The 144,179-nt window shown below is 41.4% G+C and overlaps 2 protein-coding genes and 1 long non-coding RNA gene across 7 annotated transcripts; 1 reads left to right on the forward strand and 2 right to left on the reverse strand.

Annotated features, from left to right (window-relative positions):
- Positions 1-7,625: 7,625 nt before the first annotated feature.
- LOC115634919 lies at positions 7,626-68,900 on the reverse strand. Of its 3 annotated transcripts, XR_003996473.1 has the most exons (6): positions 68,742-68,900; positions 58,830-58,974; positions 54,146-54,291; positions 19,815-19,875; positions 9,251-9,434; positions 7,626-8,994 (listed from the first exon to the last, which is right to left on the reverse strand). It is a non-coding gene; the product is annotated as an uncharacterized LOC115634919 (long non-coding RNA). The 3 variants fall into 3 exon arrangements; XR_003996474.1 differs by lacking the exon at positions 58,830-58,974; XR_003996472.1 differs by lacking the exon at positions 68,742-68,900 and having other exon boundaries at positions 58,830-59,188.
- Positions 68,901-72,406: 3,506 nt separating this feature from the next.
- On the reverse strand, positions 72,407-76,563 carry PFDN4 (prefoldin subunit 4). The gene is made up of 4 exons (XM_030532946.1): positions 76,452-76,563; positions 75,216-75,323; positions 74,015-74,158; positions 72,407-73,392 (listed from the first exon to the last, which is right to left on the reverse strand). Exons 1-4 carry the CDS (start codon positions 76,473-76,475, stop codon positions 73,261-73,263), a joined length of 408 nt encoding a protein of 135 aa, XP_030388806.1. The 5' UTR covers positions 76,476-76,563; the 3' UTR covers positions 72,407-73,260.
- An 18,444-nt stretch (positions 76,564-95,007) lies between these two features.
- On the forward strand, positions 95,008-104,368 carry LOC115635035 (1,25-dihydroxyvitamin D(3) 24-hydroxylase, mitochondrial). Of its 3 annotated transcripts, XM_030533234.1 has the most exons (12): positions 95,008-95,319; positions 95,528-95,718; positions 96,419-96,512; positions 96,996-97,092; positions 97,723-97,814; positions 98,601-98,712; positions 100,255-100,400; positions 100,955-101,121; positions 101,329-101,407; positions 102,193-102,387; positions 102,512-102,623; positions 103,584-104,368. In XM_030533234.1, exons 1-11 carry the CDS (start codon positions 95,047-95,049, stop codon positions 102,620-102,622), a joined length of 1,557 nt encoding a protein of 518 aa, XP_030389094.1. In that variant the 5' UTR covers positions 95,008-95,046; the 3' UTR covers position 102,623; positions 103,584-104,368. The 3 variants fall into 3 exon arrangements, with proteins under 3 accessions (XP_030389094.1, XP_030389096.1, XP_030389097.1); XM_030533236.1 differs by lacking the exons at positions 102,512-102,623; positions 103,584-104,368 and having other exon boundaries at positions 102,197-102,266; XM_030533237.1 differs by lacking the exons at positions 95,008-95,319; positions 95,528-95,718 and adding an exon at positions 95,822-95,897 and having other exon boundaries at positions 102,512-104,368.
- The last annotated feature ends 39,811 nt before the right edge of the window (positions 104,369-144,179 follow it).

Genomic DNA, 144,179 nt, shown 5'->3' on the forward strand with positions numbered 1-144,179 from the left:
TGCATTTGTGCCCAGCAAAATGATGTTATAATATTCCTGCTTTCTATTTTGGACTCATACTCTGCACAAGGAGAAGGCCCCTGGAGAGGGAATTGGGGGATGTATTGTTCTCACTAGAACCACTTGTAAAACATAATTTTCTCTGGGCCAAATTAAGCAGCATCTTGCCCACTGCCTTCAATGGGTAAGATGAGAAAAACATCCCAGCAAAGAAGTAACAGGAGATTGTCCATGAAGATAGAGAGTTCTTAGTTGTCTATGATCGCTTGGGGTGCATAGGGTCCTGAAGCCAGGACTAAAATATAGAATCAGGATGCTTCCACCAACCCTTCACACACACAGCATTTAACTTGGCCCACGCTCTATTCTATTTGCCTATGTTCATATACAGATATGAATGACCATAGTCCATAAGGATGTAATGACACATTCCCTGCCCAAGGGGGTCACAGCCTTGAGACTAAATTTTAATAGAATTTGATCAGGCCCTAAATGAGAGGATGCTTTTAGAGTATCTATCCCTTGTCCATTATAAGATCTTAGTAACAAGCATCAGTATAGCTTTATAAAGTATTGACATAATTACAGCAGGAGAATTTTAACTAAATCTACCAGCCAAATGTCTCAAACAGGTAAAGGTCAGTGAAAGATTTTGCTTTTACTACAATGACAGAGGACTTAAAATGTTTTGAACAGTTGCCTTTTCCACAGGAGAACCAGACTGAGAACAAGGTATTTTGGGGGATTCATTTTTTTCCCTACCTGTTACAGGAAATTGTCATCAAGTAAGTACTATCTGCGTGGATGGCAGACATCCAATCTCAAGGAAATCCATGCGTCAATTATCAGAGGGTAGCCGTGTTAGTCTGGATCTGTAAAAGCAGCAAAGAATCCTGTGGCACCTTATAGACTAACAGACGTTTTGGAGCATGCATCTGAGGAAGTGGGTATTCACCCACGAAAGCTCATGCTCCAAAACGTCTGTTAGTCTATAAGGTGCCACAGGATTCTTTGCTGCTTTTACATGCGTCAATGTTACATTTGCCATGTTGCTAATGCCCTTTAACTAGGTAATATTTAAAACAAAGGTCTTTAGCATTTGAGTCTTTATTTTAATGTATATATGGTTGAAATCATGGAGAACTGAAGATTTAGCAGATAATTCTCTAAACATACCATTTAGCACTAAGCAAAGCCATGAGACTATCTTCAGAACACTAAAGATTCTAAGGATGAAAAAAATTCTGCAGCTTGTTTCTTATCCTAACAAATTCCAACTACAGATTATGCTTTCACATTTTTACTGTATAGTGCACTCAGAGTTTATCAACAATATCTACTGCACAGGGAGAAGGATGGTTCAAAGGGCCTGGGAGCTGTGTACAAAGCCTCTCACCTGTCAGTGTCAGTCACCAAAGGTGTCTAAAATGGCATGCCGATGTGTATGTGTATGTGAAGGTATTTATATAGCCCATATTTTCAGTGCATGTATCAGCGCACGTAAAATATCTAGGTTCAGTTAGAAAGTGATATGCTCAACTAATGGCTTTACAGCATTTAAGTTTATAGTCGCAACTGTGCATTGTGCATGGAAGTAGTTGCAAATTAAGCAGATGCATTCATATAGGCCAGCTGAAAATGTTGGCCTTATTAAAGTCTTCCAAATCTATAGCTAATACTCAGATGCTGAGAATTTACGTTTGCTATCTTTTAGAATGAATTTTTTTCCCCTCTGAGCAGCTAAAACTGAAGGAAAGCATGGAAGGAAAATATTAATTTTCCACTGAGGGAAAAGGACAAACAATAGCTGATGACAGATACTGAAAAGCAAATAACTTCTCAGCCTAGGGCATTCATGTCAGATGGCAAGACAGAGACCTTTCAATTAAAAAACTGCGCTTATTGGCTGGCCCATTTTTTCTACAGACATACAGAAAAACGTTACATGGCAATGTCTAAACAGCCCACCTGTGACAGCCATCATTTTTGATCCAGCTGGAAAATAAATGTGAAAAAATTACCTTAAGCAAACACCCAATATAATCAAAGGGAAGATTTACAAATCCTAATTCAAAGGACTTCACCTAATTTGGATTGTGTTACTTCCCCCACCTCACCTCTGAATATTAAATCAGACCGACAGATAGGTCTCCCATCACTGGGATTAAAGATATTCCCGCTAGCTAATGCTTGTGTGTCAGTCTTGTCAGGCTCAGAGATCAAATTAAATAAAAACTGCGATACTATCAATTTCAAACCAAACTTGGTTTCATATTCAATATTCCACAATTATATACAGTTAGTAGAAACTCAGCAAAGAACTTGCCCGGTGGCCGGAATAAGAGCTCAAGCCCTAATGCATTAGTCAGTTATAATTACACGGAGGAGGTTGCAGTTGGTGTGGTAGAGTCAAATGTTTCTAGTCCAGGAAAAGCTACTTTCTCTTATGGACCCAAAATTTTCTCCCCAGTTCTGCTAGGTAGAAGTGAAACTAAAGTGAGGAGGAGTAGAGGCATAGAGCATTATGGCCAGGCAGATGCTTTATCACCCTCTGCGGGTGATTTGGTGTGGCCACCCATTGAGGAGGGTGCAGGAGAGATTCTGCCCCTCTGGTCCTTTCTCTTTGAGAGGAGGTCTGCAGTAGAGCCAGGGAACTGTGATGGGGCTTCCCTTTAAGTAAGTAGTTCCAAACTTCTACCCTGCTGTGTCCTTATAGCAGGATGTGCTCTGTCTAGCTGCCCATAATCAGAGCAAAGCTGGCAGCACAAAAAAGGGGTGGGATTTCCTGCCAGCCCCCTAGCCAACCAGGGCTCTGGAGGGAGAAGGTTGGACCTTTCACATTATTGAAATGTGGAATGGAGGCTACACACAGCCTACTCCAGATGTTAGGCTAGAGTTGTGACTGCAGACACAATCTGCTCCCACTCCTCAGCCCAAGTCAGGGAGAATACCTGCCCAGATGGCTTAGCAGGTTTCGCCAGTGCCCCTCTGGGGTATTCAGGCTGGCTACTTAGAGGGACGATCTGAGACACCACTGGGAATTCAGTTTGCCTTAAGAACAAGAAATGATTCAGGAAAAATCAACATCAGACAATGCATGTGCCTCTAATGACTAATTCAGTAAATCTGGAGAAACCCAAAGCTCATGTGTATTGCACATGTGAAGGCCAGGACAAGAAAAAAAAAAGAAAAAAGTAGGGTGGCCTGCAGTACTGTTTTATCTTGAAATTACTGTACATCAGTTTATAAGCATCTGTTGGCCATGACTCACTTGGTTTGGTGGGGGAAAGGTCATGTGTTCTTCTGCTTGAATAGCACATTCCCTGTCCATGTAGTAATAATAGTTTAATGTTTGCAGAGTGTTTTCAAGAGATAATATGCTACTCTATCTATGCTTATAGGTTATTTTCAGTAGCATCAGTTAAAACCCAGAGATTTCCCAAGCTTAAGATAGAAGAGAAAATTCAGCTCTGTTGTAAATAAGTTCAGTTCTTTCAAGGAAAATGTTGTCCTTACGCTGTTAGAAATGGTTTCTTCCTTTCCACACACCCCCTCAGAAAACTGGCTTTTCAACAAGATGAAAGTTTTCCATTGAAAATACTTCAAAAACAACAATAGTCTTGTCAGACAGCCAAAATATTTTGCTGGAAAACTTTTGTGTTTTGTGGTTTTGGCAGTGTGTAGTCAAAAAGATTTCAGGCCCAGCTGTAGTATAATTGCTTACATCAGAGGGCAACATTTGGTTCAGAGTATATAGCAATTTTGGTCAACATCTATTTGCTCTGTATTACAGGAAAATTAGAGATGGTTTCTACCTGAACTTATTTATTATACAGTGGTCATTATGATGCAATGTGAAGACTAGTCAACAGTAAAGAGATACTATCAAGGAGAATAGGGGACAATTATGGGTCTGTGACCCTCCCCTTCCCCAAGGACAACTCCATTTGGCATTTGAAGTGAGAGGGTGGAGTAACGAATTCTCTTTTTATATGGGTCTGGAGATACCCTCAATCTCTTGGAAAAATACTTGGAAAAGACATGCCATTTAGCTTGAGTCAAAGACAAAAAAATTGCTCATAGATGTAGTATCATAATGGCCAAGGGATAGTTTAACAACATCTGAAGAGGAAACCCAATTCCAGAAGAGGCAGGTGGAGCTTGTACCATTGTTCTCCTTTAGTCTGAATATTGCCTACATGTCTATTGTGTTAGATAACAGGCAAACACCATCCACATCCACACCTACATCTATGCATTTGGTGTTTCTTCCATCTCACCCCCAGAATCGGAGGGCGATTTTCATACAGCCCCATGAAGAGAAGAGAATGGGCTTTTCGAAAGCTCTCCCAGATTATTTGTATTTATATGCAATAAAAGAAATCACACCCATGTTTGTGTTTTTCTTAACCTTTTTAAAAAGCTCATTAGATGGTTTAGGAACTTGGAAATCAGGTCGGAAATGGTGTGATGGGGAAATACAGTAACAGCTGTTAATTTTATGCTAAAAGCTATTTGTTTTGAAATGTTTCAGCTTGGATTTTTTTCTGAAAGCAGACAAGCAGAAGGATACAGCCTCCAAGCATGCTTCTGCCAGCACAGTGCCTGTCTAATGCCTTTGCAGCAGCCAGCATAGAGGAATGAGATCATTTTGAATTGAAGTTAGAAATTTATACTAATAAGATATTTTTTGTTACTGGCTTTTGACCAAATGAGAGTCTTTTCTAACAGTCAAAATATACTGTAGGATTTATTCATTTACAAACAGTTTAAGGGAAATAGTGGGGACAGAGAATTATACTCTGTTTTTCATTAATTCAACCCACTGGCACAAGTTTGCAAATATATCAGGATACTGAAGCCCTTCCTAATAATTTTGTCAGATTATTATATGAGATTTGCATTCATAGTAGTAATTGCAATATTTCAATAGCAGTGCATAATACAGTACTTTATTAACCTGTTTGCTCTGCTTTAGTTAAGCTTAAACTACTATTTTTATCATCTAAACTCCTGGGCATTTATAACAATTTAAGCATAAAAAATGTGTTTTAAACTGCAGTATGGCAGAGACCAGTTCAGGTCTGAAAGAATATCATTTTTACTCTTTGTGAATTTCAGTGATGGACTGGCAGCTGTGGAAACTTCACTACCCGCCGTACTGGCGGGTAGCAATTGATTGCTCGTGGATCGATATATCCCGTCTCATCTAGACGCAATATATCAATCCCCGAACGTGCTTATATGGATTCTGGAACTCCATCAACCCCAATGGAGTTGCGGAGTCGACATGGGGAGCCGCGGACATCGATCCCGCGCCGTGAGGACGGTGAGTAATTCGATCTTAGATACTTCAACTTCAGCTCTGTTATTCACGTAGCTGAAGTTGCGTATCTGAGATTGATTTTCCCCCATAGTGTAGACCAGCCCTGAAACACAACTGCATAAGAGGTACAGTACAGGCAATGGAAATGAAAGCTTCCTGTAGAGCAGTGATTCTCAAAACCACAGCCCAACCAGCACAGCTGCAGCCCATGTGACATCCTCAGGGCCATACAGATAGTAGATATAGATATATAGTGTGTGGATGCAGCCCACATAACACAGAGAGCTGCATATGTGGCCCACAATAGTAAATAGGTTAAGAACCACTGCTGTAGACTATATGAATTGGGTGGTATCCCTTTAAATAGTTTGTGAGCCTTGCAGTCTGTTTTTTTGTGTTCTGTTTTAAACCCCACCCACAGAAGAAACGTATGTACATAAATATATTTAACATGCAAAGCCTAGTTATTAAACATCGTGTCACAGGGTCCACTCACATTGAGCACCTTCTTGTGGTTGCGTCTGGGGATTAACTGCACTCAGGTCTGATTCCCCCTTCTTCATATCACAGCCCTCTCTCTCTCTCTCTCTCTCTCTCTGGGACTCAGGGTACTCCCTTGTCATGACTTAGTTCTCCAGCCAGGTTACTATAATCCTCCTCTTGCAAGGTAGGAAAGTTCCACTGGATCAGCTGTCCTCACGCCACTCCAGTCTTCTAGCTCAGGGCCAGGTCCTGTGCCACTTTCCCAGAAGCTGGTAGGGGAATCTGAGGCACCCACTACTGCAGGTTCCAGCCCAGAGAGCCTATCTCTAGTAACTACAGTCTACTTACTCCTAACCCTGTCATTATTTCCTGGACTTCATCCTACTTCGCTTTTCTATCTTCTGGACTCCCTCTCTGAGTTTACCAGGCCACATTCCCTCCTCCCAAGAAGGGACTGTAAACTACTCCTTTATTTGGACTGCTGCCAAAATTTATTGGCCTAAACACACCTCCCTTCTCCTAAGGAATAAGAATAGACCATTTGCCGCTTTCTGGTCTCAGCTCGCTGGCTTTATACAAGCTCAGCCTGCCCCTGCCCAGCAAGGCTTCATCATCAATTAGCTTTTCAGGGCTCATGGGATAAGAGGGAAGGATCTCTCATGGACTGGTAACTGGTTAAAAAGATAGGAAACAAAGGGTAGGAATAAATGGTCAGATTTCAGAATGGAGAGAGGTAAATAGTGGTGTCCCCAAGTGGTCTATACTGGGACCAGTCCTATTCAATATATTCATAAATGATCTGGAAAAAGGGGTGAACAGTGAGGTGACAAAATTGACAGATGATACAAAATTGCTCAAGATAGTTAAGTCTCAGGCAGACTGCAAAGAAATACCCAGTTTGAGAGATCCTTTTGTAACTGGGCAACAAAATGGCAGAATGTTGATAAATGCAAAGTTATGCACACTGGAAAACATAACCCCAACTATACATATAAAATGATGGGGTCTAAATTAGCTGTTATCATTGAAGAAAGATCTTGGAGTCATTGTGGATAGTTCTTTGAAAACTTCCACTCAGTGTGCAGTGGCAGTCAAAAAAACAAACACGATGTTGAGAATTATTAAGAAAAGGATAGCTAATAAGACAGAAAATATCATATTGCCTCTATATAAATCCATGGTACGCCCATATCTTGAATACTGCATGCAGATGTGGTCGCCCCATCTCAAAAGAGATATATTGGAATTGGGAAAGTTTCAGAAAAGGGCAACAAAAATGATTAAGGGGTATGGAACGGCTCCCATATGAGAAGAGATTAATAAGACTAGGACTTTTCAGCTTGGAAAAGAGATGACTAAGGGGAGGGATATGATAGAGGTCTATAAAATCATAAGTGGTGTGGAGAAACTAAATAAGGAAGTTTTATTTACTCCTTCTCATAACACAAGAACTAGGGGTCACCAAATGAAATTAATAGGCTGCAAGTTTAAAACAAACAGAAAGAAGTATTTTTTCCACACAATTCAGTCAATCTGTGGAACTCCTTGCCAGAGGATGTTGTGAAAGCCAAGACTATAACAGGTTTCAAAAAAGAACTAGATAAGTTCATGGAGGATAGGTCCATCAATGGCTATTAGCCAGGATGGACAGGGGTGGTGTCCCTAGCCTCTGTTTGCCAGAAGCTGGGAATGGGCAAGAGAGGATGGATCACTTGATGATTACCTGTGCTGTTCATTCCCTCTGGAGCACCTGGCATTGGTCACCGTCGGTAGACAGGATACTGAGCTAGATGAACCTTTGGTCTGACCTAGTATGGCCATTCTTATGTTCTATTCTGATATGCTTAGGGTGACCAGATGTTCACTAGTGAAAAACAGGATATCTGGCAGGAGGGTGGGTGCTGCAGAATGTCAGAGTGGTATGCACAGGATTATTCTGGAAGCTGTGGTGAGGTGGGGGACCTACAGAGCGGAAAACAGCAACATGAAAAGCCTGGTTATTAATTAGTTCTTGAGGTAAGCTCAGCCAGCTTGGTCATCAGCTGTGCTAGCTCAGCTTCTCAATGGATCCTTCCAGCAGCTGTCATCTGCTTACTAAAACTGGGGCAAAACATCCAATTGACAGGGACACCAGGAAAGGTCCTGAAAGCAGTTTCCCCCGCCCCCATTCCTTCGCCATAGATATTTCTGCAGAAAGGAGTGATCTGGAACAAAATCTCAAATGAACTGTGGGGAAACCCTCCCCTTCCTAAGGTGTTGTTTGTAGAGTCCCAAAATAATGCAGCAATTTGGCACCAACTGAATGCATGAGAAGGCCAGACTACCTGCTGTTCACAGACTGAACTTCAGTATGAATAGAAAGAAGTCAGCTCCTCTCTAACTTCTATAGTGCTGCTCAGTATAGAGAAGTCCTGCTTTTTAAAGGACTTGTTCTCGCATTCTCTCAGCATAGAGTGCTCTGTATAGAATCCACTCTAGCATGTGGTTTGAAAGTTTTCAGACCTTTTAGACAAATAGGCAAAAATGTTGTTTTTTTTTAATGAAGGAGGATCTAGTACATTTCAGATAATCTTACAAGATGGGACTGACCCAAGACCCGCTGCCTTGGTTGTTGGTAACTCATCGGATAAAATGAACTTTAATTTGATTGCTAAACAGTCGTCCTGCCAAAAGTCGAATAAAGAGAAATGCAAAGACAAGTCATTTTGAAAGAGCTCTTTTGAAAGCTGGCTCACTGCTTGTGGTGGTGTCAATGAAGAGTTAAATCAAACTGCTAAGGCGTTTTGAAATTTCTTCCAAGAAGATACAGGTCCTTATTGATGTATTGACAGCAGTTCCTCAGGATGTTGATGCTTCACTTCACTGGTTTTACAACATTACAGCTTTTCCCTTCCTCAGCTGCATCAGATTCATCCACTCCCTACCCTACTCTCCCCACTTCTGCCCATGTGAGAATCATTGGGCCAAATTCTCAGTTATGTCCCTTTTAGCAGTCTGGCAGTGTAACCAAGGGGCAAAAATGGTTCCCTGAGACTACTCTGGCATAAAGCTTGGGTAGGAGCTCTTCTCTGCTCCTGCTTCCAACCCCTGGTGCGGGGTGGGGGTATGTCAGGACACGGTGGTCCAGGGGTGGCCAGAAAGCCGTGTGCTACATCTGTTTGTTGCTTCCCCATGGGGGTCGGGGGCTAAGGAAACAAAGGTAAAGTTAGAAAGGAAACATTTTCAAACTATAAAAATAACACACTAGGTCAGAGGTAGCCATGATGGAAGTCTCATGGATACTATTGATATGATTCTGTTAAGCATTCAGAGGGATTCTTCGCTCCATTGAAGTCTATGGGAGTTTGCCATTGACTTTAATAGGTCCAGAACAGGGATCAGCAATTTTTGGCATGTGGCCCATCAGGGAAATCTGCTGGCAGGCCGGGACAGTTTGTTTACCTGCAGCATCCGCTGGTTTGGCCAATTGCAGCTCCCACTGGCCGTGGTTCTTCGTTGCAGACCAATGCGGGCTGCGGGAAGTAGCAGCCAGCACATCCCCATCCGTGGTAGAAAACACAAAACACCACATGGATCCATTTGTTCCTGTCAACATCTGTTCTCAGCAACATCTGGTTAGTTTGCTCTGTATATATGGAAAGTAAGTGAGAAAATTTTATAAGTGGAAACTATAAGAAGGAAAATCTGGAATTAAAGAGATGTTAATTATACTATGCCATTGTCAATTAAAATAATCAGAAACATTTATTTAAGAGGCGAGGCTGAGCAATCAGATATGCAAATGGATAACAACACAATGCAATATTTTGAAAGAAAAAGCAAATTGTCTTGGCATCAAACATTTTGCTGCTTTTTCCTCCCTAAAGAAAATGCAGGAAACTCTAAAAACCATTTTTAATCAGAGAAAAATGGACCCACTTCAGCACAGAATATAATTGAAATTTATATTTATATTTTCCCTTATTAGTCTATTTCACAACCTTGCCATTTTTTTTCATCTACTGAAAATTGAGATTGATATAAACCAATGATATTCAAAGCACCTAAAGCTGAGGACCAGCACTCAACCTATGTACCACTTGTGCTGTGATTAAAATAAGGCATGGGACCTTTACAAAGGGGAGAGTTTCATCCCTAAAAGAGTTTGGTTATTAATTATAAACTTTTATAAGTCAATTTATTAAGTTGATAGCCCTTAACATAAGGACTGTTGATGCCATTCCAAAAACCATTTTGTCATCTTTGTCAGCTGGGTGTGGCAGCAGCTTTGACCTATTCTATTGTTTCCCCAATCCAAAAAAGAACCAGGGAGAAGATTCCTGTCTATCTTTAATTGATATCTGCTGACTTTACTGAAAAGACAATTTTTGCTCCTCTTAGTACTTGCAGAGGGAACTTCTGGGCTGTGATTTCTTGAGAACGTTTTGGTCTATAACAGAACCTGCAGTGTGTTAGAAGAGTAAGGCCTGGTCCACACTACGCAGTTAAATCGATTTAAACAGCGTTAAATCGATTTAACGCTGTACCTGTCCACACTACAATGCACTTTAAATCGATTTTAAGGGCTCTTAAAATCGATTTCTGTACTCCTCCCCAACGAGAGGAGTAACGCTAAAATCGATATTACTATATCGATTTAGGGTTAGTGTGGACGCAAATCGACATTATTGGCCTCATTCTTTTACTGTAGCTACCCACAGTGCACCGCTCCAGAAATCGATGCTAGCCTAGGACCATGGACCCACACCGCCAAATTAATGTGCCCTAGTGTGGACGCATAAAATCGACTTTATAATATCGGTATTATAAAACCGGTTTTAGTTAATTCGAAATTATGCTGTAGTGTAGACGTACCCTAAGACACTCTGGGATCTGAAAATTAAGATGTTGTCTCTCTTTCTGGTAATAAAAGATTCTGCAAGCAAAATTTAGTTGACCATGTATGTGCATGAGGCAGAGAACAGGATATCCTTGCTCTTCACAGCTTGACTTTCAGATCTCAGCTGAGTTTATAGCTCTTGCAATAGAAAGAAAACTTCCTGTGACTTGTAAACTGATCAAATTTGACCTAGAAGATATTGAGAGGGAATAAATATGGAACTCAATACAGTCTCTTTTCTAACAATAACCATACTTTATAAACAGCATAAAACGTGTAACATGTGGAAGTAAAAGGCTGGAATAGAGCAATAATAAGCTAAATGCAATCTACATTAATTCTGCTAAAACTAGATTAATGCTATTCAAATAGTTACTCCAAATTAACATTGAGAGCAAAACTTAGCCCATTTATACATCACCAATCAAAAAAAAAATCTCTGTACTTTCCAAACATATTTAAAGTAAAATAGTCAAATAAACAGTGAGTTTTGGTCTCAAAATGTGAATTCTGAATCTATCTCAGAAGGCCCAAGTGCATGGTAGACTTGAAAGCCAAGATTTTCAAAACTAGGTACCGAAAGTTAGTTAGGAACTTAAATAAGTGGCCTGATTTTTAGAAGCACCAGCAGCTCCTGTTGACTTTAATAGGAGCTTGTGAGAGCTTAGCACTTTTAAAAAAAATCAGATATCTTCTCACGGTTAGTTAGGAGTTAGAAGCATAACTTCAGGCATCCAGTTTTGAAAATCTTGGCTAAAATTTTTGGAAAGATCAGAACAGAGAGAAATTGAATCTTGATGGCACAAACAGATAAATCAATGTTCAAATTCTAAAAGAATGGGAAGCAATGAGAAAAGAACCTGGGGAAAGAAGGCCAGCCCCCAATCAGAGTTGACTCCTTTATTCAGCATTCCTGGCTCCACAGACATTTGTCCTTGCTTCTCCCCATCCCTATTCCCCCAAATATTCTTTAGCCTCAGACATTAACCTATGGATGATTGGTTGGATGACAAATGGTGCCTGTGTTAGTTCCCACAGCACCCCCCCACACACACACACACTCTTTCTGCCCTTTGATTGATGATAGACCCAAGGTATATTTTTCTTCAGCTGTCTTGTTTTTAATGGCTGGCAGCATGGGGTCATTCTGAGTGATGGTTTTAAAAATCAGTGGTAATTCTGGAATTGTAAACAATCATCCAGACAAAAGGCTATACCCACCAGCCTGGGTGTTGGATCTTTGCATGGTTGCACACTGCACTGCCTTTAGACTGATTAAATTAGCTCTTGCTTTTTTTAAATCATTGTCCCAGATCTAGATTGTGCAATTTAGCTTGTATTGAGATGGGGACCAGATTGGCACTGACCCAGTGGGAGCACTAAGGAGACATTCTGCACATGGGGCGGGCTTACACCACCCTGTAACTTTAAAGATACAGCGTACTCCCTTCTGTGAAGCCAGCCAGCTGATGACACAGTCAGGGCTCTGAATTCTTTGTCTCCATCTTCCTCAGAATATAATGCCCTTCTAGGGAATAGTTAGGAAACAGTCTGTATTCAGGGGCAGCAGTTTTATCCAGACACAAATAGGAAGGGAGAGTCTGTTTATTCCCCTTACCCCCCACCACCCAATGGCCGATCTTGTCGGGGATAAGCAGACTCTAGCCTATAGGAATTGAGCTATTTATTTACTGATAGGATCAATACATTTTCCTTACTGAGTCTTTGCTTCAGTTTTTCATTGTGGGTGGGTTTTTTTATATTGAGGCGAGTTCTGATTTTTACCAGCACCATTAACATGCACAAAAATTGAACACAAAACTGCTAACCAACGCCAAAGGAGAATGGCTGCAAAAAGAGGCCAAGACACTCCGCAGCGACATTCAGGAGGAAAAAGCTTGTGTTTCATTGGAATAAATAATCAAATGCTTCAGTGGATGCCAAGCAAAAAAAGAAGGCCAACAGCAAATAAACTTTACTACATTAGTCCTTCTGTCAATCCATCTGTCTTCTCCTCCCACTTAGCTTCTCCATCTCACTTTAATATGCTCTGAAAAAAAGAGTGATTTTTTTCACTTGCAAAAAAATTAATGTTTTTCCACTATTTGAGGGTGTGCATTTCCAAGCCTATTTATGTGAGTTTTTAATAGGCACTAAGAGGAGAATATTCATAACACAAGCATTTAGGAAAGAATGTTTATAAATGGAGCTTACAAACCCAAGTTTCCAAACATTGGTGCAATGGCACAAATATATATTACCATCTATAGCATACAAATTCTGGGTTTGTGGCTAACTTGCATTTGCAATCCAAATTGTCTGAAATCACACTTCACTACCTGCTATCTCAGGATGTTTACTGTTTGCTGTTTAATTCCCATAATCCAATTCACTATTATAACTTTTAAATATGAAATTAAGATAGACTAACATATTAATTACTAAGACTAACATATTAATTACTCCAGAGTGTGGTATTTTTCTCTTTGTGTGCTTTATTATGATTTTTTCAGATCATTTTACTATGTAATTAAACTCTAGTTTTTACTTTTGAATACTCCTAATTAGAAACCACTGACAAATATGCTAAAAAATAAAAGTTGGACATGAGTAATATGTGATAAGTCAAAAATGACTGGGGAAAAATGTTCCATTGAAACTTTTCTTTTATTGATGGAAGATTGGTTGTTTTACTGAGAAATTTGCAGAAAGTGACAGCTTTCCTTGAAAAATTTAATAGGAAGAGAAGGTGAGATATTAGATAATGTTTTTAAAGTGCCCAGATTGAAAAAGTAATTAGATGCCTAAAGATGCACATAGGTGCCTAGTGAGATTTTTAAAAGCACCTAAGTGAGTTAGGCACTTAACTCCTATTGAAATCAATGGGAGTTATGTGCTTAAACTGCATAGACACATTTGAAAGTCTCACTACGCATCCAGCTGTATTTTAGGTGTCTAATTATCTATGAAAATATGGACCTAAATGACTTAGAAGTAGAAAGGTGAATTTTTTGGCTGAAAAATACAAATTCAAGTAGCAAATTTGTGTCAACTTGGCAAATTGGTTGGTTCAGAAAAAGAGGTAAAAAATTTAAATGTTGAAAATGCTCATTGAAGTTTTCTAAATGAAACATTTTAATTTAGTTTTGCAAGTGGGCTTACGAGCCAGTCACAAAACCCAAGGATGGTGGTGTCCCCTGAAACTGCATTTTCCAATGAACCAACTACCTGGCCAAAAAATTTCATCCAACTCTAAAGAGTGATATGAACTGGGACACTTGAAATTCTGGAAACGGTACACAGTTTTATGACAGAATATACATTTGCCTGATTTGCTACTACCCTACACCTCCATTCTAGAAATAACAGGTCAGATTTTCAAAGTGTACTTTGGTGTGCACCACTCTGAAAATAGTAGGAAGGGTATTTTATGGCCATATTAATGACAGCAGAAAGAAAGCAAGAAACAGAAAGAGAATGAGAATGAGTGCACCAGAAGCCGTTAATTACATCAATGGGAGACTTTCATCCTAATGAAGTTTCATTGTACAGTTCCACTCAGAAATCTTTCTAGTCTGAAATGCTCATCACTACCAAGTTAATGAAAATTATTGCTTTTTTCCTGTGCCACTGTCTAATTGCCGCTAGGCTCGCCCACTTTCCAGCTTGTAATAGTGAGCAGGAAATATGACGCCAGGGCTGACTCGCTTCAAAACTGCATTTCAGAATAGTGAAGGAGCGGAAGCACCAGTCTTGTCCCTCTGATTTCCTTCTCCCTTTACAACAGACACTGCACTATGAAACATAAGTTGAGAATAATGAATCAGATAACCTTTACTGTGTAATTCAGCTAAAATCCTCTCTCTGCTCCTCATCACATGATTATTATTCAGCACCAGAGAATGTCAATGCTGTATCTCCAGAACTCATAAGCCTTGTCATCCAATGTCAGAACATAGAGGGATGCAACAAATAGATGTTACAGAAGCCACAGCATTATTGATCTTTGCTTTTAATGAGTTTGACTCTGATAGTAGATCTGTTTGACAACTCAATAATCTAGATTTTATGATCTCCTTAAACATCCCTCAGCTATTCGGTTAAGTAATAAAGAACCCAGGGAGCAGTGTAAACTTGCCACATTAGTAAATGGCATTGTAATTAAAACTTAGCTCGGTATTTACGTGTCCTACTTTGGAACTGATTGGCAATCAATGGAGTCTTTATTTTTACTAGGATAGTTTATTATCTAATGACACAGTTATTGACACATGTTAAATAGGGGGGAAAAAGTCTTTTAAAATTAAAAAAAAAAGTACCTTTATTGTAATAACATTCTACCAGCAATCAGAAGCAGTCAAGAAAGGAAATTTAACAGACCTTGTTAATGTTGTGCTCTTATTTATTTGTGCAAAAGGATCTGCAGTGGTTAATAAAACTCCCCCAGTTGCCTGCCTGATCTTCAGCATACAGCTGTGTGAGACAGGTCTGACTATCACTGTAGCTCAATTCCCAATACAGTTTACTGGCAAAGCAGAATAGCAAATGTGTAGCTCAGTCCTTCAGCTGCAGACTCTAGCAAGAGCTGTGTGGTCTCTGGGTTTGCTATTTCCTTTCTGAAAGGGTACTGAAATTTGACAGTGACTCTGACACAGCTCCAAAGAGTATGACACTTGTTAATGTCCTAGCTGTCTCTAAATCTGTCCATTGGATTCAGTTTATGCCTACCCTACAGAGATTATACTGGCACAATCCCATAGTGTAGACACAGCCTACAGCAACAAAAGGGTTTTTTTGGTGGTGTAGGAATACCACCTCCCTGAACAATGGTAGCTACATCCATGGAAGCATTCTTCCAGCCACAGAACTGCATCTACACTGGGGGTTGGACTGGAATAGCTATGTCAGTCAGGGGTATGGGGTTGGTTTGTTTGGGTTTTTCTGCACATCTGACTGTTGTAGCTATGTTGACATAGCTTTTAAGTGTAGACCAAACATTAGATTCAATTTAGGGGCAATGAATGCCCTGGTAGTATCAAAGTAATAATGGAAAACCAGGACCTCTTGTGTGAGATCTGTATCCACTAAGCCATTTTGGTCTGAGTCCAAAACATGTAAGAAAATATCTTATAGGTCTCAGCGCACTAGAAGCAATACATGAATGGCAAATGTTTGGACCTTGATTCAGAAAAGCACAGAAGCATGTTTGTAAATCCCACTGAAGTAATGGTTTAATGGATACAGATCTCTCACTTGAATAATGATGCTTTCCTGAATTAGGGCTGTAATGAAGGAGCTTTCATTCCTTTTAGCTTTTTATCTTGTTTCCTGTATTTTAAACATTTATCTATTTTACCAAAAGGAGCACCATTCTGCCTCCAGAAGGCCATGCTTTAGAAAGAATAAAGATATGAATAACTATGAATGTAACATGGGCCAGACTCACCCCTGCGGCGCCTCCTGCTGGACTCTCAGGGAATTAGCTCACTGCTGCGTCCGGAGCACCCTCTGCAAGCCAGTGATCCACCTTCCGACCCCCGTATCCCTTCCAGGACTCCCACCTGGGAACGCCCACCCCACTATCCCCACTTTGCCTCAGTATTAGCTACTGCCCAGTCTCCATCTAGCCCCCATTCACTGGGGCAGACTGCATTATCAGCCACTCATCATAGGCAAAGGGGTTTGGACATGCTGCCTTTGCCTACCCCTGGGCTGCCCCCTGCAACTCCCAGTACCTCTTAGCCTTCTGCTAGGCTGCAGCCTGGGGCTTTCCAGGCAGGAGCTCCCCAGCTTCTCTGCCTTTCCCCAGCCCTGCTCCACTCTAGGTAACTTGTCTAGCTCCCTACAGGCAGAGGGAGACTGTTTGGGCTTTTGGCTCACAGCCTCTTATAGGGGCCAGCTGGGCCTGATTGGGACCTGGCCACAGCTGAGCCTGCTTTCTCCCAATCAGCCCAGGCTTCTTGCCCCTGGCACAGTCCTCTCTGGAGCTGTTTTAAGCACCGGAGGGCAGGAGCGGGTAACCACCTCGCTACAATGAACTACACCCAGAACCCAATAGCTACAATGAACTACACGCCCAACTGGTGCTTTAACAATATTCAAAAGATGCATGAGTGTGACAACTATTATCAGTCATTATTTGTGTGTCTCATTTGTGAAAAATGCTGAAGAAGCAGGTGCACTGTGTTTACAAAGGCTATTTCTAAAGGCTCCGGTATAGTAACAGTGTTATATTGCACGTTATAATCAACATAGTAACATCGTGAACTCAATTATGCTCACGTATGAGTTGGCCATATGGTGTTTAAGCCAACTCTTCTCCTAACCTCCAAGACACCTTCATAACCACTCTGATGAACCATCCAAGTCCAGAGTGCCATTCATTGCTCTATAGGTGCATCTTTCCCATCACTGCCAAAGCAGTCATTACACATAGGTCTCTTTGTGCCCAGGCCAGAAACTTTAATCACTTCTACTAGGGCCAAACTATTTAACAGAGGCATCTTAGATCATTGTTTGATTAATAATGGGATGAAAGAATGGCACATCTCTCTTATTGGTAAATATGCAACTCAGAGCAAAAAAGAGTCCCTTATGTTGTAGATCTCCACAGAGATTACAAGCAAAGAGCTGAACGCCGTTCCTTCTCGAAAGTTTGATGCCTCCAATGTATCTAGTACAGCAGTGGTTGCTGTTTCTTGTCTAAATAGATAGCCCTATTAAAATATCGTTAGTGCTCCAGAAAAGTTTGCTTTGCAGTTTAAGGCTCTTTTTAGGTACTGAGCGTTTATCAGTTATAATTTTATCTTGACTCTTGCTGACTTATAGATATATGGCAGTTATATTCTGCTCCCCTGGGAAGCACAAAGGGGGAGCCCATGATTGCCCAGTGGCTAGCTGGAAGCATGAAGGCCCAGTCCCTCCTCTATGTAGCAGAAGGAGGACCCTAGCAGACACCACACCCCGGCACTACCCCACTCCTGACATCCATCAAATCCACATGGGGGCAGCATGTCTCCCTCGCAACAGCCCAAGTGAGGTTAGGAATCACTTTTCTGAATTCTTTAGTACAATGAGTGGGAGCTAGTGATGGTGGGAGAAATTTTCCCAGAATCTCATTCGCTGGAATGTGCCATTCTATCTAAATGCTTTGTGAAACTACAGATTTTGCTTAAATTCCATTTTAGAAGAAAACTAGAAAAAAATTCTGATAATGTTAAAATATCCTGCTCTGACATTTTTTGAATGAAACATTTTGATTTTTTTGTTTTGAAATGACGTTTGATTTTGCAAAATATATATATATATATTTTTAAAGGCCTAAATCAAGACAAAACAATTTGATTTTGATGAAAGGAAATGGTTGGATTGACACTCAGAAATTTTTGTTCAGAATTTTCCTTGGTGGAGAATTTTTAAACTTTCCTAATTTTAGAACAAAGCTAAATTATGAAATCTCAAAAATCCTTCAGAAATTGAGCATCCATTCTCTGCATTGCTCTAGTGGGGACATATGTGCAGAGGGAAGAATGATAGTCAGCTGAACGGTGTGGGGAGGACACAGGAAAAGAGGCACTGGGAGAAAACTGAGAAGTTTTGATTGTGTAGGGGGAAATGGCAGAGCGGGCTATGGGCAAGGGAGGTACTTCACTTAGTATTTTAGTGGGTTAAATTCCAATTTACAAAGAAAATAATCATAGATTTGAAGTCAAGGGTTGGCAATAGCCAAAGACTGATGGGATTTTTTGGCTGTAACTGAGAGGGATGTGGTTTTTGTTTTGTTTTAAATGTGTTCATATATTGCTAGACAATTAACCATACGCATAACTAACTGGAGCCTCTGCATGACCATATTGCTATAAACCTTCATCCTACCCTTCCTTCTCTCCCATTGTATCATATAACAATAGGTTGCATTATTTGCAGCATTAAATACTGCTTCTGCTAATGTTGCATGCTTTTTGTAGTCACCCTTCTTTCTGCATGCTTATTTTTGTTCAGGGTTGTGAGCCTTTTATAATCAGAAAGTTTGCCTTCTAGCTAAAGTATTTGTACAGCCCCCATCACCATGGGATCTGAGCACCTCACTATCTTTACTGTGCTTATCCTCATCACATTTGTGTGAGGTAGGGAAGGGTTAATACCCCCATTTTACATATGAAGATCTGAGGCACAAAGAGGCTACATGACTTTCCCAAGGTCACATAAGAAGTTGGTGTCTGATCAGAAAAATGAACCCACTTTCCTATGTCCCAGGCTAATGCTCTCACTGCTGGACCCTGTTTGCCAGCTGACCTCTCCATGAAAATCTCAGCTAACGATAACGTGTTCACAAGGTGAAACAGAAATACAGAAAACTTCGCTGCAGGAGGAGTGTAGGAGAGGAAATCTACTGCTAGAACCAAACACTCCTATCCATCTAAAAACACAGGAAATTTCATTTTCTCAGATAGTAAATTATGTCAACAGGATTGTAAATCGTGGTGCCTGCAGAATTCTTCTTTCCTAGGCCATTTTTTTCTTTATTTGGTTATGAAGTCTGAGGTGACAGCAGTGGTTCTCTGATTTTCCTTGTTATCATCCCTAGCATACACTGAGATTACACCATTATTTTTTTACTGAAGGACACTCTCAAATTGCAGTTTGATACGAGACTACAGACTGCCATTTCTGTCATCTCATCCCCTGGCCAACACCTCCTCACAAGCTGTTTCTTTTGGCCCACAACAGAAAAGACATCAAGTGCCAAATTCATCCCTGGCTTAACTCCACTGGGCCCAACACTGCTACAATAGGAGTCCAAGAATTTACAGTCAGTATTGGACATGTGGCAAACTGGCGCTTTCTGGTTTTCCTTGTTCCAAACAGTCTTTTTCAATTTTCTGCAAAACAGAAGCTTCTTAGACTGACCTACAATAGACAGTTTAATGCAAGCTACAAGCCCGATCTTCAATAGCTCAGTGTTGAAGCATGGCATGTTTGGAAGCCATTCCATGAATCCCATGTAAGGAGATTATGGAGGATTTTTTTCCACATTCTTGCCAGACCAAGGTTAAATGGGAACATGAGATGAGAACTTGCATTTCAAGCTTTGACTGCATTAGAGCAATGCATGACTGCACTTACCTTATTGGGATTTGCGCCATAGTGATGCAACTGCTTCAGCTGTATCACAGACTTCAAAGGTCTGAAAAAAAGAAAACAAGAACCAAGGCACTAGTAATATCACACACAGATACACAAGACAACTCATCTAGCCCACCTGAGTAAATCCCAGATCTCTACTTAATTCCCCATGAACTAATGTTTTCCTCAATTCTCTTCACCAGATGATCTGTAGTGTCTTGGGTCCTTGCATGAAATGGGGAGGAAGTAAGGTGGAACTTTCTCAACAGTCATAAAAACAGTTCCCTGATCCCCAAGCACCACCACCCAAAGATATGGCACTCATCATGTACGTTCCAGGCTGCCAGGGACTCTCTACCATACCACATGTAAGTGTGATGGCTTAGCAGAGTGTCATCCCTAGTCCTTGCAATACATCCACAGACCCTTGTTCGAGACAGGGCCATTCACAGCATCCACTGGAACAATCCAAAACTGTCAGCAGTTGCAAAATACACAATATATGCCGTGTCATAAACATCATGCACCTGTTCCAGGAATGGGCCAGCAAACTCTGCCAGGCAGCATGGGATAGGTGTGACTGTCACACTACTGAGTGTGTACCATAGGTCCCCCTCTGTGCCCAATCTGCAGAGGATCTGAGGCTATTATAGTACCAGCTAGGTGCTGTTCAGAACTGAAGATTAAATTTAATGTTCCAAACAGACCCTTTTCAATTTTCTGCAAGATAAAAGATACTTTTTTAACTCAAGCTGTAGCCTCTCATGCTTTTAGCTCTGGAGGCCCCTGGTTCAATCCATGGTGTGTTTGCCAAGTTGCTATCACATAGAAATCTACAAATCTATTATTAGTAGAAGGGAGCAAGTGTATTAGATGTGGTGCTTACTCTACTTCCAAACATCACGGCCAGTGTGGATGCTGTGTTGCAACCTGAAACACTATGACAAAACCACTGCAAACAGCAATGATGCAATTGTCTACTGTAGATAAAGCTTCAGATGACTCTTGGCTGTTAAAAACTTTACCTTTCTTCTGAAGATACATTTGAGATACAATTCAACTAAGTATTCCACATATACATCTCCCCTTCCCCACTCAAGTACAGAAAAATAAATAGATTAACATCAAGTCTTTGTGCAAATCATATCACTATATTTATGGTAAACTTCTCCAAGATTTTGGGTATCCTGATTTTCTAAATTCATCCACCCAACATTTTCAACACCCAAAGCTTGCTTTTGAAAAGGTAGTTATTTACAATTAACTTCTTTATGTTTTATACACTTTAGGCACTGCATATCTCCCAGTCTCTCTGCTCTAGTCAAAAGATAAAAATCCGCTTGAGAAAGAAATACTGTACATACCTGTCTCAAAACTTTCGTTTTTCAAGAGTGGATAATATTGTTATTTAATTCCCCACCTCTGGTTTTCCAAATGCTATTTATTAGCAGCTGGTTTGGAGAATTAAACCATCAGCTCAAAAAAATGAGTATCATTGAAAATAAATAGTTTAGCTCTGGCGGTAAATTCATCCTGACTGCAACTTGTCTTAGTATTGCTGCTACTATTAATAAGATTACAGCAAGAATATTACATTTGTCAAGAACCATAATAATTGCTTTCAAAAATGAAGTATAGTTCTGATCAAAATGGGTAGTCAGTTTTTGAGCAATTTTTGTGCTCAGGTTCCCACATTTTAAAGGAGAGATTTGATTCTAATGGAACCAATGTGAGCGAAGTGACAGGCATAGATTCTTCATTAGTTTAATTACTGCTATGAGAAGGTAAATACTAAGGGCTTGTCTACATCAGAAAGTTGCAGCGCTGGTGAGGGAGTTACAGCGCTGCAACTTAGGAGGTGTACACATCTGCAGGGCACCACCAGCGCTGCAACTCCGTGTTTGCAGCGCTGGCCGTACTCCCGTTTTGTCTCAGGTGTAGAGGATCCAGCGCTGGTGATCCAGCGCTGGTAATCAAGTATAGACACTTACCAGCGCTTTTCTTGACCTCCGTGGAATAAGCAGGTATCCCAGCATACCTGAGGAAGCCTCTGGTAATCAAGCTGGTCTCCTTCCCCGGCTTGCTCTCGCGTTCCCCGAACCCCGAGCAAGCAGGTCTCCTTCCCTGAGGTTTGCTGGGTGGTTCCGGGAACGCAAGAGCAAACCGCGGCGAAGCTGGTCTCCTTTCCCGGTTTGCTCTCTCGTTCCCCGAACCCCCGAGCAAGCAGGTCTCCTTCCCTGCGGTTTGCAGGGTGGTTCGGGGAACGCAAGAGCAAACCGCGGTGAAGCTGGTCTCCTTTCCCGGTTTGCTCTCTCGTTCCCCGAACCCCCGAGCAGCAGGTCTCCTTCCCTGCGGTTGCAGGGTGGTTCGGGGAACGCGAGAGCAAACCGCGGCGAAGCTGGTCTCCTTTCCCGGTTTGCTCTCGCGTTCCCCGAACCCCCCTTGAAGCCGCCCAACAGCGCTGCAGTGTGGCCACATCTAACACCACTTGCAGTGCTGGTTGCTGTAAGTGTGGCCACTCTGCAGCGCTGGCCCTATACAGCTGTACTAATACAGCTGTAACAACCAGCGCTGCAAAATTTTAGATGTAGACATGGCCTAAGAGACAGATCGCCCAGCATTGGCCTGTGGTTTTCAGCCTGTCATTTGCAACACTAACATTTTTTTGCTGTTCGGGTCATTTAGAAACTAAAGTATCTGATGTTCTCTAAATAATTGTTTAGAGTCCTGCACTTTTGAAATCAGTAGAGACTTTGTCCCTGATGTTACTGGTTACAGGATCAAGTCTTAGACATTTAAATGATAAACATTTGACTGGAAAATAAGGAACATTTTATAATTTTTCATGTACAAATTTTCATCGAAAATTTTCCTTCCAGTTAAATAGAGTGGCAGTATGGTCCAGTGGTAGGCCTCTGATCTGAGTCAGGACATCTGAGTTCTACTCCCAGAGGTGCCATTGGGTAATCGATTAACTTGAACAAGTCATTTCTCTTACTAGCTTCTAGAGCTGAAAAATGGCAGCACTTGTACCTCTGTCCAGGACATTGGACCGGCAGGTGAAAAATGTTACATCACTATTAATTTTATAAATCATCACTGGAAATAATTGTGGGCACACAAATGTACCTGCACTTGTTTGTGCTCACAAAATTGTGAGCACCAGAATGGTCTTATGGCTGGGCTAAAAATCTGGCCCTAAAAATCTGTGTAGTTATAATATTACTGATTATCTAGAATGCTTTTTGATCTGTTTAACAAATATTCCTATATTAGACTCTACATTATTATTGTTTTCACTCTCTCTTTTCACTTAAACAACCTTTCAACCAAGTAACCTAAAGACCTTGGAAACATAGAGTACTCTTCACAATAGCCCTTTGAGGTACCGATTAAGGCCAACATTTTTAAATTTAGGTGCCTAAAATTATCTTCCTAATTACATCATTAGGTGTCTAAAAATTCAGTGGGATTTGCAGGAGCTTAGTGCTTCTGAACACTGTGTCAATTATTTCACTTCCCAATTTCATTGCAGAGCTTTAGGAACCTAAACTTGAAAATGTTGACCGAGTGTTGGTCATGCAACAAGTCAGTAACAAAAGAAGAGTCCTGTTTCCCTGTGTCGTGCTCTAATCCTTGAATGCCTTAACTTTTTGTGATTTTCTCCTTGCATATTCTCACACTACTATGAGTTCTTTTTTTATATTTTTATTTTTAAAGTTGGTGTGAATGTGATATTCCTAAAGATAATGGATAGATACCGCTGTTTGTAAAGCTACGTCTAATGCAGCTACATGGGGCCTGATTCTGATCTCACTTACACCAATTTAAGTAATGAAAAACTCTACTGAAGTCAATAAACTGACACCAGTGTAAAACTAATGAGAGAGCAGAATAAGGCTCATCTACTGTAGCCATACCCTGGTTCTGACAATGTGCCTTAATTCAGGATGCACATCACCACCTGCTATTGCATTCCTCTGCCTCTGTAATGCCCAAGCTGCCAGTGGTACTGGTTTATGGAAGGAGTGTTAGAGAGGAAGAAGAGACTGGAAGTAAGTGCTTCATACACCAATCACCATTTTCGACTAGACAATGAATAAACAAATCACATCTCTTTCAGGCAGCAAACAAAGATGAATTACTTTAAAATAAGGCAAAGTGAAAATCAATCTGCTGAATTAAAAATGTTAATATTTTAATTGACATATTGCATCTCAGCAGGAGTAAACGGGAATAATCTCTCTTTCTGGATGCATGTTTATTTGTATGTTGCCAGAAAACTGTTCCTGTTTTTCTAAAGAGAGGAATGTGTTTCACTTTCCCTCTATCTGGAACATGCCAGTCCCATAATGCTATAACTGTACTGGAGAGAATGGAATTTATATTAATGAGATACAGATGGCTTCACAATCATAAGCGATGTTGACCTGAGTGAGTAATTAGGCCTCCCGTACAGAGCAGACAGCAATCCCAAATCTTCAGTGTAGTTAGTAACTAACTTATATAAGGATATCCATATTCTATTCCTGGATCTGCTGTTGACCTGCTGCGTCACCTTGAGCAAGTCATTTCACTTCTCAGTGCTTCTGTTTCTCCTCCCACCCTTTATTTTGTCTATTTAAACTGCAGATCCTTAGGGGCAAGGACTGGCTTTCACTGTGGGTGAAATCTTGGCCCCACTGAAGTCAATGGCAAAACTCCTATTGATTTCAATAGGACCAGGATTTCATCCTCTGTGTTTGTACGGTATCTGTCACAGTGGGACCTTGATCTCATTCCAGGAGACCCAAAGTTTCAACTGCAATACCAACAACAAACAACAATACAATTTTTCATCTAAAAAAATTGTAAACCAACATGATGATTCTCAGAGTACCCAGGACTGTGTGTCACCTTGTTAATCCTTGTTTCCAGGGTAGTGGTGTTTTCTTGTGCATGACTGGGTGTCAGCTTCCTAACACCCCCAGTCTTCTAGCCAGTCAAGCACTCTCCTCTGGACTATGCCATCTCTTACTTTGTCTTAAAGGTTAACAGTAGGTGCATCCCAGTCTCCAAGTCCCTTTGATGCATTCCCTTTTGATAGCCAGACCCTGTCATTGGCAACTCAGAAAAATACCAGGTCAGCTGCCTGCAGAACAGCTTGCATACACATCAGCTTGCAAAATTCAACTCAGAACTACCATTTTGCTTAACATCATAGCACTTGATACATTTATGGTGAAAAGATTCAAGATTCAGGTGATACTGAGTAAGGATATTGGCAACAAACGGTTACATATAAAATAAAATCATAACGTGCTTTCTAGACACTAAACTTAATTAACAGATTAAAACTTTGTTAGACAGGAGATTATCTTACCCAATGTTTTCTTCAGCATTTTTATCGGATGCTAGCTGAGATCCCATTTTCATGAATGTAATATGCTGTATTTTTACATCCGAGGTGCAGGGGGTGGGGAGGGAAGGGGGGAAAGTCTTCTTTACCTCCTACATATTAACCCTCCCCTCAAGTTAATTGTCTGTATTCAGAGATAGGATAAACACCTGTTGACGTCACATCTCTTCATTAACATCTGACTTTGTATGTAAATTGGCATCCATTGTGTTAACTTACATTTAATTTACATCCCAATAGAGAGATACACATATCTTATCTCCTGTCTGGAAGAAAACCTGTTTTTCACCTCTGTCTTGACAGAGACTTTAAAACATATTTTCTGTATATATAAACATAGCTCTTACATAAAATCTGTACCTACATTTCACAGTGATAACATCGACCAGTGTAACCCCAGTTTTCATTCAAGATCTCACATGACATTCTTTTGTGAACCAGAATGTACATATCAGAATCAGGATATTCCTATAACCCCCTTGCCTGCTGGCATTAAGGGGTTCTTGGGTCACAGCTGATATATTGCAATTTGCATTTCAGACTGCTGGACTTCAGAATGCCAATGTCCTGTATTTTGTCATATTTCACCAAGGGTTCTGCAAAGTGACCTCGAAGTTTAATTAGTTGTTTTTACTTACCAGGATTTAAGCTTACAACGAAAAAAATTAAGGCTCTATGAACAGTAATATTAAATCTGTTGCTTCTAGTTGGTGCCAAACCAAAGATCAGGAGCCAACAGATCATAGGGCCAGACTTAGAGTGAGCAGATAAGGCCCAAACCTAATAGTTGCTGAGCTGGTTGGAAGTTTTCAAGTTTAGAAAAATTAACATTTCAAATTTTTTCAAAATTTGAAAAATAAATGGGAATATTTTTCAACTAGATTTTTAAGAATTTCCCTTCTCTCCATCTTTTGACCAACTCTTGAGTAGACTGAAATTTGGAAAAATTGTGGTGGGGGGGTGGAATCAATTTTTTTAGAGCAAGAGATGAGGTGGGTGAGGGAATCTCTTTTATTAGACCAACTTCTGTTGGTGGAAGGTACACACTTGTGAGCTACCAAAGACTCAAAGAAGACCTGAAGAAGAGCTCTGTGTAGCTTGGAAGCTTATACCTTTCATTAACAGAACTTGGTCCAACGAAAGATATTATCTCACCTACCTTGTCTCTCTCATATCCTGGGACCAACATGGCTATAACAACACTGAAAATTAGTTTGGGGCTTTTTGGTAGGGTGTTTTGGCATTTTCCTGATCCTGTGTGGGCTCAGCAGCTTGGAGGAAGAGCTCAGCATTTTGCAGGATTAGGTTCTTAGCAGCCACAGAGTGATGAAACCTTATGCTCTGTCATGGTATATTTCCCCAATCTGAACCTTAGAGTCCCAAAGATGGGGTACCAGCATGAATTCCCCTAAGCTTAATTATCAGCTTAGATCTGATAGCTGCCACCAATCAGGACTTGGAGTGCCTGATACACTCTGGTCCCCCCCAAACCTTCCCTGGGGACCCCCAAGACCCCCTGGATCTTAACACAAAGAAAGTAAACTCTTTCCCTCACCAGTGCCTCTCCTAGGCTTTCCCTCCCTGGGTTACCCTGGAAGATCACTGTAATTCAAACCCCTTCTCTCTCCTTCTCAGGCTTTCCCTCCCCGGGCTATCCTGGAGAGATAGTCAGATTCAAGCTCTGTGAATCTAAAACAAAGGGATTCCACCCTTCGCTCCTCACTTCTCCTTCCCTGTTAAGTACAGACTCAATTCCCTTGAGACTCAACAAGGGGAAAAAATCAAACAGGTCTTAAAAAGCAAAACTTTTAATAAAAAGAAAGAAAAAAAAAAGTAAAAGTTGTTTCTGTAATTTAGATGGTAAAAGTTACAGGGTCTTTCAGCTTATAGACACTACAGAAAAGCCTCCCCCAGCAGAAATACAATTTAAAATACTTCCAGCCAAATGCATATTAAATTTCTACCAGCCAGATACACATTTGCAAATCAAGAAAAACAATCAAAAAGACTAAACCGCCTTTCTACCTTTGTACTTACTAAATTTGAACAGAAGATTAGGGAGCCTGTAGGTACATGTGGTTACTCTCAGAACCCAGAGAGAACAAAAAAAAAACCCCAAAAAAACAAGCAAAGGCTTCCCTCCACCGAGATTTGAAAGTATCTTGTTTCCTGATTGGTCCTCTGGTCAGGTGTTTTTGGTTCCCTGTTTGTTAACCCTTTACATGTAAAAGAAACATTAACCCTTAACTATCTGTTTATGACATGCTCAGATGCAGAATTACATTTAATGTTTTACACCTCCACATGCTGATGTTTTCAAATATTTTCTGCCAATGAGAATAAAAAAATCAATATTTCTCCTCACTGACAGAAATCAGATAACAGCCAAAAATGTGAAGCAGATTGTACTTCCCTCATTTTTTCAATTTTATGATGTAGCCTCTTCCAACCATTCTCCCTGGACCTTGATGTTGCTGAGACTGAGATGTAGGGAACACCTGTTTTTTCTGCTTATGCCACTCATGGGAAGCAGCAAAGAAAAAGTAGACAGCCATACACTTTAGATTTTTTTGTGGGTATACTGAAGTACAGCAGCATAGAGAAAAGAAATGTGAGGTTTGTACAGTGTACAGAGATCGTCACTGAATGATCAGCCTCCACTGTTGACAGCATATCTCCTCCTGCATTCACCTCTCTTGTACAAAATGTCACAAAGCTATTTTTATCACTGCTTTATTTTGTGATGTATTCTAGGTTGGATACATAGGCCTTCCATTAGGAAGTTAAATGTCTGCCCCTGAAGAGAACTATCTGCCCTTATCACTGGGGTTGTATGGAATACCAGCCATGGGGGAGTGTGTCTGGTCTCACCTGAGACCCTTTACCTTAGGGCCTGATGCAAAGTCAACAGACTTCAGTAGGCTTTGGATCAGGACCTTAATGCTTAAACTGTATAGTCTTTGATTAATTTAGAGTGTAAAATTACACAGGTCACTTATAACAGGTTCTTTACTCAGGCAGATATGTAAATCTATTATAGGAGATGAGATTGGTGAATCACACAGAGACACGAGGACTTTAGTACTTAAATACACACAAGTGTAATAGCAATCATAGAAAAGCAAAGTAAGTATAGCAAAACAATCCCCTGCATTGTGCATACTCGCAATCATACAGAGACCATCAGAAGTATCAGAGAAGAAGATGGAAGGAAAAGTAAGTGGAGACCACCATAAGTGGGTGGTGATAATCCAGGCTTCTACCATACTGTCACCCTGATGAGCCCACCAGTGGCTGGAATATATCTTGATTTATAACTTTTTTCTGTAAATCCACCTATGTCCAGTGACAGTGTTTAAATTGCCCTGTGGTCCCCCGCCATGTGTGGCTTTCCAGGAAACCATCATTGAGGTTCCAGTTACTGACATAAGCTATTTGCATCAATACATTGCCAAGTACTTCCAACACAATAATGTGGTTAATCTCATGGTTACTTGTTTGTCACAAGATACTTATTGCTAAATCTCCTGACCTTGGTCAAGCACTCATGCTAACTGCCTGCGACACTTAAGCTAACAGTAGTTAAACTAACAAGCCTTACTAGGCCTCAATCTACTGCAAAGCCTATCTCAAATACTTATTCATATTTTATATTCCCCTACTTGCATTACACCTCTAATGGCTTCTATTTTTATTATTTAAAACATTTTAATCCTGCATAACAGAATTCCCTAAAATCAGCTCAGGCATGACAAGTCAACAACTGAGAGTATAAAAGGGGTGAAGTTTTGTCCTTTTGTCTCTAGGAGTTTGACCTGACAGACTGGGGTCTCCTGTAGTTGTGGAAAAGATATCCAGATAGAGAGAGAGCAAGCAGGCACGAAAGTCACTGCCATAGCCACTGATGTGTGATTAATTAAATATTAGAACATAAAAGTTGATTCTTGTCCCCAGAGGTGGAAGGTCTGATTGGCAGTGTAACAAGGAGATAAAATTCATAGAGTTAGGAAGCAAGATATGACTCTTCTATTCCTCCATTGCATAAGATGTAGATTTATACTCTTGGGGATCTCCCCAAGAACAGGACCAGTTCACTCAGGATGGGTGCTGGTTCTTTAATAGTTATGTCCCCATTGCTGCATGAGATGGGTAAGCAACATCTTAGCAAATTTTATCCTTGTTTAGACAGCTATGAATTAGTTGCTCGAGATACTATTGACATCTAATATGTATGCTAATTGATGTCAAGCTTTCCATAGCCTTCTGCCTACAGTAGTCAGTGAGTTGTCTAAACAAGCCTTCAGATTAAGGCTTGTCTTGCTATTTTAGGGCTAATAAGGTAGGATTTTCCATTGAAAAATACACTGAAGAAAACAAACTGTTCCACTCTAAATCATTTACAGAAAATACACATCACATCAGCTCCCAGCAATGCACTCCCATCTCTCTAGGTAAAAGTCTAGAAGAACTGAGCATGGCTTTAGGATTTATAGTAATCCAAATATTTTAGAGCTATTTCTAACTTAGAGCAGATGAACATTTACACATGCACACTGTATTGGATTCTTTTAAAAACTTGCATTTCTGATTATATTAAATCAATAAATGAAGCTATGAAAATGAATAATGTACCTTCTGTAAGACAAATTTTAATGAACCAGGTTATCTGTAATGTACAGGAGTCTTTGAGAATCAGACTGCACATAAAAATCATAGTCACTTTAGGCTATCAAATAGCCACATGGAAATCCCCTGAAAGGAGATTCAAGGTGGAAACTTGCCAGTTCATATCCAGATAAGATGTATAATGATCCTTTAATTTCTTTTTTCTCTAAAGGAATCAGCTATTTAATTGAGCTTAGTTAGCACATCAATTATTTAGGTTTTGTGGCTGTTTCTATTAACTTTGTGAACAAGCTTATATACCGTGGGGCCCAAAAGTCAATTAAAATGTTATCTCAGGACAATAAATTGCATAACACACTCCATTGTTCATCAACACCTAAACATCACTGCTTAGTTTATGTTGGCCAATATGTTTTTGCCTGAGAGGTCAAAGTTCCTTTAAGGCCCAATTACCCTCTTAAGGAGTGTAGTTTTTCAAGCCTTACAATCATGTAACTACATGCTCAATTAATTTCTGAAGCTAGGATGCTATACTACAATGGTGGGCAACCTGCGGCCCATCAGAGTAATCTGCTGGCGGAGTGCGAGACAGTTTGTTTACATTGACTGTCTGCAGGAACAGCTGCTTGCAGCTTCCAGTAGCTGCAGTTCGCCATTCCCAGCCAATGGGAGTTGCGGGAAGCAGCACTGGCCGCAGAGATGTGTTGATCATCACTTCCCACAGCTCCCATTGGCTGGGAACAGTGAACTGCGGCCACTGGGAGCTGCAAGCGGCCATGCCTGCAGACAGTCAATGTAAACAAACTGTCTCGCAGTCCGCCAGCAGATTACCCTGTGGGGCCGCAGGTTGCCCACCTCTCCTATACAACTTCCCAAGCAATATATTGGTGTTGAAAAAATAAAGTACTTGATCTGTATGATGGGGTCCACAGCTTCCTGTCATGATTTCAAAAGGTAGATTTGATATTTGACTGGGAGCCACGGCTACACGTTAGGACAAAATCCTGTTCTTTAAATGGACTAAGTCCCCTCATATTCAACTTTACAGAGTGTTAATCTCCAAATCACACAGAGAGATGTATCATTTGTGAGAGTCAGGCACTGAGCAAAGTTTGAGTATATGTGCTGAATACAGTTTGCCCTGGTCTACACTTGCCGTTAAATCATGTTGAGTTACACCCATAGTCAGCAGTTAGTAATTCTCCTAGAGTAGACGAGGCTCAAATGAACTTGTTCATTCACTCCTATATTTAATAGTAGGGTTGGGCTATTAGGAAGTAAGGCTGCTCATGTCCGTGAATGCGTAGATGTGCTCTGAGTGACAGTTGCATAGTGTAAGACAAAGGGCTGCAGACTCAACTGTCCTGCACCCTTTTGAATCTGCTTACCACTAACCTAGAGCAGGTAAGCATGCCACATTGCACTGAAGTAAGTTAGATGGGGGAACCTCATTGACCCTGTTTTTTCCATTTCACATACAGTCATACGGTTGTCAGAATAAATCCATCCATTTTGTTGGAAATTTGGAACCTTGCAAAAGAGGCATCTGGTATTTTGCAGAAATTGAGCAAACACAATTACAGGAGAGGGCAAGACTTTCAGATTTGAAAATCAATATGCTTTTTTGGGGCGGGGGGTCCTCGTAGTGGTACAGAAAGTGAAACCGCAAGAGCCAGCTCCTTTATTACAACTCCTAGCTGAAAAGTGCAATCAGGAGAAAAAAAAAGAAAGAAAAAAGACATCTCTCAGCTAGGGATCTACCTTACCTACAATTTGCTTAGAATCTGACTTCTAGAAATTATACATCTATGGACACAGCTGCAAAATCCTGTTAAAATTCAGCTAGCAAGCAAGCTCTCGCCTTTATAGAAAAAGAAGAGAAGAAAATTCAGGGACTCTAAAGAGAATTTAACTCAAGTTGCTTACCGTTAAACTAGCTTTCTCATTCATTTTATTGCTACAGCCATGTTTTCAGCTAGCAAGTGTGTGTCTGTTTCTTCCTGCTCACCATAAGGTGCAGAAATAAAATACAAAGCCAGGGCTGAAATTTTGTCTCCAGAAATTGACAGAATGCAGCCAAACAAAAGAATGTCATGCTGATTAATACAAATTTAGACTGTACTCTCCTCTTTACTCTGTACAACAGCAATCGTGCTTTCAGTGTTCAGAAAATAATAAATATTAACCCTGATTTATTTGAAATGCAAATCAATCCTCCGACTTCCCAACCTGCACCATTCTCCCTGAAGTCTAATTAACAAATGGACATAATTTAAAGTAATCTTCTCTCCCTGCAAACCACATAATTTCACCTCCTCCTGATTTCTAATGTATATACATTACAGTTTGTTGCTGTGCAGATGAAGAACTGGGGTAGAAACAGAGATGATTTTATAGCTAATGCTGTCTTTTGCCATTCTAGTTCTTCACCTGCACAGCAACAAACTGTAACATTGCAAAATGAGGATACTGACTTTGAAGGGAGGGATGGGGAAAAATAAGCAACAAGAGCAGATAAACTTTCAGAGAAAAAGACCATGTTTTCATATACATGATCTTAATGCTAGATGCTAATAACAGGGGAAGGGCTGTAGTGACAGTCCGTGTTGCATAAGCACCTAAATCTAAACAACTTTCCCTGAAGCATCATTGGCACTTTATTAGTGCTTGTCAAAATGTTTCCATCGCAACTTTTTTGCTGATGAAAAATACCTTTTTAAGAAATTACATTTTTAGTGAAGAATTTTTATTTTGGTTTAAAAACCACCCATTTTTTTGATGAAAATCAATATTCAATCAAAAATCAGTATTTTGTTATTCTGTTTGGTTGGTCATTTTCAATGAACATTTCTGAAATGAAAATTGAAATGAAATTTTGTTGGGGAGGAAAAACACTTTAACTTTTTTCTTGTCCCCACTGTTTTTTGAGAGAGAGAAATGCTTCCCTCAGTGAATGACGCTTATTGAAAAAACAGCACATTCAATGGAAAATTTCATACAGTGGCTGAATAATAGACAACCCAGCACTAGTGCAGAGCCCAACATAAGTACTGAGTAGAGGCAGCTTTCTCCCTAAAGATTCTGGGATGGCTGGGGCTGCTTTGAAACCTGAGGACTTTTGTAATTTCTGCCCAGCTACCCAAGACAGCTGTCCTACCCCTGGGAATAGTTATGGCATAGATTGTCCCAGCCACACTCTTACCTCCCCGGATGCCTGGAACACACCCTGCACTAGCGCTGCACTTAGCTGGGAAGTTCTCTGTCACCAGGGATGTTCTCCAGAGAAACCTTAAAGATTATAATTATGCTTGGATTGTTTTGCTTTAGAAACAAATCTCTAGGGGAATTTAAGTCACATTAGACCTCATTAGTTTTACCTGTTCCCTCAGTTTGTGTTGCACTGAAGACTCCAAATTCCATGAAGTATAACTAAACACCCAAAAGTTCAGATCACATACCCATCTAAACCTAACTGGAACTATCTGGGTCAGTGGTGGGCAACCTGAGGCCCGTCAGGGTAATCAGCTGGCAGGCTGCGAGACAGTCTGTTTACATTGACCGTCCACAGGCACGGCTGCCTGCAGCTCCCAGTGGCCATGGTTTGCCATTCCAGGCCAATGGGAGCTGCAGGAAGCAGTGGCCAGCACGTCCATGAGGCCTGTGCTGCTTTCCACAGCTCCCATTGGCCAGAAACGGCAAACTTCAGCCACTGGGAGCTGCTGGCACCCATGCCTGTGGACAGTCAATGTAAACAAACTGCTTTGTGTCTCGCCAGTGGATCACCCTGATAGGCCACAGGTTGCCCACCGCTGCTCTGGGTGTTGGACCATATCAGGGAATTTCTGTATTAGAACCATAAAGTCTTTGTGTATAAGTAGTATGAGGCCAAGAGAGACAAGGGGTAAGATTGAATTCCCCACAGCTTAAACTCCAAGATATTGGTAACAGAACAGGCCTCTTGATTTTTCATTTTTGTGTCTCTCCCTCTCTGTGAAAAACATGAAAGGCCACACTGCTAAATTGTTCTCAAAATTGAGAAAGTCTGTTCTCAAAGAGTGATAAGGCTTTGCAAAAACAACTCTAATGTTCTTCAGAACAGAACACCCTACCCATTCTTCCTTGCTTTTAACTTGTTTGCACGTATGTTAAAGTTAAAGTAGATTTGCAACATCCTGAGAGTTGTTAGAAGTTAAAAGAGATAGGGAAGTAATAAGTGATAAATGTATGTTAAAATAGAGGATGTATGTGGATGGATGCTTGATTTAGATAAAGGATGAATGGTCATGGGAGTGCCAGCTTAACGATTGGCTGAATGGGTAGCACGGAGATAACCGAATGACCCTGCAGGGCAAGCCAAAATCCACCCAAGTTGCATCCCCCCCCCCCGCCCCGGAGGGCTAAAGACTTGAAGAACAAGATAACACTCAGTCAGAGATGTGCCACTTGCTGATTGATAATCACTTCAAACAAGCATCAGCATGATGAAGCGATTCTCATAGACTTCTATAAGGACAAAATCCTAGAGGAACAGAACCAAAAACTCAGGGACTTTGAGTCTGGTTCTGCAACCACCCTCCAGGAGCATTGGATGCGCATCTGACTAGGACTCAGTTCCCCCCTCATGTGCAGGCTACCTGGCCAGTACTCTGCCACAGCAACCTCTAGGCTAGTAACTATAACAACTCTGCAGAACTTATATGAATGAGTGTCCAATGAATAAGGAATGTTAATGAAATAATATTGAATCGTATATCCTGATTTCTCGCTCTTTTGCTATATTTACAATAAACCTGGCATTTTGTCTTATCCCTCTTATAAGATCCTGTTGGTATTATTTTATTAGTGTAACACGGGTGCATCTTATATCGGCAAAGTTCATCTGGAAATCTCAAAGGAAAAGTTCGCGCATCAGTTTTATACTAATGATGGCTTCCACTCAGGCTTGCCATAACAGGAGGCCAGCCTCTCACCTGGTACTTTGTGTTCATAGCTGGACCTAGATAGAACCCAAAGGCAGAGGCAGGCACAAAAACAAAATATAGACCCTGATCCAAAGCACACTGAAGTAAATAGAAAGATTCCTGTTGGCTTCAGGGAGCTCTGGATCAGAACCAAAATGAGCAGAACATTACTAATAGGCAGACTATTAGTACAGTACCAAAAAAGGTTAAATAAACTAAATCTCAAAATATATTTTGTTCAGATTCATGTAGCGTTATGGTTGAATGGTTAGATACCTGGTTGTTTTAGCTGTAATTGTTCGCCCACATCTACAATTCCTGGCTCCTATAGATCAGACAAATCTAACAAAAAAGGAAAGGACTAAAGCTACCATCTCTCCAGCTCGGTATTAATTTTAATTCATCTTTGGCTTCACAATCACTTAGTTCATTTAAAGTCTAATCCCTGCAATCTGTCAGTAGTTAGCATAGGTATTATAAACAGTGTTACTCTTCCCATTGATGGATGGGGGTGGGAATATCATACAGACACTTTAATCACTTTGCATAGGCTTGCTGTTCTTTCACAGGCTAATGTGATACCTGCTGCTTGCCAATTTTATTGCAATGACTTATTGCTGGGGAATATTACAGTCTGCTACTTTGGGTCCTGTCACATTCATTTCTGCCAGCATCTAGACCTTTGACAAAAAATACATTCTCTTGAAATAATCAGAGGAGTGAGCTGTGTGGGAGGGAGAATTAGTGTTAGGAACTGTGGGTATGGCTACACTTGCACTTCAAAGCACTGCTGCGGCAGCGCTTTGAAGTTTCGAGTGTGGTGGCAGCGCCAGCGCTGGGAGAGAGCTCTCCCAGCACTGCACGTACTCCACATCCTCTACGGGTGTAGCTTGCAGTGCTGGGAGCCACGCTCCCAGCACTGCGGCACTGTTTACACTGAGGCTTTACAGCGCTGTATCTTGCAGCGCTCGGGGGTGTGTTTTTTTCACACCCATAAGCGCGAAAGTTGCAGCGCTGTAAAGCGCCAGTGTAGCCATGGCCTGTGCTTCTTTTCTGTATGTCAGCACAGTCTGTCTATTAGTTAGGTTCTACTGTATGCAATGAGGTTGGATATGTCTGTCTTCATTTACAATCATTATTTTTCTTTGCCAGTGGGGGAAAATTTTAAGACACCCTCCTTAAAATCTTGGTACAGGAAAGTACTTAAGTACATGCTTAATTCTCATTAAAATCAGTAGAATTGAGGCACATGTTCAATTGTTTTCTTCAATAGAGATGCTTTTCTGAATCAATATTTACATTTGCAGCCACATTTCTGTGCACCCAAGCACACAGACCGGCGCTGCAGCCATTAGGGCACAAATAGGATTTGTACATGCAAAGTGGCAATGTATCTGATCTGTGCACTTACAGCACTTAATCAAATGCTGTTTGCTTATACATGCAAATGAATAATAGCACATGCAAAATTTCAGAGATAAATGTACAAGGCAGGTTGTGGTTTCTTCAGAAATCTCAGACTCATAGTCTTTGTAAGAAGGAACCATCATGATCATCTAGTCTGATCTTCTGCACATTGCAGGCCACAGAACCTCACCCATCCACTCCTATAACAGACCCCCTAATCTCTGGCTGAATTACTGAAATCCTCAAATCATGATTTAAAAACTTAAAGATGCAGAGTATCTACCATTTATACTAGTTTATTAAACCTGCAAGTGACTCAGACCTCATGTTGCAGAAGAATGCAAAAAAATACCAGGATCTCTGCCAATCTGACATGGGAAAAAATTCCTTCCTGACCCCAAATATGGCAATCAGTTAGACCCTAAGCATGTGGGCAAGGCCCACCAGCCAGACACCTGGGAAAGAATTTTCTCAGAGCCCTTCCTATCAAGTGTCCCATCACCAGCTATTGGAGAGATTTCCTGCTAGCAGTTGCAGATTTCAAGTCTCATGTTTAATTATTTTTCTTAAATTGAACTCTTCAGAATCTTTAAGCCAATTTCTAACAACATGTAACACTCTTGCCACACATCCTCTCCAAATTATCCCAGGCAGGGAATATGGTCTAATGGTTCACCTATGGTACTGGGAGCCAGAACCCCTGAATTCTGTTCTTGGATCTGCCTCTGACTCCTTGTGTGATTTGGGGAAAGTAACTAAACCTCTTTATTTCTCCTCTATAGAAACGGGTGTAATAAGAGCTGTCCTCACAGGGTGGATGTGAGGCTTAATGTCTGTAAAGTGATTTGGGATCCTCAAGTGAAAGGCACTTCCAAAAAAAAAAAAAAAAAAAAAAAAAAAAAGGACAAAGCTATTAAGAATCTAATTTCAGACAGGCTCCAATAACGTTAGCTGGGTGTGCGGCAAAGGCTGAGTCATGCTCAGCCTTCCATTATTACTCATATTGCATTTTCTCTTAGAAGTAAAAACATTAAGCTAGGAAACAGATCTGCTCCTTAAATCATAAAGCTTTCCCTTTGCATCCTTTTTCCCTGTCCTAAATGGCATCTATAAAACTCCAAGCATGCTGCTTGGAAGCTGATAATATAGTTTACCTCTTTAGGGCTGAATGTAGTACCACACTGAGACGACAAACAGATGTTCTTCCTGTCTCAAGGGTTATTACAGATCTCATAATGATACTTTTTGCAAAAGTCAAGTTTAAGCCTGATGTCCTTGTTGAAATCCCCTCATGCAGTGCATGTTCCTGGTCCTTGTCTGAACTACAAACATAATATTAAACTGAACATATGACATTTAATGTCTTGCCTGAGGCAGCTTATATTTACTATTTGTTCTTTGCTTTCAAGCCATGCTGCCCTATAGTTTCTTTCCAGTCACTGATCTTAGGACTCATGAATGTACATTTTAGGCTTCTTTATTAAAACCAAAGTTGACTTGAAAAGACATATGAGAGATATCAATCATCCTAACAAAAATCCGTATGCTAGAGCATCCATGTCTTCTTATATCCCATATGTCTTAAACATAGGGAATTTATGCAGTAAAAATTATTTAAGCATCCAAATAATCCAGTTTCCTTTTTAATTATTATAAAATGTGTTCAAATCAACATAGGTGTCTCAGTGAAAGGAAACTGTGCAGTGAGGAGATAAACCAAACAAGAAAACTTTCCAGGTCTAGAAAAAGAAGAACCTAGGGAGAGCATTTATAATTGCACAGTGTTGCAAGTGTTTTATGTATTGAGGGACACATGATTCTCTCAGTAAGAAGTGGACTGTGGAAGGAATCTTTTTCCTTCCCAGGATGCGGAGTGTGATAGAGCCACTCGATGACTGCTTCATTGCAGCCCCTGGGAAGAATACCAAGTGAAACTATATAATCCAGTGTTTCTCAAACTGGGGTCACCACTTGCATAGGGAAAGCCCCTGGCAGGCTGGGCCAGTTTGTTTACCTGCCCCGTCCACAGGTCTGGCCAATCACGGCTCCCACTGGTCACGGTTCGCTGCTCCAGGCCAATGGGAGCTGCTGGAAGTGGCGCGGCCGAGGGACTTACTGGCCACCACTGCCAGCAGCTCCCATTGGCCTGCAGCAGCGAACAATAGCCAGTGGGAGCCGCTATCGGCTGGACCTGTGGATGGGGCAGGTAAACAAACCGACCCGACCCACCAGGGGCTTTCCCTACACAAGCGGCGACCCCAGTTTGACACTGATATAATCTATGTGATATGATTTGGTTTCAGTCTGATGGATGTGTGTCCACAGAAGGAAAAAAAACACCACAACCACCACTACTTTTGGCACTGAGGAATTTGAAATGCAAAGGCTCAGATTATTAAACATGTGTGCACTCAGCAATTAGAGCTGGTCAAAACATGGGAAAGTTGGACATTTCAACCAAAAATGTTATCAACGTTCAAAAAATTTGACCAGCCCTGCTAAATAACGTCCAATGCAAGTGCATAAGCAGGGGATTTGCTCACACACAGTCCTTCACATGCACAACCCCAGATGGCACATGCATGTTGGGAGTTTGCCGCATACACTTTTAAGACTTCGTCTAAAAATTATCATTCTGAAATTATGTGAGTAAAGTATGGCCAGGCCTTTGGGTATTTGCCTATACGAGCCCTTTTCTCTACAGTATGTTTTTTCAAACCGATTATTGATCATCAGTATGGAGTTTACTAACATTTGTTTCTTAAAATATATTTACCCCACATCTACTGCAAACCTTCCACACCACATTGGGGAATTATCAGCAACACCCAAATCAGTCTTTAGCTTTTGTCTTTGGGTTCCATGTATTGTCCAAACAACAAATAAACTCACAAAAAGCAAAACAAAACTTCCAGGGGCGGGTTCTATCCAGCCACAGCTCCCAGGACTTCCCACCTAGATTGTCCCTTCTCCAAAGACTACTGAAGAAACCTGCTCCCTTCCTTCAACTTCTCTCTGCAGTTTCCCCCCTTTCCTGCAGCTTGTTATAAGGAACATCTGTCCCTTGGCCGCTTCCAAGTTGTGAACAGGGCTGACCAGCTCCAGGTCTTTGGTTCTTAAAGGGACAGGCCTCCCTGTTACACCCCAGATACATAAATAGTGGGAGGATCATGTGGTTCCATTTAAATTCTGCATCTCTTAGACCAGTTCCTCAGCTGGTTTAAATTGGTGTAGCTGCACTAATTTAAGTGGAATTACACAGCTGAGGATCCCGCTCCACCAGCATTTGTGTGTTAGAGTTTCTTATGCTTCACGTTCTGAATCACTGAACAAAAATCCCCATGATAAATTAGTATTAGTATTCAGAGACTCTTTGAGATCAGTTTTTGTAGGAAAACACTTCTCTGATTTATGTCTAATTAACAACACATTTCACAAGGATAAAACAATGTTAAGAAGCCCAAGCAACTAAAATCTGTTGGGGAACTCTGGCTACTTTATACCCAATGTAATATAAGCAAGAAAAATGGGGCAGGTTGTAATTATGCAAGGAGATGGTGCAAGTTATCACTGTCCTTCACACAGCTGCACTGGAGATGGCCACAGTGCAGCTGGGGAGCCCAGGTCCAGCTCCCTGTTTGTACTTCTGCGAGCACTAGTTGCCAAAGTGGTCTCAGTGTGACGTTGAAGCCATGGTCCTGCCCTCCATACTGATCAGTTCAGCTAGCCAGTGCAGAGTGGAGTGTATACTGTATCCTTGCTCAAGATGGCAGAGCTACTTTTCCACAGAGCACTCTCCCTTGAGAGCCTACATGAATAATACTGTCTGAACCAGAACTTCCAGAAGTCCCCCAATATGTCTAATCACATATCTTTCCTGCTAACTCCTCCCATACTGTACACATTACAGAGCTAGCCCCCTTACCTCCCAGGGGCCTGATTTAAAAATAAATATGTTCATGACAGATTTGCAGATTATGTAATAGCATGCACAATTAATAGGGAATACTTCATGTGCAACTGCTCAATCTGTGTGCATAATTTAGGAAAGAAAATGCATTCGCATTTTTCACACCTAAATTCTAGCCTGCGTGCTACTTAGGAAGCTATATTTTTCACAGACTACCTCCCCTCTTTCACAACGCCTGGGAGACACTCTGTTGCTAATGAAAATAATTTATTTGTGGATATCATTAGTAGAGTGAAATCCCACAAGTAAGTTTCTGGCCTACAGAAATGCATCTGAAAATTGACCTCAGTAGTACTACTTACAATATTTCCCCTATGTCATGTCATATTCATTCTTTCTACAGCTTTTGGACACGGTCGTTAGTATTTTTCAATGTCTAACTAGGTGAAAAAATACTCAGCTAGAAAGGTCTTTCATCCAAAATTAAGTACTTGCGTAAATAGAAATGCAAAAAACAACAACAAAAAACGCTACTAAACTGTATTGAACATGCAGAACAGAAATAGACACAGCACATATTTACATGTATATAACAACAATGGATAAGCCAAAAGAGCAAAACAGCAAACATGGAGAGAAGACTTAGGCAGGAGTTTGTTGTTTATTTCATGTCAACATAGACAATCCTCAGGAAGATAGTGAATTTTGAGCCTACGCGGGGCATTAAGTGTGCAAGAGTTGGCTGGGAACACCACCTGGTCACAGGCGGATATTATTTTGAATAGCTCTAGCGAACAACAGAATAATATTAGATGTATATATTATCCCCTTGATACTGTTATGGTTCCATTAGCTCAAAATAATATTTTACTAGCCATCTAACCATATGTCTTTTCTGAAAATAAAGAAATAATTCGCATGGAGTTTGTTTGTAAGCTTATCATCTCTTCCCTTTTCACCATTTTTTTCTTGCCATATCCTCTCTTACTATCAAATACTCATTGAGACTCAGATCCTCAAAAGTATTGAGGCTCCTTCCATCCATTGAAATCAATGGACGTTAGGAATTTACATACCTTTGAGGATCTGGGCCTGAGTCCCTGTATTTCTGATCATGACTCTTCGGGCATTTTGAATGAATCAACTTGCAATCTTGTCACTTCGACAAAATGAGTTAGAAGTAATACCAGGTATTACACCTACTTTGAGTTCTTTCCCTACCACCGTTTGTGTTTTTACAAAGTCATTTATATCTTTAAATGTTTCTCCTCCTCTTAATGTGGTATAAACCACACAGACGGGGGAAACAGACTAACTGACCTGACCACAGAGCGAAAACAGCTGTTCATCAAGTACAGTGAAATGGATCAATGGAAATAAAAAGAAATATTTATTTCACCAGTCATTTTCTGTTAACATCTAAAATGACTGTATTTGTAATGAGGAAGTAAAAATGTTCAGACAGAAGTAGGATCTTAAAGTTGACAGAGTTTCTACAATTCCACTCAGTTTGTTTCAGGTTTGATATAAATTTCGAACTTGTGCTTCTTAAAACTGACATGTAGCTTCAACAGTTCATTGCATGTGAATTTTCCCAGCAACAGTTTATTCTTCCAGGTACAAACTCAACTAATAATGAAGAAAAACACAGTCAAAGTCAAAGGTAAACATAAAGGCCTGGAATATCATGAGTGCCATAAGGGGCATAACCTCACTCAGGTCTATTTTAATTGATCATAAAGGAAAGTTAAATGATGTGATGGTGCATAGCAGATTTGTTCCCAATTAACACAAGCTGGTCAGAAATCAGACCTCACTCAACTATTAGCTCTTGATAGCCACATAAAATGCTAAACTAGAATTGAGAAAACCGTAAAAGAATAAAAAAAGTGTCATTTAGTCACTGCAGACTTTTTTATTGTTTCATAAAAGAAATAAGAGCATACGGTATCTTGATTGCGAGCATATGGTTTAAATTACAATTTTTTCATGTTATATGCCTTCATTCCTCAAATATGAGATGTTACTATATTCAATTCAGTAACCTAGGAGACAATTGCTGGCTCTTCACTTTATTCTTCAATCTAGTATGTGAATTGCCAAAAAAATTTAAAATGAGGTGAAATTAGATTTGAGAGCTCAAATTAGTAATTTAATGGTAAAAAATCTTTACAAAAACATTGTAAATAGTCAATTTTGTGATAATTGTGGTTCTTATTAATTGAGTCCACTAACCTTAAATCTATGCTAACAGTTTTGTGCTGAAATTTTCCTTATTTTTGAAAAACACATTTTGATTTCTTATTTGCACTTATGTGTCATGATTCATCCATTGTATATAACAGAGATGATTTCTCAAGGTTGTGGAATTTTTATTATGCAGAAATCAAGTGTAAAAAACTGATATATTATCAGCAGAACATATTGAGTGCCACTATAACCTACTTGATGAGTGTAGACCCAACGTGACGGTAACAAGAGAGCTAAATATGAAACTGATAACTATGTGCAGTCCTGGTTTCATGGCACAGGATTAGCTGATATTAGATTGTAAACTCTTTGGGGTGAGACTTGTCTGTTATTCTATCATTACACCTTGTCAGCATAATGGACCCCATTGTTGATTGGCCCTGAGGCACTGCCAAAATGCATATAATAAATAATGAAACCAATTGCTCATGTGTATTCATATTATGATAAGGGGGACTTCTGTATATAATCCTTGCATTACATTATATAAAGTGTGCCTGTGAATGCATATAAGCTTATCGGGGAAGAATGCATGTCTTCACTTGTTTATGAGAAGTGCCCAGGGCGTAATTTGTAATGAAAGAGGTCCAGGAGCTCAAGAAATTAGGTTCCAGGGCTCAAGCAATTTTTTTACTTTCAGAACTGACATCGCAAGCCCAGAGGTGCTATGAACTGTCAATCCTTGAGCTCTGGAACAAATTAAGCAATAGAAATACCTAGAACACTTCTGAATGCTTGAAAATAATAATTGTGCGTACACAAAAAATAAAGACCATAAATGTAAATTGCCTCAAGACACATGGTTGTTTCTTTTTATGAACAATCAAGTGTATGTTGGCTCAAATGTATAAAGCTGTCTATGGAGTTTAGATACCCACATCCTAGAAAAATTAATGGGAAGTCAAAGATCCAATTAGATGGCTTTGCAAATTGAAGCCTTATATATCATGAGAGGAATTACACTCATATGTGTTGACTGAACGCTCTTCCTCCAGTACTCACCTGTTGTCAGTGATTTTATTCATTCATAGAAAGGATGTTAATATTTTTATGCATCCAAACTGAATGATGAAATGATATTAATAGGTAAAGCAAATTCATTAGCATCATGAGAGAGTAATTATCAGTTCATCCACAGGTAGTTATGCAGCTAATGACCTGGAGATAGAAGTATAATTAAAGCCTTCATTCATGGGCTTCACTCCCTTTAATATCCTTCCCTGGCTCTTCATTTATGTTCTATTCATTAAACTGTATGGACCATTAACTCATTAATAACTGCAGAATGCAAATGCACTGAGGTGGAGTGGATTTAATATATTCCCTTGGTTGTGAAATATGTTCCAGAACTGGGATGACAACATGTTTTACAATCAGTACTAGAGTGGTCTTGGCTGTGAAAGTCATTCAACAAAAGCAAAGCAATTCCAAAAATCATCAGAAGGTAGCAGGAATGAATGTCATTTCTTAAAACACTGAAACCCAGCAATAAGAAAAGAAAGAAAGAAAGGACTACAGCACCAAAGGATACATTCCAAATATGCCTTTTTATCATTTGGTTGAGATTAATTTAATAGGTTATTTTCTGAAAGAACCAACCTTATCATTTCCTCTATTGTATTTTCACTAATGTAACATAAAGAAAGCCAATATCTGTGTCTCACTGCTAGCTCTGCTAAGAAAATGGTCAAACAGAATTTTGACAAAAAATAAGAAAATATGTAGTGCAAAAACTTTTGAGAATTGTACTGCATTTTATGATCAACTTCACCATATACAATATGCCAATAGTTGTGCGTGCTGAGTCGGATAGTTCTACATCCACTCAGTGGTCTACTTCTCTTGCTCAGAGATCTGCTTCTTTCACTAGCCAACTAATTTCCTAGGAAAATACATCTCATGATACCTGATTCTGCAAGCCCAACATTGTGCTCCTATTGTGCTTCGTGAAAATTCTGTGAGATCAGGACATATAGAAGATGTCCCCTTATTTCATTTTTTTATTTCAAAGATGCTCGGTTTTGCATCACCTTTTTGTTTTGCTGTTAACCTCACTGAGATATAAATGAGATGCTTTGCAGTATGAGAGGAAGGACGATCTTGCAGTTAAGTTACTAGACTGGATTCAAAAAATTTGGCTTCAGTTCCTGACTTTACTACTCCCTGTGTGACCTTGGACAAGTCACTGAGGGCCAGATTTTCAAAAGTGCTCAGCACCCTGTAATAACCATTATGACACTCCAGGCCAGACTTTCAAGTAAGATCAACTCCCAACATGCTCAGCCCTTTTAAAAATTTGGCCATTTATTCTGATGCCTAAACAGGAACAGAGCTTCTTTGAAAATCTAGCCCTTTACTTTCCAAGCTTTTGTTCCCCCATCTGCAAAATGAAATGATAAGAACTTCCTCTCACACTCTCTCTCATCTGTTAAGATTGAAAACTCTTCAGGGCAGGGACAGTCTCTCACTAGGGGTCTGGACAGTGCCTAATACAACGGGGCTTGCTCATATCTAGAGCTTCTGGGCACTATTGTAACACAAACAATAGATGAAAAAGTTGACAGTGATTATTATAGACAGTTTCTTCCCCACAGAGGTGGAATCAAAAGTAACAGGCAAAGGGTGCATATTTCCTTAATATTGTTATAATGATATTGTAGCTTCAGCACTTGTTTTTATGTGTTATGCCAATTCTGAGGTGAGCTATATGTTGCTGTTATAAGTAATCATTTTCTGGCAGCATTCCTGTCACACCAGTCTTTCTTAGGCAGCCAGACGGCTTTAAAATATGACTGCAGGTTTACAATTATCATGGCAAAAAAGTTAATTAACAGGACACTTAATCACATTTTTGAGCACTAATACATCAAGTTTAGATGTCATCTTCATTAATATGCTCCAATATAAACATTTCTCAAGACGGTAAAAGTGCTGTGAATAGACTTGTGAAGAAGAAATGATTTTTCTCGCTGAACAGCCCGCGTGTGATTAAGTGTTCAGTCTCTGGTAACAAATGAATGCAACAACCTTTAAATCCTTTCCATATAGACAAATTCATGTATTTTTCATAATAATATTGCTAGAACTCTAGACGGGCCAGTGGATCTTAGTGACTTGCTCAGTGTCCATCAGATTTATAATGCTACATTGCACAGGGAGACATGATGACAAGTTGATAAACAAGCTAAAATAATACAATTTACTCCACATCTTTTGTATGATCTCAGCATTCAGATCATTCCAAAAACTCACCTTGGAAAAAACCATGATATGGCTCCTAAGTACTGGTATTGGGTACATCGAGTCCTGGTGCCTCATCATGCTTCATACTCATTAGCAATATGCATGGCAGAATTTCATCATTCTTTACTGAATGATAGAAGTCCTACTTATTCCAGCAGTGCCAACATTTAAATTTGATGTCAGTCGTATAGTCTCATCCTAATTTCAAAATCTCTTGTGCTTATAATATCTGTGCCTTAATTGCACATTTAATCATAAGCATTACAGAATCTCTCTGGCAAATCAGAAAGAAAAATTGCTGTGTATGCAGGTATTGGAAATCAAATAGGAAATACATAGGAAGTCGTCATGATCTATCTTACTGAAAATTCATAAACATGTAAAATTGCAACCAATCCGCAAAATTTAGTGAATCAATTTACCCTAATAGTACTCTTATGTCACTGAATATTTTGGATTTACTTTACTATCCGTAATATCTAAAAGATATAATGTTATGTAGAATCCTAAAGCCACCTTTGCACTAGGGCTTTTCAATGTACCTGCAATTAAATTAAATTCAAATAAAAGCATGTGGCCATTTGGTTCCAAATTTCTCCTCCAAAGAGCAGATATAGCAACATTTTAAAATCAACCCTGAACAAGAGACAGATTTTAACATGATGCTTAAAATCCTCAGATCTTCCAGTCTTCAGAGCCTAACACTCCTAAATCAGCACTGAGCTTACAGTGTGTCTACTGGATTAAATACAGGAATGTTATAGCAACTGTAAGATTAAATTGAAAGTTAAGCAGATCCTAGAAATGCAATGTTAATATTGAAATGTGTTGATTAAATCATTCCCGGGAGGCAAGGCAGCACTTTAAATATTAGTATATGCATCTCATGCATGGCAACAACCTTGTCATGAGACACAAAGCCAAAAGGAGCCAGTGTGGTCTTGGGACCTAGTACAAAGTCCACTGAAGTCAATGGAAGTCTTTCATTTCATAATGAAATAGATGACAGAGTAAAGACTAAGCTTTTGGGGGAATGGATTCTCTTTTTATTAGATGCATGCAAAAGACCTAACACAATGGGGCCCTGTTTGCTAATTATGGCCTCTAAGTGCTACCACTAAAATAATCAATAATCATAATTGAAACTGATCAAAAATAAGTAATATTTTGGATAAAATTTTATCTTTTCTTGAAAATTTGGTTGAAATTTCTAATTTTGATATTTATTTATTTTTTGACAAAGAAGATATAAAATAGTGATTTGGGGGTTGACTAAAGATGGCAGGAAAATGGCTTATGCCCAGGGGTGGCTCTAGGTATTTTGCCGCCCCAAGCATGGCAGGCAGGCTGCCTTTGGTGGCTTTCCTGTGGGAGGTCCCCTGTCCCACGGATTTGGTGGCATGCCTGCGGGAGGTCCAGCGAAGCCACGTGACCAGTGGACCCTCCGCAGGCATGCCGCCAAAGGCAATCTGCCTGCCGCCCTCGTGGCGACTGGCAGAGCGCCCCCCATGGCTTGCTGCCCCAGGCACGTGCTTGGCGTGCTGTTGCCTGGAGCCGTCCCTGCTTACACCATTTTAAATTCTTGACACAGGGCAAAAGATTTGCTTTATATGGCCATTTACAGTTAACCATTATAGCCCAGTATTAGAAAATAAATGGTGATCCAACTTCTTTTAGTTTAACCATCATCACCACCAAACCAGTATACATGTAAAAAAAAATCAGAAAACTAAAATTAGCAGCAGTTCCTCAGTTAATTCCAAACATGGTTTTGACTCAGAAGTATGTAAATTGTCGTTCATGCTTGTGGACGGGCAACAAATGCCATTGATCTTCTGACATTTAGTATTTCAGTAAGATTACCAATATTTCCATCCTAGACTGCTGCGTGACATCACACCAGTGAAAAGCTATCGTGGAGCTAACAGTCCTGAGCAATGCGTTATCACAATGCACTTTCTTTTAAATGAGATACTTTTAATGAGTCTCTGCTTGTTCAGTCTCCAAACATAACAGTCGATTGAAAGAAACCTTTTCTTATTTCGTAAACATTGCATTGTTTCTCTCTTGCTGCAGTGGCCCAATCAACGTGACAAATGTGTTTGTAGGTCTGCTTAGGAGACTCTCCCACAGCAACTAATCTCTGATCATCGTTCTGGTCCCTATTCCTTTTGCCAGACAAATTTCTTTCTTCTTCAGACTCCCACTTGGTTTTCTTGCTTGCCTAAACTACCTCTTAGGCCTGGTCTACACCTAAAAATTAGATTAGGTATATTGTACAGGGCTGTGAAAAAAATTGCACTCTGTGCAATGTACTTAGCTCAACCTAGCCCCCACAGTAGACACAATTGGAAGAATTCTTCTGGTCAACCTAGCTACTACCTCTCAGAAACAGGGCTGGCTCCAGGCACCAGCATCCTAAGCAGGTGCTTGGGGTGGCAATCTGCAAGGGGCGGCAGTTTGTGTGTTTTTGCCCCCAAGCAGCGCAGCAAATTGCGCGTATCTGTGGTGGCTGCAATTTGGCAGGAGCTTCTATGTTCAGCTGTCCGCAGCGGCGCAGCTTCTGTCTTCCGGCTGAAGACAGATGCTGTCGCTGAACTGCCGCCGCCGCAGAAACATGCAAGCCACCCTAACAGCACATGGACTGCTCCTGCCATCCGTGGCGGCAATTAGACGCGCTGATTGGGGCAGCAAAAACAGTAAAGCCGGCCCTGCTCAGAAAGGTGGATTAATTACATCAATGGGAAAAACCCTGCCCTCAATGTAAGGAGCATCTACACTAAAGCTGCAGTGCCATAGCTGTGCTGCTGTAGCATAAATATACCTTTAGTTTTTCCAGGGTCATCTGAACATACAACTCCTCTGCATACCTTGACGGTTTTCAGAGTATCCAGGACTGTGAGTTATCTTGTCACCCCCTGCTTCCAGCATGAGAGAACTTTGGTTGTGGTAAACGTGTGTTGGCTTCCTAACACCATCAGCCTTTCAGATACTCACTCTCCTCTGGGTTATACCAGCCTTGCCTTTGCTTGACAACTTAACAAGAGCTAAGAGTTAACTTCCTTGAAGAGTTCCCCTGTGATATCCAGCTCCTGACACTGGCTACTCACAAAAATCCCAGACCCTTTGCCCCCAAAAGAGCAGTGTACTTCAGTTTAAAATCACTGCGTCAGTATAACACACAGCACTTGTAATGAAACAAAAGAAAAGAAAACAGAGTTTCCATTAGAAACAAGAGTGGTAGAAACAAATGGTTACAATACAAAACAAAATAAAAAATGCAAACTAGGGCCTACACTTATTAATAGTTACCTTTCCTAGCTTATAAAGTAGATTTCCCCCCAATGTTCAGACTGTTGCAGAGCTAGCTGGCTTCACAGGAGACAGGATCCAATATTTCATGAAAAACACCCCTGCCCAACAAGATGTCCCATCAGTGAAAGGATCCAGATCCATTCCGTGTTATACTGAAAAGGGTCATTTGTCTTTATTCAGAGATAGGGCAATTCCCCATCTATGGTAATGTTCTTTTTTTTTAAATCTCCAAGTAGTTTTGATTGTTTGCAGTTGTTTTGGTTGGTTTTTCATGGACTGTTCTGTGATGGGGCAATAGTAGACAACCGAACCTTGCATTACGTCACTGGCTGACCAGGAAGGGGTGGCAATTTCATCCTGCATGAACAGGGCCGGCGCTTCCATTTAGGCGACCGAGGCAGTCGTCTAGGGAGCCAGGATTTGGGAGGGCGGCAGACTGTTCCGGTGGACCTCCCGCAGGCGTTCCTGCGGACAGTCCGCTGGTCCCACGGCTCCGGTGGAGCATCCGCAGGCAGGCCTGCAGCAGGTCCACCGGAGCCACGGGACCAGCGGACCATCCGCAGGAATGCCTGCGGGAGGTCCACCGGAGCCATGGGACCAGCGAGCCGGCCCTGCGCCTAGGGTGCCAAAAACCCTGGCGCCGCTCCTGTGCATGAATAGGCCATCACCGAATAGTATCAGTCCTTGGTGACACCTTTTAACTTTAAGACCATAAGGGCATAAACTTCAATATAGTTGCATTATTCCTTAAATATCACCCACACATTACATCGTGAACAGTAAGTTGAAAGCTTTCAATAGAGCCCTTACATGTGACCCTTTATGGACAAACATTTGATGTACTGAATTCGTGAAGTCTGGGACAAGAGTTGCTTGCAAAGAACAGCGGACCCTGTGCCAAGGGCCTATGTGTTACACATACCAGTACCAGTCAGTTCATTTTTTTTTAATCAGTTTTCTTATTCACATCAGCCAGACAAGCTCTGTTTAAAAGTGAAAGGCATTCACAGTTGCTCAGAGGAGAGACACATGGTGATTTCTTCCTTAAGAATTCCCATTATTGCTGCCAGTGAACTGGGCCAGTTTGTTAGGAAAATATAAATCTGAGACCACACAATGTTATTTTCACAGTGTCACTATCCTGGTTTTGGTTTCTCTTTTACATTGATATCTTCCAGATCATTTTCTCCACACTATTCATTGACATGGTGAATGTGGATGATAGTTTTCATCTTGGCATTTGTCTGATTTAGTGTTGCATAAAGAGGGCTGAATCTAGATACATCCTTTATTTCCACGCTTTATTGATGACCCTTCATAAATCACTCTGGGCCCGGCTTTGCTTTGACAGTCATGAGTTATGAAGTCATCAATAACTTGTGGAAATAAATCAGGTAGCCAGTGTTAGCCCATTGTACATTCACTATTTATGCAACAGTGTTTGGAGCTAAATACCCAGATAAACCATGTCATGTACACAAAGACAACTGAGTCTTGAGATACTGTGCTCTGGATGTGAATATATTTTAGATAATATCTATTTTTTCCCCACAAAAGTGTCTTTAAGGGCAGTGAAGGGGCTGAGTCAATAGAACAATAGATTAATTCAATGTCAGTGGAGCTGTTAGAGCACTAGACATCTGATTTTCAGAGGTGATTAACGCCTGCGGCTCTCATAGACATCAATGGGAGTTGAGGATACTCTACTTCTCTGAAAATCAAGCCCTAAGGCACAGTTTTTTTTCCTCTGTGTTTGTATAGCACCAAGTGCAACAGCATCCTGGGCCATGAGTGGAGCTCCTAGGTACTACCACAATGGTAGGGCAATGGGATGAGAGATCCAGTATTGCTTTCAGGGGACCCTTGCTCAGGCATCCAGTGGAAGCCTGCTGCTTCCTTTTATCTCTTGCTCCCTCCTCACCGCCACCTAAGGCTGGGAGGATCTCCCTCCTGGCTTGACTCTTCAGCCAGTGGAGGGCAGTGTACAGATAACTTCAGGCAAGATTATTAACCTTTTCCTGTCCTAGCCCAGGATAGGCTTTGCCTACCTCATCACAACCAATCAGTAGGTTTTATTTAGACTAGTTTTAATGGTTTGATGCTTGCCTATATTTATTCTTCTCAGGCCTGATCCCCAGAGGTACTCTGCATGCATAACTTGCAAAAGCTCATCACTTCTCACTCTAGAATGAAATGGGTCCCCATTCACTACTGAACTGACTTCAACGTTCTGGTATTCATTTGTAAAGTTCTAAGTAGGATATGACCAGGCTACCTCAGAGACCACCTCTCCTGAAACCCACTACAGCAGCCACACCACAGCAGCTGCAATTGTCCAGCATGCTACATTTTTAAAAGCCTTTATATAGACTTGATATAGACCTCTGTAGACTTTGGTATCCAAAATGATCAAGAATAATTCTATCTTCCTCAATTCAGTTTGCATTCTCTGGCCTGCCTCTTTGCCCCAGCATTCCCCAAAGAACTACGGAAGGAGGAAACCCTATAGAACATTCAAAGATCAAAGCCTCTGATTAAGTCAAGAGAAGGATGGAGAACTGGCTGTCCTTCTGGATACCTCTATTTGTTTGATCTTTGCAGAAATTTCAATGACAGGCCTACTATAAATGCCTAAAGAGATTGAATATTAGTTCTCACCTTGAAAATAAATATGTTTCATTTGAAAAATGTAATATAAGCAAACAGGATTACATCCTTGTTTTCAGTATTAACAGGAGTACGCTCTGAAAAATAGTTGATGCTCTGTACCCATCTCTCAATATATCATGCAATCAAATTTCCCTTTAAATCTCACCAAATGAACTCCCAAAGTCATTGAAGAGATAATAAAATAGGTTACAACACTCATCTGGTATACAGCTAAATGTCTTTCATATATCTTTAAGTGGTTATTAATCTCTGAATTAGTTTAGAATACATTAACCTTCAAGGTAAATTAGATCAATCAAGAAAATGACTCACAAGACTAGGTCTATCTTTTTTTGCTCAGATTCAGAGTATGTGCCAAGAATGTAGCACCGGGGGATAGAGGGAGGGGAGGGCAAAAAACGCTTCAGATGTAGCATGTGTGTGTGTATGTGACATCATTTATCATGGAAAGGCTCTGGACATTCATCTTCTCATTCCTGTTTCTCTGCACATAAAATTGTTCCTCAAGACAGGAAGCATGAATGATTGGATGAAACAAAATGTTTACCATTCTGCTAAAATGGGAATTGTGCTGTGAATGCAGGATGACATGAAGTCTGTGAAAATTAGGTATAATCATATTCTAAGGTCAATTTGTTTTCCACTCTGGGATTATTTTTAGCCTTGTTTATTTTAACTGTGTGGATGGCTGAAAGCCTGTTCTGGTCTATTTTGCAAAAAGCACGTACAATACAGTCATTCCTCCCACGTACTACTGCAACTTCATTTTCATTTTTCTACTTTTTCCTTTCAAAACAATAAAACTAACAGGCTCCTGGAAGAGAAGCATCACTACTGCTTCTGTTCATTGTGCCATGGCCAGTAGCATTCAAAAAATACCCACAGCATTCAAAGCGTTTTGCTACTGATCATTTTCTAAAAACATTCTAAGAAAATTAATGGTGCAATCGCAGGAACAGTATAATTTCCACATAGAGCACCTAGTGAGGTCAAGCGTTCATAATAAGAATGACTATGTGTAAACTCTTTGGCACAGGGGCTTTCTCACTATGTTTGTATAACCCCTACCACAGTGCGGGCCCCGATCTGTGTATACATGTAAACATGCGCCCACACAATTATCTTTAGCCATGCAAGCTGGATATGTTTCAACATACAAATGGAGTTTTATTTGTCTCTGATGAGCATGGCAAAATTGCAGACCCTTTTAACTATAAGCCATTTGACCAGCAAATTTCAGCCATCTTTATGGCTGCCACTTACTAAGCTACAGCTGATGGCTTTCTTCCATACCTAGACAGTATTTACAGGCTTTCTTGCCTTTCCTCAGCGACAAGACTTAACTTGTTCACTGATCAACTAGATGCCAGGTACATACACTCTAAAGCACTCTCCAAGGGCTTGTCTTCATTAGACATTTCTACCTAGAATTAATTATTGCTAATTAAGTGAAGGTATTTAACATATTTTTAAAAGCCAGCATGGATGTTTCCCATATGTTTGATTCTGGCTATTAAGCACAAACATTAAGTCCTTTCCTGGTCATGAACTAAGGGCCTGATTTTGCCATCCTTAGTCTCAAAGAATAGTACCTTGTGCTGCAAGTAGCCTCATCCAACTCAATGCCACTTAAACCCCTCCCGCACATCTTGAAATGTCTACTATACCAGGAGGGCCGGGTGTAGTTGGAGTAGAGCTGATAATGCCAGCCCCAGGTTAGATGAAGACTCCCCTATGCTTGAGGCAGTTTTAAGTCCCTCTTGTGCCACTGAAGCAGCACAAAGGAGAAATCAGAGGAACTGGCCCAAAGCATTGAGAAAGGATAACAGTCACTGTGGACATCATCACCAACCTACCTGTCACTCAGGATTGTAATCGGAGTATCATCTTTGATTTGGACCTCTCTCTAGGTCCTCACATCCAGGATATATCAAAATCTTACCAATTCTTTCTGAATCACATCCCTAAAATGTGGCCGTTGTTATTTATCTGCATAAAGAAAACTCTTCTCCAAGCTCCCATCATCTCATCTCGATTACTGCAATATCCTTCTCTGACCTTGACAAATGCAATCTTGTCCTGCTCACAACCATTCAGAATGCTTCTGCAAAGATCATTTTCTTCCCAAGCCTGTCTCTTTGACGATATTGCCCCTGTCTTTTGCATCCTTCCACTGGATCCACCTTCCCTGTTTCATCAAGTTTAACCTGCTTGTATTCCTTTCAAGGCCCTTCATGGTCAATCCCTATTCTACCTATTATCTCTCATTAGTTATCAAGCTGTCAGTGCTCACCTTCAATCAACCCAGGATATCAACCTCCATTGCCTACTTGTTACATTTTTAAACGGGCATCTTTGTGCTTCCTCCCATGTTGCCCCACATGCTTGGTAGGCACTTCCTGAAATCTCTGCAACCTATTTCCAGCTTCAAATCCCACCTCAAAACTCTCCTTTGCTCTGATGCCTACACACACAAAAAAAAAACTTGATAAGGCTGCTCGTGCGCAGAGAGCACACTTACCATGATGGCCAATATTGTCTCATTGCTTACTTGTACTTCTGCATCTGACTGTATCCATCTGGTGTTTCTTGTCTTATACTTAGAGTAAGCTTCTTGGGGCCTCGATCATCTTTTATTCTGAAATTGTACAGCACCTCGCACAATGGGGTCCTGGTCCAGGCTGGAGGTTCTAGGCACTACAAATAATAATAGTAATAAATTAGTGTTAACATCACCAGATCCCAGTGGTGAGATCAGTGAGGAACTCCACTAACTCATGAGAAGTTTTTGCCATGCAAGAGCGGGATCTGTACATCAGAACTAGTTCTATCTTCTCTTTATCCTGGAACTCCGATACCAAATAGACACTCTGATCATATTCCTACTTTTGTGGCAGGAGACACACTCCATAGCATTTCCATAAAACCCACTCAGCTCCTCCCCTTCGAGCTACACTGCACGTGTTGAGCCAAATAGTCTCATTTACTCCAATTACAGAAAATTACGAGAAAGCTTTACCCTCACTAAAGTGTATGACTAAAAGTAACATTTCAGCAATCTTGTTACAATTAAATAGAACTGCTGTCTGTGCATGCTGCAATTAAAAATAAAATGGCATTTAAAGAAAACAAATCAGCTTGTAATTGGCATTTTAGTTTAAAGTCCATTAAATATAGTGGTAAAATATTATTTGAAAGAATACTAACAATCTTTATATCTACAGGCTCTGTGGAAATATCGACTGATTCATGCTCATAACATCCTGTGATTAAATATATTTAATTTCATGCCTATGACGAAAATGAGTAGAGCTGGGTATAAATTTTGTTGCATTTTTTTTAATGAAAAATATCAGTCTAAATCAACAGTTTGAGAAACAAGTCAGTTTTGACAAAATTTCATCAAAGAAATTAAAAAACTTCATTGTATTTAATGTTGAAACATTCCATTTTGACCTATTTTGGAATGGAACATTTCAATTTTCCATTTAGAAGTGAAGTGAAATTTGTTCATTTTTATGTTAATGAAACAAATCTAAAAAGGTCAAAATAAGAACAAAACATTTCAAATTTAATAGATGGTTTTCAGAATTTCATGTAGTAGGCAACTTAGAACTTTTGGGGGAGGGGTTGTTATATTTTGGAATGGATTTTTTTTCCTTCAGAATTTCCCATGAAAGAGACATCTCCATCTCCATTAGTGGCCAGTCCCAGATACCACAGAAGAAAATGCAAGAAACTCTGTAGTAGACATTAGTGGAATAATCTATCCACAGGGAAAATTTCTTCCTAATCCCATTCCTTCAAGCCATCACCACAGTTGACTTCAATGGGGCCTAAATTTTGCATTCTAAACTTTAGTGGGAGGAGCCTGGTTTTTAATCCTTACTATTGTAATTGTGGATGTTCTCATAAACCACGTAAATGTCTTTGTTCATGTCCCTTTTGAGTTTGCTTTCTGTGAATATTCTAGTGAATAAATTTACTTGTAGAAATATTGATTCTTTTTTAAAATGGCAAATATTGCAGAACATGCATAGAAAGCAAGTTTCAAATTAGAAAGCAGAAGTATTTACACTGGAAACCTAATTCTAATGCTCATCCAAGTCGGGCAGGATAAGTATCATCCAGGTAGGATCGTAACATGGTAGCAAACAAACATCTTGCATTTTAAATATCAAATATTCATAATCAAGTGGATGTGAATGAGCTGGAGACCAAGAATTATTTGGTGAATCGTTCTGAATAATTAATAAATCTTTGAAAATCACAGTCTGTTCCTGGCCAATTTGTGAACAGAATGGGAGCAAAATGTGTTGAATAAACTGTTTATTATGAATTATTTATTCAGCTCTAATAAAACTCTTCGTATGGGGCTGCTTTTCCTCATCTGTGTCAATCGGAAGGAGATACATTATTAAAACAGCACATAATTCCGTAGTTAAGTATCAAGGAGGGAGAGGTTATTTGGGAATAAAGTTTTCATTTTAAACTATGGAAACTTTGATCAAACATACTGAATTACTGCCAGATAGGGTGGGGACACGGGTTGGGGCTACTTTTGAGTACTCCAGCCCCTCATCAAGAGCAAGTAGATAGTCTGGGGCTCCCCACAGCAGCCTGGGCTCTCTGGACAGCTCTTTCCACTGTCCTGCTCTGCCTTCTGCACTTAACAGGGCCTTCTGGGAAAGAGGAGGAGCAGGGGTAGGGCCATGAAGGGGGCGTGGCTCTGGCACATCACATTGTTGCATTTTGAAAAGGTAGTTACTACACTCATGGCGTTTGTACTGTTTCCATTCAGTATATTCATAGCATGACTGCATCTATAACAAATTTTCACCTTCAAAATATAATCAATACTAGGGCTGTCAATCGCAGTAAACTCACATGATTAACTCAAAAAAAAATTAATCACAATTAATCACACTGTTAAACAATAGAAATCCAAAAATATTTAATGGGTTTTAGTTGGTTGTTTCTCTACAGTTTCAAATATATTGATTTCAATTATAACACAGAATACAAAGTGTACAATGCTCACTATATTATTTTTGATTAAATATTTGCACCATAAAATGATAAACAAAAGAAAATTTTTTCCATTCACCCGTTACAAGTACTGTAGTGCAATCTCTATCATGAAAGTGCAACTTACAAATGTAAGTTGTTTTTGCTACATAACTGTAAACAACAAAAACCAATCCACAGTGTCAAACTTTAGAGCCTACAAGTCCACTCAGTTCTACTTCTTGTGCAACCAATTGCTAAGAGAAACAAGTTTGTTTACATTTTCGGGAGAGAATGCTGCCCACTTCTTAATGACAATGTCACCTGAAATTGAGAACAGGTGTTTACATGGCAATGTTATAGCTGGTGTCACAAGATATTTACCTGCCAGATGTGCTAAAGATTCATATGCCTCTTTATGCTTTGTCCACCGTTCCAGAGGACATGCTTCCATGATAACGCTGGTTAAAAAAATGATGTGTTAATTAAACTTCTGACTGAACTCATCGGGGAAGAATTGTATGTCTCCTGCTCTGTTTTACCCATACTCTGCAATATATTTCATGTTATAGCAGTCTCAAATGATGACCCAGCACATGTTGTTTGTTTTAAGAACACTTTCACTGCAAATGTGATAAAATGCAAAGAAAATACCAATGTGAAATTTTTAAAGATAGCTTCTGCACTCCACCCAAGATTTAAGAATCTGCCTTTCAAAGATGCGGAAACTACAAACCCCAACCACCAAAAAAGAAAATCAACCATCTCCTGGTGCCATCTGACTCAGGTGAAGAAAATGAACACATTCTCCACAGCATCAAGGAACATATGAATATTCAGTGCATCTGGCACGTAAATATCTTGCGATGCCAGCTACAGCAATGCAATGCAAACACCTATACTCACTTTCAGGTGACATTGTAAACAAGAAGTGGGCAGCATTATCTTCTGCAAATGTAAACAAATTGGTTTGTCTGAAGGATTGGCTGAACAAGAAGTAGAACTGAGTGGACTTGTAGGCTCTAAAGTTTGACATTGTTTTATTTTTGAATGCAGGTTTTTTTGTACATCTCTACATTTCTAAGTTCAACTTTCATGATAAAGAGATTGCACTACAACACTTGTATTAGCTGAACTGAAAAATATTTCTTTTGGTTTTTTTGTGGTGCAAATATTTGTAATCAAAAATAAAGTGAGCACTCTACACTCTGTATTCTGTGTTGTAATTGAAATTAATATATTTGAAAAAGAAACATCCAAAATGTGTAAACAAATGGTATTCAATTATTATTTAATCACATGATTAATCTTTTGAATTGTGCAATTGTGATTTTTTTTTAAATCTCTTGATAGCCCTAATAGATACCTTAACCCGGGCTAAAGCCCAGCCTTTCTTTTGAAGGCACACATTTTGTCTGCAAGATTGTGAGCTCAAATCCAAGTACCAGTATTGCTGACCATCTCATTATACCGGCACAAGTACTCAGCTTTGCTCCCACAATTCAACTATGCATGTAAATATGCAAGCACAAACAGCCTGGTCATAGCTTGTTCCTGCAACAATGAGGCAGCTCTTCCAAAAATTTACCCCAACACATATAGTGTAAGTTATTCTCCGCTGCCCTTTGTGGTTAACCCCCTCAAAGCATTTTCTAAGGCACTGAGCCATAAAATACAGATAATATGTGTAACTTTAAGCACATGACTAGGCCCATTGAAGTCACTGTAACTATTCACATGCTTAAAGTTATGTGTATGCCTTAGACTTGCTCCAAATATTTTTTTAAGTTAATTGTTGTTAGTTTCATCATATTTTTCAAGTGTTGTCTCAATGGTTCTTTTAATAAATCAGCTGTTTGTGTAGAGTTGCAGAATTTCCACTTTTTTTTACTTTATTTAGCAAGTGAGTGTTTTGCTAAATGTTATTTCTAACCATATTACGGGCACATGGTATAGGTTTATTTTTTTTAATTTGTAGAGAGATTTCTTCAGTGGTGTGATTTTAGTTAAAAATCCCTAAACTACAGATTTAAAAAGTTTGTTTCCAAATAAACTAAATACATAGGATTTCCATTTATTAATCTGCTGTTTGGTTTGTTGCACTATAATTAAGTCACCTAGAGTGGAGGGGGAAGACCACTCCATTGAACTTGATGTCTTTATTAGAGCAAGTAATGAATTTTAAGGTAGTCAAAGGCAGAAATCAGAATTTAAAAAAAACTGCTTACTTCTCACATCCCCATTATCTCAGCTGATGAAGGCAAAGGAGGATAAGTTGAAGGTGTCTGGATATCAGCTTCTCAACTCTTCATTCCAAACTATTATATTCTGAGACAATAGGTATGAACTTACATCACATTCATTTAGCTTCAGCTGTTACAAAAATGGATGAAGACTGTCAGTTGCTCAGTATTCTTAAATGCCTCTTCTTCCCCAGTGGAAATCAGCCTAGTTTGGATTTTCCAGTTCTGTGTTACTAACATTTGGCTCACTACTTGAAGTACACATGCTTTAAAATTTTTGACTATAAGACATGTTCTTGTCACTGTAAACGGCTTCTGAGAGAGACATTTTAGGATTGACAGAACAAGCTGAAAACAAGATAGATTTATGTTAACAGACAATTGTTCTTATACAATGCCCTTTAGGCTCTTATCTGAAGAACAAACACTTTTGGAGCAATCTGCATGTCATTTTTTTTTAAATATCTTGTTAATAGTTGTGTGCCACTATATATAGACAGTGTAAATAGATCAGCTACCTCCTAAGCAGCTCCTCATGATCTGGGTGGCTCTGCAGCCCCCTGCCTCAGCTTTCTCCTTTCAGGTTTTTTTTTCCCCTCTTTTTTTAATATATATAAAAGAAACCCACAGTCTGGTTTGGCTGAGTCAGTGGCTTGGCCATCTACTAAGTCATTTAGTGAAAGCCTACCCCTGCCAGGATATACCAGTCTCAAAAAGAACAAAAACCCACCAAGTCTTTACCTTAGTCTCAAACTGGGATCAGCCCCTCCTCCCTGAGTCTCATGTTCCCACTCGAAAATTCTCTTCAAAGTTCAAACAGGCTCTTCTGCTCACTCTCTAGCTGAGTTCAGTTCCTTCTACTTAAGGAGCTTTGTTCTAAAGTCTTTTCCCCTGCATACATCCCATGAAATGGGCTGTAGCCCATGAAAGCTTCTGCTCAAATACATTTGTTAGTCTCTAAGGTGCCACAAGTACTCCTGTTCTTTTTTCTCCGTAAGAGAAACATCTCATAGGTCCCCAGAGGGCAGAGAAGGTGTTTAGTCATATAAGCTCAGCTGGCCAGTCCATGTCAATCTTACACCTCTCTGAAATGGGAGCAATCAGCAGATAGTCCTCCTTACCGCCTGCTGAATCAGAGCTCTGTCAGAGCCTTCTTATTCCCCCCTAACATCTACAGCTATTTGCCAATGCCTAGCTTCCTTTTTAAGGCCACTTCCTTAACTACCATAGCCCTGATTCAGCCATCTGACCCATCTGTCACATGACAATTTATTACTACTCCCACCTGGGGAGATGAGCTGAATTAGTCACAGGTGGGGCTGAAGCTCAACACCTCTTAACAGGTCCAGCTAACATGCGACAGCCAGTGATAATAAGCTCTCTGGGGCACATTTTTGACAGTTTTTGTGACATTTGTTTGCATAGTGCTTAGTATAGTGGTGCTTTTATCCCTGATTTGGGTCCTTAAGCAGAAGAAGAAATTTTTGAGTATTATCTGAGCATAGATGAAATCTTTTGTCTTTGAATTTCTAGAAAGAGACAATATCATCCTTCAGCTCACACTGAGTGTAGGACAAATTTTACTCTCAGATAAGCATACACAACTTCTATTGACTGAAATAGAATGTTCAGCTAGGTGTCTAAGGGCCATATTTGATCCTTGCAATGGTTGCATGAATTGGTTCAGATAGGTAAGATAGCACCTGAACCTTCACTGAAACGTAAACACATCTTGAAATCAACCTTTCCTGTAGTTAGTGAAAGGCTGCAATTTTTTGTCTCTAATTACTGATGAAAGTCCTGTAAATCTGCTGGGCTCTGGCCAGAAACCAGAAGTACTAGAATGTCATAGGAAAAACATTCCCGGGAGATTTCCAGCTCAGATTTGTAGACTTGACAAGTTCACCTAGACATCTGAAATGTAATCTCTTCTAGTCCAGATGCTCAGCTAGTGTAAACTGCCACAACTCCATTGGCTTGAGCTGGTGTAAACTGGATGTCAATGCAGCTATGCCTATCTATATCAGCTAAGGATCTGGAAAAGCCCTGGACCAAATGTGAACTTACAAACCTTTTGGGCTTCCCTACTCCACCTAGACTCTACTCCACTTTCATATACCATGTACAGCAGTTAGCATTCCTAACCCATAATTCTCCTATATGTAGCGATAGTGGTACCATGGCATCTTCTGACTTTAAATATCGTGGTGACTGCAGGGAGCTGGGGTGAAAGAGTTGAGTTCTTAATGGTGTTCACTATACTTACTGCTTTTGAAAAGCTATGTGAATAGCTGAACAGCTATTTTTTACAAGATAAAATTCAAGTGCAGTAAGAGTGAATAAAAAAATAACCCTACTTTCAAAGAGCTGCTAAAAACTCTTGTTTCACCTCATAAATAATTTGTGGTTTCCTCTGAATCACCTGTGTTCCTCTAACAGGGTTTTATAAGGTCAAATGGCATTTTCATGGCAACCAGATTGGCACAGAATTGTATTTTTAATCCCCTCCAAGATTTTAAGTGCTCTAATAAAGCTCAATATCAATAATTAGGAAAGGAATAGTTGTAGGCTTGACTGTATTTTTCCATCTCATAATGCTTTATAAAGTGGCTATGTCTCTTTTCATTTCACAGCCCATGTACCCAGCCTGATAATTGTATTCCTTTCTAAGCCAAGAGAAAGAAGAAAACATCTGCTCCTTGAGATCTACCATTGGGTAAAATTAAAAAAAAAAAATCATGATTCAAAAAATGAAATTAAATTAAATCCCAGAGAAAACAACTGTGTATGTCAACTATTATTTTTTCAATTTACATCAATTCCTATTTGCCCTTTCCCTTAACTTAATTAATTAAGATCAATTAATGCTTTTTGTTCTAAATCCATATTTCTCACAGAAATAAATGTGGCTTTGGTACTGATTCTGAGAGAATTGCATTAGATGGTCAATAAAAAATTAAGCTGACTACTTAATCCACGGCACATCCAACTTTTGCAAACTGAGTTGAGGATGGCTTCCTTAAAATGAGATTTTTTTAATGTCTTTTGCTTTACTGTTGAGGTTTTCTCTGTTAAAATCTATGGCCTTCAGCACCTCTGTCACAATTTCAGGATGAAATAGCAACATTCCAGTACAACATTGATGGATTTTTACCATACTGGACATATTTGAAGATGGGGAAAAGAGGCATCTTGAGCAGAGTGTTTTGCTCAACTCATGACTCCCTTCCCTTTCAGAATTATCTAAGAAAAATGTTATAAAGAAGCCTCATTGCTCTCTAAAATCTTTGCTAAAGGAACTACAGGTTTGAATTGGCAAAGTGCAGGGCTACAAAACCTGATGACTCTAGTGAGGTTGATGGCGCTTAGACCACATAAGATCAGCTCCTAGAATGTTATTTGTACACTAGAAATTAAAATGATTGTTTCTTATAGTGTCTCAGGTGCTAACGTCATACATTCGGATCTCAGGTAACTCCATGGACTTTAGCAATCTACACCAGCATACATGAGATCAGAAGTAGATGAATGCTTTTCCAAAGCATTATTCCTTCTTCAATTTATGTAAAAAATCTCTAGAAATGGCTAGAATGGCAAACTCACACTGTATGTGTCAATGTTTCTTTTTTCTTCAAAATACAATGTGAAGATTCCAACAAGGCTGAGTTCAACTGGTACTTCATTCTGGAAGTCAATACTTAGGTCTTCCATACTCAGTTGCTCCCAAAAGGAACCACACTAATAGTGAACTAGGAAATCATTCTAGTACATGGAGATTTGCAACATCTCAATAAATGTTTTTTTTGTGTCTTAAATAAAAACATTTTCCCATATAATTATGCAAACTATAATAGCTCATTAATTCAGTTTCATTACACAAGCAAAAGACCAAGATAGTATTTTTATCTTAAACCCTGGAAGTTCTTGAGATAATTCCCATGTTAACTGTTACCATGTGCCATCACAGCAATTGGTATCAACTAAAACTCATGACAGTGACATGGAATAAATCTTCAATTTGATGCAAAGTGAAATCCAATTTTTGTTTGTTGATTAGATGTTTGTCACCTCAAACATAATGGCAATAAAATTACATGTCAGCAAGTTTTAGCCAGTGGTGATGACTAAATGCAAGGCTGATGTGAAATCCTTTCATTGGTGTCAACAATACAAACCAATATTTTAAATATATGACTACTTTGCAGTCTGTTGTCTGAGAAAGAAAATATATGAAGCTCAAAATAGCTGTCAGAATACTAAGTGTGACTCAAGTACCATTTAACAGCACATGATGGACAAGTGATGTATATGGGTGTTAAGCATATACAATATGACAGCTGAGTAAACTCGATGCATCGTTTGAAACGATGGTGGACATCACATTAGCAAGGAGTATGTATATACACTATATACAAACAACAGGCTGTTTTTTTGGACCTTATAGGAAAGACCATCACCCGCTAGGTTCTAGTACTGCAATTACTTGTGTTAAACAAGAAAAACCCCTCTATGTAGTTTTTATCAATGAAATTGTGACTATACTTGTATAATGTGTAACCTCTTGCTATATGCTTTTCAATGCAAATAAAAAATGATTTGATTATTCATATTACACTATATGCCCAATATATCACAAAACAACTTTACATTTACAATGTAATACTGTTGCAAAAAAAAAAAAAAAGTAACATTTTGATAAGGCTTTAACTGGAGTTCTGTGTCCAGTTTGAGCACTACACTGCAGGAAATATGTGGACTATTTGAAGAAAGTCCAGAAGAGAGCAACAAAAATGATTAAAGATCTAGAAAAGATGACCTATGAAGAAAGATTGAACAAAATTGTGTTTGTTTAGTCTGGAGAAGAGAAGGCTGCGGAGGCACTTAATAACAGTCTTCAAGTATGCAAAAGGTTGATCTAAAGAGAAGAGTGATATTTTGTTCTCCTTAACCACTGAGGACAGCACAAGAAGCAAGGGGCTTAAATTGCAGCAAAGGAGATTTAGGTCGGACAAGAGAAAAAACTTGCTAACTGTAAGCGTAGTTAAGCACTGGAGCACATTACCTAGGGAAGTAGTGGAATTTCTGTTATCAAAGGTTTATAAGAACAGGTTAGACAAACACTCATCAGGGATGGTCTAGATCATATTTAGTCCTGCCTCGGTGCAACCTTAGTGAATACATAAACCATCAAATTCTTGATAAGGGCTGTTTTACTACAACCTTTCCTGAAGTCGAAGCTCATTACTGCCATAAAATGTTCTATCCAGGTCAAAACTTAAGACTTCTACTTGGAATTTTAATTCCCTCCCACTACATCTGTTGTTTTCTTTTCTAATATGATAGTTCTTGAAGTTCTAGGAACTGGTTTTGCATTGTCCTGTGAAGAGTATTTTGTACACTACAGCAGTTTTGTAAAGCCACATCTCAGATGCAAAAATTTTGATCCACAACCTTGCACCTTACACACTGTACGACTCCCATCCCACACACTGACCTGCCCCATACACCTCCAAAGGTACTCTGTAATACACTGCGAGTGGTTGGGAGGAACAGCGTAGTGTTGGAGAAGCGTGTGTGTGTGTCCATAGAAAGACCCCAGACACAAATGCGCAATGACCATTTTGTTAACAAATAGGCACTTCCATATATTTTCAGAAGTAATTACAGATACAGGCCAACACAGCTGGTGGTGAACAGGATGTGGCTCCATGTCGCCACTTGATCATGTGTGTATAAGTTGTATCTCCATGTTTTGGTCAGTGAGAGACCTGACCCTCTATTTGTATTTCATAAACTGTTCCTTTCTTGTTTATTGTTTGGAAAATGATTGCCATTGCATTGCCATGCATGGTTCTGACTTAAAGTACAAAGAAGGTTTGAAACACATTCTGCTCAGTGCAAAAACCCTTGAGATGGCTTCTACAGGAATTTCAACATAACTGTTTACACAAAGAGCACAGGACACACTGAGCTTTTCAGTCAATGACTGAAATCACCAAAGCTTTCACCAAAGGTATTTAGTATAAAAGCTACCCTGAACATCACAAATATACTTACTGCTCTTCCTTCCATCATAAAGTGCTATAACTACTCTTTGTCCTGGTAAGCCGTGCTAGCTCATTCATGAATACTTTGGAAGTGACTACAATGGTGTGGACTCCTAAACCTCTGTTTGCTTTACAACCTATATGATAAAGAATGTTTTAATCTCCCACTGGATGTTTTTTTCTCTGTAATCTATTTAAGAGCACAGAAGTATTTAATATTTGTGCTGGGAGACATCTTCAAAAGATAAATCCAAAAGCCTTTGTGGACCAACTTTTAATATTATTATTAAGCAATTCAGAGTAAGGAAACATGGCCTCACAACCGAAATGAAACCAAATATTTTCTTAGTTTCCCTGAAATGCTAATAAAAAGCAGTATCTTGTGTATTATCTCCCACTAGTCCACACCATCACCTTTGCATGCTGAGGTTAATAATCTTTATTCTGAGGTTGATTTATTGCTCTAGTGTTTCCAGAGGCAATCAGCTTTTACAGTTGGACGTTATAAAAAGATCACAGTCAATTACTGGCTTTTACTTCCAAAGTCTTCATTCATACATCTACCTATCAATATGTCTAAGAGACGATGGCCATTTTAGATGTAAATGTAATCAATAAACAAAAATTAAATTAAAAATAGTCTCCTTATTTATTTATTTGTAAAGCGCATAGATTTGCTATACCTCACAGGGGAGTTGTGAGGATAAATACATTCAAACAAAAATTGTGAGAGGCTCACATATCATGGCGAGGGGCATTATATAACTACTTAATTTAGACAGATACAGAACTGTTACTGCAGACATTACTTAGAATAGCCCTTAAATTGCTCTAAAATATGCCAGAGACCAAATCTGCCAGGATCAGGAAAGCAGAAAGAATGGCTTAGAGATATTTCACTGAGGTCCAAACAAAGTACAGCGTGGCCAAACCTAGGAATCAGTCCTGTTCTTCCTAATATTTTCAGTATATTAATTTTACTGAGTTGCCAAATTATCAGGGGTTGTGAAGAGGACAGTAGGTAATTTCTGTTGATGTTTTCTGTTCATGAGAGATAAGGTATTTACTATACCTATAATTAATTCCCTACTCTAATTGCCCACACAAATCTCATAGGAACCCACAATGACTGGGGAATTTTAATACATGCAAGAATTTCCCTGTGTAAAAGGAATTAGGACTCAGACTGTCTGAGGTGCAGCATGGGCCACCGTGAGCTGGTCATGCCCTACTCAGGAATAATGCCTTTAAACAGTATGGCCTTAACTGAGCCTTTAGCTTCTTTAGTTGTTGCTGACACTTCCTAATCATTCATGTGTGTATTTTATTTCTGCAGTGCACTGTGTGCAGCCTGAGCAAGTACTAACATTTAATTGCAGAAATCTTGAATTTTTCTTTATGGCTCATGCAATCAACACAGACTCAAACCTCCCTGTAAAAAATTTCACCTAGGCCCTATGATGTCTATGTAAACCCAAGTGATTTCTTTCATGAATCAGAATCACCTTATCAGAATAACCTCTGAGTCATGCAAACTAAGCTACTAAAAAAATCTGTCGATCCTCTAGAAAATGATTCAGCCCTGCTCTTGCTCTTTGAAGAGACAGTTAATACTGCAAAACCATTTACACATCACCTGTGTAATTTTCACCAATTATCATTAACCATATCTGATGATAGAATATAACAAGCACTTTATTTTGTCATCCAAAAGTTATGGAATGGATCTGCAGCTGGACCTGATGGCATCCCACCCAAGGTGTTCAAAGGTGCCTTAGAACCAACAAGCATCAGCCTGTATCAACTGTTCTTAAAAGTTTGGGCAACAGGCAAAGTACCAGCAGAAAGGAAAGACAGCATCACAGTGTCTCTGAACAAGGGGAAAGGATCTCACATCTAGTGTGGCAAATACAGGATAATCTCATTGTTATAAGTCTCTGGAAATGTCCTTTCCCATGTTCGATTTGGAAGGCTGCAGCCACTCCTTAACAGACATCACCAACCACAGCAATCACGTTTCACTGTCAGGTGGTCAATAATGGATGCTATTCTTACAACTCTGGCTTCTGTTCTGAGCTGCATTAAGAATTTAACTGCCTGCTTCATGTGTCATATATTGACATCAAAGCAGCTTTTGATTTGGTCAACAGGGTGACACTTTGGCTTGCACTGAAAGCAGTTGGTTTTTCAGATGTTCTGCTAAATTTGATGCACAATCTTCATACTGGTACCAGTACAAGACTGTGCAGTTTCACATCTTTCTACACAACCTCAGTTGTACAGCAGGGATACTTTCTCACCCCAGCACCATTCCGTCAAGCTATCAAAGGTATATTAGGACTTGCTGCTCCAGGTTGGTCAAGCAGTGTTTACTGACCAAGAATATGCCAATGCTGCTGCCTTGCTTTTGGAGAAGTCAGAAGATTTCAGCCCCTCCAAAGTCTCCAAGACTCCATCCACACAATTGGGTTGAATGTCTCATAGAAGACCAACATCCAGAATCTTGGAGCTGGGTCACCAAAAACCCTTGGTCAAGGCACTGACAAGTTCATCCGTCTAGGCTGCAAGCAGAGTTCAAATGGCCGTATCAAATCAGATGTTCTTCAATTAATAGGTTCTGCTGCCTCCTGCATGAAGTCCATGTCGGGTTTAGGGATCATCTTTTCACTGAGACAAAGTTCAGGCTCTATCAAACCTGTGTACTACCTGTACTCCTATATGGGTCAGAAACCTGGTCCCTCTTACAGGCTGACTTGGAACAGTTAGAGACGTTCCATACGCACTGTCAACACCAAATCTTGAGCATAAAATGGTTTGACTTCATACAAAATGTCAGAATCTCATAAAGATCTGCCCTTCCTTCAATTGTTAATCAAATTCAAAAGCAGCAGAGCAAGCACACCATGCTCTCAAACTCTCCATCGATACATGAAGGGAAACATGACCTGACACTACCTGATGCCACTCAGAAGGCTGTCTAAGAGCTTCATGGATTCATAAGATTGAGCCAGATCTGGGAACTTCACTACATGATGTCGGTGCAATGCCATCAACCATGGTCACTCTGATTGGTGCAAAGGTCCTTAATAGATGATGCATGTTTGAGAATGATTTATTCCATCAACAAACACTTGCTCAATTAATAGAAGATTCCACCCCAACCCATTTATATGATATTCATTTTCTTCTAACACTTGTAATAATTTATTATTACTGGGTATTTTTATGGCCCCATGTTCAAATACACATAAGTGTTATTACATTTCTAAAGTGCATGTGCAGTTATTAATTTGCACATAGAAATTAAACATGCAGTTGCCTCTAGACTATAAAGAGTTGTGTGGGAATGTCTCATAACAAACACTGTTAAACTGAAAGATGTGCCCATGGACTGATATAGGGCTACAATTGTATGTTATCTTACAGTTTTATAGTGTTGCCCGTCACCATAGTATTTGAGCTTCTTCCATGTAAAATATATGAACAATAGAAAAGTCTCTTTTGGACTGTGTATTCTGGAGATGATTCTGTGAAAGATCTGAACAGATTCCACATCTGGCACTATAGCTAAGCTAGGAAGTTTACACAGAATCACCGATCAACCATTCCAGCTCCTTGCAAATAATGGATTTCATCCTATTGTATATTTTAGAGATTTATCCAGGTTAGTTTGAAAAGCTAACAAGTTATTATATTTAGAGCCAAAACTTGACAGATGATAGGAGTATACACTAACCACAAAGAGTTTGGAAATGCTGACCTAAAGCACTTGAGATACAGTGAAAACATCTATGGTTACAAGATATAAGATTGTAACCCTCCTTTGTATCATTCATTGACTTGAACTGACCTTTCATTCTCTGCTGCTCAGCTACCTTCCCTGGTGCAACTGCAGAAACAGAAAGAAAAACAACCTCCATTGACATCATAACTAATGCTAAGATTTTGTCATTGATATTTTTAGTAAAAGTCACAAACAGGACACAGGCAATAAAGAAAAAGTCACAAAAGCCTGTGACCTGTCCCTGACTTTTATTAAAAATATCCATGATAAAATGAGGAGCTGGGCAGCAACAGGGTGGCTGGGAGTGACGGCCATCTCACAGCTCCCTGCTACTGCAGGAGGCGGTGGGACCCTGCAGCTCCCAGCCACCGGGGCTAAAGTTACAGGGGTCTTTGGAAGTCATGGATTCCATGATTTCTGTGACAAAATCGTAGCCTTAATCATGACTTGCAGAACTAAAACAATATGGTAAGTACATGGAAATAGTATTAATACTGAAATAGAGCTGGACAGCTAGTTCAATCACCCAAGAACTAGAGGTCTACCCCCCAAACATAACATGCATAGAAAGCTCTTAGATTAAAATACTACTAAGCATTTATAAAGGTACTTTTTATCTGCAAAATGTTTACAAATGTGATTCACTCGACCACCCAGAGAATGACAGTAAACAATTTGCATTCTGACAATGATATTACATAATGAATATTGTCAAGTGCAGCTAAATGATTCATGGCATGAGCAAAAGTACACAGAGAAGCTGGGCTTTCTGAAGGAGTATTTCAGTGGTTTATATTCATATTATCTGAACAAGATAACTCTGAGGCAAACATTATTACAGATAAGAGAAATTTCACAGCTACATAAAACTTACAAGATGAGGAGTTAGAATATACGCCTGCAGAAAGCCAATTACATATATACACAAAAGAGGAAGAAAGATATTAAACAGACAAATAAGGGTCCAGCAAATGTTTTCCAGATGTCATTAAAACTCTGTATTCATTTCTATATTAGCAATTTAAAAAAAAAAATCATCTCCCACATATTTTATTTTATACAAATTTAAATCAAGCTGTAGGCAGGGGAAGTATAAAAAACTCAGCCTGATTTGAAAGAAAATGTTAGATGCATAATTGCCTGATTGATTTGCAAGCACTATTACCCAAACTGCATGAGCAAATTGGGCAATTGTGCGTGCAGATAGGTAGTAAGATTTATGACAGCTCATTTTCAGATTCACAGTGATGCAGAGCATACATTTTACACACAAAACAACATCGTACCCAGATCTTCAGGCTACATGGAAATCAATTGAACTTCACAAGGCTTGAAGCAGGTTTGCTTTCCCTTTAATTTGCCTCAAATATTCCAACATCATGCTAAGCTGGCAATAAGTCATCGGTAAAAAAAGATGCAGTACAGAACATTAATTAAAGCACTACCCAGCCCAAAAGTTGAGCTCAACACATCCCTAAAGCATGCAGAAAATAACTTCTGCGCCCACAAGCATGCTGTGATTTTTTTGTTCTAAGGACTCTAGCAACACAGCTACAAAGAGAAACTAACTGGGCTACTGCCATTCTAGTAGGACTTTGCAGATTAGGAAAAGTGTGGCAACACTCATGGATATACAAAAATGTTTGGGGGCTTCAGCTGTTAGAGATGTGGAAGGTTATCATCACTGCCAGACAGTTATTGCATTAGGGTCTCTACAGTTCTTCAAAACTTTCATTGGTATTAAATATTTGACCCTTATTAGTTGCAATTCTCATTTTTGAATGAGTCATCCCCATAGAAAGGCTGCTTACCTGGAAACCATACTATCATAATGGTTATTGCTTAAATACCCAAAGCCTGTAGGCTTTAGTGCGATGAGTACATTCCTGCCTGCAGAGGCTGGGCACGGGTCAAGGCTGTGCAAAGGAAAGATCTTAACGCTGCCAAATAGAGCTCATGACAGTGTCAATGCCACAGCTAAAGTTTTATTTTAATAAAATTAACCTAAAGACATTGTTCTGTGTCTTACTGTAAGCAAGGATTTTTGGCACTTCAATGCCATCTGCTGGATAGTTATCATTATGGTCCAAACTTCATGACTAATTAAATTAAGCTCCCATTTTGGGGTCAGGGGGAAAGGGGGTGAGATTCACCATGTAAATCTTACTTAGCTTTACAGATGTAAAGACAAATTTATTTGAAGCACCTGCTTAAAAAGTCCAGCTGCTTTGTGTGTCTGTTCATAAAAGGAACTCCATACACCAGCATCTCCTTTATCCACAACCTTGCTCTGTTCAGCTCTCAAACTGCAGTATGTGTTGGATAGCAGATAGATGCATCTGTTTGTCAAATCCTTATTGTGATATACTGCCTTGTTTTACAATTATAAGAACCTTAAACGCCACATTAAAATCAACTTGAACAGAATTCCAGATTTTAAAGATTAACAACTTAACTCTTTACCGTTTGGATATATTTTAATTCTCAGTTAACACTATGTTAGCAAGATATTGCTGAAGTACATTGAACAATGAGTCCAATATTAATGTTTATTAGTAGTCCTTAAGTCATAGGAAAACAGAAGCAATGATTTTGTTCACATTCAGGTAGCTAGGAACAGAGCTAGTACTATGCAAGTGGGATCTCATTTTATAAAAAATCCAATGCTCCAGCCAACTGAAGTCTGTCTCTCTGCTTCCCCTGGACACCTTAGAAACCAGAGCTCTCTTACACCTCCTGCCTGGAGAACACAAGCGTTACGCGGTGTGAGCTGGAGTTCAGTAAATCTAGGACTTTAAAGACTCCTAACTGTAGAGTTTATTCTGTCATTAAAGGCCCATCTTGTAGTACCATCATGGTTTGACAGTCCACTGGTTTACTTAAGTGCGTTAGAAGAGTTGAACTGTCAAAGAACTATAGCAAGAAAGAGGTGAGCTGAAATAACAAGGGCCCAACTAACAGTGCGACTAACTCTTGTGATTCTATTGTAAGTTTTGCGTGTCTGGCAAGCCCAGATCTTGGAAGTATGGCCTCAATCCTCAAAAGACATGCAGTCATGTTGTATGCCTCTTTAAGTCCCTAAGTCTGCCATTTAGGCATCACTGACACTTTCAAAACCACTACTCAGCTGTCACCTAACCCCATCGTTGCCTAGGGATGTAGGCATTTAAGTTTCCACTGGTCAGAATTTGCAAAGCCACCCTACAGCTGATAAGCTGCTTTCATCCCTAGCTCAAGATGAAGACCCAAAAGTCCTGAAGATTCTCAAACTAGGTGGGAGAACATCTGCCAACAGCAGGACATGATCCTGTAGGTTCATTCTGAGCATGCCTACACTAGGATACCTGTCAGGTGCTACAGGAGGAGGGCTAGATGCAGGCCACCAACAGGTGGGGGAGCAGCACAGCACCACACAAAAGACAGCCAGGAGTGGAGAGAAACATTGACACCTCTAATACTCAGTTTATCGTGATCAAGAGACAAACTGTTTCTATTGCTAGGAAGTGGGTTACTGGAGCTGCCTAGGTACCTAAGCCCCTTGCCTTGCCATTTCATTTCTGGTTAGTTTAGGAAGCTCCCTGCTCAGTTTGCTGGCTTCTGAAGATCTCTCAGGAGGCTGGGCTTAAATCAGGGCTGAGGATTCCACTAGGAAGCAGGCCACCTAGAGGGTTAGATGTAGCTCAGTAGCTTTGAGGATTTAGACCAATATGATTAGGTGAGAATCTCAGCTTTTTCTTTGTTTGTTTTTTAAATTAAAGTAAGCTTCTTGTCCTCAAGGTTAGAGAGAAAAGCTTGAAAACATGACTCCATGTACCCTAAGGGCTCAAACACCAGAATAAAGTTTTTAAGGTAAGCCATTATAATAAAAACTAGATATTTAGTCTAAACAAAGTGTAAATTAGTTTCAAGATATCAATAAGTCTAAAAGCGTTGGATGGGCTACAGTGACTTTGGAAACTAAACTTTCCTGAATCTCAACTGCCTCATATGTGAGGTGGGAATTATAATACTTAATTTTCTTTGAAGTGCTTTGTGATCCTTGGATGAAAAGCAACATGTCATTGATTGATAATGATCGTATATCGTGTTTTTCATCAATAGACATCAAAGCAATTTACAAAGCAGGCAAACATCATTAAACATAGTCATACTAAAGTATTACAGTACAATCGTTAACTATTAAACTGTCAGTGAGGACAGATTAATCCAATATATCTGATGGCAGAAGTTTCAGATGTTTAGCATTTCACACACACTTGATAGTAATTTCCACAAACAAAAACAAGGGAAACGTATGATATTTGCTTGACTTAATTATTATTTTAATAAAGAGAATGTAAAGACCTCAATCTTGATGTGCATCAGCAACACATGGAAGGCTATTGCTTTTCCTGAAACAAATAAATAGTTGTAGGCAAGCAAAATAAGAAAGCTTTCATTATATAGGTAGAACTCATGACTGGAAAGCCATAAAATAAATGAGTGGGATTTTTTTTAAAAAACATTATTGGAAAGAAAGGAAATGTCAAGAATCACATTTAATAAACCAATACCAAAAACTGCATACTGTATATTTAGGAAAAAATTAACTATCATCAGCCTCAAGGTTTATATTGTTTCCAAATTTTGCATAAAGCTGAACCTTCAGGTCAGATAATACCCTCTGAATTGATTCCACTCGAGATTCTAACGCTTCAATTTCTCCTTGTAAGTTTTTCTGGAAGACAAAATATTGGCTAATTAATACCAAGCACACTGTGCAAAGCATCTCATTCATTTACCTATAGATTACATAGTCAAGCAAACTATATTCCATTTATTTTAGAGGATTCATGGACTGGAAACAGAACAGAATTCAGAGCTTTCAGTTGCAAGTTCAAATCCTGGTCAGTAATGATGAGAAACAAATTACTCTCCACTAGATGTTCTATGTCACATGTTAAGTTTACCGGTGGCACCTCTTCAGTTACGAATAGACATGCATTTGTATTTTATGATGTATGTTCAGCAAAAGCCAAAGACTGAATCAGTCATCATGGCACACACCCTTGTATATAATCCCATCACTCCTCCAGATCAGCATAATACACACTGATGAGGCAGCAGGGGTTTTAATAATTGCGCTGTTATTGCCCATGCAACACTTCTTCTGTAGCTAATTTGGGGATTTCAGACTAGAGTCATTACTAATATTGGACATAGTACTATGTCAAAGATTTTCAGAAAGAGTAAGATTCTAAGTGACAGATGAACAGCTCATGACCGTCAGCACACCCATCCTAATGTAAAGCTCTCTGTAGCATTGAATATATCAAAGGGACTCTCCCGTCCTCACAAACCTTTGCCTCCTCCAGCATCTCGTGTGTCTCATCTTGAGAATGAGTGATAAAAACATCACCAATCTGATACGGTATCAGTATTGAATCTTCATCATCAAGCATCATCATGTCATCGCATGCATCCTCCAAATTCTGAAGTTGTTTCTGTGAAGTCAAAACCCAGTCAAAAAGCTGGTCACCTTATCCCATATGATTTATGCATTAACAGCTACTTCAGCTTTATAATCAAAGCTATTCTGAACTGTAGTGGCATAATGTGGAGGAGGATCAGCAGAACTGTCAGGTATACTTTGCAGAGACAAGGTAGGTGAGGTCGTATTTTTTTTGGACCAACTTCTGTTGGTGGAAGGGACATGCTCTTGAAAGTCACAGAGCTCTTCTTCAGATCTGGTTCAGGTAGGGAAATATTTCTTTACAAACTGCACAATCAGCTTGTGAAACTTGTTGCAGGGTACGTTGTGAAGGCCAAAAGTATTACTTGGTTCAAATAAAAAATTAGATAAGTTTATGTAGCAGAGGTCGATCAATGACTAATAGCCAAGATAGTCAGGGACATAACCCCATGCTCTAGGTGTCCCTAAACCTTTGATTGTGAGAAACTGGGACTAGATGACAGGGGACAGATCACTCAATTGCCCTGTTCTGTTCATTCCCTCTGAAGCATCGGGCACTGGCCACTGTCGGAGGATAGGATGCTGGGCTACATAGACCTGGTCTGACGTAGTTATGGCCATTCTTATGCCTGAGCTAAATACAAACTGGGACAGACTGTTAAGCATAAGGGGTTCACATATGCTGTAGTAGGCCATTTCAAATAAAGGCAGCAATTGAGGATTAGGATTTCAACAGAGTTGCACCAGCATAACTCTAGAGTAATGCTGTGGAGAGTTTGACCCAGAAAATTTAGCAAAAGCTCTGTATAATCCTTGATTAATTCTCTCTCCCCCCTACACACACACACACCTTTTTTCCCATATGACAATTAAGGGGTTCTAAGCATTGCATGCACAAGTAGAAGATACACATTCAAGATAAATATTCGTCATCTGTGCTTCTAGCACAAATACTTCCTATACCTAATCACTCTTCCATCTTCATTTTGCTTTAGCTATTTTCAAACAGACTTTATAGACAGACTAGACTCCAAAAGCAAAGCCAGAACCAAAGTTCTTCTAGTTATAGTATAGTGTAGCAAAGGTACCTTTTTAACTTCTATTTCTTCTTTCAGCTCTGTAATCCTGCTGGTATTTCTTGCAAACTTGTTAATTTTCTGTTGATCTTCAAAAGTAACATTGACATCTTCAGCAGCCTGGACAGGGGGAGAAGTTACAGAGAAGACTTAATTGTTACATAATACTTTTAGGGAGAATGAATATAAAGGCATATCACCAAAATTGTTATAACTTTTAGGTATAAAAGTTAAGTTATACTTATATTTCTCATAGTTTCTTTCCTAAGGACAGATCTATACTAGAAAAGATTTGCCAGTACAGTTATGGCAGCAGATGCTCCTCCTGTACATACAGCTTATATCAGCAAAAAAAGTGATTTTACCAGTATAGCTTATACTCATTCCCCAGTAGAACACTGACAAAAGCAGTTTTATGCTGATTTAAATGCATTTACACTAGGGCTTTTGCTTCTTTAGAAACATAATTAAACAACCCCCCCTCTCCCTTTCATTATTAGACCAAGAGATTTCAGTTAGGGTAACCAGATGTCCCAATTTTATAGGGACAATCCCGATATTTGGGGCTTTTTTTTTTTTTATATGGGCTCCTATTATATTCCCCCCCCACCACCACCACACACACACACACACCCACACACCCTGTCCCGATTTTTCATACTTGCTATCTGGTCACCCTAGTTTCAGTATAGACCTGACCTGACACTAACACTGTTACCTTTTAACCTTACCAGCACTGTGCAGCAAACAGTAATGGAAAGTGCACACAGCAGGGACTAGGCCGGGGCCCCCACCAAGCTGAAAGGCATGGGGGCGGGGGGTACCAGAGCAGCGCCTATGGGAGCACACAACACACAGAGCAGCAGGAAGGGAGCGGGAGGGGATCCATGCCCGCTCCCCGCCTGGGGGGAGGGGAAGAGAAGACTGAAGCCCCCCCGGCCCAGCACTCCCCTAGGCCCGCGAACGAGGACAGGGCAGGCCGCAGGAGAGCCCCCACCGTACGAAGGAGTCTGGCGCGGCCCAGCACACCGGGACCGCTCAGGCAGCACCAACTCTTGGGGGCGGGGGCTAGAGGAAGGAGGCGCAGAGCGGGCCCCGGGCCCCTCAGACGAGGGGGGGCGCAGAGCGGCGCCAGGGGCCCCCTCTAATGGGGGCGGGGAGGCGGCGCAGAGCGGGCCCCGCAGCCGGGGACCGCAGTCTGGGAAGACGGACCCAAGGCTCCCCGAGCTGGGTCCCCCCAACACTCACCGCTTTCTTCATGGTGGCAGCCATGTTGGACTGAACTATTGGCCCCTCTGGGAAGGGGGAGGTCCCAGTTACCAGCTCCCTCGCCCTAGGTCGGTCCCGGCTCAGCCGCGGCGTCGCTTCCCGCTCCCGAGGCCGCGCTCGCTGGCCCCACGTCCACTGGGATGGGAAGACCTTCGGTCAAACATATTAAACTGGAACTCCCGCACTTGGTACCATCCGCTTAAAGGCGCTGTCCGTAGGATATTTATCCGCCGACAGAATAGGGGGCTTTAGATGCCGGTCTTGGCAGTTGTCGCTAGGTGGCGCAAAGAGTCAGCGAATGGAGGGAGTAGAGTCGGAATGCTTTACAGCACCCCAGCAATGCACCCATCCACACCTGGGGGACCCTGCCACACTGACTCCCCCATTCCTGGGAGGAGGGGAGCAGTCACCCATGCACTCCCCATGCTTGGGGGAACCAGTGCCTCACCGTTCTCCATGTCCCACTCATCAGTCCATTTATTATAATGAATATGGATCAATTACATTAATTACAGTCCCGTAAATAAAATATTAATAAAGATGACTGGTGCCAACGGCGTCTTCTGACTGCGGTAGCTGAGCGCCACATTAATATTAAGGGCATCTACCCTCACATGCTCCGCCGAGACCAGGAAGTGGGAGCCCCATTTACAGATGGGGGCATCGAGGCACAGAGGGATAAAGCAACTTGGCCGAGGTCACACAGGAAGGCCGTGCCCAAGCCAGGAACTGGTCCCAGGTTTCTCTAGTCCTAGGTCGGTGCCTTAACCACAAGACCAGAGACATCTGTCTTGCTCCTTGCTCCCAGAGGACATCTGTCTTGCTGTGGAGATTACTAGAGGTGGAGGGGAAAAATTCTTCAGCACCAAATTCCTTTCCCAAGGGACCTTGTGAGCAAATAATAAATATTTTGTTAAAACAGAGGGATTTTTTTTCCTAAATAGAAATAAGGGCAGTTGGCATTTGCACTGCATAATTGCCTCCACATGCTTCGGTTTATTTATTTAGCTTATATCACAGCTACGAAAAAAATCAGGTCACCATAACATTTCATAACCACAGCTGCGGGGGTGTGTTTTGGCTTCAGTGGACTCCTGACAACCAGTTGCCATTAGTGCAATGCTGGGACCAACATTCAAGAGCCTGGAGCCTTGGTAGAACAGGGTGTATGGCTGATAATGTGTTTGGTGAGCTGACAACTAGCCAAGGTTTTGAGAGCAATTTTGTTGACAGAAATTAGCTTTTGTGGGCTGCCTCCCTAATATTTGCAAGAGATCTTGTGGATTCAGCTGTGTGGTCTCGCTCAAGCCTCAGTGAAATGACCTTGACTTCAGAAAAGCTTTTTTTAAAAAAAAAATCTGACACAAAGCAGTCAGAGCAAGGTTTGAGATCTGGCCCGTAACATTCTGCTACTAGTTAGTAGTCCTTAAATGCCTAATCCTGCAGTCTACCGAGCACTGCCTGAGGGTGATGTTGTGTGTCTTCAATTCCCACTGATTTCAGAAGAACAAGATAAATACTATAGCACTACAGATCAAAAAGGGGGATTTCCAAGAAACATGTTGCTCATAACAGTAACCTTTGCAAATTTGACTTTCCTGCCATGCCCATTTGCTTGCTGTCTTTGGCCCAATGACTATTTTAATTTTTATGCACAGTGGACTGGCCCACGTACACCACTTGATTTACTGTAAGTAGGCTCAGTGAACTCAACTGGAAAGGACTTCCTATGTGGAAAATGTTAAACATTTGTAAAGGTTTGCAGGATCTGGGTCTTAGATTGTAGGGTGTGTTAACTGGCATATGTAACAAATGCAGGAGACTCAAATATGCAAAGCTTCTTGGAAGCAACCCTATTTACTGTTTAGTGATGCATTTTCCTGAGCCATCTTTCCTGTACATGTATCCTCTCTTGGTTATTTTAAATAAAATAAATTAGGAAACCCACAAAATCAAAAGAAAAAAATTATACAGACATACACAAAAAGTAACAAATAGAACAGTATCAATGTGTGTATGTTTATGTGCCAACTCCAAAATTAGTGCTTTACAGTTCCCTAGTACCTGTCATGCAAGGGTTTCAAAACTCTCTATAAACATTAATTAATACTCACAACATCACTATGAGTTATCTAGGTAGGTATTAACTCCATTTCAAAGATGTGGAAACTGAGGCACGGATAATTTAAGGCTGACACTGGGTGCCCAGATCGAAGCATCTAAGGTGTCTCAAGTTGGGCACCCAATAATTGAGTATGTTGGAAAATTTGTGCCTAAGTAATGTGAGTTACATACATACATTCTCAAAATCTGAAGCTACTGACTCCCCACCCTGTGCTTCTGCCACCATCCTTCCTTCACAAAAGGCTCATAACAATGAATCCAGTTAACAGGTGAGAGTAAAAGTGAATGAAAGTGCCCCAAGAGCTATAGGCACAAGAAGCAATGGCTTACAGAAACTGCTCGCGGCTAACACCAAACAATTGGGGCTCATTAGTTTTGAAAGAGACTTCCTAGCAGCCATGGAGAAGAGTTAATGCTTCTTCCCTCTTAGACAAGGAGATACACAATAACAATATAGATGCCAAGTCAAGATAAGGAAGACTATATATATATATGTAAATAACAGTTTGCAAACATTGGTGAGATTTTCAACTTTTTGTTCCAATTTGGGATGAAGAAAATGTTCAAAATGTTGAAGATTTGGGACAGCAAAACCACTTCTGGCCACACGTATTCCAGAACCCGTCCTTTCATTGCACTAGTAGTCAGCGACCTACATCTCTGAATTCTCTGCAATGTGCACTTCCCAGAGGTGCCCGAGTTCACTTTTCCCTTCCCCATGAAAGGGTATGATTTAGGTCATAGCTATTCCTGTAGCTGTATTAGATGAATAATACATGCTATATCTGAGCCAATTTAATTTCCCTCAACATAAAAGGACTGGAATTAATAGCAACTGGATGTTTCCAAAGCTTTGAAACTGCCTCTTCTCCTACATGCTTAGGCAGGATTTGTGGTGAGTACATGTTTATGTGTTACTGTGATATATAAAGAAAGGAAAAGCAGTCTGCACAGATACAATTTTCTGAGGATGTCATAAGATAAACTTGTTGAACTCAGTGACCTAATTTCTCTTTCAGTTGCACAAATGGCTTGCTCTTTCTTCTTGAGTTTTGTTTTTACTTGAACTTACTCTCAGTTTTCTGTTTGGTGGACCTTGTTCCACCAGTCTGTCCTTCTAGTACTTGTAACCTAACCACCCTTCAACTCATGCCTCCTCCTTGGTTCTTTGGGCATTTTCCCAGCCATTACTTGCCCTAGTTTTTGCAGTACAACTCAGTGGGAAAGGAAAAAGGGCACAGACAGAACTGATGGAAGCAAATTGGGGCCAGGTCTACACTACAGATCTAGATCAGTATAACTATGTTGCTCAGGGGTGTGAAAAATCCACATCCCTGAGCAAAGTCATTATACCAACCTAACCCCCAGTATAGACAGTGCTGTGTTGACAGGAGAAATTCTCCTATCAGCATAACTACTCAGAGAGGTGGATTAGCTACGCAGATAGAAGCAGCTCTTCCAACGGCACAGTAGCATCTTCACCAAAGCACCACAGAGGCACAGCTGCACCATTGTAGCACTGAATGTGAAGACAAGCCCAAGGTCCCTGCTATAGGTTCCTGCCCCAAAGTGAGCCCCACGTGTACAGAAGTGACTCACCAGCCAAAATCCTCTTGTGGCTGGAGCCTTCCCCTTAGTATCCCTCCTGTTGGTCATGGTGTCTCGGTCTTCCATGGCCAGGTAGCTTCAAAATTCATCCCCTCATGTCCATCTGTAACTGGTCACTACCCAAGCTGGCTTCTCCCAGTTCACCTCTTCAGTGTCCCTTCATCCAGTTCTCATCTGGTTAATATGGAATTAAAAGAAATCTTTTGCTTAGCATATCTAGACTTACACCTCTCATCAGGGCTGGTGCAACCATTTAGATGACCTAGGCGGTTGCCATGGGCACTAGGATTTGGGGGGTGGCATTTTCTTCGGAAGCAACCGTGGTGGCCGGATCTTCGGCTGCTCCGGTTGCCACCAGCATTTAGGCGGAGGGAGCTGGGGCAGGGGAGTGCAGGGAGGGCCGCCTGCGGCAAGTAAGGGGGGGGAGGAGCACGCAGGAGAACTCTCCGCCCCAGCTCACCCCTGCCCCACCTCCTCCCCGAGCACGCCATGGCTGCTTCACTTCTCCCACCTCCCAGGCTTGCGGCGCCAATCAGCTTAGGCGCTGCAGGCCTGGGAGGTCGGAGAAGTGAAGCAGTGATGGCGTGCTCAGGTTGCTTGTGCTCATGCGTGAAGCAGGGGTGAGCTGGGTTGGGGGGGTGCTTCAGGGCAGAGGGTGGGGGGTGGGGAGCTGCCGCAAGGGGAGCTCCTCAGGGTGGAGGGGGGGAGCTGCCGCAAGGGGGGGGCGCCTCAGGGTAGGGTTGCGGGGGGAGAGGGCGCAAGGTGGAAGTTTTGCCTAGGGCGCGAAACATCCTTGCACTGGCCCTGCCTCTCATAAGCTAAACTAGACATAGTATTGTTAGCTTAGGCCTTGTGTGAAGGATTAAGGTTTTATTTTAAGGAGATGGCCAAGAGATTCTTAACATGGCTAATTTACCTTATTCCATGTAGTCCTGGACCCATGTTTCAATTAGAAAGAATAAACCAGTTCTGTGTACTTTTTATGAATTCTATTAAAAAGATTAAGCAAGCAGATATTAAGCAAAAATGTCACTAAGGCTAAAACTATTATGACTTCATTAAACTAATTAAGAGTGAATTGATACAATGATCAAATCAAGGGCACAGTTAAGAGTGAATCAATAGATCAATGGGTTAACAATGATGTTGGCTTAGATAACCATCATACCCTGGGAAAGAGCACCCTTAAATCCCTAAAATTAACCTTTAAATGAGCCACCTAATCAGTATAATATCTCCTTGCTTAGAGTGTAAGCTGTGAGCATTGCAACACTCCTCTGTTCTGAAATCACTTGGTAAAACTCACAGATGTCCTGAGGAGTAAGAAGAGAAGAATAGCCACCATAACAAGAGGGAGCTCTAATGAGGAAGCATGTAGTAGCACTGAGGTTGGTCTCTGTACTGCCTTCAGACTAGCCTGATGGAGTTTACTGTTCCAGGGGTTCCCTCTTGATCAGGATCTAAAACCAAAGTGGACAGTTACATTCTACAGCAGTATCAGAGGGGTAGCCCTGTTAGTCTGGATCTGTAAAAAGAGACAAAGAGTCCTGTGGCACCTTATAGACTAACAGAAATATTGGAGCATGAGCTTTCGTGGGTGAATACCCACTTCGTCAGATGCAAGTGGTGGAAATTTCCAGAGGCAAGTATCAATATGCAGGCAAGAATACTTCTGTTAGTCTATAAGGTGCCACAGGACTCTGTCGCATTCTACACCATATTTCACTGTCAAGACAGGATCTCTTGTTGAGGGGTTTTAAACTAAAGTAAAACAGCAACTTCCTTCAGTTATGGCTAATGTCATTTCTGAAAAATAGATAATGGTTTAATCAGCAACATATACTCACTCACACATTTTCTCATTAGCACATTACAGTCTTACATGTTTAGAGGGCAAGCCCTGCCTCTGACCTTTCTAATGAGAGCTCACAGATTTCCAGAGCACACTTTGTCCAGAAAAATAACGTTTCTGTCCTCCTGCAAAGATCTAACCCAACTCTGTTCAGACACAACCATCTGTCCCTGATGTCAAGGCAATGTGTTTTTCAAGCTTCTCTCTCCAGTGCTAGAATTCATTACCATATTATGTGAAGTCTCTTTTCTTCCCCAAATCAGTTTTTTTCCTAAACACCTTTGAACCTGGTCATCCCCACCACAATGGGAGGTTCCTTTTTTTTCTCAAACATTAAGTGTAGGGCTTCAGGTCATTCTGCAAGTATCAGCCTGACCCACTGAGTCAGGCAGCACAAAGCAGGCAGAAAGCTCCCCTAGTGAAGCAGCTAGAGATTCCCGTTGTGTAGAGGAACTCTTTGGTGGAATAAATCTGTTTCAACGTCTCTGCTTGACTCAGATGGGAACCATGTTGGGGCAGGAGGTGGTATGACCACAAAGCTCTATGCTCCAGTGAGTCTGGTCCAGTGGAGTGGCCCTCGGTATAACTTTGTGCAGCCCTGGAGCTATTCTTCCTTCCAGTATGGCAGATTGCACCAGAATGAAGGACGTGCAGAGCTGGCACAAAAGCACGTCTGTCTCTCCACTGCCCCATCAGGACCAGCCACTATTCAGCCAGACACAAGGCTCTGGGCCTATAACCTTAGTTCTGTATCGCTATCTTTCTACTGTCAATTTAATAAAGTATCGGCTTACTCTGACAAGTGAGTATAAAACCAGCACATTGTCTCTTAGTGACTCCATATCAAATGTGCTCAGTTTACCATTAAAAACATGTTTGTTTTTTTCTTATGTGCAGCCCCACAAGCTCAGCCTAGGATCTAAGAGTCTATCTGGCTTCTTGGTTTGCACATCACCACCAATAATAAAGGCTCAACAGCTTAAATTAGCCCTCAGTTATACCTGTACAATCCAACTGTACTCAACTGATGGTCTCAATGATACCTATGCAACCCTTTTGTTCCCACTGGGTTGTGCAGGTGTCCCTTAGTAAGCAATTCATATAAGAAGAGATAGAATCTATCTCTCTCTCCCTTAGCTGTGCTGTCTTTGCAGGGCCAACAAGAACAAAAAGCATTAAAAACTTTTTCTATCTCTGCCTTTAAATACAGACAGGAACAGAAGGTCTGGTGAGTAAGCTGTCATTTTTGCAAGGGCATCTTCAGAGTAAAACCGCACTCTAAGCCATAATCTGCATTCAGATTGGAAGCATTTTAAACAATGCTCACTTAAATGATACCCTTTGCAAGCACTGTGTCTGCCTGCCTCCAAGCTAGTATGTACCTCAGGTTCTCTAAGACTGGTGCCCAATACAGCGGATGACAATTTCTTACTAAAAGCATGAATGGGACGGAAGAGAATACTACCAATATATTTTGGTCCCTTTAGCTAGTTATTCCAAGTCGACTGCTAAAGCCTCATTTACAGTGAGCTTTCTCGTAAAAACTCCTGTCTTTGTTATAGCACCAGAGCAGCTCTTCTGTAATAGCAATAGTGGGAGCTGGTGTAGACTGGGTACAGATGTATTTGCCATCTTGTAGTCTAGGCTTGCTCTGAGCACTATAGATGACAGAGTAATAAAAACACCTCATCATGGGTTCCAGCACTTCCACCGCTGTTATAACTGGGGAAATTGTACCAATGACAGTACAATGTCTGTAGAGTTCCCCCAAAATACTAGTGTAATATGTATGGAATCAGCAAAATGAGTTTGACTCACTTTCTAATGCTAGTCCTATCCATTTTCTCCCTTTTTTTCTTATCTTTCCAGTAATTACTAACATACCCTCCCCATATATCCCAAGGCATATCATTGGATGAATTCCATCTATTAGAGATGGGCTTTAGCTGCAAAAATCAAATATAGATCCAGATTCCAAACACTCCATGCATTTCAATTGTGCTTATTAGGGATGGGAAAATTAATTTTACCAAATTGGACCCTACTATGAGTTCTAGATTTATGTCAAGATGGAGCTCTGAATAGCTCTAACAAAATATGAGCTGTGGGTTGCTGTGAGTTCCTTCCCCTAATCGCCCTAGAAGCAGGACAAGAATGGTTATTTAAAAAATCCTTAGTTTGTATACCATAGGCTTCTCTTTAATTAGAAATTCATGTGTCTAGCTAGCTAGTTATCATCAGAATTTCCGAAGTGCCTACATGCTGTCTAAGTTTTCAAGTTGTTGTTTTATTTTAAACCCTCCTTCCCCAATTCTAAATTGTAGTGGGGAATGTTTCAAGAAAATGAAAATGTTTGTGGAAACCTAAGTTTTTCAAAACAACAACAACAACAACAACAACAGCATAGAGGTTTCACACAGGCTCAGTTTTCCTCAACCTTAGTGTAAATAATATTCAGCATCTTTTAATCTGCAAAAGTTCTTTCTTGCTTTTTTCACAGAATCCAGTGGTATCCTGGGAGAAAGCCTGTGACTCCTAGTGAGTATCTGACATATGCACTAATTTGATGCTTAACCAAATAAGAGATAAATATGGTGAGTGTTTTCCCCATCGTGATATCTATATTCAATAGTCATGTAGGTAGGAAACTAAAATCCCATCTAGAGACATTCATGCATAAGCATTAAATTGAAAGAAACAGCAGGATCCCAGGAGGGTTTAATTGATGAGCTGCTTAGGCACTTGCTTTAATCCCTGATGTACATACACATGAATAGAAATAACCAGGATGTGGCCTAGAAGGTATTGAGTTCAATGGAGTGTGGCCTCAGTGCCTTTTGACTGACTAATGGTAAAGGCAGAGATAATTTTGAAGTCTTTTTGTACTTTTAATGGAACGAATGATGCCAAAATACACTGTGCTCCATAAAATTAGCAAACCAGCATGTTAACTCATATATATGGAGATGTACTTCTGGAATAATAGTATCTTTTACATGTATATGGGACCTTTGATCTCAAAATAGTTTACAGACTAAACATGAGGATTGCTTCATCCACCCCTCGGGCGAAATACAACAATGCCACATAACAGTGAGTACAGAAAGTGGAACGTCCCTGATTCTTTTGACACTGCAGGAGGAAGTTACAGAGGCCAAATGTAATTACCGATTTGGAATTTGAACGGGGGTGGTAACTGTCCTCTTCTTTGAAGTCATAAATGATCACAACCACAATGTTGAACATGATTCAAAAGATGAAAACTACAACAGCAAAGTGGCTCCCAACAGTACATTAGGACTCTGAGTTCAATACTGACTCAGAAGGAAGAGTGTTACCTCTTAATAACCAGCATAACTTCTTGAACAATCTTACTTGCCCAAGCCTTAGGGGGCTAAGCTTGTGAGATCTAATAAATCTGTATATTTCATGGAAATGATCTATAAAAGTATCCTTCACAAATACATTATAAACCATCCTTACAGCAGGAGTTGTTCAGAACACAGATGAGGGGTATTTGATTGTATTAATGCAAAAAAGTTTCAGAAAATACTCCTACAGCATATTTTATTTTTTGATATCTCAACACAGCCTCCTAAGAACAATATACTCATTGTCCTTTGTTTTGCACATTAGCTAATAGCATCCTGTAAAAATGTAACCTTGAATAACTTGAGATTAGTAACAGCATCAGTTTGCTTCCAAAAGATTCTGTGTGGTGTCAAGCTTGCCTGAATCAATATTACCCCTCAGACTGAAAGTAAAACATCTGCACAAACATTTCAGGCTCAGTCAACTAATCCTGTAAGTCAGCTGGTGTTGCCTTTGCTTCAAGTTTTGCATAACTCTAGTAAATTTATTCAACAGGGATAGACAGTGGCTAGGTTTATTGTGCCAGGTTACAGATAGGATGTTAATGCAACAAGTAAAGGCCACTCAGTTCATTAAGTTCATCTCAGACTCTTGTAGTATGATACATATTATTCAAATTTCAGGGATACGTTTGCCAAATGAAAATCATACATATTTTTAAGAGGTTTCCTTGTCTTTTACAAACGCTCGTGTCACTGCTACCATCTTAGATTATTAATGACAAATATTTTTTAAAAAATCAGCGACAATTTTCATAAATGTGCAGTACAAATATGCACCCATTAATTAGCAATATGCTAATTTGTACAATATAGCTACTAAGGTTACAGGAAATGCACATCTAAAATGGCCAGAAAGACAACATGAAAACTATACATGAAACTGTGTGCATAATTGCACATGGAAATTAGGCACAGAAACACAATCATTTTTAAGTTCACAGTTCTGAAAATCTGACTCCAACCTAGCTTTTCACTATTTGAGGTTTTTACTTTTGGCATTTGACACATCAAGGACAGTAAAACTAGTTTGTCAGTTATACACCATGGTTCATTTTCTGTTCATAAGAAGTTAGGTTTGTTAGGGGGGGCGCAGTTAGAGCACCTCCCTTGAATGACACTTTTGTTTGAAAGGGCTGGGAAGATCCAATGAAACTGCATCCCCTTTCCTCATTGGAATGAAAGCAAAAGATTTAGAATGGTTTTCTGAAAACAGAATTGTGTCAAAATGTGTGGTTTTGCATCAAAAAGTGAGCGGGTGGCCTAGTGGATAGAGCTGTGGTATGGGAGACCTACGTTCAAGTTCCTATTCGGCCTGATTCAGAAAAGAGTTCTTCATCCCAGATCACTCTGAGTTTCTAAGGGTATGTCTTCATTACAGGATTATTCCGATTTTACAGAAACTGATTTTTCGAAACAGATTGTATAAAGTTGAGGGCACGTGGCCACACTAAGCACATTAATTCGGCGGCGCGCATCCATAGACTCATAGACTCTAGGACTGGAAGGGACATCGAGAGGTCATCGAGTCCAGTCCCCTGCCCTCATGGCAGGACCAAATACTGTCTAGACCATCCCTGATAGACATTTATCTAACCTACTCTTAAATATCTCCAGAGATGGAGATTCCACAACTTCCCTAGGCAATCTATTCCAGTGTTTAACTACCCTGACAGTTAGGAACTTTTTCCTAATGTCCAACCTAAATCTCCCTTGCTGCAGTTTAAGACCATTGCTTCTTGTTCTATCATTGGAGGCTAAGGTGAACAAGTTTTCTCCCTCCTCCTGATGACACCCTTTTAGATACCTGAAAACTGCTATCATGTCCCCTCTCAGTCTTCTCTTTTCCAAACTAAACAAACCCAATTCCTTCAGCCTTCCTTCATAGGTCATGTTCTCAAGACCTTTAATCATGCTTGTTGCTCTTCTCTGGACCTTCTCCAATTTCTCCACATCTTTCTTGAAATGCGGTGCCCAGAACTGGACACAATACTCCAGTTGAGGCCTAACCAGCGCAGAGTAAAGCGGAAGAATGACTTCTCGTGTCTTGTTTACAACACACCTGTTAATGCATCCCAGAATCACGTTTGCTTTTTTTGCAACAGTATCACACTGTTGACTCATATTAAGCTTGTGGTCTACTATGACCCCTAGATCTCTTTCTGCCATACTCCTTCCTAGACAGTCTCTTCCCATTCTGTATGTGTGAAACTGATTGTTCCTTCCTAGGGGGAGCACTTTGCATTTATCTTTATTGAACTTCATCCTGTTTACCTCAGACCATTTCTCCAATTTGTCCAGATCATTTTGAATTTTGACCCTGTCCTCCAAAGCAGTTGCAATCCCTCCCAGTTTGGTATCGTCCGCAAACTTAATAAGCGTACTTTCTATGCCAACATCTAAATCGTTGATGAAGATATTGAACAGAGCCAGTCCCAAAACAGACATCTGCGGAACTCCACTTGTTATACCTTTCCAGCAGGATTGGGAGCCATTAACAACTACTCTCTGAGTACGGTTATCCAGCCAGTTATGCACCCACCTTATAGTAGCCCCATCTAAATTGTACTTTCCTAGTTTATCTATAAGAATATCATGCGAGACTGTATCAAATGCCTTACTAAAGTCTAGGTATATCACATCCACCGCTTCTCCCTTATCCACAAGGCTCGTTATCCTATCAAAGAACGCTATCAGATTAGTTTGACAGGATTTGTTCTTTACAAATCCATGTTGGCTATTCCCTATCACCTTACCACCTTCCAAGTGCTTGCAGATGATTTCTTTAATTACCTGCTCCATTATCTTCCCTGGCACAGAAGTTAAACTAACTGGTCTGTAGTTTCCTGGGTTGTTTTTATTTCCCTTTTTATAGATGGGTACTATATTTGCCCCCTTCCAGTCTTCCGGAATCTCCCCCATCTCCCATGATTTCCCAAAGATAATAGCTAGAGGCTCAGATACCTCTTCTATTAACTCCTTGAGTATTCTAGGATGCATTTCATCAGGCCCTGGTGACTTGCAGGCATCTAACTTTTCTAAGTGATTTTTTACTTGCTCTTTTCTTATTTTCTCTTCTAAACCTACCCTCTTCCCGTAAGCATTCACTATATTAGACATTCCTTCAGACTTCTCAGTGAAGACTGAAACAAAGAAGTCATTAAGCATCTCTGCCATTTCCAAGTCTCCCGTTACTGTTTCCCCCTCCTCGCTGAGCAGTGGGCCTACCCTGTCCTTGGTCTTCCTCTTGCTTCTAATGTATTGATAAAAAGTCTTCTTGTTTTCCTTTATTCCCATAGCTAGTTTGAGTTCATTTTGTGCCTTTGCTTTTCTAATCTTGCCTCTGCATTCCTGTGTTATTTGCCTATATTCATCCTTCGTAATCTGACCTACTTTCCATTTTTTATATGACGCCTTTTTATTTTGTAGGTCACGCAAGATCTCGTGGTTAAGCCAAGGTGGTCTTTTGCCACATTTTCTATCTTTCCTAACCATCGGAATAACTTGCTTTTGGGCCCTTAATAGTGTCCGTTTAAAAAACTGCCAACTTTCCTCAGTTGTTTTTCCCCTCAGTCTTAATTCCCATGGGACCTTACCTATCAGCTCTCTGAGCTTACCAAAATCCGCCTTCCTGAAATCCATTGTCTCCATTGTGCTGCACTCCCTTCTACCCTTCCTTAGAATTGCAAATTCTATGATTTCATGATCACTTTCACTAAAGCTTCCTTCTACTTTCAAATTCTCAACAAGTTCCTCCCTATTTGTTAAAATCAAGTCTAGAACAGCTTCCCCCCAGTAGTTTTTTCAACTTTCTGAAATAAAAAGTTGTCTGCAATGCAGTCCAGGAACTTATTAGATAGTCTGTGCCCCGCGGTGTTATTTTCCCAACATATATCTGGATAGTTGAAGTCCCCCATCACCACCAAATCTTGGGCTTTGGATGATTTTGTTAGTTGTTTGAAAAAAGCCTCATCCACCTCTTCCACCTGATTAGGTGGCCTGTAGTAGACTCCCAGCACGACATCACCCGTGTTTTTTACCCCTTTTAGCCTAACCCAGAGACTCTCCACACTTCCGTCTCCTATGTCCATCTCCACCTTAGTCCAAGTGTGTACATTTTTAATATATAAGGCAACACCTCCTCCCTTTTTCCCCTGTCTATCCTTCCTGAGCAAACTATACCCATCCACACCAACATTCCAGTCGTGTGTATTATCCCACCAAGTTTCAGTAATGCCAATAATGTCATAGTTGTATTTATTTATTAGCACTTCCAGTTCTTCCTGCTTATTACCCATACTTCTTGCATTTGTATATAGGCATCTAAGATACTGGTTTGATCTTGCCTCCCAGCTTTGCCCTGACCCTCCTTCCACTCTGCCATTATACCCCGTGCTCCCTCCTGTTTCCAACCCATCTCCCAGGTCTTGTTCCCCACTTACCTGTGGGCTTTGCTCACCTGTCCCCGGAACTGTCCATGTACTGAGGCTAGCGTCGACTTCCAGAGCATTGCACTGTGGGTAGCTATCCCATAGTTTCCACAGTCTCCCCTGCCCATTGGAATTCTGGGTTGAGATCCCAATGCTTGATGGGGCCAAAAATTTGTTGCGGGTGGTTATGGGTAAATGTCATCTGTCAGTCCTTCCTCCATGAAAGCAACAGCAGACAATCATTTTGTGCCCTTTTCCCTGAATTGCCCGGGCAGACGCCAAAGCATGGCAATCATGGAGCCCGTTCAGCCTTTTTTCACTGTCACCATATGTCTACTGAATGTTGCTAACAGACGTGGGACTGCAGTGCTACACAGCAACATCCTCTTGCCTTTCCAAGTGAGCAAAGATGGTTACCTGCTCTACTGTACCGTCTGCTGCTTTGCAAGTTGACAAAGATGGTTACCAGTCATACTGTACTGTCTGCTGCTGACATGGGTGCTCCTGACTGGCCTCGGTGAGGTCGGTCGGGGGTGCATGCACGAAAATGGGAATTACTCCCCTGGTCATTCTCTTCTTTAAGTTTTGTCTAATAGAGAGTCAGTCCTGCCTAGAATATCAGGCAAGACTACTAAAGAACCAGAGAGGCAAACGGCCACTCCGGATCAGAGCCCCAGACATCCCACAGAAATGATGAGCTACATTCCATTCTAGGGGGTGCCCCTGCAAAAACACCACCCTTTGTTTCCCTCCTCCACCACCCCTCCTGGGCTACCATGGCAGTTATCCACCCATTTGTGTGCTTAAGTAATAAAGAATGCATGAATAAGAACTAACACTGACTTTATTGCCTCTGCAAGCAGAGATCAAAGTGGGGAGGGGAGGGCGGTTAGCTTACAGCAAAGTAGAGTGAACCACCATTCTGCATTTACTCAGCTTATAGCTGAAAATGGGAATCTGTGACAAGCACTAGGTTAGAAGCACAGGCAGGACTGAATCTCCATTTGTGTGTGGGCCTTTGGTTGACACCGGTAACAAGAACTGATGAGTGATCTCATGCCCCCTTGAAGTCAGTGTGAGTTTTGCCATTGACTTCAGTGGGGCCATGATGTCACCCAATAACTCTTGCTTCAACTGCTCTGGTCTCAGTGCCTGAACCAAAGCCCACTAAAGTCAATGGAAAGACTCCTATGAACTTCACTTTAGATCAGGCCCTAAATGAGGAATGTTGTATCATGTACTTTGGAATACATTTATTTATCGATTATTTTTTTCATTTTGACAGATACATTCAAAGAGTGGCACAGCTATTCTTGAACTAAATAGATCTCTCAATCAAGCCATTTTTTTGTAAGATCCCTACAGGAGGGAAAGAAAGGAAAAGCAGTTGTTTTAAAATAGTCTTAGCACTGCATTTTAACAAAATTTGAGAAAATTATTAGCTCTTGCAGATCCTGAACTTGCTGAGCTGTGGATGTAGTGACTTTCCTGCCAGTGAACTACATCACACCCATAGAACTGAAATAAAACCCTTTTCTGTTACAGAATTCAAAAACCGCTTAACAAAGGAGTGGATTGCATATTAACAGGGTGTTTTCCTCCCTCAGATTAGCCAGAATTATGGAAAATTTGATCAGTCTAGTCTTGCCCATTTCAGACTCTTTCTAAGAAGATCATTTTTGCAGACACCAAGTTGTGACCATTTAAATAAGTGAGTTCAATGTTCTCAGTCTGGTTCCTAAAAGACAGCTGTCCATGTCACAAAATCACCAACTCAGTGGGCACTAATTGTCCTTTTAGTTATCTGTCGCACCAGAAGGACCAAGTATCAAATGTGGCACAGAGACTGAACTCCACCACCATTTAAACCTAGAGCAGGATGTGTTTTGAATGGAACTGGTTGAAAAACAACAACAAATCACACAAAATTATCCACTTTTGCCTCCTCCCCTTTTTGGGAACCCTTTGACCAGCTCTAATTCCAAGGCATCTTGGCAGGGCATGTCTCGGGCTTACTTTGATTCTGTGGCTAGATCACTTCATTCACCAGGGTAACCCATCTAGTGTCTTTCCCCTGCAATAAATTCACTAAAGGTAGGAGTGAATGTGGTGTTTTGCTTTAATGTTTTAAAGAATTAATAGTAAAACCCAGGGGCTAGGTTTTGTGACTTTGCCTAATACTGCCTTTGTTGTGTTGTTGCTGTTTTATCTCTGCAGTAATCACTGGTTTCCCTCCCTCCCCACCCTTCTATTTTCTTCACTGGTCTGATTATGAGACACAGGAACAAATATTGTTTATACACTGATCTCCAGTGAGCTCTCATAGGCAATCCCCTTATGTCCAGCTATTTCTGTCTGGTTATCCCATGTACACTGGAACCATCCCCCAGACTCTTCCATTTCACAGTGAGCTAGAAAGACGCACAGGAGGAATAGATATTGACACATGAAATGCAACCGGAGATAAAGAGAGGTGAAAAAGGGATCAAGCCTCTATAGTTTAGTGTCTGCCCTGCATGCAAAGCCTCTGGATTGCACGTGACTCCTTCGCTTACAGCTGAAGTTCCAGCCTCCCTGGTTCTTGCCTTGTGAGAGGGAGAGAGAGGAGAGATGACTGCAAACCCATACACTCACCGCTGTGAACTGCTTCACCTCTGCTCACTGTCTCCAGTGCCAGGCCCTGGTTTGAACCGCTGCCTCTCAGAGGTGGGGTAGCAAAGTGTATTATCACAAACCACTTCACATCAGATTTTGCTATAGCAGCAGTATCAGCAATGGCTCCTTGTCAGGGAATTTTCTACTGGTAGAAAAAAACTGACACTGCAGGGGTACCATTTTTAACTGCATTTGCTTGTTCATAAGCATTTGGGTAGCAAATTATGAAGGAGGGTCTCTGTGTCAGAATTTGTTACTCATCTTTATTCATTGCTTTTTAAATCTTAGATGTTTTAAATCTGAATTTAAAATGTGCACATAAATAAAATATTTGACAACATATAAAAACATTTGAATATAGTGATTCATCTTTAAGTTTTGTTTGTTTAGTTGCATGTATATTAATATATGTTATAATTGTTATTAATGTGTAAAATGTCAATATATTAATAAAATATGAATCAACAAAATACTGTAACTATTAAAATATAAGACTGTTAGTCACATAAGTATTACATATAAATTCCTTTACATAGAATTAATCTTAATATTTCAAGCAGATATACTCTTTCATTATTAAATGACTTTGAAAAGTAATCAGTCAATTTAAAAAATGACAGAGAAATAATTCAAATTATGATTGGAATTAACTCATACATTATTATATTTTTAAACTTTTTGCTAGAATTAATGCATATGCTTTTATTTTTCTCTATGCAGATGATCTCTAACCAAATTATGACTATTAGCTGCATTTCAAATGTTAATATTAATTACTAATTATCATTATTAATACAAGCCTAATCCTTATCCTAGTTTTTCCATGGTGTCCAGGTGTTTCTGTTTCTTAACCTGCCCTTTCCCATATGGCATGCATATACCTCTTTTTTTCTCTCTCTTTCTCTCTCTCAACATTATCATCATTTCTCCTTTGGACAATTGATATAGTTGCAATAGGTACAGCAGCTCTCAGGCAAACAACAAAATAAATATGATTTAATCTTTTTTTAAAAAAGAAACGTTATGGAAATAGAAATCCAACTTATTGGTAAGATGTGATATTTTTTCAAAAATGAAATGTCATAGAATTATTTTCATTTTGGGCAGCATATTGAAATTCATAAATCTCTCTAGTTGCCTTAAACTGTTCCTTTCATGCTGGTAATTATCATTACTGTAGCCCATTGTTTCTGAAGGCTTTTTCAAACACTGCAGGAAAGAGAAATCGATGAACTGCCATGAGGCTATATGCAGGTATGTCACACCTCCCTCAGCTCCCTGGGACACCAAAACACCAAAGACAGCTCTGGTAACCATGAACATGCTCAGGCTGGTGTGTGTGTAAAATATTTGGCTGAATCAAGTGTCCTTAGGCAGCTCGGGACATCATTCCAGATAGAGATGATTTGCCTTACCTGGGCCGTAGGCTATACTGTGCCTTTAACAGCACAGCCGCGGGGGAGAGAGTGCTGAGATGTACCATCCCTCCAGGAACACAAACCCCTCTGCTACCCATACTCAACCAGAGCAATTCGATAACTGATCTGCCCCATCCCAGGCTTCTCCTGCTCCTCCTTCCCTCTCTTATCCCCAGCTCCTGCCGCAGTCTATCTATCGGACTTTCTCCTTCCCCTGTTTTACCATCCTCCTGAGGTTTGGGGGCCACCCTGCACAAATTCTACCCACCCTCCTCTCCGATTTGTCCCTTCTGCCCCCCAGCACCAAGCGGAGTCAGGGCAGCGCCTTCAGCAGATGCTGCTCCGCGCTCAGCACCAGCGCAGGGCGGGAGAGGCACTGTCAGACAACACACTCCCTCACCCGCAGTCAGCTGACCCGCTTAATGAACCGCCTGCCCTGCCGCGGGGTCCCGGGGCCACGCCACCGGAATCCCGACCCGCCTCACCCAGCTCTCCTATTGGTCCCAGGTTAAAGTCCAACAGACATCCCCAAGTGCTATATATACACACATCTCCGCCGGGCTATGGGTAACCACAGAGCGGGAGAGAGGGCAGCAGCATCTCTGCTTGCAGCTTGCAGACAGGGGCCCCTCTGCCACCTGCAGCCAGAGCCCCTCTGCCACCTGCAGCCAGCGCCCCTCTGCCACCCAGAGCCAGAGCCCCTCTGACACCTGCAACCAGCGCCCCTCTGCCACCTGCAGCCAGCGCCCCTCTGACACCCAGAGCCCCTCTGCCACCTGCAGCCAGCGCCCCTCTGACACCTGCAACCAGCGCCCCTCTGCTACCTGCAGCCAGCGCCCCTCTGACACCCAGAGCCAGGGCACCTCTGACACCCAGAGCCAGAGCCCCTCTGACACCTGCAGCCAGCGCCCCTCTGACACCTAGACCCAGCGCCCCTCTGCCACCTGCAACCAGCGCCCCTCTGCCACCTGCAACCAGCGCCCCTCTGCCACCTGCAGCCAGCGCCCGTCTGACACCTAGACCCAGGGCCCCTCTGACACCTACAGCCCCGCAAGGCCACCTGCCTCTCCCGGCCAGGTCCCTCTGACCAGCCCCTTTGCGCCCACACCCGTAGTGATGAGCTCCCCCTTGAAGAGAGCCCCATTGCTCAGGTCCTTCCTGACGCTGCGCGATGCTAGCACGCACCAGCAGCAGCAGCAACCCCGGCTGCCCACATCCTCCGCCTGCGCCTTCCATCCTAAGGAGGAGGAGGTGGCGCCGAGCGAGCCGGCTCCCCACTGCAGGGGGCACCCGCTCTCCGCCCTGCCCGGCCCCACCAACTGGCCCCTGCTGGGCAGCCTGCCGGATGTCCTCTGGAAAGGGGGGCTCAAGAAGCAGCACCAGACGCTGGTAAAAATACCCATCGGCTGGGGCTGGAGCGGGGAGGCTGCGGAGGGAGGCGCCGAGAGGGTTCCTGGGGTTGCAGTGGTGACTAACCCGCGCGCCTGGGGTCTGCCTTGCTCCAGATGCGCTTGGCCTGGGGTCAAGGATGGAGAGGACGGGAGGGCATCTCAGCTGGGCTGTTCCGCGCGCTCACCTGGGACTCTCCTTGCCCTAGGCTGATTACCACCGAAAATATGGGAAGATTTTCCGCATGAAGCTGGGCGCCTTTGACTCAGTTCACATCGGAGCCCCCTGCTTGTTAGAAGCTCTGTACAGGAAAGAGAGCGCTTACCCCCAGAGGCTGGAGATCAAGCCCTGGAAAGTTTACCGGGACTACAGAGACGAGGGCTACGGGCTCCTGATCCTGTAAGTGGAGCTGGGGATCTGAGCATCTCGGGGTGGGCAGGGACGAGCACCTGAGCCACAGCCCAGGGAAATCCGTCAGCGGGATGTGAGCAATAACTTGAGCCCTTAACCTCCCTGCCTCACTGCAAAGATGAAGACAGACACAGCGCGGGACTCGGTGAAATCAAGGATGCAAAGAGGTGAACGGGCGCAGCAGCCGCGCAGCTGATAAAGCTGCCGGCATGCTGTGCAAATAGAGCGAGGGGCCAGCAACGATGGCAAAGCCCCATTTCAGAGGCTAGGAAATCGATCTTGTTTGCAACGGCTCTGCCTTGCTCAAGGCACGTGCCTATCCAGGCAAAAGGCGATTTCCAATTTACACTGCAGTGATGCTATAAACCTCCCACTATCATTAAACGTGTAATATTTAGTTTCCATGAAGACCAGCTGTGCTTTAGCTTATCTTTGCATCCTTACCCACTGGAAGCTAATTCCTCTGAAGTGATGACATGCTCATTAACCAGACATAACTGTAATTACTACACATTTTATCTGTTTCTTATTCTTTTTTCCACTACTTTTTAATATGATGAAGATGTATTGATACCTTAATGCTGTTAGCAAATACGCTCCCAATTTGCAATCGTTTGATTAAGCTTGGACATTGTAGTTGCCTTGCTTCGTTTTTAACTTTGCTGTTTTCTTGCCGTTATTTATCTAGAGAAGGAAAGGACTGGCAGAGAGTAAGAAGTGCCTTTCAAAAGAAGTTAATGAAGCCCACAGAAATCGTGAAACTGGATACCACAGTCAATGAGGTACTTCATGCTGAAAGAATGTGTGAACTGTCTTTGTCTCTTCCTTTAATCATTTTGTATGCAACTAACTCTTACAACAACATTAGGTAGTACACTTTTAAATATCACTCAGGATAAAACTGTACATAAAGACTACACAAGAGTCTGATCCCAAAGCAGTACAAACTGAGAAGCTGATGGCTAAGGCCCTGGTCAACATCTAGATACCATAAGAAGCATAGAGAATTACTGTCCTGCTTTGCAGTAGTCTTCCCTTAAATATGTTGCTGTAACTATTCTGTGCTTTAGTCATCTATTCTGATACAAATCCACCAGAATTTACAATTGTAACTCTCCTGGATGGAATCATCTTTTAAAAATATTTATCCAGTGCTTTGAGATTCTCTCTGTTGAACTTGAAGAGTACTAGATAAGCAGTTCAAACCCTCTGCTTAGGATCAAGAAACCAAACTTGGCTCCAAAACTTTTTCTCCCATCATTTAGGTCCTGGTGGATTTCATGCATAGAATAGATGATCTTTGTAACCACAATGGTGAAATTGAAGACATATATTCAGAATTCAACAAATGGTCCTTTGAAAGTAAGTTTTCTTCTTTATAACTGAAAATTACATTCATATTAACACCTGTTATGACATTTTAATTTGGACTAAATGTTAACGACTATACTATAGGCAACAATCCTGTGCTAGTCCCACAGGGTTGGATTAGATATGGCTAAAAGGTTTCCTCCATCTCTAACTTCTGATTTCATGAAGTTTGCTAACAATGGCAAAAAAAATTAGATTTTGACAGTTCTGATGCAATAAATAAATAAATATATAAATAAGACATATGCATCTTTAATAAGACATTCAAAATCCCCTTAAATGTGCATTAGGGAATCCCATTGCTCATTTGGCAAATAAGGTGACTATGAGGTACACAGTAAGAGATGCCACTTGAAGGGGTCAGTGGCAAGCCTTCCCTGGAAAGAGCTCCTCTTCCCAAGGGTATCATGACTAGATTTCCCTGCTGCGATATTGGAGCCCCACTGAGTCTGAGCCAGCCAGTACAGAGGGAATCTTGAACTACTCTGAAGTATCTAGGCTTTTGTTTGTACATAAGAATGTATCCTAGAACTAGGAATATTTTTCAGAAGGTTAATTGAGTAAGTGGTGGATACTAGTCTAGATGCTCTTGTGTAACTACACATATATATTAAATCACAGGTATCTGCTTGGTGTTGTATGGGAAGAGGTTTGGACTCCTGCAGCGGGATGTGGGAGAAGAAGGCCTGAACTTCATCAAGGCTGTAAAAACGGTATGGAGAAGGCTTAGGTCCAGATCCTCAAAGGCAATGAGGCACCTAACTCCTGTTTAAATCAATGGGAATTAGGTGTCTAAATAGCTTTGAGGAGCTGGACCTTAGTCCTTAAGCACATTGCTCATCATCTGCTCTACGTACAAATACAGTTCCTGAGACAGAATACTGTTTTTTTTTTAAATCAGTGCACTGAATTAGTGAGTGTTATTTTGTTGCTTCACTCCCTAATTTCCAGGGCACATAATAAAACAGACATAAATTCCAGGCACATTTTTTCAAACATTGCCTATACATTTACAACTTTGCACTTGCAAAGACACATATTTACATGTCCAAAGCAGGTAACTGGACATCTAACAGCCAAATTTGCCTTCTGACTAAACTGTACCAAAAAAGGGTATAAAATAATAAACCAGACCTAGAAACATGTTTGGGCTGATTAAATCTTTTCTCTAAAGAATAGGCACGCATGATGCAACATCATTACCGTAGTTAGGATGTCATGCCTATGTGAGATTGTTAAAATTGCTCATTTGCATGTGCAGATATAGGAGATTTTGTGCATAACAGATGCATGCGTACTCGCTTTTTACAGCACACTTGCTGTGGTCCTAGTTCAAACATGAATCCTTTCTGTCCAAGATAGACACCCCACCAGAACCACAATTCTGAGTTACAGTGAGAATTTTATTTCTTTTTGTTAATCCACTTTTTTTCACAAAGCATAATTGATAGGTGATAACTCAGAGTGAACAAAAGTGTGTTTTTTCTTCTTCATTACAGATGATGGGTACTTTCGGGATGATGATGGTGACCCCAGTTGAACTTCATAAAAGTCTGAACACAAAAGTCTGGCAAGCTCATACTAACGCATGGGACAATATCTTTAAAACAGGTAATTTTTAAATACAAATCACACGTGTTTATGAACTACTGGGAATTCCTTCTAGGGATTCACTCACTTATAATTGTTACTGCATAGCAAAGCTGCTGATTGCTGACCTTCTCACAAAGTGCAACATAAGACACTTTTGCTTCTTACTCCAAACCACTAACTCAGAATGTGAGAGCACTATTTACATTGCTCCCACCAAGTTTACTTGACTCTGACTTAGTTATGACTAACACTTTGCTTTGTCTGTAAACAAATGATGCATAGGGAAAACCCAATAGTTTGGGAAAGGCCCAGCAATCTGGGAACAGTTTAATTGGTGGTTTCATGTTAGTCTCTAAAGAAAGGTAAATAGACTGAAAGCTGGATATTGTACAAAACTCAGCACATTTGAAAGAGGTAGGTAGCAGAGTGCACCATGTTCTTAAGGCTGTTCTTGAGAGACAAGGAGTTTGCATGCTACAGAGAGATGTATGTTAAGAGTTAAAGAATTATGATGAAGCTGAAATTCAATAACCTTATAAATGCAGAGGTCCGACGTGACAGAGCACTGTATGGTTCTTTTGAACAGCTGTCCCTGTTGATTTTGGTTCTACTGGCCTTTGAATTTAACAAAAGATACTGTATCTTCAGATATTAAGATGGGATTTTCCCCCTTTCAGACAGCCTATGAATATTCAAGTTAATAATTAAGCAAGGTTGTGTAGCTCAGATTATTGTAACGTTGACCAGAATATTTATTCCACAATTATACAGTGATTCATATTTAAGGTTCATATCTGTTGTATGATAGAGGAAAATATATACCACTTCACCATGGCCAGTTTGGTGCATGCTCATTTCATTGCTTTTTAATCTGTGTGTTTTTAAAAAAACAAATTATAAAAGCTTGCTTCATTCATAAGGGGCAACTTCTGACAGCCTGACTTCTGTTGAATAGTGTCTTTCTTATAACTAATCCCAATGAGGCTACTCATGGAGCAAAGTACTACTCACTGTTAATAAGGATGACACACTATGTTCAAAGAAAAATAACTTTATCATTTTGGGACCTGGTATTTACCTTCACAGGATAAACACATTGCAAATATTCAAAAAAAAATACAAAAAAAAACCAAACCCCAAAACACCTCGGATATTTTTATGCTAAAATGCCCAACTCTCCTTGACTTCCAAATCCCATTGTCCGCTTTGAATATCCAAGCCAATGAACTTTATCCTTAAGTTAGCTACAACCCATGTATCCATAGTTGAATGTGTAGTTTACATCAAATGTCTTTGATTTCTTTCATAGTTCTACAAGGCAGAATGCTTTCTAATATTCAGTAGTTTCTTCTGGCCATCCCTGATTTTTATAACGGGGAGGATTTGGTTGTTTCGGTGCAGAAAGGGATACTCACATGAAAAGGACAACATTAGTTTGGTGGTGGTGGCTCAATAAACATAGTCTCCTCTCTCATGATCACTGGTGTAAATATGTTTTTCCTTTGAGTTTTGATGAATTTTTAGAAACTTTCTGATCACTTCCTCCCCATCTATCCCCAGCCAAGTGTTCGATTGACAGCAGACTGGAGAAATATTCTGCCAATCCCAGTGAAGATTTCCTGTGCGACATTTACTTTGGGAGTCAACTCTCCAAGAAGGAACTGTATGCTGCTATCACAGAGTTCCAGATTGCAGGAGTTGAAACGGTAAAACTGGTTTGTTTTCAGCAAGTTGTTTGTTTTGTTGTAATTCTGGCATTGCTGATAGCTATCACATACCAGACTGAGGGCCATTCTCTACGTTCAGTGCACATCAAGATTACACACATGGAGCTGTGAATGTTTGTTGTTAGTCTCATTTTTAGTATGTGCATCCTCACAGTCACTGAAGTTAGTATCATGGCAGTTACCTAATTTTCCAGCTCTATCAAACCTTTCTGCCAGTAAGGGCAGGATATCAAATATCTAACATAGTCTGATATCTAATATAGTCTAATATCTGCATAGTTACTTAAACTGAGTTGCAAGGATGCATGTGCAATTTTACCTAAAAGAACTACATGGTGACATTTTTACATTCTCCTGTTCCAGGTTCTTTAGAGAACAATGGTCAGAAAGATCATATTATCTTAGGCAAGACTGAAGAGTTTTCCAGTGTAAGGCAGAAGGCTGGCCATACTGTGCACATAATATGGATAGTCACATTGCTTGATGTTCTAGTGTCTTAGTCATTAATGTTTTCTTTTCTGGTCATGTTTCAGACTGCCAATAGTCTACTGTGGGCTCTGTATAACATTTCACGCAATCCCCACGTTCAACAGAAGCTTTTCCAGGAAATACAGAGTATAGTGTCTGCTAATGAGAGTCCAGATGCTGAGGACCTGAAGAAAATGCCTTACCTAAAAGCGTGTCTGAAAGAATCTATGAGGTAGAACTCTTTAGATAACTTCTACGTAAAGCAAAATGGGCTCTGTTTGATCACAATGGTCATCTTATATGCCATAATGGGGAAAGGTATTCTAGTGGGTATAACTACTTCAAAATGACCACCTACATGTTCAGAGTAAAATATTGCCCATATCTATGAGGAGACAAAATCATGGTAGATTAATTCAATTTATGTATTTTACTATAGGATAACACCATCTGTGCCATTTACCACTCGCACTCTTGACAAAGAAACAATGCTTGAGGACTATGTGCTACCTGAAGGAGTGAGTAGAATTTGTTACTGTAGGTAGCTTAAAATAAGTATTTTACAATAGACATCAATACAGGATAACCACTCCAGTCTGAAAATGACTCAGTCATTTGCTGGTTACAGACTAGTTCCCATCGCTTAAGGTGGTGATAACCTTTTGTGAAACATTCAGACAGCATAGTCATGAGCTAATACCTAAAAAGATGAAGGAACTGAATGTTGACGATAAAATATTAAGATTTCCCAGAAATTGAAAACCACCTGAAATGTAGGATAAAATTAGATTAATGAAATTAATGCCTGAAATTACAAAGGGAATAATCTCAGACATTCATTTTTCACTCTTTTCAGTCTGCCCTCCCCCCCCCTTCTGCTATTCCTTATTTTTCATTTTAGATTTGGTACTTCTCAATAGGCTACAAAGCTAGCGTGAAAGAAGTACAATAATTCTCTATCTAATCTCCACTTTTAAAATCTGTCCTGTTGCAACTCCACTGGCTTCAACGGAGTTGCACCTGCTTACACTGGAATTAAAGTTAGCTCATATTTCCAAAGAATTTACGGTTGATTCCAAGACATTCTTCATATTTTCTGTTATTTCGTATCTGTTGGGCGGCAGCGTCTGTTTGCTCTTTGAAGATTGTTTCATACACACAGAAAAGTACTAAGTTACTTTTTTGAGAAAATAACTTTTGCTTCACTTTTTTTTTTAAACAGCTTTTTCCATTAATACAAAATGACTCACTCAGTTATTCCAAAAGTTCTTAACTGAACTTCTCCCTCTGCTTTTGTTTCCAGACAGTGTTGATGTTAAACAGTCATGCCTTGGGATCCAATGAAGAGTACTTTAGTGACTGGACTACATTTAAACCAGAGCGTTGGCTTCAGAAGAATATAATAAATCCTTTTGCTCATATTCCTTTTGGCATTGGGAGGAGGATGTGCATTGGGCGTCGCTTAGCTGAACTACAACTTCATTTAGCTCTTTGCTGGGTAAATATTACATTACAACATTCTTTAAACAGCAAGGAAGTGGTTTGATTATTTGATTAAAAAGTTAGGCTAGTGAGCCAAAGTCATGCTCGGCATCCTGTAACTCGTGTTTTTGTCTTTACAGCTTGTTCGCAAATATCAGATTATAGCAACTGATAGTAAACCAGTAGAAGCTCTGCATTCAGGAATACTAATCCCCAGCCGAGAACTTCCAGTTGCCTTTAGAAGACGATGAGGTAAAGTGGATAAGTGCCTTTGGAACACGGTAGACTCCATTCTGCTCTATGTAGTAGTAATGCCACTTCAAAATTCAGTGGGGCTGTTCAGGCAGAGCAGATTTTGGCCTGTACAATCTAACATTGTTGCATGAAGATTCATATTTCTTAGAGGACACTATGCTTCACTGCCTTTAAATAACTCTTGTAAACTGCAAAAGAAGCTAGGAATTGCATAATAGGTTGATATAGCTTTCTAGCCTTTGATTGTATTAAGTACAATGGGGGGGCCACAACAGTCTGCTTCTGTCCTCCAGACAGATAGCGAAAACCCACCTGTTTTCCCCCCCAGTTATATCATTCATTAGCTGGAATCCAGTAGATGGTTTTCTTCTGCATTTCAAGAAGGCATTATCCTGAAAATAGCATTAGATTTTTCCAAGGTACTAAATCAGAGTGTTGGTCCATCTAGTTTTACCAATGGCAAACAACTGATCCTGACGATAAAGGCAAAACACACCAAGAAACTTGATCTTCACTTGCATTATTAACAAAGGTTGGCCAGTCCAGGAGCCTGGATTCAAATTAGAGCTTGGAGTTCAGATTCAAGGTCAAATAAGGCTATGCTTTGATTCTGATGATGCCAAAGTATCATGAATTGATGTGAGACTTCAGCTCCAAATAGCCATGATACTATAAAATCAGCTGTACGCAGGCCTGATTTAGCTTGTACTAAAGCCAAATGTAAATTGGAAAATCAGGTTTCTTGTGGATTTAGATCTGAGCCAGAACCAAGCCCTCAAAATAGGGTTTAAGTGGAACTTAAATGGCATATAGGCTGTTTACTAGTCTATTAGACAAGAGAATAATTCACCCTATGTGAATTGAGTAGGGATATTAACCATACTCTAAGCTCTGCTTAACGTATACTTAGATTGTAGAGAACTGATTATTACATGAATGGATTCTCTGTTTATCCAGATTGTCTATTGCTGCCTTTTCTGGTGACAGCACATGTGAATCTAGAGTACCAAAGCCATTAAGGCACTAAGCACTGGAGAAATCGCCATGGACATGCCTTCAGCAATGCACTGATGAGAAGGACAGAAATACAGAGTCAACAAAAGCTCATGTAGTCCTTACACTGTATGAAACTGTGTCAGTTAGCAGGTTTTTCTAAATGCATTGCACAATCCTAAAATGAAAGAACAAAAATATTGTGCATCTTTGCATCTGTGGGCCCATATACCAGAAAAGTTGAAGGAAATTCATTGTTTGAGAGTTTTATAGTGGGCTGTGGAACTCAATATCGAGCACCAGTCAGTACTGAGTGAAGGGTGTTACCAGCTGGAAGTTGTTCAGTGTTTGAGAAAGGAATTAGGCTCAATCCTATGTGTGTCACAAAGGGTACATGGGAGTTATCAGGCATAATGGTCCCACTAGGTTGGGGTTGAGGTGGGATACTGTGAAGAAATCTTGCCTTAGTCTTTCCCAGACTGTTCCAGTTTTGTGGATTCAGCTGAAGATTTCCATCTGCAGAGCTGTCAATTTGTGACCTTTTAACAAAAGAACTAATTAGGAAAATAATAGAAGTACATTTCCCTCTTAAAAGAGTTTTTTCTTATAAAGCATAGAATAAGATCAAAGCCATTTAGATGGACTTGTCCATGTATTTGAACCCCGCTTCTCTGTGACACAAGGGGTTCTCAAACTTCATTGCACTGCGACCCCCTTCTGACAACAAAAATTACTACATGACCCCAGGAGCGGGGACCAAAGCCCGAGCCCCACCACCCTGGTGGGGGGCCTGTAACCTGATCTCCATCACCCAAGACTGAAGCCAAAGCCTGAGCCCCGCCACCTAGGGCTGAAGCCCTTGGGCTTCGGCTTTGGCCCGGGTGTTTGGACTTGGGCTTTTGCTTCAGCCCCGGGCCTCAGCAAGTCTAACATCAGTCCTGGTGACCCCATTAAAACAGGGTCCCAAGCCACTTTGGGGTCCCAACCTACAGTTTGAGAACCTCTGCCATACACAATACTTGAAAATGGCTAGGCAGCTAATGTGCTGTGACTGCTGCTTATTACACTAATCATAATCTCTCACTGTTTCTTACGTTTCTGTTCCCTCACCCGCCACCATCCCTCCCAATTTGGCTCATTACATCTTTAGATTGTAAGCTTTCTGAGCCTGTGACTGTCATTTTGTTATAAGTGTAAACAGTACAAAGCACAAAGGGTTCACTTAACTAGGCCTTGAGGAATTACTGCAATACAAATTAAAATCTTAACAGGGGCAGCATTTTGTCAGATGAGCAATACAGAAGACATGTATTTTTCAGATCTTAAAGCACCTCAAACAATAAGGATCCTAAATATTTCAAAGGGGGTTGTTTATTGTGGGGATCATAGTTTGTAAAACTACACATGGATTTCAATATCTGTATCAATGGAACTGATTGTAACCCTATGACATTAAGATGTATCTTATTTCTATTACAGAGTTTGTATATTATGTAAATTGCTTTTTTTTTTTTAAAAGGAAGCCTATTTTTTAATTTGTTACTTTGAAAAGATGTAAAGTCTTAAAGTCTGTTTGCCTCCTAGAAAGGCTTGTTTCCCTTTCTTTAGCTGGTTATGTTCACATTTCAAAGAACTGTATTATAGTGTATAAAGAAACTTGTGAACATCCTGCTCTTCCCATGCAATTTTGTAATAAAATAATGTTTTTTTCCCCAGAAATAAAAACAGTTTTCCATTCTTATTAAACACTTTTATTAATATAATAAATATGGTGATTCTTTCCTTGTAATTTATATAAACAGTTTCTCCAGCTTACTGAATAATTACTTTCCCTGACTCTGGAAATCACTAATTATCAGTGGTGAGGCCCTATTTATCCCCATAAAACGTGACAAAATCTGATTTCACTGTATGACACACAGAGCTCTGGTAGAGCTCCCTCTGGCTTCACACTCAGCAGGCTGTTGTGTCTGAGGGCTGGTCTAAACTAGGGGGGGAAATCGATCTAAGATATGCAACTTCAGCTACGTGAATAGCGTAGCTGAAGTTGAAGTATCTTAGATTGAGTTACCTACCATCCTCATAGCGCAGGATCAACGTCCGCAGCTCCCCCTGTCAACTCCACTACCGCCGTTCATGTTGGTGGAGTTCTGGAGTCGACAGGAGCTCGTTCGGGGGTCGATATATTGCGTCTAGATGAGACATGATATATCGATCCCCGAGAAATCGATTGCTACCCGCCGATACGGCGGGTAGTGAAGACGTAGCCTGAGGGCCACCTCACTCGGCATTCTGTGTTTTAAGCTTTGTGAATCTGAAAAGTCCAAGGTCTGCCCCTGTCAGAAGTATCTAGGCACACGCCTGGGGTGCGGCTCCTCTGTCTACCATCCCCTTCTGAGAGCTGAGACACACACATGCCCTGGTCCAACTGCCAAGGCCTTGAGACTAGTTCTGACCCTCTCACTTCCCTTTAGCTGAAGCTTACCATCCCCCAGAACACCAGCTGTGTGGTCACTCTGGGTTAACAGTTCACCTCTTCAGGGGTATGTGATAGCAAAGCAAACAGACACATGACCTTTGCATAGGATTCTAAAACAAATTACTTTTTACTTAGATGGCTGAAGATAGACAAAATAATAAACACACCAATATACATTATCCTGCCTCAGTTTCTTCACCAATCTGGAGAGTTCTTTGGGCTTAGGGAAGAGACCTCTGAGGTGGCCAGGATCCATCTCCTGCAGTGCATAACTTCTCTTCAGAATCATAGAGTCTCTGTTTCTCCCTCCCTGGCCCCTCAGTTAAATCTGACACCCTTGATACTAACACATATTAATCTCTTCCTCTCTCCAGCCCAAAGCTTTCTGAGAATTTCAAGTTCAGTCCCATCATTGACACCTGGATCATTTATTCCTCTTCTGGGGAATTTCCACTCATCATTTTCCCCTCATTGCAGAGAAGTTGGAGGAACTAGTCTAGCTTCAGCCAACTCATTTTTCCAAGATGTTTCCATCTGCATAAATGACTCTTGTCTTTGGTCTGGCAGAAACATGCCAAAGCCCAGACAGCTCCCCCACACTGAGGCATTCCATGGTATAACAATTTCATACCAGCTCAAATTCATAAGTTGTACATAAACTGAGTCCCCAGATCATTACACAGTGCACATAGAATATCAAATGCAGATCAGCTGGCATATAAACCCCCAGTCAATTAATTTTCTGTCTCTTCTCAAGTTATTAAAAATGATGTAATATATCACTTTCATGGGCAGTTGCTAATAAGACTATATTGGAGCTAGTCACAGGTTAATCCCCTAAAAGGATTTTGGTTCTCATATGTGCAACATTAAACCCCTGACAAAGCAGAAGTAATGAGGCATATGCCCTTAAAAGCCTTGCTCTTGATGTTCACACTAACAAAGAATGCTTGTCTCTAGAGCTGTAACTTTCACTCACACAGTGGTATTTTTATCATACAAATTCATAGCATTCTCTCTGGGCTTGATCCTGACAATCTACATCTTCCACTGACTAAAATTCCAGCTTTGGAAGTTCAAAATTTAATGATACCTCTAAACTTTTTTGTGCCTTTGATTGTAGAGTGGTTACCTTCTAAAGTGTTCCTGTTAGTGTAATTGTGTAAATTACATAATTTGCTGGGCTAGATCAGTTGCTTTAAATTGATGTAACTCCACTCAAGTCATGGACTTCAAGAGTAATGGGAACCTCTATCACTTCTATTACATTACCTCCTCCAATAGTAATAAATCATAGCACCAGAGTATACCCTTGAATTATAATGCAGGAACAATGAAACAGTATTGCCCTGAAAGTGCTGGACCTACCTCTGCTAGCTGTAGAGATATACTATAAGCTTGAATAACAATTTCTAAAGATCTTGGGAAATAAATGTAGCAATCCATCCTTCAGTCTCTTAACCCTTACTCCATTCACACAACCTGTACTAGCCTACATCTTAGGCCTTTGCTTGCTTTGGAACTTGTCAAATTACCCTCTGCAATCTCTTTCACTATTTGCATTCTTATCAGGCTTCAGTGCATACCAAGTCAGTGATCTGACTCTCACATCTACAGCAGATATATCAGTCTGAACACTACGTGGTTCTCTCCAATCCACACACTAGTGCGACCTCTCTCACTAGATTGAACCTGTTCACTCTCCTCCAAAATTAGCTAATGTCATTCTAAAGCCCTGCAGGAAGGCATGGAATAGTTTGAGTTCTTGCAAGGGCAGAAGATATAATCCTACGTAAAATGACCTGTCCATCCTACTGATATAGACAGCCTAAGGGTTACTTGCAGAACAAGCGGCACCTTTGCCAAAATTGCTCCATGTTTGCTGAGTCAAGGATGTTGCTGGCTGAATGAACTATGGAATTAAAACCCCACCTGTTCTGTTTCAAAATCTCTCTTTTCTGATAAACACATTTAGACTTAGTGTCCTCTTGCTTACACTATTGTAAACCAGGTGTTACTCCACTAATGTCAAGGGAGTTTCACCAGTGCAAAACTAGTTAATGTTAATGGGAACAGAATCAGGATTACTGATTCATTTCTGAGCATATCTGAGCTGATCACGTATGTTCCCGCTTAACTTTTAAAAGCAACCACGAGCTCTTATTTATCTATCTGTTTTAAAGACCCAGAGAGCCCACCCCCAACTCTCTCTAAGGCTTTTTAACACTTCTGAATTATCAGTTATTATCCACATTTACTGAGTCAAAAAGTTTACAAGACAATGGATCAAATTTTGCTCTCAACTGCATTGGTGTAAATCAAGAATAATTCAATGGGGGTCACTCCAGATTGATACCATTGTACCAGAACGTTTACGCTATCATAATCATACATGTCCTTTCCCCCAGATTTCTCAAAGGCATAATAATTATTGACCTGGAAATTTTCATTCCTAGAGCTTATGACTTTTCAAGTTTCTGAATAGTTAATTAATCTGCTGACTCCAAGTGACATTAGCATCAGTTTATCCAGAATGTTCCTCAGTTGGCCAGAGACAGGGATACTTTGCAAAGAAGAGACAAAAAATATATCAGGTATCAACATTACAAGGAACTAGATACATTTCAAACTATGCAGATAATGAATGACCAGGCTAGACACTCATATTAAGAAATCTCTGAGGAATCCAGGGCAGATAATTCTCATATTCCAAGAAAATAAAATTTAAAAAAAGGATGGTTCCAAGAATTAACAGTTGGCTCTGGAACCTTTCACCTTCAGGGCACCTGTTTGAACATAATTGACCCAGTTAACTGTTTGAGATGATTCACTGTTTGTGGATACTTATTAACTGAAAGTCAATATCATCTCCTGGCAGCTTGGTATCTTTTTCCTCAAAGGAGTTAATGGTGCCACTCCCTTATCAAAGGGAAAAGGTATTTAGATTCTAAAATAAATGGTACTATTCAGCACCTGGTTAACATTCCCAAAGATGAGAGAGTGGTAAAGGAGGCTGAGTTAACTTTTGGGACCCAGAGGTGGTTCTTGCGGGTAGGTTTCAGGTGCACTGGTGTGGCGATTTGGAAGAAGCCAGAGCTATTACTAATTAAGCTGTACGGGAGCAATCCATGGAGGTATTTAGACACTTTTTAGGCACCACTGTGATCCACAGAACTCCCACTCAGCTGCCAACTAACCTGTTATTGCCTAAGTTTTGCCTCTGGGCATGAGCACCACGGCGTAGGCACTATCTCCCAGCTGAGCATGCACAGTGCTGCCTCCTGATAGGGGTCCGAATGCCTAAGCTCCGATTGATTCACAAACCGGGACAGTTAGGTGTTTGGATGCCCTGATCCAGTAGGAGTTCTCAGACGGTGCCTACTGGATTGGGCCTCTTAGGGCAGTACACAAAAATCAGCTTGGAGTGGGGGAAGAGCAGGGGTATGAAGGGGGCTCTACCACCTCTTAGGAGAGTGCCTTAACCACTAGGCTATGGAATGACTTCGTAACCTAATAGTTAGGCTACTAACCTGAGTGGTAGCAGATCCCTTAGGAGAAGGATAGGAGACTTGGGCTCGTCCAGACTGGGGGGGGGAAATCGATCTTAGATACGCAACTTCAGCTACGTGAATAACGTAGCTGAAGTAGAATATCTAAGATCGAATTATTCACCCGTCGAGACGGCGCGGGATCGATGTCTGCGGCTCTCCGTGTCGATTCCGGAACTCCGTTCGGGTTGATGGAGTTCCGGAATTGATATAAGCGCGCTTGGGGATCGATATATCGCGTCTAGATTAGACGCGATATATCGATCCCCGAGCAATCGATTTTAACCCGCCGATACGGCGGGGTAGTCTGGACGTTTTAACTCCTACTCCTGGGTGAGTACTCTATTGACTAGGCTAAAGATTATAAGGGAGGTGATCCTCACCCCAACCCACCCAGCTGTTTTGTTTCAGACCCAAATGCAGAATGCCCGTCTTGCCCTGGTGAATGGATCCCTAAGCAGAGCTAGGCACCTCCCTGCAATCCAGACTTCCACACCTAGCTCCAGGAGAGAGGCAGGGCTTAGCACAACCTCCTCTCATCAGCATCTCTCATTGGCTAATTTAGGCAACTTCCTGCCAAGCATGCTGGCTTTGTGGATTGCAGTTTAAGGTGCCTATCTCTCCCCCTTCATTGTATAAAGAGCCTAGGCACCTCACAGAAGTCTTGTGGATTGCGGTGTTGTTCCAGTGATTTTCTAGGTGCCTAAAGTTAGATGCCACAACACTTTGCATTGCAAAGCCTGAGTTTCTTCGAGGATCCCACCCTACCTGTTTGTAGGCAAATAAAGAAGTTCAGTTTTCAGGCCACCAATCCAGGTGCTTTTTATGATTATGTTTATTTTAATTTTTTAGTGCAGCAGTCACACCCTTAGTACTTTGTATTTGCCTACATTTTTCCTAGTAGAAAGTATATTAATTCCTTATTTCTTTGAAAGAAACTCCCATCTATGTTAATGCTGACTTTAATGGGAGTATGATCGAGTTCATGGTGTATTTGACTGCCAAATAATCCAAGTTATTTCTTGAAAATTCTTCAAAGTGTTCATGGCTAAAGTTTGCTTCAGGTCAAAGATCCAGATGCATCAAAGCACTTAAGCACATGTTTAATTTTCAGTGTGAGTAGTCAGATGTTCAGCATTAAAGTCAGTAGAGCTATACTAACTTGCTCCAGCTGAGAACCTGCCCTGTATTGTCTAAATACACACATCCCCGAAGATGAATGAAGCACAGCAGTTAACTTTCTGCCATCCATGTAACTATGTGCCCCATGCATCTTGCATTAGAATCTGGTCATGGCTATTAAGAAAAAAAAATGGATATAGCAAGTAGCCAACTTCTTAGTGTTATAAGAGTGGTAAACAGTAATGTCAACATATATGAGGGGTGGTAAACAATATTGTCTTCAGTTATGAAAGCAGTAACAGAGTCTGATCATCTTCCAGAATAACATTCCATTCTTGTGTGCTCTCCTTGAATGAGTTCTGGGGAAATAATTCATAAGGAATCATTTATCTGGCAAATTTGGGTTCTCTTTCTCTTCACAGACCATCCATAAGCCGATGACAGTTTTTCCTCAAATTATTTATGTATTTCAAACCACAATTTCGGTGAAAAATCCTGGCTCTATCAGGTGGTTTGCAAGCTCTTCCTTATGAGCATTGGCTGTGTAAAATTCAAAGTTTGAGCTGTGTGGATTAGCTTTAACTAGGCACATAGATGAGTGTAACTCCTGCAAACATCTCTTCTGCAGATTATAAATTTAAAATTCACTATTCAGGAATATCTCCAGGTTTAACATGTGCTGTTTCCATGAACATTCCTGCCTGTAAACTCATCTGCTAACACATTTCTGAGAAAGGAACACAGGGGAGTGTTTTGCAGTCAAAACAAAGTCAGCTGAAACTTTTAACACTCTTCACTGAGAGCTGCTTTGGAACCTTACTGTCCAGTCCTCAATAGACTAGAAAGTAGCCGGTCTGTTCCAGGAGCAGGGTTTTTCCTACATTGTCACCCAGCTTCCCACTCTGTGCTGGCTCCCTGGAGGAAGTAGGGGAGCTGGAGTCAAGACTCCATCCATTCCCCCTCCATATCCACCCACATAGGAGGATGAGTCTGAGCCCAGTGGTAGCTGCTTTCCCCTGCATATGGGCTTTGATGGTGCAAGCAGACCACAAAGGGGGAGTAAGGGGTTCATTATGCCCCTACTCATTCCTGAGCAGCTGGGCTCATGTTTGAGGATCAACTCTTATGAAACTAGTAACAAAGGGCGAATTCCACAAAAGTACCTAAGCCCCTGTTTTGGCTCCGCTACAGACCACAAAACTCCCACCAAGTGAGGCAGGTGCCTAAACTCACTCAGTGCCTAAGTTTTTCAGGGTGAAAGGTCCCTAGACACCTATACTCCCAGTGGTGGATTTAGAGTTAGTGGGGCCCTGTGCATAGCTTCATTTGGGGGGGGTTCTCTCTCAGAATCCAGCCAAGAAAAAAGAACATTTTCTCTTATCTCCCCCTCCCCCCTACTTCGTCATTGGGGTTCCTGTGCCACTGCACTGTTTGTTTCATGGTAAATCCACCAGCATAATGCTCCTGCCTCTGAGCATGCACACTTCAGCTTCTCTCTACTCATCCAGACACCTATCTCCTGCCTAAGTCACAGAATGATTGATGAAGCAGGGGAAGATGGGCATTTGGCCACCCAGCTTGCATACCGGGGCCTGATCTGGTAGGCATGCTTAAAGGACACCTAACCAGTCAGGAGCCAGTCAAAATTTGGTCAAAGGCAGCAGAAGTGCCCACCTGATAACTTTTAACCCAGTGATTAGAGCACACAGCTGTCAAGTTAGAAACCCAGGTTCAGTTCCCTCTTTCTGATCCAGAAGGGAGAATGGATTTGAACAGGCATCTCCCACCTCTCACAGGAGTACTCTAGCTACGGGATATTCTGCTGGGAGACTCCCTCAGTGTCTCCTGTTGTAGCTGTTCTACTGAGAATACCTAATGAAATGTCAGTGGGCCAGAAAGAGAGAGAATGGGAATGACTGTATCTGAGTGGCTAGGGCATTCATGGGGGAGACACCAGGTCCAGTTCACTTGTTCCAACCACTCTTTCATTGTTTATCCACAGTGGAACAGTTTCAGTAGAGGAGAGACTGATGGGGCACCTGATAATACTGCCATCACTCAGCCTCCTTAGAGGTGGAAGACCCCGTTAACCTCCTTTTCCCCTCCCTGCCAGAGAGGGACAAATTGAACCTGGGTCTCCCACATCCCAGGTGAGTACTTAACCACTAGACTGCAAGTTATAGGTGGGCTGTTGCACCAGCATTCCCTCTTTCCCAGCACATTGTTCCATCCACATGTATTTGACAGCCTTCAGATGAGAGGTGATTTTATTAGGGCATGCCGTATTTTGCTTCTGGGAGCTGAAACCATAAGGACTTATTTATGGTGAGGCAACAGGTGTTCTCATTAATTCTCTATCGAGCAAGAACATTGTGTGAAGGTAGTTCAAAAAGATTAGCTATGTACCAGCATGTGGGTGGCTTTATCAATAAGCAAATTCCAGGCACTGGCTTTGGAAAGAACCCTTTTCAACCACAAGTGTTATGAAACCAAAATTCACTAACATCTACACTGGGCTGTTTAAGTGTCAACTGGAAGAAGTATGAAAATACAGAGAAAAGCTGAATTGATCTGTGACTAAAATAACCCCTGGCATGACAGCACTGAAGGTGCAGCTGTTACTTTCAATTCTCTATGAAGCCTCTTGCATTGTCACTTCCCCTCTCTGTGCTTCACTTTCCCCATTAGTACAATGGGAATAATGATACTGACCCCACTCTTTGAGATCTGCTGATGAGATGAGCTAGGTATTATTTTGATATCAGCTGAGTAAGAGCTATGTATTATAAGCACTTGATCCTGGGCCGGATCCCATGGACTTGATTCGGTTTTCATTTACTAAGGTGTAAATCAGGAGTAAATTCACTGAATCCAATGGAGCTACACTTTTATAAGACTTGTGTAGTGACAGGAGACTCAGACCCTATACATTCTTTATGAAAGGCTGTCCAACTGGTGTATCTTGAGACTATACTAGGGACCTGGTTCTCCACTGAGTTGCACCAGTATATATTTTCCAGAAACACTCCACCACTCATATATGAATTTTATTGTCCACTTGTTCTCCACCCAGTCATCCAGAGTTGCTTTAGCACCCTGTATTTAATTCTGTTACCAGACAAAGTTGCCATCCATTCTCATCTCTCACCTATTAGTTCCCTTGAACATGTAAGTGCTGTCCTATGGTTTTAAAATAACATTAAAATAGAGATAAAATTTAGATAAAATATTCAGATCCAGAATTAAACCTTACAAGATTTGCAAATATTCACATCCTGGGTTTCATTTTGGGCTCATCTCTGTGCTGAGAAGAACAAAAAGGCTTCCTTATGAAACACAAAATACCTCGCTCCAAGGCACAGTGTCAAAACAAGAGTGGAATGGAAAGTATTTTATAACCACAGCAAATTATACTTTGCTTTCTTGGGCATGTCCTGGCTGACAAGTTAGAACGCTTTGCCTTTAATTGTTAAACTTGTTCAATGAACTCAGAGCAAACCAAACTAAGCCAGTAACTTACATGCAGCGTATTGTGGCAATGGAGCAGAAATTGAATAAAGGAATAACCTCCTGTTCCACAGACCACTGGAAATTAGTGTGCATAGAAGTGATACCTTTAGCCTCTGCCATCACTCTTCAATGCCAAGGAGCCTGGTAATAAATAAAGCACAACTAAAATAGGATTCATAATGTTGTTGGTCTGGCTAACAATTGAGTGTTCCACATCAAAAGGAGGTAGGGGAGAAGAAGAGGGATGGTCCAGATCTTGTTTGCCTTGCACCAAAGAATAGTTTCACAGTCAAAGGAAACATCCATGGGATTACCTATAACAAGTTCTGCATGTCTTAAGGTGGGAAAATGGTCTCTACATTTATAGGACTAACTGGAAGCAAGGCCTCAAAAGCAAGCCATATTCTGCACTTACCCAGAGAATCAAATTACTACCATAGAGCCAGATTCTCACCTCTGAATTACATCGGTGTAACTGTAGTAACACCATGGGGCTGGATCCTCAGGTCTAGCTAACGGTACTTGGTGCAGAGGCAAATATGGCTGTGCACCACCTTTATGCCATCCCAATCCTGGGCTGAGCTAAGGGCTAAGGGAATTCAGCCCATGATACAAGCAAGAGCAGCCTCAAGGCTCTACACTATTGACAAATTTACAGCTGGCCACCTAAGCCATCTTTAAATCTGCTTTGCACTGCTGGAACAGCATCAAACTGATTTGGTGGGCCCCAGGTTCTGGCCTGTCGGCTCCACGAAGGAGATAAGAACCTTTTCTTTTACATTCAGATTTTGCTGGGTTCAGGAGATCCCACACTCTGATACTCGAGGCAGAGACTTTTCTTATCTCCAGGCTACATTTGCAAGTTGGTGGTGTAAAAATAAAAATAAAATAAAATAAAAAAATAGTCAACTGCAAAGGTACCTTCTCCTTGTGAAATGCAAGTCGACTGTCTTAATTTCAAGGAATGTGTTAAAGCTTCAAAGTGCATTCCATAAAAAAAAATTTAAAAAAAAAACCAAGAGGGCTCTTATATGTAATAACATGTTGCTTTATATTTCTCAACTAATTGAACATCCTAGACCTATTATTAAGCCATTACTGGCAGCCTTAAGAACAGCCTCTCCCTGATAATTAATTTACAATTGGTTGGCATGCCACTGGGATATTTTTAATTGTTAAAGGCTAAACCAAAGAGCATCTTGGATTTTCCACTCAATTGAAAAACGTTGCACAACTTGCAAAATTGTGAAATCTCTGTATGCCTTCAAAGAATGCAAAAGACCCATTTCGTTTTAATAGCCAGCATTAGCAAACCAAACATGTTGTTTCACTCCTGTGCACATCTACCGTATGTGAAGCACCATTAAAGGGCATGTGTGTTTTGCTGGTGCTAATTACAAGTTCTAAGTTTGAAAAAAGGAGCAGATGTTTTTCTTTTTAAAAATACAGGTGACACGGATATTCATCTTGCAAAATGTTGACTGGAGGTTTATAGATGATGCTGTCAGAAGGGACCATTGTGATTATCTAATCTGTTCTGTAAAACATGGGCCGTATGACTTCACTGAATAAATTCTCATTTGAATTATAGCATATCTTTTAGAAAAAAATCCAATCTTGAGTTAATGCTTTCCAGTGATGGAAAATCCTCCCTAGTCCTTGGTAAATTGTTCCAATGGTTAATTATACACATTTTTTTAAATCGACCTTATTTCTAGTCTGCAATTTGTTCAGCCTCAACTTCCAACCTTTTGATCTTGTTATATCTTTGTGCAGTAGATTGTAGAGCCCTCTTTTATCAAATTTCTGTTCTCATGTAGGTTCTTCTGCTATAAAGATACCCCTTAACCTGCTTTCTGTTAAGCAAAACAGATCCTGGAATAGTTCACTACCAGCCTTTTTTCCCATTCTCATGGCTCTTATCTGAAGTCTCCCCATCACCCTTCATGAACTGTGGACACCAGAACTGGACACAATATCCCAGTAGCAGTTGCGCCAGGTGATGAACATGTATTTATTTCAGTATCTCACAACCATTAGTATTACAAATGACTGGTTTGTACAACACCTTTTGCAAGAATCAAGATGTTTTATCCTATTGCAAACCGTGGGTAAGGTGCTACCATGGGGACACAGGCCTTCTTTGGGAAGGCTTCAGGGGTGTGGTCTCCCTGAAATAGCTTTTGGGAGGCATTGGGCCTCAGGCAACCATTATGTTTCCCATAGTTGTATAAGATGCAGTGGAAGTACAATCCCCGCACCAATCTCTGAATGGTCAGTGCATGCTGGGCCATAGCTCTGGCTCTTCCTCACCCTATTTGAGTGCCCACAGGAAGCTAGCAGAAGGCATGGACCACAACTGCAACAGGTCCCTATGCAGGCAACCCTTTACTCTGTTCCCTCTGCACACCCACACAAAGGCCAAAGCCACGTACAACCTATAGGTAACTGCTGTCAACTTCAATTCTCCCAAACATGAAGCCACCCATGGGGTAGAATATGCAGGGGCGGTGCAAGGATGTTTCACGCCCTAGGTGAAACTTCTACCTTGTGCCCTTCCCCACCCCGCACCCCCACCCTGAGGAGTCCCACCCCCAACCCCAGCTGACCCCTGCTCCGAGCACGAGCATGGGCACCCTGAGCACACAGTGGCCATTTCACTTCTCCTGCCTCTCAGGCTTGCGGCGCCTAAGCTGATAGGTGCCGCAAGTCTGGGAGGCGGGAGAAGTGAAGCAGCTCACCCCTGCCCCACCTCCTCCCCGAGCATGCAGTGGCTGCTTCACTTCTGCCATCTCCCAGGCTTGTAGTGCCTAAGCTGATTGGTGCTGATTGGAGAAATGAAGCAGCCATGGCGTGCTTGGAGAGGAGACAGGGCACGGGTGAGCTGCTTCACTTCTCCCACCTCCCAGGCTTGCGGCGCCAATCAGCTTAGGCGCTGCAAGCCTGGGAGGTGGGAGAAGTGAAGCAGCCATGGCGTGCTCGGGGAGGAGGCAGGGCAAGGGTGAGCTGGGGCGGGGAGTTCCCCTGTGTGCCGCCTCCCCTCCCTCTTATTTGCTGCAGGCGCCCCTCCCCCACACTCGCCTGCCCCAGCTGCCTCCGCCTAAATGCCAGCGGCAACCGGGATGGCTGGAGATCCGGCCGCTGCGGTCGCTGCCAAAGAAAATGGCACCTCCCAAATGCCAGTGCCCTAGGCGACCACCTAGGTCGCCTAAATGGTTGCACCGGCCCTGAGGATATGGCAGTAGATAGTTAATCTGTATTCCTAGCATTGTTATGATAAGAACAAGGGGTAATGCCATGTATTAGTATCAATGTACGATGGATTGAAGAAACCCACTTAGACACAGAATGCTAGATGCCTTCAGCCAAGGTGCATTCAGAACAGCTGAGGAAAAAAGGGCGACTACCAGCCAGCTTTACTTTTCTCCAAACCCAGGACCAACCCAGAGGTGAGTGAGGATGGGACTCTGCAGTAACTAAAGGCAGCTCTAATTTACACCTGATTACCCACAACCCAAAGAATTGTTCAAACAGGTGGCCAGCTTGGAGGGATACCCTGGCAATAGCCACTTTTTTTTTGTAGGAAATAACGCCAACATGCTGAGAGACAGGAAAGGAGTGATTTAGGAGCTGTCACACTCATACTTCACCACCTGAGGATTCTCCTTACAGGCAGGATGCTAGGTAAGCATCCTTACAGGCAGGATGCTAGGTAAGCTAGATTTCTAGCAGGTTAGCACAAAGCAAACCAAAAATTAGACCCAACTGCCACATAGTGACTAGCCCCTTTAAAGGGACATTGTAGCCAGCCGCACCTGTGACATAATTAATTACCTGCTTCTCAGCATGAGAGAGCTGGATTCATTGGGGTCAGGTACACCTGGGCCTTATAAAAGGGCTGAGAAAGCATATTTTGGGAGATGAGTGTTAGGGAGCATGTTGGGTTCCTGTAAAAAGTCCTGAAGTAGGTTCTGGCTGGTTGTAGGGAAGTAGTTTAGGAGTCAGTGCTTTATCCCAAATTAGGAAGACTGACAAATAACCCAGAGAGAAGTGGGAACTGAGTTTGGAGGGTGGGTTGAAGAGGAGCTTAAGTTAGATAGAAGTACTTTTGGTTTGTTTGGATTCTTGTTCTCCTGAAAGGGGATTGAACTTTGAGAGTGACCCAGCTGATGGCCTGAACTATGTGACCCGCTGGGAGACACAAAACCTGCATGAGGGAAACTGAGGCAGGCATTGCCTGCAAAGGAGGTGCTACAGAGCAGGTATGCCCTTACAATATCATGTAGTTTATGGACTAAGAAACTGATTATAACAACTTTTAATGAAAGAGTCTCAAAATTCTTTAAAAGCCTCATAGTAGCCTTGTGAGGTATTATTGTAACGCAGATATTAGTTCTTGAGTTAATTGTCCTGATTTTAATTGCCTAACTGAGCAATTAGTTTTGGATTCCCAGCAGAAGATAGCAAATTCCCTCAAGCTTGGGCATCCACACTTAGTGGACACTCGATCATAGTCATATATGGTACCAAGCAAATGTGACTATTTCAGGCTTCTACACCTGTGATCAGCTCACTAGATTACACCTCTCTCTAAATTGAACTCCACCTGCAAAAAAAAAGCCCCAGAGAGTGCAAAAGCTACCTTATAATCATGGGTGGTGGGTATCATAGGCTGGAGGAAGCTGAGCCTCACCAAATAGAGTGGCGTGATGCCCCCCAGACTCCACCCCCCAGACTCCCTCCTGCAGTTCTTGTTCTTCCATGGCTCAGGCTCACTGGGGGATGGAGCTGTAGCTGCACCACTCACCCCTTGCTCAGGGTGCTGGGACTGCGCTGCCCAGGGTTGGGGGCTCTGCGGCTGCACTGCCCAGCCATCTGACACTCTGGGGCAGTGAGAGCTCGGGCGGCCTGGGGCTGAGGCGGGGAAGCTGGTGGCAGGGGGGGGCAGCAAATTATGTTCCGGAGGGGAGGGGAGCAGATGGGGAAGGACAGGGCCTTGGGCAGAAGGGGAGGGGAGAAGATTGGGACTACCTTCCCCCCAACAGCCTGTTCACCAGCTGCCCATGCTTATAATCGACTATGGAAGCACTTGTAAACCAATTGGTAGCAACATATAAACATATGAATCTTCTCTGAAACACTGACAGTAAATTATTCAGGGAACAGAATATTGTACTATTTGATAATGAAATCCCAGGTATGCCTTTAAAAGGCAAGCAACCCAAATACCTAAATGATATTTTGTCTTCAGGGGCAAAGATGGATGGTGGTGAAGACTGCAAAAAAACAGAAAGTGTGAAAGCTTCACACATCTACAGACACGGAGTGGTGTCAGGAGCACAGACGGGTGGGTAATGATCCTGGAGGTAGCAAGGTAGAGAAGAGAGAATCGGGGGGAGAAGACTCATAAACTCATAGACTCTAGGACTGGAAGGGACTTCGAAAGGTCATCGAGTCCAGTTCCCTGCCCTCATGGCAGGACCAAATACTGTCTAGACCATCCCTAATAGACATTTATCTAACCTACTCTTAAATATTTCCAGAGATGGAGATTCCACAACCTCCCTAGGCAATTTATTCCAGTGTTTAACTACCCTGACAGTTAGGAACATTTTCCTAATGTCCAACCTAAATCTCCCTTGCTGCAGTTTAAGACCATTGCTTCTTGTTCTATCATTGGAGGCTAAGGTGAACAAGTTTTCTCCCTCCTCCTGATGACACCCTTTTAGATACCTGAAAACTGCTATCAGGTCCCCTCTCAGTCTTCTCTTTTCCAAACTAAACAAACCCAATTCCTTCAGCCTTCCTTCATAGGTCATGTTCTCAAGACCTTTATTCATTCTTGTTGCTCTTCTCTGGACCCTCTCCAATTTCTCCACATCTTTCTTGAAATGCGGTGCCCAGAACTGGACACAATACTCCAGTTGAGGCCTAACCAACGCAGAGTAAAGCAGAAGAATGACTTCTCGTGTCTTGTTTACAACACACCTGTTAATGCATCTCAGAATCATGTTTGCTTTTTTTGCAACAGTATCACACTGTTGACTCATATTAAGCTTGTGGTCCACTATGACCCCTAGATCTCTTTCTGCCATACTCCTTCCTAGACAGTCTCTTCCCATTCTGTATGTGTGAAACTGATTGTTCCTTCCTAGGTGGAGCACTTTGCATTTATCTTTATTGAACTTCATCCTGTTTACCTTAGACCATTTCTCCAATTTGTCCAGATCATTTTGAATTTTGACCCTGTCCTCCAAAGCAGTTGCAATCCCTCCCAGTTTGGTATCGTCCGCAAACTTAATAAGCGTACTTTCTATGCCAACATCTAAATCGTTGATGAAGATATTGAACAGAACCGGTCCCAAAACAGACCCCTGCGGAACCCCACTTGTTATACCTTTCCAGCAGGATTGGGAGCCATTAACAACTACTCTCTGAGTATGGTTATCCAGCCAGTTATGCACCCACCTTATAGTAGCCCCATCTAAATTGTACTTTCCTAGTTTATCTATAAGAATATCATGCAAGACTGTATCAAATGCCTTACTAAAGTCTAGGTATATCACATCCACCGCTTCTCCCTTATCCACAAGGCTCGTTATCCTATCAAAGAACGCTATCAGACGCTATTAGTTTGACACGATTTGTTCTTTACAAATCCATGCTGGCTATTCCCTATCACCTTACCACCTTCCAAGTGTTTGCAGATGATTTCTTTGATTACCTGCTCCATTATCTTCCCTGGCACAGAAGTTAAACTAACTGGTCTGTAGTTTCCTGGGTTGTTTTTATTTCCCTTTTTATAGATGGGCACTATATTTGCCCCCTTCCAGTCTTCTGGAATCTCCCCCGTCTCCCATGATTTCCCAAAGATAATAGCTAGAGGCTCAGATACCTCTTCTATTAACTCCTTGAGTATTCTAGGATGCATTTCATCAGGCCCTGGTGACTTGCAGGCATCTATCTTTTCTAAGTGATTTTTTTACTTGCTCTTTTCTTATTTTCTCTTCTAAACCTACCCTCTTCCCGTAAGCATTCACTATATTAGACATTCCTTCAGACTTCTCAGTGAAGACTGAAACAAAGAAGTCATTAAGCATCTCTGCCATTTCCAAGTCTCCCATTACTGTTTCCCCCTCCTCATTGAGCAGTGGGCCTACCCTGTCCTTAGTCTTCCTCTTGCTTCTAATGTATTGATAAAAAGTCTTCTTGTTTCCCTTTATTCCCATAGCTAGTTTGAGTTCATTTTGTGCCTTTGCTTTTCTAATCTTGCCTCTGCATTCCTGTGTTATCTGCCTATATTCATCTTTCGTGATCTGACCTACTTTCCATTTTTTATATGACGCCTTTTTATTTTGTAGGTCACGCAAGATCTCAAGGGTGGTCTTTTGCTACATTTTCTATCTTTCCTAACCATTGGAATAACTTGCTTTTGGGCCCTTAATAGCGTCCCTTTGAAAAACTGCCAACTTTCCTCAGTTGTTTTTCCCCTCAGTCTTAATTCCCATGGGACCTTACCTATCAGCTCTCTGAGCTTACCAAAATCCGCCTTCCTGAAATCCATTGTCTCTATTCTGCTGTACTCCCTTCTACCCTTCCTTTGGATTGCAAATTCTATGATTTCATGATCACTTTCACCCAAGCTTCCTTCTACTTTCAAATTCTCAACAAGTTCCTCCCTATTTGTTAAAATCAAGTCTAGAACAGCTTCCCCCCTTGTAGCTTTTTCAACTTTCTGAAATAAAAAGTTGTCTGCAATGCAGTCCAGGAACTTATTGGATAGTCTGTGCCCTGCGGTGTTATTTTCCCAACATATATCTGGATAGTTGAAGTCCCCCATTACCACCAAATCTTGGGCTTTGGATGATTTTGTTAGTTGTTTGAAAAAAGCCTCATCCACCTCTTCCACCTGATTAGGTGGCCTGTAGTAGACTCCCAGCACGACATCACCTGTGTTTTTTACCCCTTTTAGCCTAACCCAGAGACTCTCCACACTTCCGTCTCCTATGTCCATCTCCACCTCAGTCCAAGTGTGTACATTTTTAATATATTAGGCAACACCTCCTCCCTTTTTCCCCTGTCTATCCTTCCTGAGCAAACTATACCCATCCACACCAACATTCCAGACGTGTGTATTATCCCACCAAGTTTCAGTAATGCCAATAATGTCATAGTTGTATTTATTTATTAGCACTTCCAGTTCTTCCTGCTTATTACCCATACTTCTTGCATTTGTATATAGGCATCTAAGATACTGGTTTGATCTTGCCTCCCAGCTTCGCCCTGACCCTCCTTCCTCTCTGCCATTATAAGACAAAGGGAAAGGACATGGGCTTGGAAGCCAAGACTGACCTCCCCTCTCCCCTTCCTGCCTCACAAACCATTAAAAACTTTAAAACTCTCCCTTTGTGCCTAACCTGACTCTCTGCCTTGGCCTTTTCCCATGTGGCCTCTTACACCTCAGCCCTCCTTTCCAGGTCATTAACGACCCCATATCCCATCCTTCAAGTCTCTCCATGTGGCCTATGCACCCTAGACTTCCCATCAAATAAGTGTGAGCTAAACAGTGAAAACACTAAAGAAAACTATGTCCCTAGCCCATAGAAGAAATGTACAGAAACACCTGATGTGCTGCTTATCCCTTGCTTTCTGTTTCTCCACCCCACTGTATATTGTCTTTCTAAATCATCTGGTTTCTTTATATGTTGTGGATGAAGCATATGTCTTGCACTGTGCCCATTGTAAATAATAAATGTTAGTATTTGTACAGGGCTTTGAAGATGTGAATAATAGTAATAATATGGGTAGAAGAATTCAGATTTAACAGGAAGTTGCCTACTCCCACAGGGCTTCTCTCCTGCTCAGGATAATCACTGGCCATGTCACTGTGCAAGAAGTGCTAAGGAATCTGTCTTTAAGGTCTCCCATACAGCCTCAGTATCACGTCATCCTTACCAGGCACAATTCAGCAACACCACAACATTGTTCTGAATGTGGTAACTGTCTAGGAAAGCTGTTGATTCCTTCTTTAAAACTCTCCCTTTGTGCTTAGAACTTCTAATCCACTGATTCGCTCCTTCTTCATTAATGATCACTGAAAGCACAACAGGCATCTAAAATCTTACAGAAGGTTGGTTACAAGAGAGCAATAACATTTCTCTGTTTGAAAGCCCTAGGGACTTACACATCTAAACACAGAAACCTCCTTGATCTATTTAATGTCTCCCACAGCAAACTTTTGATTGACCTAATTAGCTATCTTGCCCAGCAAGACTACTTCATCAATGTAATTTAGCTGTGAATTAGAACCTTATTAAGTACAGACTTGATTGTGGAAGGGGACATTTTTATAGCTTTCCTTTACTGTAAATCCTAAATTCATTACTAAAAGACATTTAACATTAAAATATTAGGTACACTTCTCATACACATGATCCTGATCCTAAACCCACAGAAGACCATACAAAGACTCTCAGTGACTTCAGGCCCAACCTAGACTGGATTTCTATTGGTGTTTTATCTTGTTGTCTGTCTGTCTGACACAGCTGAAACCTGAGAGGGAGGGGAACCCTCTTTCTCTTAAACACAGCGCATGCAACCAAGGTTATGTCTACACTACTGGATTATTCCGATTTTACATAAACCGGTTTTGTAAAACAGATTATATAAAGTCGAATGCACACGGCCACACTAAGCACATTAATTCGATGGTGTGTGTCCATATACCAAGGCTAGCGTCGATTTCTGGAGTGTTGCACTGTTGGCAGCTATCCCACAGTTACCGTAGTCTCCTCCGCCCACTGGAATTCTGGGTTGAGATCCCAATGCATGATGGTGCAAAAACAGTGTCGCGGGTGATTCTGGGTAAATGTCGTTACTCAATCCTTCCCCCATGAAAGCAACGGCAGACAATCATTTTGCGCCCTTTTCCCCCTGGATTGCCCTGGCAGATGCCATAGCATGGCAACCATGAAGCCTGTTTTGCCTTTTGTCGCTGTCACCGTATGTGTACTGGATGCTGCTGACAGACGCAGTACTGCAGTGCTACACAGCAACATTCATTTACCTTTGCAAGGTAGCAGAGATGGTTATCATCTCTATTGCACCGTCTGCCATTGTAAATTGGCGATGAGATGATGGTTATCAGTCATTTTGCACCATTTGCAATTGGAAATTGGGGATGACGGTTATCAATCATTTTGTATCATCTGCTGCTGTCATGGGTGCTCCTGGCTGGCCTCGCTGAGGTTGGCCAAGGGTGGATGGACAAAAATGGGAATGACTCCCCGGGTCATTCCCTTCTTTACGTTTTGTCTAAAAATAGAGTCAGTCCTGCCTAGAATATGAGGCAAGTCTACTAGAGAGCCAGAGAGCACAGCTGCTCCGGGTAAGAGCCCCAGAGATCCCGCAGAAATGATGAGCTGCATGCCCTTCTAGAGGGTGCCCCTGCAACAACCCCACCCATTGCTTCCCTCCTCCCCCAACCCTCCTGGGCTACCATTGCAATGTCCCACCATTTGTGTGATGAAGTAATAAAGAATGCAGGAATAAGACACACTGACTTTTTAGCGAGATAAAATGAGGGGGAGGCAGCCTCCAGCTGCTATGATAGTCCAGGCAGGACATTAAAGGGTGAGGGGGAGAGGAGCGCAGCCTCTCGCTGCTATGATAGTCCAGGGAGTACAGAATCTTTTCTTTAGACATGAAAAGGTGAGGGGGAGGCTGATGGAGCTCAGGATCCAGCTGCTATGATGAGGACGGTTACCAAGCATTTTGTACCGTCTGCCAGGAATGACAGGGAGTCATTCCCATTTTTAACTGAGGTGCCCCCGGCCAACCTCACCGAGGCCAGCCAGGAGCACTCATGGGATGATGACAGTTTTCCACCATTCTGTACCGTCTGCCATCAGGAAAGAAAGGGGAGGGGATGCTGCTGTTCAGTGCCGCAGCACCGAGTCTACCAGCAGCATGCAATAGACATATGGTGACATTGAAAAATGGCAAGAAACAATTTTTTTCCCTTTTCTTTCACTGGGGAGGAAGGGGGGTAAATTGACAAGATATACCCTGAACCACCCCAGACAATGTTTTTGACCCTACAGGCATTGGGAGCTCAGCCAAGAATGCAAATGCTTTTCAGAGACTGCGGGGACTGTGGGATAGCTGGAGTCCTCAGTCCCCCCCCCCTCCATGAGCATCCATTTGATTCTTTGGCTTTCCATTACGCTTGTCACGCAGCACTGTGCTGAGTCCCTGCTGTGGCCTCTGTCTATCACAGCCTGGAGATTTTTTCAAATGCTTTGGCATTTCGTCTTCTGTAACGGAGCTCTGATAGAACAGATTTGTTTCCCCATACAGCGATCAGATCCAGTATCTCCCGTATGATCCATGCTGGAGCTCTTTTTGGATTTGGGACTGTATGGCCACCTGTGCTGATCAGAGCTCCACGCTGGGCAAACAGGAAATGAAATTCATAAGTTCGCGGGGCTTTTCCTGTCTACCTGGCCAGTGGATCCGAGTTCAGATTGCTGTCCAGAGCAGTCACAATGGTGCACTGTGGGATACCACCCGGAGGCCAATACTGTCGATTTGCGGGCACACTATCCCTAATCCAATATGGTAATACCGATTTTAGCGCTACTCCTCTTGTCGGGGAGGAGTACAGAAACCGGTTTAAAGAGCCCTTTATATCGATATAAAGGGCCTCATTGTGTAGACGGGTGCAGGGTTAAATCGGTTTAACGCTGCTAAATTCAGTTTAAATGCATTGTGTAGACCAGGCCCAGGAGACTGCAATCCTTACTCATGTGAGTGGTGGAATATTTGTGTAGGTTTGCAGGATCATGGGGGGAAACCTGCTTCCTGAGCTCTGTTTAGTTTGGAACCTGATGTACGAGTATGTTGACAGCCAGCCTTACCATATTCTTAACTTGCATAGAAGCTACAAATATTATTAATAGTCATTAAAGTGGGGAGTTATTTTTAAAACTCCAACAACAGCATTTGACCCTATGTTGCAAAAGAAGCATTTTCTTTCATGAGCTCTTTCATTTCATGGTGTCTCCTTGTTGTCATTTTAGGTGAGCAGGTGAAAAATCAAGGGTTAATCACATCTCACTACAATTCCTAATTGTTCTCAGTCAATCAAGTTCCTTCTAGCTCTTCCTCTTTCCATATTAAATAATCTCAGTTTTTGCCAGGCTTTCAGACAGCACGTGACAACCTGGCCATAGCCCTACCTGTGTTTGCCATCGTTCTCTAGATCTTTTTAGTCTCTGCCATAACTTTCATGATATGAAGTGAGCCAAACTGGGGAGAGTAATCAAGAGGAGTTCAAACACTGCTTGCACACAGTGTGACTGTAATGCCTATGTTTGTGCAGAGGTGTAGCGTCCTAGCAGCCAGCCCAGTGTGTAGAAAGGTGAGGGATGTACATGAACCTGTTACCCTCAGCACACTTTATGTTAGGACTGACACAGGAGGAAACATGCCATATGTCCTGAAACTTCCTCCAGGAGCTGATGAACAAGCAATATGCCTTGTATGTCTAGACAAAATGATGACTCATGACCCCTGCAACTTCTTGGTGCAGCAGCTAGTAGGGGAAAGGTGGGATATAACCGCTATGCCTCTGCTCTCCAAAGTACTTCCTGCTCTTCATTGATCTAGCCTTGCTTTTTCTCCAGAAGATTATGGGGAGAAGTTAGCCAAGCGTCCATCCTGAAGTACCTGGATCAGTTCTTAGATGTGATGCTTGTGAAGCAGCCAGAGTACATTTTGTTCAGCACAGGCCCGGAGACAGAAGCTCTGGTTTCTTTACTGCATTAAGCAGATAAGAATGAAAAGAACTAAAAAAGACATGGTATATTGTCAGGGCACAAATTACTTGTGACTACTCTTTATCATAGGTATAGATAAACAGCTTGGCTTATATTAGAATGCACACAGAGACTGCATGTGAATCTGAGCACTGAGAGAAAATATTTTGGATGGCCTCTGATTAAATAAACACAAAGGTGCTGCAGTGAGATTAAATAGATGGATGAAAACCTCCTTAATTATCATAATCTTTATTTATAAGAGATAAGCACTGACAGTAGGAAAGCTAGCTCATGATCTCATCATCTCAGCTGCACAGGAAATATGAGGCTTTACACTGTGTTATCAACCTTATTTTAACTTCATCCTTATTCTGCTTTTAGTGCTGGTTATAAACTCTTTCTGACACCGAGAAAGGTTTGGTGGGATGACAGACTGGTCAATAACATAGGGTGGGATGGGATGACCTACATCCCCTTCTCCAAAAGTAGTGCCTGGAGCACAGGAGGTAACGTTATAGACACATCTGACTGTTTCTTCAATCTGGTTTGACTTTGTAAAAAGTAATTGAGTGGGTATAACCTGGATGTATCCTACCTAAAGTGTTACCTGCAGAGTTTTCAAGCAATTATTTCAAAGCCCATTGAAATCAACCCTAAAAGAAAACTGAAAGGAAGCTACTGTATTTGTGGAACACCCATCACCATAACTTTAGGGTAGTTGCCCTGTGTTCCATATAGAGTCAGAGATTCCATGATTTCACCATCCTTCCATCTTATTCTTTTCCACTTGATCTATGCATTTGACTCCTACCACACATTCAAGGCTGATGTCATTCTTCTCTGCATCTCTGGCTATCAGTTTTCCAGACTTGGAGAAGATTTTGCTGTTGCACAAAGGATTTGTACACTTAAGAGCTCAAACCTTCATACCCTAAACTCTCATCAATTTCACTGGGAGTCTGGAGTGTGCAAGAATGCATGTCGAGGTCCTAAATGGGCAATTTCTAATTACAGCAGAAAACATATTGGGTTGGATTTTGATTTCAGCTGCCCTGATGTATCTCTGTAGGACATCCATTGACACCCGTGGATTAACGGAGCTGCAACTGAGATCAGAATATGCCTTAATGAACATTTTTAGCCTAGTTTTGACTAAATGGAAAGTCAGTTGCAGTGAAATATTCACTACTTATACATCAAAACCTTGTGACCCTGTCCTTGAGCCACATTTCAGCCTACTGGCAAAAATACTAAAACTTCACAGTAGAAAAACTGTAGTAAACAAACTGTGTGTTGAGCTATTTTTGGTCTGGGGAATAATACCAAAAGAGAGGCTAAAACCAGAAGAAACTATGCACCAAAAATCATAATTTATTCTGCAGTTTAAAAGGGAGCTGAAGTGTGAATACCCTTGAGCAAAACTGTTTAGCATGACAAAGTTATGTAGTTAGTATAGTATATATTATTAACTCAGAAATTAAAGTTCTACTTGGATTGGACTTTTGCAATTCTATTTTTAGCTCACTTTAATAGCAAATGGCACCAGGTGAATTTGTAATCTTGACAGTCTAATGGTGCTTTACTATTAATAGAAAAAGTCTTTAATGAGTAACCGGGATCAGTGCATGATAAACATAAACCCATTTCTTCACAACATCTTTTCGTGAACTTTAGTACTTGGTACCTAGTTTTTTAAAAAATAGACAGTTCTGCTTGGATCTTTGAGTACAAAGCTGTAGGCGGTTGCACTGCCCCAGAGTTAGCAGGAAGGCAGACTGTGACTCTGAGACACAGTGTGCTACCTGGTTCCCCTTTGCTCTGTGGGGGAAGTACCTTTTTCTAGGCTTATAACTGGGGTAGCTTACTTTCCTTGTTTTGTTAGCTACCATACCCTACATATTGCAGCATGCATATCCCAAGCTCTGCCTACCCTCTGCCCCACCTCATCTGCTTATGTGAAAGGAAGGGGTAGAATGTAGAGGCCTTGTGGAAGCTACTGTTGTCCCCAGACTGTTTCCTGATCCAGGTTGTGTCATGATCAGTGGAACTGGAATTAGTGGGACACTGTTGCCAGGAGGGACTCTTTTTGAGTCAACCCCCATGGAACAAGGAATATGGGAAGTTTAGGCTGTAAGCAACTCAACCACATGGGCAGCGTGCACAAACAGTGCACAGGGTTTAATGAAGTTTCACTTGTTCAACCTAAAACTGCATTTGGCTTTACACTGTGTGACTGAAACATGGTGGCAGTGGCAGAGGTGTCAGTTCTCTGCAGTGCAACAGCTAGCACTGTGAGCCATGGGCCTTAGACTGAAACTATCTCCCACCCCACCCCTGAGCCCTGAATTTTGCAGGCACAAACATAGCCCAGTGATAGCGGAGAGAGGAATTCAAGCTATACAACGACCTGGTCATGCAGGAAGATGACAATACCAGGAAAGTAAAATTATTATTTTACCTTAGTGGGGTACAAGACAGGGAGCTCTGGACCACTTTGAAGCTCACCACTGCCTCAAGCCTCACAGTGGTCCTAGGACCCCTGGGGAACTGTTGTTCCCCAAAGCAGCACAAAACGGTGGAGCAACACACTAGAGACCAATCTGAAGCATGGGGAATAGCCCCCTATGTTACTGCCTTATGCACTTCGCCTGCTTCATGCAAATTTAGGGACTTGTCAGGACTCCCTGATTTGGAACAAGGATAGCCTACAGCACGTGGGAGCACCACCTCCGGGAAGGCAATCTCACGTTAGACAGATGATCAGAAAAAAAAATACATGCCTTCACCTGGCATGTGACATTGACAGCTGCCTTAGGGTATGGCTACACTTGCAGCTGTACGGCGCTGCTGCTGGAGCATTCCCACAGCAGCGCTTTGAAGTGCAAGTGTGGTTGTGGCACCAGCGCTGGGAGAGAGCTCTCCCAGCTCTGCAGGTACTCCACCTCCCCATGGGGATTAGCATACAGCGCTGGGAGCGCCCAGCACTGGGGCACTGTTTACACTGGCGCTTTACAGAGTAACTTGCTGCACTCAGGGAGGTGTTTTTTCACACCTCTGAGTGAGAAAGTTACAGCGCTGTTGTCATAAACAGATAGTTAAGGGTTGATAGAACAGGAGTACTTTATGTCTCTTTTGACTGTAAAGGGTTAACAAGTTCAGTGAGCCTGGCTGTCACCTGACCAGAGGACCAATCAGGGGACAGGATACTTTCAAATCTTGAGGGAGGAAAGTTTTTGTTTGTGCTGTTAGTTTTTGGTTGTTGTTCTCTCTGGGTTCTGAGAGTGACCAGATGTGCAACCAGGTTTATCTCCAATCTCTTTGATACAGACTCTTATATGTCCAGAATAGTGAGTACTAGGTAGATAAGGCGAATTAGGTTTATGTTTGTTTTCTTTATTTGCAAATGTGTATTTGGCTGGAAGGAGTTCAAATTTGTATTTTGCTGAAAGGATTTTAATTTGTACTTGTATACTTAGGCTGGGAGGGTAGTCCCAGTGTCTATAGCTGAAAGATCCTGTAACATATTCCATCTTAAATTTACAAAGATAATTTTTACTGTTTTTCTCTCTTTAATTAAAAGCTCTTCTTGTTTAAGAACCTGATTGTTTTTTTATTCTGGTGAGACCCCAGGGGACTGGCTCTGGATTCACCAGGGAATTGGTGGGGAGAAAGGAGGGAAGGGGGAGAGAGAGGTTAATTTTCTCTCTGTGTTAGGATTACTTTCTCTCTCAGGGAGAGTCTGGAAGGGGGAGAGAGAAGGAGGGGGGAAGGTGGATTTTCCTCTCTGTTTTAAGATTCAAGGAGTTTGAATCACAGTGATCTTCGAGGGTAACCTAGGGAGGGGAAGCCTGAGAGAGGCAATGGTGAGGGAAAGGGTTTCCTTTCCTTGTGTTAAGATCCAGAGGGACTGGGTCTTGGGAGTCTCCAGGCAAGGTTTTGGGGGGACCAGAGTGTACCAGGCACTGGAATTCCTGGTTGGTGGCAGCGCTATAGGTTCTAAGCTGGTAATTGAGCTTAGAGGAATTCATGCTGGTACCCCATCTTTTGGAAGCTAAGGTTCAGAGTGGGGAATTATACCATGACAGCTGTAAAGTGCTAGTGTAGCCAAGGCCTTAGATGGGCTGAAGACTGTTTACACAGGCCAGGAAAGAATACACAACTCTGTTCCTTGAGAGAAGGGTGTGACACCTGCCAGTCTGCAATAACCACCAGCAGAAAAAAACCTGTTACTACAAGAGTTGCCAACCTGACCATGGCAAAAGGTGGGAGCAGACTTATTTATTTTCAAAGAAATGCAGTACTTGAGTACATTGAACTACTATTCAAATTTTGAGAGATTGATGCCCTACCTGATACCAGTGATTGGCAAACTGAAGGCCCACATTACAAGATATAACATTCCAGGTTCTGTATTCACAGATGACAGACCCCAGTTTGCTTAGGAAGAATTCAAGGAATTTGCTTGCAAATAGAAGTTTAACCACCACACCACTTCTCCAGCATCCCCATCAAGTAAAGATAAAGTGGAATCAGCTGTGAAAACAGCTAAGCGACTGTTACACAAGGCTGTCTCTTCTGATTCTGAACCCTTGTTAGCATTTGGGGAATACAGGAATACTCCATCACAGGAAGTGACAAAATTGTTCCATCGGTGCCTGTGGTGGTCTGAGGACCAAAATCCCGCTATCCATCCGGGGACTCGTGCTGCAGCCAGAATGATGGAGTCACTGCTGAGAGGAGATGGCCAACAATCAGACAAAGCAGGCACTAGGATATGAGAGGTCAGTCAGGTACGTACCAGTTGGGTACAGGCACATCCTGTGATGATCCATCCCCTTGCCGGAGCCCCGAGCCCCACCCACTGCCACTGCCAGCCCCTACCTCAGGCTAGCGTCCCTCCACGCCCACCCCCCCACCCCTCCCAGTGCCGGGAGTGCAACCCCAGCTATTGCCAGTGGTATGGTCCCAGCCTAAGCCGCGGCCAACACACAAGGGGAGCCACAGAGGGGGACCTGGTGGTGGAGCATGAGCAGGGCCATGCCTGGCTGTTTGGGGAGGCACAGCTTCCCCCAGCCTATGATACCTGCTGCCCATGGGAACATGTGGCACTTATGAGGCAGCAGACAACAGCCAGAGAGAGCTTAAGATCATCAGAGAAGAGAGAGAGGTAGAGAACCATCCAGAGGCCAACCCAACAGGGAGGGAGGAGATCTGACACAGAAAGTTTTCAGAGATGGGACAGGGAGAGAGAGAAATGGGGGGAAGAGAGGTCATCCTAGGTGTAGTCATCTGTTCAGATTTGTAAAATAGGGAAGATATGATCAGTGAAACTCGAGTCAGAAGGCCAATGTTCCCCAAATGGACAGATATTGAGGGGACACCAATGGAACAGGGAAAATTAAAGCTAAGAGCAACTCAGCCACATGAACAGAGTAATCCACAGGGTTTATAAAGTTCCATTTGTTCAACTCAGCCTGCATTCAGTTTCAGGCTTTTTGTCACAGCTTGCGGGGAAGGGGATGATAGGTGACCCATTACTCCCTTGACCAGGCTACCTGGGTTTCATTCACAATCTGACCCAGAATGCTACACAGACATTATAGAGATATTAACAATCCAACATATATCTATTTAAAAAAATAGAAACAGGCCCAAACTGCATAGCTGGGATCTAGTTCTGTGCTTTCCTACAAACTGGGGCCAATGCATCTGGGAAGTATGGAAGGACAGTGATTCAATAAGCAAGCAATAAATAAGATGCCAGTAATTTTAAAACAGCTTGTCTTAGATCCCTTCTGTTATTTTTTAATGTTGCTCAATGATGACATGGTTAGTGCTGTAGACAAGAATGCTGCTGTTCACCATGCAAGTAACTAGCAGTGGGCATAGTTGCTGTCTGGATAAACAGCATGTGTCAGCCATGCTACATCAGAGGAAATGAGCTGAATAGTAGCTCTGTGTGGGATGAGGCAGTGGGGAAAACTGGGATGAGAGAACAGGAAAATACATATATGATTTCAGAATGCTGCATGTTTGACTGACATGTTTACTTCAAAAGTGAAGTGAGATAATAGAAAGTGAGGATTTGCCTCGTGATCCATTTCCAAAGGCAAAGTTCTGAGCTGATTCAGCAAGTCTGGTCATTCTACTTTAAATAATGATTTGTAGAATAGTTTTTCTACACTTATGCTATGCTTCTACTCTCACTTACACTGGCTTTCATGTGAGTGCAGTTATTCATGAATTATGCTGATATGGGGACAGAATCACGTATCTATGAAAACTTTTCCAAACTGGAGTGAGACACAAGCCACAAAAGATACATATAATAGCTAAATTGGGAAAGGCATTCCCTGCTCTAACAAATTGAACATCTTTTCTCATGATTAGGTAAATATAGGCCAATATTTGTCCCCACTACAGTGAGAATTTCCCCAGTGAGCTCTACACCAGTGGTTCTCAAACTAGAGCAGCCACTTGTTCAGGAAAAGCCCCTGGAGGGCTGATTTGTTTACCTGCCCCATCCGCAGGTTCGGCAGATTGCAACTGCCACTGGCCATGGTTCACTGCTCCAGGTCAATGGGAGCTGCAGAAAGTGGCGTGGGCTGATGGACATATTGGCTGCCGCTTCCCACAGCCCCCATTGGCCTGGAGTGGCAAACTGCGGCCACTGGGAGCTGCAATTGGCCGAACCTGCGGACACGGCAAGTAAACAAACCAGCCCAGCCTGCCAGAAGCTTTCCCTGAACAAGCAGCATCCCTCATTTGAGAACCACTGCTCTACACAACCCTCTTGAAGTCCTCCACATAGGAAGTATAGCTTGGGGAAAGGACCATACTCCAACTATCGTAGCTCACGTAATGTGCCCTGGGGGGATATGGCAGCTGGTCAACTGGTTCTCTTAACTAGGATGTGGAGGAGTGTTGTTAGAATGTGTTAGCTAACGTGGTCTCAAACTTTAGTACCATCTACTAAGATGGTTGAGGTGAAGTCCAATGCTTGTACATGTTAACTAACTCCACATCTTAAACTGTAGTCAAGGCAAATCCACAAAGGTGGTTTAGAACCACCTTCCCCCTCCTCACCCCTACTACCCCAGCTGCACCAGTGTAGATCAGAGCAGCCCTTAGGCTGTTCTCGTCAACAGTGGGAGACTAACCCAGTGCTGAGACACCTGAGGATCAGGAAGCTGTAAAAGTGGCCAAAAGCCCCTTTGCTCCCAACCATTCCCTCCTCCTCCAATCCTGAGTTGACTAAAGCTCTAGCAGATCAGAGAATCTGGTTGTTAGTATACTAGTATATTTAAGTTACTCATTTGTTGTGTGTAAAATCAGGACTCTATCTGGGTGCTGGTTTCAGAGGGGCAGCCATGTTAGTCTGTGTCAGCAAAAACAACGAGGAGTCCTTGTGGCACCTTAAAGACTAACAAATTTATTTGGGCATAAGCTTTTGTGGGCTATAACCCACTTCATCAGATGCACAAAGTGAAAAAAAAGTAGGCAGGTATAAATATACAGCACATGAAAAGATGGGAGTTGCCTTACCAAATGGTGGGTCAGTGCTAACAAGGCCATTTCAATCATGGTGGAAGTGACCCATTCCCAACAGTTGACAGGAAGGTGTGAGTATCAACAGAGGGAAAATTATTTTTTGTAGTGACCCAGCCACTCCCAGTCTTTATTCAGGCCTAATTTGATGGTGTCAAGTTTGCAAATTAATTCCAGTTCTGCAATTTCTTGGTGAAGTCTGTTTTTGAATTTTTGTTTTTGAAGAATGGCCACTTTTAAGGAGAGTGTCCGGGGAGATTGAAGTGATAGCATCTTGAACCCTAGAGTCTTAAACCCTTCTGATAAAGAAACTGAACATGCAAAGACAGTTTCACCTAAAGTTGGCTGAGATAGTTACCTTAGGATTCTTTCACCATGGCAACACGGAGCTTGCTTGGTATCTCTACTCTACCCTCCATTGAGTACTCTGATGTGGTGGACATGGCAGAGGGAAAGAAGGTATGATCACAACATCCTGGCTGGTGGAATGAGACCTTTGAGCTATAGGGAGCCACATGCAGTTTAGAGCAGCAGCTCACATTGGAGATGAAGTCTGGTGGGGAGCCCAGCTTATAGAGGAGAATGGGGACAAGAGGTAGCTGAACAACTCCCAAGAGGCACATCTCTAAAATATTTCCATTTGGAAATACTGCAGTTTTGGGAAATTTTGAATTTATGGGCGTTAATTTTTTTTGATGAAAAATAGAAATTTTCCACAGGAAGCAGACACTTTTCATGAACAACTTAATTTTATCAAAAGCTCCGATTTTCTATTGAAAAACAGTTTTGGCAAAAATTTTTACCATCCCTATTCTTTACACATAAACCCGTGCTTCCCCCTCCTGACCTCCGCAATATAATCCTAGTAGACAGCTAAATTATCTTTTTATACACACACTATATTTTTCTCCTTTAATTTATTTCTGTAGTAACATTTGTGGGAGACCACTTACGAGAATTATTTGCAAGCTGGCCCCAAACGCTGACTAACAAATTTCCAGTTTAAATGGTCAGCTAAAAAGTCACATTGTCCAAACAGAAAACTGAAGTGTCACATAGTGACTGCCCCAGAATTGCATTACATCGTCACCTGGTTTACATATTGCACAAACAAGCGGTGCGTGTATTCACTTTGCACTGGTGTTTGTTTCCTAGGAAGTAGGCAGCTATAAATAACTCTTGAAAGGACAGTGAGCAAATACAAGACCAATATTCCAGAATATATTAATCTACAATAGCCAAACCCACTAATGCCTGTTTACTAAAGGACTGCTCTGTATTTCCAGCCTAGACTTGACTGGAAACATTCAGCCTTCAATGGAAGTGTTGCCCAATTTTAGACTATTAATGTTTTTCTAAGGAAGTCTCCCTGAGATGTTAATGGTTACCTTCAGGTCATATAGCATCTGTGCCCACACATTGCCTATCCCTGTGCGGTAGCTCTTATTACTCAGCATTGCAACCTCACTTTTCTCTGTAGACCAGAAACCCAACTGTCACTCACAGTGACAAGTGTTCAGGGGTAGTGTTTTGTGTGAGAGATTATCCACCATCACCTGTACACAATGTGAATTCAGGATTGCAGTTATTTGGAGGTTTCTCAAACAAATTGGCTGTTTTAATGGAAAGAAAAAAATAAGTGTTACATATCTATTGGTAACATTCAGTGGCTTCTGTCCATCTGAGGTCTCTACAGGGCTGGTGCTACCATTTAGGCGACCTAGGCAATGGCCTAGGGCGCCAGAATTTGGGGGGGGGCTATTTTGCTGGGGGGGCAGCAAGCGGGTCCGGTGGACCTACCGCAGTCATGCCAGTGGACGGTCCGCTGCTGGAAAGGCTCCGGTGGAGCTGCTGCAGTCATTTCAGTGGATAGTGCGCTGCTCTAAAGGCTCCGGCAGACCTACCATAATCATGCCTGCGGCAGGTCCACCAGAGCCTTTAGACCAGCGGACCGGCCGCCGGCATCACTGCGGGAGCTCCACCAGAGCCTCTCCAGCAGCGAACCATCCACCGGCATGACTAGGGCATCAGAAACCCTGGCGCCGCTCCTGGGTCTTTTGTCTATGACCTTACTTACAAAAACAAGAAAGGAAAATATTTATGTAAGGCATTCAATAAAATCCAAATGACTCCCGTGGAACTATTGTACTGTCTGTCTCTCTCTGCCAGCATGGCCTGATTTTAGGTTTCTTCACATGCAAAGTGTGCGCGTAGTTCGATGATGTTCTTATTTAAATTGGCTACACTTCTGCATGCACAGTAAAGGCCTTTTTTTCAAAGCTCACTGAAGTCAATGGGATGCCTTCCATTGACTTCAAAGGAGCTAGGATCAGTCCTGAAATGATTCCAACATTTGAACTCAGTGACACTTGTCCCCTGGTACACAAACCCATTTTCTTATCACTAATTACACACCCTCTCCTTCTCATTGAAGTCACACTTTAACTATAAATACAGTAACTACTCTGTCCTCTTTAAACCCAGGCCACAGGCTAGAGTATATAGGGCAGTGCAGTATTTTTCTGATAAGCGACAGATAATCATTTTACACAACTGGCAATAATACTAAAGACAATTGGAAAAAGTATCATGAAAAACATACTGCTTTCCTTTTAGAACCTTTTTTGCACTCTGAGCACACCATTCTAATGCAGTGATAAGAAAGCTGTGTGAGTCATCTGTCAGATCCACTATGACATTGTGGTGAGTTAACACTGACATATGAGTCGTATTAAATAATTAACTTCAGCTGAGACCTCCAACATGCACCTTATGACCCCATAGCTGGAACTCCTAGAAAACAAGTTTTAACAGCAATACATTTTTTTATTATTTGTTTTTAAAGGCAGCTTATCATAGAATGAGACTTCTGGTGCACAAAACCAAATCTTATTATTAAAACAACAACAATACAAAAGGGTCAGCTTGTAATCTTGTATACATTGATGTTGTTCTAGTGAAGTAGCACCACTTTACATCAGGTCAGGATCTGGCCCTATATCTGTAGTAAAAATGTACAGCCCAGATTCTCTAGGGCATAATGATTAGTTTGTGCCGCTTGGCTGGTGCAAAGGGATCACAGGGCTAGTTTAACTGGGAAGGTGAGACTAGCCAATTCTAGCTTCTATTCCCTAACTCTTCTGTTTAACATAAAACAATTAATAATAATGCACATGCTAGAACTAGAAGCTGACGTGAAGCTGCCTTCAGCCTAAACAAAAAAAAAAGAGTATTTAATAAGGTGACTATTTCTCCATAGTCTGAAGACAATTAAATAACAAAAAAAACCACTTTCAATTTGGTTTTTCTATTTGTATCATATTCTACTGTCTCTGTCTCTCTCCCCCCATCCCCTACACACACACACACACATTGTTTTGCAGCTTAGCACTACTTTTCCTAGTTTAAACCAGCTGAGGAGACAAAACTCTTTCCCAAGAGGGCTGGGGATATCCCTGGACTAGTCTGAAAACATACTCAGAAGTCAGCTACAGAGAGTAGAAAGGCAGAGTATCCCATCTCCAATTGCCAAAAAAAAAAAAAAAAAAAGGCCCCTTGCTTACTGCAGGCTGCCACAGGTGAGAAAAGGCACAAATATTTTTGTAGTAGGGCAGAGGCTTTCTTGTCTGGCAATAGTTGCAGGACAGGAATGTTAGAAGAAGAGTTGTAGAACACTTGTCCTGAGGCTCAAACCCTTGCCTGCTTCTAGGATTCATTACAAACCTTAATTAAGGCCAGGTTAGATAAGTTTCAGGTAAGTGTAGGCCAGGTGTCCACTATACATAGGCCAAGCTTCAAGGTAACATACATAAGCCAATTTTCCAGCTACCCTAGATTGCATTTCTAATAATCCTGGGGCTGAGTTTCAGGCAACCTGGGGCAAAGCTTGAAATTAGCCTGTAGCTAACTGATAGCTTCGGGTGAAAAACTGCAAAACTATGCTTTTGGACTGAATCCAAGAAAAACTCAGTACTTTTGGCTAAATTTCACTTGAGGTTTTGAGTTCTTTCTAATCTGAATTACATAAACTAACTCTCCAAACAACGTATACAAAGGTCAACATACTGAACTGCAAATGAAACTAAACATGTGTTGATGGCTCTATTCAAAAGCCTTTCCTGTAGAGTCAGATGCATGGGCGAAGCATAGTTCGAAAGTCCATTTGCACAGAATAAAGTCAGTTTACTCCACTATTTGCAGTTTAATAGCGCTATAGTTACTAGAACTGAGTGAATAGGTAAGCAAAACAAAAAAAAACATCCACAGATTCATAAGTGACAGAATAGCATTTTCTCAGGATATTATACTGTACCTTTGATGGATATACTATGGAAGCAAAGGTAGAATGTTAATGTGTTCCTTTGCCTGTCAATATATAGAACGTTCTTACAGTTCAGTTATCAAAGGCGCAATCTGAATTCTCAGAACAACCAAAACATAGGAACATAAGAATTGCTGTAGTGGGTCAGACATATGGTTCATCGAGTCCAGTGTCCTGTTTCAAATGTTGGTCAGTAACAGATTCTTCAGAGGAAGGTTCAAAAAACCTTGCATTAGGTAGACGTGGGATAATGAGTTCCTCACATTGTCTCCTCCTAATCCTTAGCTGAAAATTGTTTTAAACCCCGAAGCCTGAGGTTTAATTGGTTAAAAATTGGTTAACAAGAATATCCAGAGTTACAATAGTTAGTTATCCATATAGATGTCCAGTGCCTATTGGAATATTGCTAAATTATTGGCCTCAATGGAATCATGGTTCAGGCTATGTTTGTGTGATGGGTGCTATCTTGGCCAACTGGGTTTTGAACCAAGGAACCTCCAGAACTAAAAGCACAGTATGAGCTAAAACACCCTAGCTGGGTCCCTAACAGACTGATAACATCACTGGATTGGGCACCCCCTGACCAGTGGGTTACACTTGCGTTAGGGTGTGATTGCAGTTCAGGTAGACATATCTGCACTAGATGTATCCATGCTAACATGGCTAAAAATAGCACTGTAGATGCAGCAGTGTGGGTTTGATGTGGGCTTACAAACCTATTGGGGACCCTGGGTATGTACTAGTATTGCTAGCTCATGCTGAAGCCTGTGCCTCTCCATCTCCATCTCTATTTTTAGCAGCCAGCATGGGCATATCTACCTAAGCTGCAATCACCTTGGATTGCAATGAAGACATACACTTTGTCAAAACTTGTAACAGTGCACTTAGACTCATTGAAGATGACTGTTGGAAGAGACATCAGGAGGTCATCTAGTCCAATCCCCTGCTCAAAGCAGGACCAACACCAACTAAATCATCCCAGCCAGGGCTTTGTCAAGCTGGACTTTCAAAATCTCTAAGGATGGAGATTCCACTATCTCTCTAGGTAACCCATTCCAGTGCTTCGTTGCCCTTCTAGTAAAATAGTGTTTCTTAATATCCAAGTTAGACCTCCCACACTGCAACTTGAGGTCATTGCTTCTTGTTCTGTCATCTGCCACCACTGAGAACTGCTGAGCTCCATCCTCTTTGGAACCCCCCTTCAGATAGTTGAAGGCTGCTATCAAATCCCCCCTCACTCTTCTCTTCTGCAGACTAAATAACCCCAGTTCCCTCAGCCTCTCCTCATAAGTCATGTGCCCCAGCTCCCTAATCATTTTGATTGCCCTCTGCTTGACTCTCTCCAATTTGTCCACATCCCTTCTGTAGTGGGGAGGACCAAAACTGGACACAATACTCCAGGTGTGGCCTCACCAATGCCAAATAGAGAGGAATAATCACTTCCCTCTATCTGCTGCCAGTGCTCCTACTCATACAGCCCAATATGCTGTTGGCCTTCTTGGCAACAAAGGCACACTTCTATAATCCAAGAGCTCAGAGCACTTCACAAACATTAGCTATGAAGGAAGTCTCACACCTTACTATAGCCCAGGGGTCAGCAACCTTTCAGAAGTGGTGTTTGAGTCTTCATTTATTCATTCTAATTTAAGGTTTCACGTGCTGGTAATACATGTTAACGTTTTTAGAAGGTCTCTTTCTATAAGTCTATAATATGTAACCAAACTATTGTTGTATGTAAACTAAATAAGGATTTTAAAATGTTTAAGAAGCTTCATTTAAAATTAAATTAAAATGCAGAGCCCTCCGGACCGGTGGCCAGGACCTGGGCAGCGTGAGTACCACTGAACATCAACTCAAGTGCCGCCTTCGGCACGTGTGCCATAGGTTGCCTACCCTTGCTATTGCCAGTTACCCATGGAGGCTAGGAGCAGAAAGTATAATAATTGACTTGGCCAGAGTCATACTCTTAAAAGCTAAGAGAAAGCTTTCTCCTTCCAGCCATCTGACCCATTGATTTTGTAGCTAATGAGGCACACATTTTCCCAGTTCCATTTGCAGAATCCTCATAAGTGACAGTTCATAAAGGGGCTGCCAAATGAAAGGCCTCTGTTGATTTATTAGTACATTTACTGTAAGTGCAAACCAGTGCAAGAGGTATGGGGAATTGTTATCACAAAAATGGTATTTCTGGCTGAACAGCCCTTGTAGTAATATACAGGGTGTTCCTTCCTCCCACAGAATGTTTGTTTAGCATCTGTGTTGTAGGGCATGGGTCCAGCCACAAGGATGAGCAGAAACAACCAAGATTATATGTGTATATACACAGAGTGTGGATGTCATAATATTCTGTCCAAACAGCACTCTGTCTTGAGCTTATGTGCCTGATGCTTGGGGGAGAGAGTGGGGGGTATGCATACACAATCATTAACCTAGTTGGGGGTGAAAATTTTCAAAAATGGAGAGTACCTTGCTTAAATGCATGTGGAAGGATTATCTCTATTCATGAGATGCTGTGTTGCCCAAGGTCCCATAGTGAGTCTGGCAGAGTTGTGAAAAGAATGCAGGATTCCTGATAGTCTCCCATTCCAATGCCCTATTCACTGGATCTGAGGGCATGCCCACTGCCTGAGGGCATGTTGTATATTTTCTAGATCCAGGGGATATATTTGACTTTCCAAAGAAGTAGAGAGAGACCTGAGTTCCCAAATTCAGACACATTTCAGGGGGTTGAATTCTGAACCCCAAAGTTCAGGCGTGTTCTGGATCACTGGATTAGATACAGCCCCTTATACAGATCAGGGGCAGCACTGAAATTCAGATCTGAATCTGAGTTCAGACACCAGCCTTCCCAAGTGTCAGGGTGTTCAAATCCAGGGTCTTAGTTTAGGTCTGTCTCTGCAACACTATTTTTGGTTCAGAAATTCTTACTAGGCCACCAGTGCACATAAAATTAATGATTCAGCACTGCCATCTTCTGACTGGTTGCATAGTGACAATAATTCTGAACTCTCTCATGGTTCACACAAGGTATGACACAGAACAATAATCTGCTTGCCAGAATCTCCTTTGCCATCCCATCTCCCTTCTCTTGCAATCATATTAAAGAAGAACATTTCCACTGGAGTGCTTCAGTCCCCATTTTCACTTTTTAAGTGGTAAGGCTTAAACGTCTTTTAACTCACTCATTTTTTTCAGGGTCTTATTCATTTGAGACTTACTCAGCCTGAGACCCAGATAAAACTTTTGATTATAGGCCTTCCAGATAAAACCTATAGAGTTAGCTAACCTTTTTCTACAAGCCCAACAATGACTTTAGTTATAGAAACCTAAGTTGTGTATTTTCACCATTTAATAACAAAGTTGCTCCTCAAATCTCTTTTAAAAATGCTGTTTATTATTTGTAATGAACTAGTACCTAAATGGACCGGACCCATTTTGCTAACCACTGTACAAACAGGACCAAAAAACTGTCTTTGCTCCAAACAGTTTATAATCTAACTATAAAACAAAAGATAGGTGGATGTGACAGACAGGGGAGCACAAAGTAACCATGTGACCATAGACGTTTTGTCAATATAAAACACGACACACCTAGGTGTGACAGGCTATATTAGCCTAGTTGGCAGGGAGAAAGATAACATTCACATTATTGCTGGCCCTAAATGGAGGCATTGCTAATGTACAGAGTATTTAGTGAAATGGAGTTGGGTCCAGCTTAAATGAGTTAACTAATACCTTAACGAGGTAGGTGTTCTTGGGAGTTTGGTAGCTAATGTGTTCTTTTCTAGACACTAGAATCTTCCTAGCAGTAGAGAATGTATTTTTTTCTTGCCTATTTGTTAGGGCAACCATTTTTCATTTGCGGACCCCTAACATTTTTCAAATGGAAGTGCAGACCCATTTGGAAATCTTAGAAAGTCTGCGGACTCCCAGGAGCCTGTGGGTCACAGGTTGAAATCCACTGCGTTAGCGTGAACTTTGGGGGAAGTGGTTGAAGCCCATTACTCAGACATTTAAGTCTAACTGGGTAAATCAGGTAGTTATTACCAGAGGTACCCATAGCAATGATGACTCATTGTGCTGGGTTCTGTACACACACACATGAAAAGAGACATTTCCTGCCCCAAAGAGCTTAAAACAAGACTCTGAGTGTATCAAACAAGATGTTAATAGTGGTAATGAGATTAAACCACACCATGTAAGAATAGTTAGGTGTGATTTACTTCGCTACTGAGGTAGAGAAGTTAGATGACATTTTCCAGGCCACACAGGAAGTTGGTGGCAGAGATAGATTAGAATTCAAACTCCTCATTTCCAACAGTGGTTCCAGCCCAACACACATTTATACATCTCATTCACTTCAGTGGGAATACTCTCTAATGTTAAAACATAGGCATAAGTTTTTGTACTATTGGGACCATTGTCCTCAGTTTTCCTCCAGACCATGCTGACTGAAATGTGTGTTTTAGAATGTCCATCCCTAATTTTGTATTGAAGTTTGCTGGAGTAAGAGTATATCACTATATCACTGAGGCCATCCCTTAAACAAGAGGTAAAATCTTGGCCCCATTGAACTCTGTGGAGATAGGATTTTACCCAAGCTGTGAATCTGTGGGGTGAGAAGTTTAATTTAAGAGTGGGGGTGCAAAACATGCTTCATTACATTCAGAAAATGGTAATTGTGAAAACTCACCTTCCTCTGAACAAGTAGTTATAAAGACACAAAGAAACTTTTTTTTCCTTTTAAAAATGCTAGTAAACAGTATTATTGTTTCTAAGCAGTAAAATCTTTGCCTATCCTCAATTTGCTGATATAAGCATTTAAGCTCAGATTGACAGACATGCTCACCAGTGGGTAGAGGGATGTGCTCTCCTAAGCATAAACTTGCTGATTCATTAGCTTTTTCTGGAATAAATGGTGTTTGCAGACCCAGGTATTCAAGCCACTTCCTATTATTGGGAGTGTCTACTGCCAAGGGAGCCTGGATTTGTGTGGATTTCATTACAATATTTAAAACCCTGTTTCACGCTTGTAACCGTTAAGTGACTGTAATAATGCATCTCATTTTCAGTCCAGTGCAGCCAACAAGTGTCTAGAAGGAAGCAGCTGTGACTATGTTACAAAAGTATTTTGCTGTAATTTGGGATGTGTCAATGCTTCAGTTACACCTAATATAATTGCTGGGGTTTAAATTCATTCAGTACTAAAAT

The sequence above is a fragment of the Gopherus evgoodei genome, chromosome 14 (genome assembly GCF_007399415.2).
Source record: "Gopherus evgoodei ecotype Sinaloan lineage chromosome 14, rGopEvg1_v1.p, whole genome shotgun sequence".
NCBI lineage: Eukaryota > Metazoa > Chordata > Testudines > Testudinidae > Gopherus > Gopherus evgoodei.

Bases quoted from the DNA above. Each gene is read 5' to 3' on its own strand.
- PFDN4 (XM_030532946.1), bottom strand. From the start codon at position 76,475: ATGGCTGCCACCATGAAGAAAGCG. The intron at 75,324-76,451 runs GTGAGTGTTGGG...CCCCCTGTCCAG, and splicing joins CTGCCACCATGAAGAAAGCG to GCTGCTGAAGATGTCAATGT. The intron at 74,159-75,215 runs GTACCTTTGCTA...TTGACTTCACAG, and splicing joins AAGAAATAGAAGTTAAAAAG to AAACAACTTCAGAATTTGGA.
- LOC115635035 (XM_030533234.1), top strand. From the start codon at position 95,047: ATGAGCTCCCCCTTGAAGAGAGCCCCATTGCTCAGGTCCTTCCTGACG. The intron at 95,719-96,418 runs GTAAGTGGAGCT...TTATTTATCTAG, and splicing joins GGCTACGGGCTCCTGATCCT to AGAAGGAAAGGACTGGCAGA. The intron at 97,093-97,722 runs GTAAGTTTTCTT...ATTAAATCACAG, and splicing joins CAACAAATGGTCCTTTGAAA to GTATCTGCTTGGTGTTGTAT.